The sequence below is a fragment of the Mustelus asterias genome, chromosome 25, assembly GCF_964213995.1.
Source record: "Mustelus asterias chromosome 25, sMusAst1.hap1.1, whole genome shotgun sequence".
NCBI lineage: Eukaryota > Metazoa > Chordata > Chondrichthyes > Carcharhiniformes > Triakidae > Mustelus > Mustelus asterias.
In genome coordinates this window covers 13,760,803-13,896,040 of record NC_135825.1, presented here as the reverse complement: position 1 = coordinate 13,896,040, position 135,238 = coordinate 13,760,803, and the positions used below count along the sequence as shown (strand labels likewise).

Below are 135,238 nucleotides of genomic sequence, written 5' to 3'. Positions count from 1 at the left end.
CATGTTGGTGCGGAGCTTGTGTTAGAGTGGGGGAAGTATGAGAGGTTTCCCAAGAGCACCAGTGAATCCGCTGGGTTTTTATGATCATCTGACAGCTTTGTGGCCACTTTTCTTACTGATCTCAAACAGTCATTTCAGAATTTTTCAAGCATAATTCAGATTCTCAAGCTTCCATGTTGGGAGGTGAACTTACATTCTCTGGATTATCAGTGCAGCGTCTCTGAATTACTGTTCTAATAACAAAACCACCACATTATCCTTATTAAATAGATGCAGAATTGCCTAGAGATCTACTATTATGGTGGTGGAGGATCCAAAGGTGATTACCTAAAAAATTCATATCTTCATCACTGATTTTTTGCCAACATATCTGCTAAATCCAATTCTATTTGTATTATTCTGCATTTTGTCGCATTAAATATTCAGGTGTGAGGAATGAAACTATTTTAAAGTTAAAGTTTATTTATTAGTGTCACAAGTAGACTTTCATTAACACTGCAATGAAGTTACTGTGTACATCCCCTAGTCGCCACACTCCGGCACCTGTTCGGGTACACTGAGGGAGAATTTAGCACGGCCAATGCGCCTCACCAGCACGTCTTTTGGACTGTGGGAGGAAACCGGAGCACCCGGAGGAAACCCACGCAGAGAACTCCGCACAGACAGTCACCCAAGCCGGGAATCGAACCCAGGTCCCTGGCGCTGTGAGGCAGCAGTGCTAACCGCTGTGCCACCTTTCCCCATCAGCCTCAGAGTCTCTGACCCTCCCTCTTTTCAGAATTCATTGCAATATTTTTCATGGCAAAGGTTTTGGCTTCTACTTTGATAAGTTCATTTGTGCAGAGAAAAAAATAACGTGTAATAAATTGTGTTTTTAATGAGTAACAGTCCAATTTCAGTTAGGCATTTGTCATTTCCAGGAAGCCTGCTGAATATGTACCAGAGCAGGAAGTGTGTCACCATAACGATCTATTGTATCTCGTCACAGTGCCAATGAGTCACGGGGCGCTTGCACCATAATAAAACATTATAAAATGTTATTTTTGAAACTGCCTTTTTTCCACTTTCTAACAACAAATGATTCATGACGTCCGAGGTGCTATTGTATATGCAGTCACTGTTGCTGGCAATGGAGCTTTCAAGATGGCTGCCGATCACTATGGCAAGGTAAAAGTCACCTCATGTACAATAACAGGGATATTACAGCGTGCGCCCAACTTACAATTCTCCCCAATGCATTTGCAGTACCAGAAGCAAAACCATTTGTTGGAATTCTATCGTCCCCGGCCGCCGGCCACGGAATCGGAGCGGGCAAGGGGCGGACAATGGAAATGTCCGCTGATTTCGGACGGCGTTTTCCGGTCTCAAGTTGAGCGAGGCCATAAAATCCCACCCATTGGCTTTAAGGTTAGGTTCAGAGGTCAGGCATGTCCTCAACCCGACTGAGTGTAAAATATCACGGAATGACGTTGGGCGGCCTTACCGACATCATCGCGCACACGTGCAAATCGAGGTCAGCGGGCGTGCGCGCGATTCGGACCTGCGCCCACCAATGATAAAAGGGCCAATTAAGACCATTAACAAGGCAATAGAAAGTGACTTTACTTTGATTGATTTTCTGCTTGTTGCACGGGCAAAAGTAGGGCGCACCCAACTCGCTTTAATGAATAAAAGGCCCAAGGAGCACAAGCACCTTCACTCTCATTGTCAGTTTCTTGCTGTCTCAGCACAGATTTGCCCCAGATTTTCTTTTGATTTCAGTGTTTCAAGTCTGCCTTGCTGGATTTCAGGTCCTCATCTGCCCTGGAAGGATGGCAGCGCAGTGCACACTGATTTACAAGGCACAGGTCAGCTAATGGGGATAGTGTACGCAGCTGGTGGGGCCACCCCTGGAGAGGAAGAGGGGTTCAGGAGGAGAGGAGGCCAGGGGAGAATGGGCGGCGTCCCAGGGGGAGACCTTTGAGAGGAGAGGCACAGGCTTAGTTGGCGCACAGCCAGCAGGGAGGTCAAGGTGGGACGGTCTGCCACAGATGCCATTACCAAGGTTAGAGTCTACAGGCAACACAGCAACTACCTCCAGATGTCTGAGGTCCGCTGTTGAAGGAGGCTCTGTCTCTCTAGGGACGCAGTGGCACAGCAAGAGGCCGCTTGATTGGGCTGGAAATTGCTTCCATCTGCGTGGATCACAGTGGCCCTCAGCTTCTACTCTTCCGGTTCTTTCCAGGGCACAGTGGGGGATCTGTGTGGTGTGTCTCAGTCAAAGGTACACAACCTTATCACTGACACTATCTTCAGACAGTCCCGCACATACTCATAGAATCCCTAGAATCCCTTCAGTGCAGAAGTTCCCATGCATCTGCTGCTCTTGTCCTTCTAGATGGTAACTAAAATAACTTCGAACTTATAGAGGTCTATAAAATAATGAGGGGCATGGGTCAGCTAGATAGTCAACATCTTTTCCCAAAGGTAGGGGAGCCTAAAACTAGAGGGCATGGGTTTAAGGTGGGAGGGGAGAGATACGAAAAGGGTCCGGAGGGGCAATTTTTTCTGGGAAAGTGCAGCGTTTGCATTATCTGTCTCCGTGTCAATGATAAATCTAGTCTCATTGATGGGCTGCTAAAAGCTAGAGAAGTTTGCATGTAAATAGTAACTTTCAGGACTTCGACATCCGGCCCGGAGTTCCCATTAGCGGCGGGGGCCAGAGAATCCCACCGGTAGCAAATACCGCTCCACCTTCCGCCGGCGGGAAGCACGCGGCTGGGAGGCCGGAGAATCTCCCCCCCGCCACCTCCACCAAAGCACTTGACAGCTAATGAACTACTTTTGAAGTGTAATCGCTGTTGTAATGTAGGAAACGCAGCAGTTTATTGACACACAGCAAATCGATCAATGAGGTTATGATCCACTAATCAGTTTCAGCAATGTTATTGAAGAGAATCAATTTTGGCATCAGTGATTGAGGGAATAAATGATTGTGGAAAGGGTGCCAATCAGTTTGTCCTGAAAGGTTCCAAGTTTCTTGAGCGTTATTGAAGCTGCACTCATCCAGGCAAGTGGAGAGTATTCCATCACACTCCTGACATGTGCCTTGTAGGTGGTGGACAGGCTTTGGGCAGTCAGGAGGTAAATTACTCGCTGCAGTATTCCTAGCCTCTGACCTACCTGTGTAGCCATAGTATTTATGTGGCTGATCCAGTTCATTCTGATCAATGGCAACCTCCCCCCCCCCCCGCCCCCCGCCCCCCGCCCCCCCAGGGTGTTAATAATGGGGAATTTAGCAATGATTATGCCACTGAATGTCAGGCGGAGATCCATAGAATCCCTACAGTGCAGAAGGAGGCCATTCGGCCCATCGAGTCTGCACGACCACAATCCCATCCAGACCCGACTCCTGTAACCCCACATATTTACCCTGCTAATACCCTTGACACTAGGGTCAATTTAGCATGGCCAATCCACCTAACCCGCACATCTTTGGACTGTAAGAGGAAACCGGAGCACCCGGAGGAAAGCCACGCAGACATGGGGAGAACTTGCAAACTCCACACAGACCTGAGGCCAGAATTGAACCTGGGTTCCTGCCGCTGTGAGGCAGCAGTGCTAACCACTGTGCCACCGTACTGCCCCAGATATTTTTTTTATTGAATTCAAATTCCACCATCTGCCGTAGTGGGGTTTGAACCCGGGTCCCCAGGACATTAGCTGACTTTTCTGGATTAATAGTCTAGCGATAATACCACTAGGCCATCACCTCCCTTGGTTAAATGGTTGGATGGTTGGATTCTTTCTTATTGGAGATGGTCATTGTCTGGCAGTTGCCTGACACAAATGTTATTAGTCACTTATCAGCCCAAGTTTGAATATTGCCAAGGTTTTCTGCAGAAGGACAGGGACTGCTTCAGTATCTGAGGGGTTTGGTAACTAGGATCAGAACAGCAGTTCAATTTCAAAACCCAATGCAACCTTCCGAACACAGGACTATTGTTGGTGCGCGACTGACCTGGATCCTGTTTGCACCTGACATCTGCACAGAGTGACTTCCCAAGCCATTGAGTTATGAATAAAAGTTTAAAAGGAAGCGTTTTATTGTTACAAATAATGTTACGAGAAAAAAATATTGTACTCTAAATGCAGTGCTCTATCAGAGAGGTTGAAGTGTACCACCTTGTTAATAATTCCTGGGGAGGAAACATGGGGGAGTCAGGGGGTGGAGTTGGAACTGGTGGGGGCCCGCCAGACTCTGCTGAACCAACCCTCCTCCCAGGCCTGCTGGATCCCACCAGTCCCTTGGGCCTGCCGGACCCCCTTCGTCCTCTTCAGGCCAGCTGTAAGTTACCCTCCCCCTCCCCCGCCCCACCGAAGTCTGCTGGGTTTCCCTGCCCCCAGGCCCGCCTGACCCTCCCTTCGCCCCCACCCTGCCAGAACCCCCTAGGCCTGCCAGGACACACCCCTCCACTCCCGCCCCCACATCCTGGTCTCCAGTGCAGACCTGAATGAGTGTCGCTGCCTTGAGGAATCTGGGATAAACGGCGTCCTGGGCAACCAACATCCAGGACATGGGACGGCAACACAAATTCCAGTTTAATCCTGTAAATGAGGGACATTTGGTCGCCCTGGGTGCCGGCTTGGGCAGGAGTCTTTGTACAATCTGATAGCACAAAACGGTATCCAGCAAAATTCAATAACCAGCAAGGATATACAAAAGCTGTCCAATCTAATGACACGTAAGAACGGCAGATCCAGCTCAGTTTCTGGCCAATGGTTACCCCCCGGGATGTTATTTGAGCTGGCAGCCTGATGTGATACAGAACGGGGACCATGCAGAATGACAATTGACAGAATGGGGGAATAGGGTCTGCAGATTTCAGCCAGTCCGTCTCCAGTTCACAAGTTAACTATTCCCAGTAAATCACAAGCCAAAGTCGGATTACAAAACCAGGTGCCAACTAATTTCCAATTGGATTTCCCAGTTGTTTGGTTGCTCCCAGGCTGGTTATTCTGGTTAGGGGCCGGTTGGATCCTGTCGTACTTTCCATCTGGTTTCAACCAACTTTCCTTTCTGCGTAGTCTCTGCTTAAAACTGATCTGTTTGGTCAAACTTTAACTTATTCTCCTAACATCTCCTTCTTTAACTTAGCATCAGTTTTTGTTTCTAATATGCAGCTGTGACACCTCTGGGGATGCTTTCCGATGTTGAAGACATGACTGTTCTCTGTCCCAATAAATAGTTTATACCCCAGTGCAGTGTTGTCATGTACCTGTTTGTTTGAATAAAATTGACAAGGTCACAGTTTCTAAAGTTTATTTATTAGTCACAAGTAGGCTTACATTAACACTACAATGAAGTTACTTACTGTGAAAATCCCCTCGTCGCCACACTTCAGCGCCTGTTTGGGTAAACTGAGGGAGAATTTGGCATAGTCAATGCACGTAACCAGCATATCTTTCGGATCGTGGGAGGAAACCAGGGCACCCATAGGAAACCCACACAGACTCAGGGAGAACGTGCAAACTCCACACAGACAGTGACCCAAGCCAGGAATTGAATCCGGGTTCCTGGCGCTGTGAGGCAGCAGTGCTAACCACTGTGCTGCCGTGCTGCCCAAGTTCCTGTGTTTATTCCTTCAATATTACCCTGATAAACCTCTAAATCTCCTGCAGGTGTGTGGTGAACCATAGATGGTTACCACTATGGGTACTTGTACATATGTTACTCTTGTTACTGTTGGGGTTAGGGTTTGGGTGTTCCACCTGTTATTATTGTTTATGTGGTACACTCCGTTCGGCTCCGCCTTCTTACAGGAGTATAAAGGTCACTGCTACTTCCTAGTAGCCCTTAGTCTGGGATAATATTGTTAAGTAGTGTGCTCCAATCTTGTTGTGAATAAAAGCCTTTATTCCCGGGTACGTCCTAGCCTCCCGTGTGAATCAATCGCGCATCAAGGTGTTTACCAAATTAATGAGTGCATTACTTGTTGGATGTAAGTGTAATGGGGTGTGAAGGATGAAAATCAGCCAAGACCTACTTCTATTGTGATGTTAGTGTACCTTTAAGAGGTGTTTTTTTTTATCGTGGTCACAGCCTTAGGTGATGTCATTGGTGGGAGGAGAAAAAAATAGTGTGCCAGTCAGGTGACAAGGGTTGTTTTTAGTTTCATTTTGGCTGCAGTGTTAGAGGCAGACTTAGAAGCAAGCTGGAAAAAAAAAGTCTCTTTCTCTCTCCGTTTCGCTTTGAAAGTTTTACCAGTTAGCTGAAAGAAAGGCTTGTTGCCTTGCTGCAGTAAAGAATCCATGTTTTTGGTATTTTGGGGAGGTGAAGACAACAAGCTGCTCTGAATTTTCAAGATCATTTGAAATCAGCATTCAACCCGGGGAACTGGATTCCAGTATCATGTGAGCTTTAGCCTATGCAGTGATAAATCAGTTTAAAGGGTTTTGTTTATTGGTTTTAATTGGAACACATTAGAGATATTCATTAAGAGCTATACATTATAGTGGTTGTTTTGTTTTTGTATGTAATTGTTAAAAGTTCTTGCTAATTTTCTTATTATACATGTTAACTATATTCTTAAATAAACTTTGTTTGATAAAAGCTCCCCAGTGAGTCACTTGAATCATACCTAAAGTGAAACATCTCGTGCTTATCCTAGCCAAATTCAAAATGCAAAACTTATGATTCAGGCGAGCTTCATAAATCATTTTGGAGTTTCTGCCCAATTACTGAACTTGGATAATGTATTTCCTGACACCTAGAAGATTGGCCTATTATCTCTCAGGGTTGATGGAGACCCATCATTGATGGGAATCAGAAATCTTTCTGCATATTAGAATGAGGATCTGGTTAGATTAGCGATAATCACAATATTTCAAACATAGCCAATGAACCCTACAGAGGAGAATCTAATCCTCATAATAGGTGAATACAGAAAAATCTGATTGCTTTGGGAGTTCTTTGTCATAGTATTCAATCAAATAGCCCAGGCTGGATTGAAAATGAAATAAGAAAGAAACTCAAAATTGTGTAATTCTCCAGTGATTGCATCTTCTTTGAGAGCCTGTTCCTAGACTGCCTGCCTCTCTTTGATGGCATTGTACATACTTGATTGAAATGCGCTGCCACTTGAGAGATTCTGCCACCAGTGGGTACCATAGAGTATAGAATATATTTCTAATGGACATTAAAAATGAATTCAATTGAAAAACTTGTTTCATATCTTGGTGTTGCCCAAGGACATCCACCAGATTGATTTTATATTTCTGTTTTGTGCCATTATGCAACATAACATCAACTCTACAGGGTAATCAAAGACAGGCCAACATTGGGTGGCACGGTGGCACAGTGGTTAGCATTGCTGCCTCACAGCGCCAGGGACCCGGGTCCAATTCCCGGCTCGGGTCACTGTCTGTGCGGAGTTTGCACGTTCTCCTCGTGTCTGCGTGGGTTTCCTCCAGGTGCTCCGGTTTCCTCCCATAGTCCAACGATGTGTGCATTAGGTTGATTGGCTGTGCCAAATTGACCCTAGGGGATTAGCAGGGTAAATATGTGGGGTTATGGGAAGAGGGCCTGTGTGATTGTGGTCGGTGCAGACTCAATGGGCTGAATGGCCTCCTTCTGTACTATAGGGATTCTATGATTCTATGTGCTGATTAGGTGCATTGACCGTGCTAAATTCTCCCTCAGTGTAGCTGAGCAGGCACCGGGGTGTGGCGACAATGGGATTTTCAGAGTAACTTCATTGCAGTGTTAATGTAAGCTGACTTGGGACACTAATAAAATAAACTTTAAAGCTGAATTTTTGTCCCTAGTCTCAGCCACCTTCTGAAGCGGCAAAAATAAAACAGATGTCCTCTTCTGGCAGGATGTAGATGAAACTAAGAGATACTTAGTGCGGCACGGTAGCACAGTGGTTAGCACTGCTGCTTCACAGCTCCAGGGACCTGGGTTCGATTCCCAGCTCGGGTCACTGTCTGTGTGGAGTTTGCACATTCTCCTCGTGTCCGCATGGGTTTCCTCTGGGTGCTCCGGTTTCCTCCCACAGTCCAAAGGTGTGCGGGTTAGGTTGATTGGCCATGCTAAAATTGCAACTTAGTGTGCTGGGATGCATAGATTAGAGGGATTAGTGGGTAAAATATGTAGGGATATGGGGGTAGGGCCTTGGTGGGATTGTGGTCGGTGCAGACTCGATGGGCCAAATGGCCTCTTTCTGTACTGTAGGGTTTCTATGATTTCTATGATACAGTCACACATCCTATCCCTTTAAGGTCAGTGATAAGATACACCTGAAGTGGTCTAAATATCCTCTGACATCAGTTAGAGGATGTTATTTAAAGTTTTGAAGATAATCAATTGCTTGGCTCCTCTCTTTATCGGCTCCCCCCACCGCCCCCGCCCCCCTCCCAAGTTATCTCAAGGTCAGAAAAGAACACCAGCGGATGACTAAGTTTCTTTCTAATTTGATATATCACTTTAAAATGGTGCAATTGTAATTTAGTTGTTTAAGTTTATTTATTAGTGTCACAAGTAGGCTTACATTAACACTGCAATGAAGTTACTGTGAAAATCCCCTAGTCGCCACACTATAGCGCCTGTTCGGGTGCACTGAAGGAGAATTTAGCATGGCCAATGCACCTAACCAGCAAGTCTTTCAGACTGTGGGAGGAAGCCGGAGCACCCGGAGGAAACCCACACAGACACGGGGAGAACGTGCAAATTCCACACAGACAGTGATCCAAATCGGGAATCAAATCTGGTCCCTGGCGCCGTGAGGCAGCAGTGCTAACCACTGTGCCACCGTGCCACCCACGGTGTTTAATGCAAGGTACAATGCCTGGTCAGTGGCACATCATGGAGTCATACAGTCAAAGTCATAGAGGTTCACAGCCCTTCGGCCCAACTTGTCTATGCTGCCCCTTTGTTTTTAATCACAAAGCTAGTCCCAATTGCCCACATTTGGCCCACATCTCTCTACAGCCGTCTTACCCATGTAACTGTCTAAACGCTTTTTAAAAGACAAAATTGTACCCGCCTCTACTACTACCTCTGGCAAACATGTTCCAGACACTCACCACCCTCTGTGTGAAAACATTGCCCCTCTGGACCCTTTTGTATCTTTCTCCTCTCACCTCAATTTAGTCATTTAGTACTGAGGAAATTAAGAAATAAACCTGGATCTTCATTATCACGGAGAGTCTCTCCAACATGGTGCAAATGGTGTAAGTGCCCAAAAAATCATAATCAGCATCCTCAAACATGGCACTGCCCACATGGGGACAGTTTGAGTTTCAGGCATGTGTGGTTTACAGAGTCAGCTGGCTATTTAAAACATCAGCTGCCTCTGCTAAAGTCAGAGTTCTGTAGCCCAGGAGCATGAATCCCAAAGTGGGCAGGCTACATCTGGTAAGAGCAGGTCGGAGGTTCGCAGAATCATTTGAATAGTCTTTGGAAAGGTAAGGTACTCCCTTGGATCTGGTCCTGGGACACCATTGGCAAAGATCATGTGCCCTTTGGGAAGGAAAGGCATCCTTTGGTATTGTTAAAAGTAGGGGCGGGATTTCCTACACAGCCCGCCATGTGTTTCACAGTGACAGAGGTGGTCCACCATTTGGCCAGCGGCGAGATCCTCTGGTACTCTGCCACCGTGCCACCACTTCCTCATACAGAGTATAAACCCGGTGTGCCGGTAACCCTGACACTCCACATTATATAAGCAGGCAGGACATGCAACCAGATCAGTAAGGATAGGCAACAACACTTCCTCCACGATCATCTTCAACACCAGTGCCCCACCAGGCTATGTCCTCAGCTCCCTCCTTATACACTTATGACTGTGTGGCCAAATTCCCCTCCAACTTGATTTTCAAGTTTGTTTACGACACCACCGTAGGGGGTTGGATCTCAAACAATGACGAGACAGAGTACAGGAATGAGGTAGAGAAATCTGGTGAACTGGTGCGGCAACAATAATCTCCCCCTCAATGTCAACAAAATGAAGGAGATTGTCATTGACTTCAGGAAGCGTAGTGGAGAACATGCCCCTGTCTACATCAATGGGATCGAAGTAGAAATGGTCGAGAGCTTCAGGTTTTTAGGTGTCCAGATCACCAACAACCTGTCCTGGTCCCCCCCATGCTGATACTATAGTTAAGAAAGCCCACCAATGCCTCTATTTTCTCAGAAGACTAAGGAAATTTGGCATGTCAGCTACGACTCTCACCAACTTTTACAGATGCACCATAGAAAGCATTCTTTCTGGTTGTATCACAGCTTGGTATGGCTCCTGCTCTGCCCAAGACCACAAGAAATTACAAAAGATCATGAATGTAGCCCAATCCATCACGCAAACCAGCCTCCCATCCATTGGCTCTGTCTACACTTCCCGCTGCCTCAGAAAAGCGGCCAGCATAATGAAGGACCCCACACACCCTGGACATTCTCTCTCCCGCCTGGGAGAACAGCTTCTTCCCTGCTGCCATCAGACTTTTGAATGGACTTACCTTGCATTAAGTTGATCTTTCTCTACACCCTAGCTATGACTGTAACTCTACATTCTGCACTCTCTCCTTTCCTTCTCTATGAACGGTATGCCTTGCCTGTATAGCGCGCAAGAAACAATACTTTTCACTGTATACTAATACATGTGGCAATAATAAATCAAATCAAATGAGAATAACTGAGGTGGTGAAGGATTGGATTGTGAGGCGTGATTATGTAAATTGGGCACGTTCTCACATGAAAAGAAAAGGCTGAGCTGTGATATGATTCCTGTTGTTTGGAATGCTGTACGTGCTGGATAATGTGCACCATAACTGGCTGTTCACCCTGCCTGGAACAGTACAACCAGATGGGCGGCACAGTGGTTAGCACTGCTGCCTCACAGCACCAGGGACTCGGGTTCGATTCCCGGTGTGGGTCACTGTCTGTGCGGAATCTGCATGTTCTCCCCGTGTCTGCGTGGGTTTCCTCCGGGTGCTCTGGTTTCCTCCCACACTCCGAAAGGCGTGCTGGTTAGGTGCATTGGCCGTGCTAAATTCTCCCTCGGTGTACCCGAACAGGCGCCAGGGTATGGCAACTAGGAGATTTTCACAGTAACCACATTGCAGTGTTAATGTAGGCCTACTTGTGACACTAATAAATAAACTATCAGACCTGCTGAGATTTTCCAGCATTTTCTGCTTTTTGTTTCAGATTTCCGCATCTGCCGTAATTTGCTTTTAACTTCAAAACTATTCTGTAGCAATAATATTTGATTGAACAAGTGGTTAAACCTATGATCCATAATCTGGGCACCCCAGGGATCAGTAGAAGTGGATAGTATTAAATCATTCAAATGCACAATAGATTATTTTCTGAAACTGGCTATTTGCATACAGTATATAAGCATTTGGAGACATGACTTAGAGTGAACGTAGCATGTTTGATAGCAAGAAGGTAACTTTGAAAAAATAGTTCCCAAAGCTTTCCTTCACTGTATTTCTTCTTTAATGCCAGTTTTGGGATCGCTGTGGACTAATTGATGGAGATTGATTCCTGTGGTCAATCATCAACATCATTACATTGTGTGTCTACATACTAAATATATATTGGCATTTCTTCAGGCTAACCAGTGCAGTGACCCCTACGCCCATTTCACTTCTAGGTTTTGCTTATTGTGTTCTCATGGAATAATGGTTGGCACAGGAAAGTGAATTTTACAAAGTGGAAAATATGAGAAATAGAATATCTGCTTTTTCTGTATTACTGGATGAATTGATGTATCTTTTGTTGTATAATTAAAATAGCCTGGGACCAACCAAAACTGTGGGGCGCATTCTAATCCAATGCCTCAGTGTTACCCAAACAATATTTTACAAAGAGGTTACAGTATTGTTAAATCATTACCAAGAAAGTGACATTAATATGTGTTTTGGTTGGGTGGCAGGCAACAATATGGCAACAAAGTCCAACTCAAGTTTCCTGTTCTGATTATTTACTATGCTGTAAGGGTGAGTGTTGAACCCAAGTGACCCAAGTGAGTAGAACAATCTGTAGTTAGTCAGATTTAGATGGGAACAAAAATGGTGTTCCATGCTCGTTCAGGCATGCATCCTGTCCATATTCATACCAGAATTTTCCATGACCTATGATTACCTTGTTTTGGCAAAAAGCATCATTGTTTCACACTGTGCGCTCATAAGGCCATTTTGCTTGCCCTTGTCAATAGTTCAGGTACAGAAAAATGTTATATCTTGGGTTGGAGCCAAAGCAAGAAAAATTAGTATGATGTTTGTTCTTTTTTTAAATTCATTTGTGGGACATGGGCTGGCTAGCGTTTATTGCCTATCCCTGGTTACCCAAGGGCAATTGAGAATCAACCACATTGCTGTGGGAGTGTCCAGGTCTTTTACAGTCTACATCTCAGTTTTTCTCCAAAATTTCAGAGATGAGAATGTATCTTTATTTCACAAGATTATATGGTACGTTTACAGTATTGTATGTTTGCAGGATATACCACATAACTAGTGTAAAAGACGAGTTTCCGAGACTAAATTCTTATCCAGAAAGTAGGGGTCAACCTTTTGCACGACTAATAGTTTCAAGGGGTTGAAATCCCCCCTCACCCATCGTCCTGCTGTCGCACAGCTGCCAGGTGGGAGATTGCTCCTGCAAAACATGCCCCCAAAAGTAGCGCAAGGAATAATTTTATTATTGAGCTTTTATTAATAAAATAATACCCTCCATGGGACTCAGTGTGGCACAGTGGGTAGCGTCCCTGCCCCTGAACCAGAAGCTTGGGTTTGAGTCCCAGTCAGGACTTGATGGCCAAGGAAGGTGTGTGTTCACAATGCGGCCAAACGGGTTTCAACCTGTAAATCCTTTCAACATGCTAACTGTAGGGAGTGAGAGTGGGAGAGACTCCTGGTCAGTCATGCTTGATGCAGAGTGGTGCCCCTAAAGTTATTAGCCCCTGGCAACATATTAGCAGCTTATCCTGGGAATTACTAGCTATGGAAACAGGCAAATGCTACCTTAGTGCACCATTAGGTTTGGGAAGAGAATTGGAATGGAGGCAGACATTAATTTGTGTACACTAAATTCAACACATTTATCAAATTCATTAAAAACAATAGCTAAATAGCTGTGTGCAAATTTATATAACTCAATTATATAAATTCACTCAATTTGGTTCACAGTACAGGAAAGAATACTGCTTAGCAGCAGAACATGCGGCACGGCGGCACTGCTGCCTCACAGTGCCAGGGACCCAGGTTCAATTCCAGCCTTGGGTGACAGTGCAAACTCCACACATTCTCCCCATGTCTGCATGTGTTTCCTCCAGCTGCTCCCGTTTCCTCCCACAGTCCAAGAATGTGCAGGTTAGGTGAATTGGCCATAATAAAATTGCCCCCTGATGTCCCAAGGTGTGTTGGTTAGATGGATTAGCCATGGTAAATGTGTGGGTGCACGGGGATAGGGCGAAGGAGAAGGTAAGGTACTCTGTCGGAGAGTTGGGTGCAGACTCGATGGGCCAAATGGCTTCCTTCTGCACTGTAGGGATCTCATACCTGGCGCACAATTCCAGGGCTGGCTTTGAAATCTACAATACCTAATTTCCTTGTTTGTTTCAAGGTGAGGATTTGAATAGATCCATGAGAAACTGAGAGTTCATTCTGGCGATTTTCATTGGCGCATTTTGCAAACCATTATCTGACCCAGTACAACACCAAATGGCATTTAGTTTTTTTTTTCCACCCAGAGGTTGGTGAGTATCTGAAACTCATTGACTGAAGAGGTGGTGAAGTCAGAAACCATTGTTGCATTTTTTTAAAAAGCGTGGATATGAACTTCAGGTGTTGTAATCTACAGGGCTACAGACCAAGCGTTGCAAGGTGGGAGTAGGCTAGATAGCTGTTTTGTGGCTGTCACAGACACACTGGGCCAAATGGACTCCTTCTGTGCCATTAAGTAATTACAATGCAGAAGGAAGCCATTTGACCCATTGAATCCATGCCAGTAATCTAGTCAGCCCCTTCCCTCTGTTCTATCTTTGCAGCGCTGCAAGTTTATTTCCATGTTAAAATATTCCCCTTACTCTAGCATTCACTGCACCCTTTCCATTCTAAAATATTCCCTGCATCTTTCATAGAATCTACAGTGCAGAAGGAGGCCATTTGGCCCATCAAGCCTGCACTGACAACAATCCCACCCAGGTCCCATCCCCACAACCCCACGTAGTTATCCTCCTAATCCCCCTGACACTAAGGGGCAATTTACCGTGGCCATTCAACCTAGCCTGCACATCTTTGGACTGTGGGAGGAAACCGGAGCATCCGGAGGAAACCCAGACACGGGGAGAACGTGCAGACTTCACAAGGTCACCCAAGGCCGGAATTGAATCCAGGTCCCTGGTGCTGAGAGGCAACAGTGCGAACCACTGTGCTACCCTCATGCTAAAATATTTCCCTAATCCTAATATTCCCTGCACCCTTTCCATGTTAAGATATCCCCCAACACTAATATTCCCTGCACCCTTTACATGCTAAAATATTCCCTGCACCCTAATATTTCCTCCACCTTTTCCATACGAAAATATTTCCTGCGCCCTTTCCATGCTAAAATATTCCCTGTAGCTTTCCATGTTAAACTATCTCTCGAACACTAATATTCCTTGCAGCTTTCCATGCTAAATTATCCCCTAACACGAATATTCCCTGCACCCTTTCCATGTTGAACTATTCCCCGCACCCTTTCCATGCTAAATTATCCCCCTAACACTAATATTCCCTGCAGTTTTCCATGCTAAATTATCCTCCCAACACTAATATTCCCTGCAGTTTTCCATGCTAAATTATCCTCCCAACACTAATATTCCCTGCAGTTTTCCATGCTAAATTATCCTCCCAACACTAATATTCCCTGCAGTTTTCCACGCTGTATTATCCCCCCAACACTAATATTCCCTACACCCTTTCCATGCTAAATTATCCTCCCAACACTAATATTCCCTGTACCCTTTCCACGCTGTATTATCCCCCTAACACTAATATTCCCTGCAGCTTCCCAGGCTGACTCTGAGCCAGGAAGGTAACTCGAACCAATTGCAACATTCTCTGATACATGGGGTTCCATTCCGCTGTGACATGAGGAAGGGGAGGGTTCCCATCCAGATCTGCGGCTTACGATTGGTCCGGCCGCCCGTCCATCAGCGGGGCTGGCATTCCGATTGGTCGCGGGTGATGTCATTGACGGCAGGCCCCGGCTGGGGGGGGTGTGTGCCGGCGGTGCGCGTGCGCGGAATGAGCTGGGAGCTGAGAGAGGGAGGCCGTGCTGCAGAGGCACTGACGCTCACTCACCCACCGGTTAATGAGTTACCGCCGGCAGCGACTCATATCTTCCACCAGGTAACACTTTAACCCGCAAAGAGGGAACGAGGTGTCTCTATCACTCAAATCCCCCCCCCCTCACTTTCCCCTCCTCTCTGGGGCGGGGGGTGTGGGAGCAGCAAAGAAAACCCCCCAAAGGAAGGGACAAGAAAGCCACAAGGAGTGGAGACTTTGCAAAGGAGGCTCCATTCAAGGCAGCCAGCTTCCAGCTTGCGACAGGGTAACAAGGCTCCTTCCTTTCCTCCCCTTGTCAATAAATGTCTTTGGAGATCCCCAGGCAGGCAGACAGACAGGAGGAAAGTTTAAAAAACTGCCTGGGAACTGGGGAGCACTGGATTCTCTGGATTAGATCCTGAGGTAGACTTTCTGACTGAATTGGAACTGCAAGTTGATTCCCTTTCTGCTCAGGGATTTTGCCAGATAATTTCTTTTTCCTTCTCACTAATATTTATCAGGCCCTTCATCCCAATTGTCTTAATTATAGTTGCTTGAAGTGGGGGTTTTTTTTGCCACTGTGATTCCCTGACTGAGTCACGTTGAGGCTGGTTTTGAACAAAATTCAGCTTGTCAAGTTGCTTCCCTCCACCTCCAAGATATATTACAGTATTTCAATGAAATGTTAACGTGTCTTTCTTTCTTTTCTTCTGTTCACAGAAGCGAGCTTGTAACAGTTTCCCACGTCAGACTGACTCAGAGACACCACGGAAAGAGACCTTTGCCCTCGCTGTTAATACGCTGGAAGGGTGTTTTTTTTTTGTAAAAGTTTGAAAATGTGCCACATTTCCATCATGAAAGCTGGTCTTGTGGATTGAATTCTGACGAACATGCAGTTCTGCCAATTCCAACTGGGAATGAGAAGCTGAGAAAGGATCTTTCTTCCCTAAGTCTTACAATCCGGTTGGCCAAAAATAAAAACTGCCAGAGCTGACCTTTTTATTTTTCTTTGAGGGAAAGGGGCAACAAATATTTTGAAAGCTTTCGATATTTGAAACAGATCCAGAGGAAAGAAAGCAAGGAGACGCATTATGATGTCCCAAAGATTGTGAATACGCAATGTCTAACGTCACGGAACAGAAAGAGCTTGGTCCACTTTACCACGCTAATGGGAATGTCTACCCTGTTGTTGGCAGCTCTGATGAATTTGCCATCTCTATAGTTCCAAGCTCCACGGAGCTGGTGGAGGCAGAGAGTTCAGACTATTTGGCGGAGGAGAGAGAACAGGGCGAAAGGGTGGAGGCCGTAGTGAGAGACTCCCGTGCCAATGCCAAGGGTTTGAGGGAGGAAGATGCCCTCCTGGAGAACGGCAGCCAGAGTATCGACAGCGACGATACCAGCAGCGACCCAAGTCGGGGCCATGATTCCCTTAAAGAGACCTCTTTCTCTATTGGACTGCAGGTTGTGTTCCCATTCCTGCTGGCAGGCTTTGGGACAGTGGCAGCTGGGATGGTCTTGGATATTGTACAGGTAAGTGTGCGTGCGTTGGTTTTCCTGTGGCTCTTCCACCAGTGGCACCAAACAATTTTTTAAAAGTTTATTTATTAGTCACAAGTAATAAGTAAGGTTTACATTAACACTGGCAATGAGGTTACTGTGAAATTCCCCTAGCCGCCACAATCCGGCGCCTGTTCTGATCAATGCACCTAACCAGCACGTCTTTCAGAATGTGGGAGGAAGCCGGAGCAACCGGAGGAAACCCACGCAGACACGGGGAGAATGTGCAAACTCCACACAGACAGTGACCCAAGCCGGGAATCGAACCCGGGTCCCTGGCGTTGGTTAGCACTGCTGCTTCACATTGTGCTACCGTGCCGCCCAGACGTGCCGCCCAGATTTCTCCAGACTAATAATTGCAAGTAGCAGACTCGACCACACCAGTTCTGAAGCAATCCCAGGGGGAATAGGTCTGGGAGACGTGCCGGTTAGGTGGATTGAACCATGCTAAATTCTTCCTCAGTGTACCCGGACAGACGCTGGAGTGTGGCGACTAGGGGACCTTCACAGTAACTTTATTACAGTGTTAATGTGAGCCTACTTGTGACACTAATCAATAAACTTAAAAGTAATAGGACTCCCTTCCATCCATCGCTCTTCCCTGAGGGGGGAAAGTGAATATAGTCACCCACTAAGAAGTTTCTATGCAAGTTAAGAGGGGAAAGAATTAATGGGAACCTGAGGAGAAACTTTTTTTACACAGAGGGTGGTGCGTGTGTGGAATGAGCTGCCGGAGGAAATGGTTGAGGCAGGAACATTAACAACATTTAAAAGGCATTTGGACAGGTACATGGTTAGGAAAGGTTTAGGGGGATATGGGCCAAATGCAGGCAAATGGGGTTAGCTTAGATGGGCATTTTGGTTGGCATGGACCAGTTTGGGCTGAAGGGCCTGTCTCCGTGCTATAGATTCTATGGTTCTAAGAACCTCCGCAAGCAGTGACCGTTTGGCAACGTGTAGAATCTTGGCAGCGGACACAAACCCGACCACGTTGGGCATTTGGACCACTGCGGTGCCTAGCTAATACTTTTTCCACTGGGGGAGAAAGTAATTCCTCCTTTTTAGAAGTCTGCTTTGCATGTCCCACGCAATGACTGGTTCTTATTAAAATTGGAATAAGTAAAGTGTACATGGCATGCATAAAAATCGTTCCGTATTTACTTGTGGAATGTCAAAACCCTGTTGGAGAGAAAAGGCTGCCTTGTGCGACTTGTACTTGCAGTAATCCAGCAGAAATGCTAAACGTAACCTTTATTCGCATGTTATACTAGCTGGCAACTATGAAATATCGTTCTTTTTTTGGTGAGGAAGAAAGAATTTGATGCCAAGTCTCTCTATCTTCCTGATAGAAGAAGTGATTTGTTCAAGCGCTCAGTTCAATATATTGATATTTGCTTTGTAAGATTTGGCATTTTACTTAACTGCTTAATTCTGTAGCGTTTTGCAGAGGAATTTGCACGAAGTTTGCTTTCTGTTCCTATTTTAAAAAATACAATTTTGAATAAATCATAGTTGGTACAAATATTCCATGCTGGGTTCCAGTTTATTTTTAGAACAATGATTTAGGTGTGCTTAATAATGCATTGTTCTCCCTGGGCTCCAGTACAGCTTGTTCTTTTAGATACTATAGGAACGAATTTTGCCTAAGAATTGAGTATTATCTGGGAGGCAGTGGTGTAGTGGTATTGTCATTGAACTTGTAATCCAGAGACCCAGGACAAGATCCAGGGTCCTGGCTTTAAATCCCGCCACAGCAGATGGTGAAATTTGAGTTCCGTTTTTTAAAAAAAATCCTGGATTAATTGTTGTGAACACCCACCTGGTTCACTAATGTCCTTAGGGAAGGAAATCTGCCGTCCTTACCTGGTCTGGCCCACATGCGACTCCAGAGCCACAGCAATGCGGTTGATTGTCAAACGTGCTCTGGAATGGAGGGGCAGTTAGGGATGGGCAATAAAGAAATGTCGGCCTAGCCAGCGGCACCCACATCCCATAAAAGGAATAAAGAGAGAGAAAATTAACATTCTGTCTCAAACAGATCCCCTGGTGGGGAAAATAGCAGTCTGGAAAACCGCGGTGAGTTTAATAGTGGCTCTCGCTGTGTTAAGGGTGATACCCGGGTATCTTAACTGTACAACTAGAAGGATTTCTCTCTCTCCTTGGGATTGGCACGTGTTGCTATTTAAATACAATGCGGAGAAATGCCACACCGTCTATCAAGAATTACTCTCCCCACGTCCTCCATTTTATTTAGGGTTGAATGTGAAACAGTTCACTGTGTGACAGGTACAACGTAATCATAGAATCCCTACAGTGCAGAAGGAGGCCATTTGGCCCATTGGGCCGGATGGCCTCCTTCTGCACCGACCACAGTCCCACCCAGGCCCTATCCCCATGCATTTACCCTAGCTAGCCCCCCCGACACTCGGGCAATTTAGCATGACCGATCCACCTAACCCGCACATCTTTGGACTGTGGGAGGAAACCCATGCCGACACGAGGAGAATGTGCAAACTCCAAGCCAGGAATTGAACCCAGGTCCCTGGCGCTGTGAGGCAGCAGTGCTAACCATTGTGCCACCGTGCCACCCTTATCCGTTTAAAATTAAAGGCAAATGAGATATTTGGGGAGATGGTCAAAAGGATAGGCTTGAAGATGTGCTTCAAAGGAAGAAAGTGTGTCCGAGAGGTTGAAGGACGTATGACCAAAGTTTAGGGCTTTGGCCTCGGAGGGCATGGTCACCAACGGTGGAGTAGTTAAAATCAAAGCATACTGTTCCTAGAGAATGAGAGAGTGCAGACAAAGCATACTGTTCATAGAGAAGGAGAGAGTGCAGAATGTTGTGTTGCAGTCATAGCTAGGGTGTAGAGAAAGATCAACTTAATGCAAGGCAGGTCCATTCAAAAGTCTGACAGCAGCAGGGAAGAAGCTGATCTTGAGTCGGTTGGTACGGGACTTCAGACTTTTGTATCTTTTTCCAGAAGGAAGAATGTGGAAGAGAGAATGTCTGGGGTGCGTGGGGTCCTTAATTATGCTGGCTGCTTTACTGAGGCAGCAGGAAATGTAGACAGAGTCAATGGATGGGAGGCTGGTTTGCGTGATGGATTGAGCTACATTCATGACCTTTTGTAGTTCCTTGTGGTCTTGGGCAGAGCAGGAGCCATACCAAGCTGTGATACAACCAGAAAGAATGCTTTCTATGGGTGCATCTGTAAAAGTTGGTGAGAGTCTTTTCTAACATGCCAAATTTCCTCTGTCTTCTGAGAAAGTAGAGGCATTGGCGGGTTTTCTTAACTATAGTGTCAGCATGGGGGGGACCAGGACAGGTTGTTGGTGATCTGGACACCTAAAAACTTGAAGCGCTCGACCCTTTCTACTTTGTTCCCCCTGATGTAGACAGGGGCACGTTCTCCTTTACGTTTCCTGAAGTCGATGACAATCTCCTTCGTTTTGTTGACATTGAGGGAGAGATTATTGTTGCCGCACCAGTTCACCAGACTCTCTATCTTATTCCTGTACTGTGTCTCGTCGTTGTTTGAGATCCGACCCACTATGGTGGTGTCGTCAGCAAACTTGGAAATCGAGTTGGAGGGGAAAACAAGGGGGTGAATTTTAAAATTGAGGTGGTGCTTAAATTGAGGGAGGCAAACGTAGGCCCGCAAGGACCTGTGGTGTGTGAGCTTCGACATGAGCAGTAGAGTTTTGAAAGCTGGCCAGGGGTGTGTTGGAATAGTCAATTCTCGGGGTAACAAGGGTGTCAATTGGGAGGAGATTCAACAGGGAGGAGACGGGCATTGTTATGAAGGTGGGAATAAGTGGTCTTGGTGATGGCGTGGGTATATAATCCTTGCCTTTGCTGAGTGGGGCTCTGATAAAACTGCCTTTTGCCATTTTATAAATAACTTAAAGAATGACTTCAGAGACAAAAGTTTAATTATCTGCTGAAAACAATAATGTTTTCCTTGACTTTTCCCTAATTTCATCTCCCTGAAGAAAGGGAGAGTAAGTGCAAAGTACTTTTTTTTTAATGCATTAGTCACTAGTAAGGCTTGCATTAACACATATGAAGTTACTGTGAAATTCCCCTAGTCGCCACACTCTGGCGCCTGTTCGGGTCAATGCACTTAACCTATTGATTGAGAATAATTCTGGTTTGACTTCTCCAAATATTTGTAGCCTATGGATAAAGAATGCATCCAGTTCTGTTCTGCTGCACTATGTTGATCTTAGAATCCTGACTTGGACAGCATGCATGACAATGAACAAAGGGTTGAAAAGTCACATCATAATAATGTCATTTTAATGTCATGAGCCAATATTTATTCATTAAAAAAACTATCAGTTTGCAGGGCAAATAGTGCAACGTTAATGATTAGCTTAAAACGCAAATAAATTTCACTGCCAAACTCTCAGTTGCAGCAATTTTGCTTTGCATTGGGTGGGAATGTGCTCACGGCGTCATTTAGAAAATGTTCCCATCGTGTAGTGAAGCTGCTCGTGTTCTGAGTTCGCCCTTGTTATACAATACCAGTTGTCTGTAAGTCATGTTCATAGCACACACACACAAATACACTCTCTCTCACTCTCTCACACACACACACACACACACTCTCTCCCCCTCTCTCTCTCTCACACACAAACTCTCTCTCTCTCTCACATACACTCTCTCTCTCACATGCGCTCTCTCTCTCTCTCTCTCCTCCCTCTCACGCACACTCTCTCACACACGCGCTCTCTCTCTCTCTCACACATGCGCGCTCTCTCTCTCTCTCGCACGCTCTCTCTCTCACGCACTCTCTCTCTCTCGCACACACACTTTCACGCTGTAAGGACTGCATGGGAACTCAACTGGTTCTAGATAGGTTGCTCCTCAATATCCATGCCACTACCTGAGACTGTTCACACTTGCCTTCAGGCAGTTTGGAACAGAGTTACCTGCGCAATAGAGTTGGTTAGGCCACAGTTAGAATATTGTGCCTGGTGCTAAGTCCCCTAACTTAAGGATATGAAACATGTACAGAGCAATTTACAGAGGTAGGGAGAGACTGATTTATCTTTCATTAGAACAGAGCAGGTTAGAAGAAAATCTGACGAGAGATTTGGGATTACCAAGGGAAGAGGACAGATAGATTCAGGGAAAAAGCAAAGACTTTTTAAAGTTTGCTTTTGTCTGACTCTTATCCTTATTTGGACAATGTCCTGCCATCTGAACTGTTCGGCTCACGAGGAGACACCTTTGAGGAACGATGAACAGTTCACCTGAAATCTAGTCCCCTCATGAAGATACAATTCATAGAAATCATAGAAACCCTACAGTGCAGAAGGAGGCCATTCGGCCCATCGAGTCTGCACCGACCACAATCCCACCCAGGCCCTACGCCCATATCCCTACATATTTACCCGCTAATCCCTCTAATTTACACATCTCAGGACACTAAGGGGCAATTTTAGCATGGCCAATCAACCTAACCCGCACATCTTTGGACTGTGGGAGGAAACCGGAGCACCCGGAGGAAACCCACGCAGACACGAGGAGAATGTGCAAACTCCACACAGACAGTGACCCAAGCCGGGAATCAAACCCAGGTCCCTGGAGCTGTGAAGCAGCAGTGCTAACCACTGTGCTACCGTGCCGCCCCAATTAAATTACTGTGGACGCTGGAAGCTGAAACCAAAACCAAGTGCTGGAAAATCTCAGCAGGTCTGACAGCATCTGTGGGGAGAGAATAGAGCCAACGTTTCACGTTGCTCTGACGAAGGGTTATCAAAGTTGACTGTACTCTCTCTCCGCAGATGCTGTCAGACCTGCTGAGATTTTCCAGCATTTTCCGTTTTTGTCCCCTCATTACGATGCTGTATCTCCTGTCACCCTCATTCATTCTAACAACCTCTTGTTGCTTTTAGATAGGTGGAGTTACAGTAATGCAGATCCCTAATGACATTCTAATATAAAAGCAAATTACTGCGGATGCTGGATCTGAAACAGAAAATCTCAGCAGGTCTGACCGCATCTGTGGAGAGAGAATAGAGCCAATGTTGAGAGTCTAGATGACCCTTCATCCTGACTTGATGTTGGCTCTATTCTCTCTCCACAGATCCCGAATGACATTCTGTCTGCTGTCCAGTCAATAAAGACCAATGCTCAAAACGTAGCCCTGTGTCCAGTGCCCAGTCGCTGTGAATTGCTAAATGAATTCCCCAGCAATTTCTCCTCGGTTTCCTGAGTTCTTGCTGAGCCTGCTGTTTCACTTCCTCTGATGCACCATCAACTTGCTCTGCACAGGTGAGCTATGGTACTGATTGGATACAGCATTTAACTGCGGAGAGGTGAACTTGGTTCTGTCTTCATCCAATATCCATGCTTTCTGACGATGCCCGCTCCAGGAATGGAAACACTAGGTTCACCTCTTAATCTCTCTCCTCTCCACTCCCAACCCTATCTGCCTTCCCTCGTCCAGGGAAAACCTGTGCAGAAGGAGGCCATTCAGCCCATCGAGTCTGCACCGACTCTCCGACAGAGCATCTTACACAGGTCCTATCCGTGTAACTCTGCATATTTACCCCACTAATCTCCCGAGTCTACACATCTTTGGACTCTGTGTGGAGTTTGCACATTCTCCTTGTGTCTGCATAGGTTTCCTCCGGGTGCTCCGGTTTCCTCCCACAGTTCAAAGATGTGCGGGTTAGGTTGATTGGCCATGCTAAAATTGCCCCTTAGTGTCCTGAGATGTGTAGGTTCGAGGGATTAGCGGGTAAAATATGTAAGGATATGGGGGTAAGGCCTGGATGGGATTGTGGTCGGTACAGACTCGATGGGCCGAATGGCCTCTTCCTGCACTGTAGGGTTTCTATGATTTCTATGAAACCAGAGGAGACGCGCACAGACACAGGGCGAACGTGCAAACTCCACACAGGCAGTCACTCCGGATAGGAATCAAACCTGTTGGAGCATTCGTGGTGGTGTCCTACTGAGGGTTTTCTTTTTACAAAATATATATAACACACGCGGATATTCTATCTCTTGGTGATGGCGTCACCTTAAGTATGGTTTTCTTTCAGATAAAGGGAGATTTGATCTGAGGTGCACCCTTCTGGGAAAGGAATACGTCCGTACTTCTGACCTGACGGTGCATTCTGAATTGTACTTGGACTGTTTTGGGTTTCCCTCTTTGTCCACGATGAAATGTTGGTGTTCTCATGGGCTTGGGTGGAACGGTGGCACAGTATTTAGCACTGCTGCCTCACAGCGCCAGGGACCTGGGTTCAATCCCGGCCTCGGGTCACTGTCTGTGTGGAGTCTGCATGTCCTCCCCGTATCTGCGTGGGATTCCTCCGGGTGCTCCGGTTTCCTCCCATAGTCCAAAGATGCGCGGGTTGGGTGGATTGGCCATTCTAAATTGCCCCTTAGTGTCGGGGGGACTAGCTAGGGTAAATGCATGGGGTTATGGGGATAAGGGCCTGGGTGGGATTGTTGTCGGTGCAGGCTGGATTGGCCATGTTAAATTGCCCCCGAGTGTCCCAGGATGTGTAGGTTAGGGGAATTGGGGGGGGGGGGGGGGGGAGGGGAAGAGGGGGGTGCATGGGTAAGGTGCTCTTTCAGAGAGTTGGCGCAGACTCACTGGGCCAAATGGTCGCCTTCTGCCCTGAAGGGATTCTATGATTGACAGCATCCATCCAACCAGGTCGCACGAATTGATCAGGGACTGTAGGTTTAACAGTCTGGTTAGGGATTTAAGAGTTCGACAGCCTGAGCTGGAAAGCAGAACAAGTTTGTTTTCAAATGCTGGTGCAATCTTTTTTCAGTTACAGTCTTGGTGCGTTTGAGCTGGCTGCCTTAGCCTTTTAAAGCAGCAGTGGGTCAAAATAATGAGGATTTAAAGACTTAAAAGTTGCTGCTTGTGGTTGGTCAGAGACTGCCTCAAGCAGCCAATTCCCCAGCGCGTTCTGGGCGGTCCAGCCTTTGTCTGTGCTTCTCCAGTCCTGTCGTCTGGCCGTTCACAAGTCCTATGGTGAGAGCGGAAATTTCCAAATCCGACTGAATGTGGCCAAGGCATCTGGTTCTTTTTAGAAACTGCTTGATTTGCCATAGCACAAATTAATCCTGTGCTTAATAGCCCACACTCGGGGTGTCGCTTGATCAAATCATCCTTCAATCAGCTCAAAGAAGGGGCAGCAAGTAAGCTAACTCCAAGCCATTTCTAGATAGTGTTGCCTGAGTGAATCTGCAGAGGCTGGAAATTTTTAAAATTTGATTTATTATTGTCACATGTATAGCATAGTGAAAAGTATTGTTTCCTGCGCGCTATACAGACAAAGCATACCGATCATAGAGAAGTGAACGAGAGAGTGCAGAATGTAATGTTATAGCTAGGGTGTAGAGAAAGATCAACTTAATGCAAGATAGGTCCATTCAAAAGTCTGATGGCAGCAGGGAAGAAGCTGCTCTTGAGTTGGTTGGTACGTGACCTCAGACTTTTATATCCTTTTCCTGACGGAAGAAGTTGGAAGAGAGAATGTCCGGGGTGCGTGGGGTCCTTAATTATGCTGGTTGTTTTGCCGAGGCAGTGCGAAGTGTAGACAGAGTCAATGGATGGGAGGCTGGTTTGCGTGATGGATTGGGCTACATTCACGACCTTTTGTCATTTCTTGCGGTCTTGGGCAGAGCAGGAGCCATACCAAGCTGTGATACAGGGGCGGCACGGTAGCACAGTGGTTAGCGCTGCTGCTTCACAGCACCAGGGACCTGGGTTCGATTCCCGGCTCGGGTCACTGTCTGTGTGGAGTTTGCACATTCTCCTCGTGTCTGCGTGGGTTTCCTCCGGGTGCTCCGGTTTCCTCCCACAGTCCAAAGATGTGCGGGAGTTAGGTTGATTGGCCATGCTAAAAATTGCCCCTTAGTGGCCTGAGATGCGTAGGTTAGAGGGATTAACTGGTAAAATATGTAGGGATATGGGGGTAGGGCCTAGGTGGGATTGTGGTCGGCGCAGACTCGATGGGCCGAACGGCCTCTTTCTGCACTGTAGGGTTCTCTGATTCTAACTGAAAAGGTTGGTGAGAGTCGTAGCAGACATGGCGAATTTCCTTAGTCTTCTGAGAAAGTAGAGGCGTTGGTGGGCTTTCTTAACAATAGTGTCGTCTTGGGGGGACCAGGACAGGTTGTTGGTGATCTGGACACCTAAAGATGTGAAGCTCTCAACCCCTTCTACTTCGTCCCCATTGACCCACATGAAAATCCACATTATTAGGGTTGAGGGTAAACAATCGCCAAAATCATATTTTTTTTATTAATTCATGAGACATCGGCATCGCTGGCTGGCCAACATTTATTACCCATCCCTATTTGCCCATGGCTAGATAATTTCAGAGGACAGTTGAGAGTTAACCACATTGCTGTGGCTCTGGAGTCACATGTAGGCCAGGTCAGGTGAGGACAGCAGATTTCCTTCCCTAATGGACATTAGTGAACCAGATGGGTTTTTCCAACAATGGTTTCATGGTCATCAGTAGATTCGTAATCCCAGATTTTTTTTATTGAATTCAAATTCCACCATCTGCTGTGGCGGGATTCAAACCCGGGTCCCCAGAACATTAGCTGAGTTTCTGGATTAACAGTCTAGTGATAATACCCATCGCCTCCCAGGATGTAAATATGAATGTTAAAATATTTTTGAATAGTAATTCCCCCCCCTTTATCCCACTTTAACCATCCAATAAGTATTCCCAATCTTTCTTGGGAAATGAGGCATATTCCTAATTTAACTTAACATTACATAAAGCTGTTAACGGGATGACACAGTGGTTAGCGCTGCTGCCTCACAGCGCCAGGGACGAGGGTTCGATTCCCGGCTTGGGTCACTGTCTGTGCGGAATTTGCACGTTCTTCCCGTGTCTGCGTGGGTTTCCTCCTACGGTCCAAAAGACGTGCGGGTTCGATGGGTTTGCCCCTTTACCGTACCCGAACAGGTGCCGGAGTGTGGCGACTAGGGGATTTTCATAGTAACTTCATTGCAGTGTGAATGTAAGCCTAGCTGTGACACTAATAAATAAACTTCTTTAATGTTTTCAAGCCCATAACAAATTGGATTCTCAAATGCTGCTCTCGCCATTCTCTGGTTAAAAGCATTTGCTCAGTTTGGAAATCTAAAAGAAAATGTTGTATACCAGCAGCTCTGTAGTGACTCCTTGCTGTGTATACCTCCCAGTCAGTCGTATATAGGCTTTGGTCTGTCCCTCATTGTGTATGTAACAAGATTGTTCTGTACTTTATCTTTTAAATCTACTTTCTCTTAGTCTGCCTGCAGTGACGAACAATTCATTCAGAGAATAGGAAATTACAAAGTGGAGAACCATTTGTATTGGCATTGCACTTTCCATGACCTCGGAATGCCCTAAAGCAATGTCCAGCCAGTGAAGCACCTCTAAAGTATATTCACTGTTTGTAATGTAAGAAATGCAGCAGTCACAACAAGACCCCACGAACTGCAATGATACAACCATAGAATCATAGAAACCCTACAGTGCAGAAGAGGCCATTCAGCCCACCATGTCTGTGCTGACTCTCTGCAGAGTATTTTACCCAGGCCCTCTTCCCCCCCGCTCTATCCCTGTAATCACACACATTATCATAGAATCATAGAAACCCTACAGTGCAGAAGGAGGCCGTTCGGCCCATCGAGTCTGCACCGACCACAATCCCACCCAGGCCCTACCCCCACATATTTACCTGCTAATCCCTCTAACCTACGCATCTCAGGGGCAATTTTTTAACCTGGCCAATCAACCTAACCCGCACATCTTTGGACTGTGGGAGGAAACCGGAGCACCCGGAGGAAACCCACGCAGACACGAGGAGAATGTGCAAACTCCACACAGACAGTGACCCGAGCCGGGAATCGAACCCGGGACCCTGGAGCTGTGAAGCAGCAGTGCTAACCACTGTGCTACCGTACCGTGCCACATTATGTGGAGATGCCGGCGTTGGACTGGGGTGAACACGGTAAGAAGTCTCACAACACCAGGTTAAAGTCCAACAGGTTTATTTGGTAGCAAATACCATAAGCTTTCGGAGCACTGCTCCTTCTGCTCCGAAAGCTTATGGTATTTGCTACCAAGTAAACCTGTTGGACTTTAACCTGGTGTTGTGAGACTTCTTACCGTGTCCCACACATTCACCGTGGCTAATCCCATCTCACTTTAACAGCTTGGGACACTAAGGGGCAATTTAGCACGCCCAACCCCCCAAACCTGCACATCTTCGGAGTGTGGGAGGAAACTGCAACACCCGGAGGAAACCCACGCAGACACGGGGAGGATGTGCAAACTCCACACAGACAGTCACCCAAGGCAGGAATTGGCGCTGTGAGACAGCAGTGCTAACCGCTGTGCCGCCCGAATAATGACAGGTAATCTGCTATAGTGAGGTTGCTTGGAGGAGAATTTGTTTTGTAAATGCACCTTATTCATAAAATATCTGGAGGGACATTGCAAACATATGAAAAATGACCAATGCAGAAAGTGCAGCAATGGTCAAGTTTTCCACATAGACCGTGTTGCACTCTTCAAGGTGCTGAAGGATAAATATTAGCCAAGACATGAGGGAAGGGGAGAAAACTTCCTGCTTTTCCATCTGAGCAAAGAGTTACGCCTCCAACACCACCTCTGAAGGACATCAGCTCCAACAGTGCAGCACTCCCTCAGCGCAACGCAGGCATGTCAGCTTAGTGGTGGCACGGTGGTTAGCACTGCTGCCTCGCAGCTCCAGGGACCTGGGTTCGATTCCCAGCTTGGGTCACTCTCTGTGTGGAGTTTGCACATTCCCCCCGGTGTCTGCCTGGGTTTCCTCTGGGTGCTCCGGTTTCCTCCCACAGTCCAAAGATGTGCAGGTTAGGTGCATTGGCCATGCTAAATTGCCCCTTAGTGTCTCGGGATGTGGAGGTTAGAGGGATTATCAGGGTAAATATGTGGGATTACGGGGATAGGGCCTGGGTGGGATTGTTGTTGGTGCAGACTTGATGGACCGAATGGCCTCCTCCTGCACTGTACGGATTCTATTATATTTTCGGACGTCTGGAGTGAAACTCGAAGTTACAACCTTCTAACGAGGAGGATGTTGGCAACTGAGCCGCGGCTGACACTGGATAAAAAGCCAAGTTCTTGCTGTAGTTTAAGGATCTGTAATTGTGCTTGTAAAATCTGAGATGGCCACAGCAGTTCTGGCTGGATGTTTACGCTAATCCGTCTCGACCCCCAGCACAATTTCAACTTGCTTAAAAAGCAAGTAAATGTTTGTCGTCAAGACTCCTTTTTGAAAATGTATTTGTTTACTCTTTGAGGTGTCACAATAGCCACTACTCGGCAGCATACGTGTTCGCAGTTTCTATGCTTTCCTGCACTCCTGCAGCATGGCTTTGAACTAATCCGAGATGTGTGTGAAATGCATGCAGTCACTTCCTAACTCAGCAGCACGGGCGCAGACTGTTTAGTCCAACCAGTCAGTGTATGAGCATGTAGTCCTAATTACATTAACCTGCCTATTGGTTACCTTATCCCCTTTCCCTCAACCACATGGCCAAGCTAATCACAGAATACTGCAGTGCAGAAGAGGCCCTTTGGCCCATCGAGTCGGCACCAATGCACGAAAGGTCCTGACCTGCCCGCCTAATCCCACTTGCCAGCGCTTGGCCCATCGCCTTGAATGTTACGGCGTGCCAAGTACTCATCCAGGTACATTTTAAAGGATGTGCGGCATCCCACCTCCAACACCCTCCCAGGCAGCGCATTCCAGACCGTCACCACCCTCTGGGTAAAAACGTTTTTCCTCAAATCCCCCCCCTAAACCTCCCACTCCTCACTTTTTTAACTTGTGTCCCCTCGTAACTGACCCTTCAACTAAGGGGAACAGCTGCTCCCTATCCACTCTGTCCATGCCCCTCACAATCTTGAACACCTCAATCAGGTCGCCCCACAGTCTTCTCTGCTCCAGAGAAAACAACCCAAGCCTACCCGACCTCTCTTTATAACTTAAATGTTCCATCCCGGGCAACATCCTGGTGAATCTCCTCTGCGTCCCTTCCAGTGAACTATACAATACTGGAGTGTAGTTTTACAGGCTGCCCTGAAGATCACATCCTTCCTGTAATCCTCAGTGTTGTTGCAGCTCTTGTCTGAAACCACTAGGTCTGTCTACACTCTGGCAATATCTGTGTCCTTGCACTACATAGCGTGAAGATATAATTTTCAAATTGAATTCTGTCTCTGGAGTGATTCCTAGACAGTTGTCACAACAAGGAAGCATATTGTGAGATCACTAAAACTGCTTCATTTGCATAATTATGATATTTTTGTTCTGATTTATCCTCTTTTTTTTCCCTTTCCTCAGTTCTAGCACGCGTTTGGGAAGGATTATTTAGGAAAAAATAAATAGTGGGAAGTTATACCTTTGGGCTGTAGAAATGTGCCCATTCTAATGTAAATACTCTGCTCAAATAACAGATGAGATTTTATTTGCAATTCCTACTCCAATATTGTCATTAGCTTTATTTACCTTATGTTTCTAATCTAGTGTGTCTGTGGCCAGGAATGCGAATGTCAGCGTGCTCCCCTCACTATTATCTTCAGGGCAGCCTGTAAAACTGCACTCCAGTATTGTATGGTTCACATTGCTCCCTTCCATAGAAGGGCAAAACCGACACTTGCTGTCAGAGAATCATAGCATCCCTACAGTGCAGAAGGAGGCCATTCAGCCCATTGAGTCTGCACCGATCACCATCCCACCCAGGCCCTACCCCCATAACCCCATGCATTTACCCTAGCTAGTCCTCCTGACACTAGCCTGGCCAATCCACCGGCGGCACGGTAGCACAGTGGTTAGCACTGCAGCTTCACAGCTCCAGGGTCCCGGGTTCGATTCCCGGCTCGGGTCACTGTCTGTGTGGAGTTTGCATATTCTCCTCGTGTCTGCATGGGTTTCCTCCGGGTGCTCCGGTTTCCTCCCACAGTCCAAAGATGTGCGGGTTAGGTTGATTGCCCAGGTTAAAAATTGCCCCTTAGAGCCCTGAGATGCGTAGGTTAGAGGGATTAGCGGGTAAAATATGTGGGGGTAGGGCCTGGGTGGGATTGTGGTCGGTGCAGACTCGATGGGCCGAGTGGCCTCCTTCTGCACTGTAGGGATTCTATGATCTATGATTCTATGACCTAACCCACACATCTTTGGACTGTGGGAGGAAACCGGAGCACCCGGAGGAAACCCACGCAGACACGGGGAGAACGTGCAAACTCCACACAGTTGCCAGAGACTGGAATTGAGCCCGGGTCCCTGGCATTGTGAGGCAGCAGTGCTAAGCGTTGTCACCGTTCTTTGTTGAATTTCATTAGCTGAACTGTGTATGTGTAGATAGAATAGATGTGCACAGTAGAATCAGGAGGGTAATGCGCACAGCTTTTGAGACCCATTTGATTTCTCTCACACGATTGTTTTGCACCGTTGTTCCTCCATTATGTTTGTGGAGAGCCAATTCGATTCACTCCTGATTGGGCTAGTCTGAAAAGGGTTTGTTACAAAATGATTACTTCAGGGTGAGCTGATGCATTGTCCATTAGGTAACACTGCATGCCATTGCATCATGTCAGTTCTAAAAGTGGTCAATAGTTTTTTTTTTGAGGTCCTGACATTGTTTTGGAATACAGTAAGGAGTCTAACAACACCAGGTTAAAGTCCAACAGGTTTATTTGGGAGCAAACGCCACTAGCTTTCGGAGCGCTGCTCCTTTGTCAGACGGAGCTCCTTCGTCAGATTTCCACTCCACCTGACGAAGGAGCAGCGCTCCGAAAGCTAGTGGCGTTTGCTCCCAAATAAACCTGTTGGACTTTAACCTGGTGTTGTTAGACTCCTTACTGTGTTTACCCCAGTCCAACGTCAGCATTTCCACATCATTGTTTTGGAATGCCATGATTGAACCCAAGAGCATGTGCCTGAGCTCTGTTTCCATAGAATGTGTGTTGTTTACTGAGGGGGGGGGGGGGGGGGGGGGGGAGGGAGGGGAGGGGAGGGAGGGGAGGGGAGGGAGGGGAGGGGAGGGGAGGGGGGGGGGGGGAGGGGAGGGGAGGGGGGGAGGGAGGGGGGGGGGGGGAGGGGGACAGAGCCAAGGTTCAAAGTGCAAGACCTCGCCAGTGCAAGGAGGAAAGAGAAGGGTGGGTGGAGAAGTTGGGTCAGATTTGAGCGTTGCGGTTGTAGGTGGAAAGGAAGTAATTTGTTTATAAATGCTATTTGAGTGGTGTTGCTATGTCTTAATTGTCAGCAAATGGGGTCAAACCTTGTTTCCTTTGCTCAGTGACTCTTGTGTGCTGACAGTAATGCACATTGTGTTCTGAGATCATTAAGACATAGGAGCAGAGTTAGGCCATTTAGCCCATCGAGTGCGCTCCGGCATTTGGAGTATTGTGAACAGTTTTGGGCCCCATTTCTAAGGAAGGATGTGCTGGCCTTGGAAAGGGTCCAGAGGAGGTTCCCTGGAAGGAAGAGCTTGTCGTATGAGGAACGGTTGAGGACTCTGGGTCTGGAGTTTAGAAGGATGAGGGGGGGATCTTATTGAAACTTACAGGATACTGCGAGGCCTGGACGTGGAGAGGATGTTTCCACTAATAGGAAAAACTAGAACCAGAGGGCACAACCTCAGGCTAAAGGAACAGCTTTAAAACAGAGATGAGGAGGAATTTCTGAGGCATTAATTCATAGAATCAGAATCCTTACAGTGCAGAAGGAGGCCATTCGATCCATCGAGCCTGCACCGACAACAATTCCACCCAGGCCCTATCCCCATAACCCCATGAATTTACTGTGCCATTCCTCTGACACTAAGGGGCAATTTACTATGGCCAGTCAACCTAACCCACACATCTTTGGAGTGTCGGAGGAAACCAGAGCACCCGGAGGAAACCCACACAGACATGGGGGAACATGCAAACTCCACACAGACAGTCACCCTAGGCTGGAATTGAACCCGGGTCCCGGCGCTGTGAGGTAGCAGTGCTAACCACTGTGCCACCTGTGCTCCTGAAGTAAAAATATTACTGGGATCACTGGTGGGATGAGCGAACCTGTGATTACTCCCCTTTTGGAGCAGAGAAGATTCAGGGAATGTTTAAATAGGGATGTTAAAAGATTTTGGATAGGGCCTAGATCGGGAGAAAATGGTTCCACGGGCAGGAAGGTCAATAATCGGAGGGTAAAAGAACCGGAGGGGAGAGAAGGGGCGGGATTTTCCAGCTGCGCTCACACCAAATTTGGAAAATCCCACCCAAGGTCAATAGACCTTTGCACGGTGCCCCCCTCTTCCCAAAACCAGGAGGGGAAAACTCCCCCCAATGTCTTTGCACTGCAAGTTGTGTGACCTGCAATGCACTGATGGGAACAGAAATAATAGCTTCCAAAAGGCAATTGGTTAAATAGGAGGAAAGGAAAACATTGCTGAGAGAGAGAGAGCAGGGAGTAGCTGGATAACGAACTGGCACAGGCAGAATGGGCTGATCGGACTCATTCTTGCTGGATAATTCTATAAACGTTATTTATGTCACGACAAATCATTGGTGAATGAGAACAATGTAGAGAATCTGGAAGTTGATTTACTACACTTCTACCTGCAATGCTTCAATAACATTCCCATCCTGAATAGGCTAATGTGGCGTTAACTGTGTCGGCTTGACAGCTGCGGGGGATTTGCATTGTGTGAATGTTGGCAGATCTCAGTGCTTCAGTCTTCCGGGAGAGACACGACGTGGGCCTGCACAGAAGCTCGTGCAAAATAGGCAGCGTAATTTTGTTTCTGTGGTTTGTGTATTGATGCCGTTTATCGCCCCCTCCCCTTGCGGAAAAAGAAACAGCGGCTAAATTGTTGTGTAGTCGCTGCTTGGAGGGGCCGAATCGCCTGCTCCTGCTCCTAAATTTGTACATTCACACTTGCATCTCTGCCTTTTGGCTAAGACCAAGCGCTGGATCAAGCCCAAGATGGGTGCAGTCAACCTGGATCTTGTTTGTCTCTCTCCTACTCATGGGGACCATGAATAGAATTCAGAGACAGAAAAATGCTGGAAAGTCTCAGCAGCTCTGACAGCATCTATGGAGAGAGAATAGAGCCAACGTTTCCAGGGCGGCACGGTGGCACAGTAGTTAGCACTGCTGCCTCTCAATGCCAGGGACCCGGGTTCAATTCCGGCCTCGGGGTCATTGTCCGTGTGGAGTATGCACGTTCTCCCTGTGTCTGCACCTGTGGGTTTCATCTGGGTGCTCCAGTTTCCTCCCACAGTACAAAGATGTGCCGGTTGGGTGGATTGGCTAAATTGACCCTAGTGTCAAGGGGATTAGCAGGGTAAATATGTGGAGTTACGGAAATAGGGCTTGTGTGGGATTGTGGTCGGTGCAGACTCGATGGGCCAAGTGGCCTCCTTCTGCACTGTAGGCATTCTATGAATCGAGTCTCGATGACCCTTCTGCGGAGCTGAGACGATGACGAAGGGTCATCTAGACTCAAACATTGGCTCTATTCTCTCTCCACAGGTGCTGTCAGACCTGCTGAGATTTTCCAGCATTTTTCTATTTTTGTTTCGCATTCCAACATCTGCAGTATTTTGCGTTTATCTTATGAATAGGATTCAATTTGAATTTGATTTTTGGAACAAGCAAGGGATGGATTTGGGTCTGCCTGGTCCACTCTGAGCAATGGCTTTGTAACCTTAAGAATGGAGGAAAAAAAAGTTCACACTTTTACCTTGGGGCAAGTTTTACTGGTTCTGAAACCACACCACAAGGTGAGTTTGTGGTTTAATTAATCTGAACTGAACAAGAACATTGTGTGCCTTGCTAATGCAGGCATTGCATTCATTGATCAATTTTCCATTACTGTTCATTGTTTCATATTCACCTGCTTACTTATTCGTGGCTGTTGCTTTTTTCTTGCATGGAAACACTTCTGTGGAAGCGTCTCTGTATTTTCTTATGCATTGAAGCCCCAATCTCTCCGCCTGTTGTAGGATGGAACTCCAAAACCTAATGGCAATCCACAACAGAATTACTGGTTTCTGTGGGCCAGAGCTCTTCAGATCAAGAAAGCCCCACCTTTGTCCTGTTTTTTGTTAGATTATTTTTCATTGCAGTGATTGTAGGACCTCTACAATGGGTCTCTGTGCCATGTGGTTGAGATGGACCAATTAGCCAGGCTACCCGCTCCCCTTGCTCGATGTGGTTGAGAGATGGAGGACAGAGTTTTAGCTCTGCCATGTTGCCCTCTGAATAGCCTGCACACACTGTGGTGGATGCTTAAGGTCAGTATTTCTGTCCCAAATTTTATTAAAAGCTAGCCACCAGCCATATGCAGCACGCTGGCTCAGTGGTTAGCACTGCTGCCTCACAGTGCCAAGGACCCAGGTTTGATTCCACCCTTGGGTCACTCTGTCTGTGTGGAGTTTGCACGTTCTCCCTGTGTCTGCGAGGGTTTTCTCCGGGTGCTCCGGCTTCCTCCCACACTCCAAAGATGTGCAGGTTAGGTGGATTTGGCCGTGCTAAATTGCCCCTTGGTGCACCACGATGTGTAGGTTAGGGGAATTAGCAGGGTAAATATGTGGAGTTGCAGGGATAGACCCGGGGGGGGGCGGGGTGGGGTTGGGGGGGGGGGGGGGGGGGCGGGGTGGGGTTGGGGGGGGGGGGAGATGTGCCTGGGTAAGGTGCTCTGTCAGAAAGTTGGTGCAGACTCAAGGGGCCGAATTAAGGAGATTAGTGGGGTAAATGTGTGAGGTTACAGGGATAGAGCGCGGGGTATGCCTGGGTAAGATGCTGTTTTGGAGATGGGTCGAATGGCCTCCTTATGCACTGTCGGGATCCTATGAATCTATAGTATGGGCACGCTGCACCTCCAGAGGTTGTATCAGTGATGTATGGTCAATGTCCCTGACAAATTCATAAATTTATCATTTACACATTTAAGGCAGTTTATTAACCCAAAAAATTGCAGGACCTGAAAGGTTGTATAATGCACTCCCACAGAAAACTACTGGTATAGAATCAGTTGAGGTATTTATGAGAGTGATCGATACTCACTTGGGGAAGAAATGGTTACTTTGAAGAGTGGGGCAAAAGGGGGCATTGAAGATTTAAAACAAATGCCAACGAAAAAACAACCGACATTTACTGACTTTTGGGGAAAAAAATTACTCTATATTTATAAAGTTACAAAGCCAGTGCTCAGAGTGGACCGGGCAAACCCAAATCCATCCCTTGCTTGCTCCAAAAAACCAAATTCAAAATCCAATTGAATCCAATTCAAGGTCCCCACACGAGAGGCAAACCAGGTCCAAGCTGACAAGATAAGGCATTGTGCCCCCATCTTGGGCTTGATCCGACACTTGATCTTAGCTAAAAAGCCATGGGGGGGGAAAAAAAACAACCGACATCTCTTTCCTCCTGTTCTTCCTGCACCAACATCACTACTACCACCATAACCGCAACCATTCCTTTCCCCCCACCCCCTTTCCTCTCGAGCAGTGTGACTGTGGTCGGACATGTCTTGTTGCCAGAGTTCAAACTAACACGTGCAGTCAGTTAAATTTATCCCAGATGTATTAATACATTCTGAGTCACTTGCAATTTATATTCAAGCTAATTCCGGTAACAGATCAACAATGTTTTATAGCATACAACTGTTAAAGTTCTTTTTAAATAGATCTGCCTTTTCCTTTGATTGTCTCATAGAATCCCTACAATGCAAAAGGAGGCAATTCGGCCCATCAAGCCTATACCAACAACAATCCCACTCAGGCCCTACAGAAAGAAACTAGAAGCAGGAGTAGGCCATTCGGCCCTTCGAGCCTGCTCCGCCATTCATTTTGATCATGGCTGATCTTTGGATTCAATATCCTGATTTCCCCCTCCCCCCTCCTCCCATATCCCTTGATCCCTTTAGCCCCGAGAGCTATATCTAATTTCTTCTTGAAATCACACAACGTTTTGGCCTCAACTACATTCGGTGGGAGTGAATTCCACACATCCACCACCCTCTGGGTGAACAGATTTCTCCTCAACTCAGTTCTATCCCCGTAACCCCCGCCTATTTACCCTACTAATTACCCTGAGGGGCAATTTAGCATGGCCAATCCCACCGAACCTGCACATCTTTGGACTGTGGGAGGAAACTGGATCACCCGGAGGAAGCCCCCACGCAGACACTGGGAGACGGTGCAGACTCCACACAGACAGTCACCCCAAAGGCTGGAATCGAACCCAGGCCCTTCGCGCTGTGCTAACCAGTGTGGCACCATTCTGCCTCCTAGTAGGTGCAAAGATTGAACCATGTTTCTGTAACTGTTGCAGCCGTTCTTAGATAAAAGCCTGGATTGCGGATTGATCCTGATGAGGTTTCTCCGTATCATTAAAACTGGGCAATGCAAAAATGCATTAAACCTGCTCTCCACCTCAGTTCAATTTTAATGAACTCCCTCATGGATCACCAGGGTATGAGGTAGTTCCTCAGAGTGCTTCAACCCACTTGGTTAATTCTCTCACTGCACAGTATATATTAATTAAACTGTCATGACCTTGCTGCTTGTTTTCACATATAATTCACAACCAAGGAAAAACATTATACCCAATAGTGTCCTTCAATAAAAGCAGTGTAATTCCTGTGTAATTACTTCAGAGTTGCTTATTATCACATCTTCACTTCCTTATTATCTTCACCTTCTGTGGTTATCTCGCTGGTACTTACCTTTCTGCTGCTCACTCCCCTTCACATACCTTTTTTATTTACATTTTCTTGTGGCGTTTGGTACAGCCCCTCTTTTCTTGCCATCCTCTCCCCTTCCTTTTGAAGGAACAGTTTGCATCGAATGAGCATCTTTTACAGTAGCCCGTTATAATTCAATTATAAATTAATTATTGGCTTCAATTCCAGTCTCGGATCACTGTGTGGAGTTTACACATTCTCCCCATGTCTGCATGGGTTTCCTCCGGGTGCTCCGGTTTCCTCCCACAGTCCAAAGATGTGCAGTTTAGGTGGATTGGCCATGATAAATTGCCCCTTAGCGTCAGGGGGATTAACAGGGTAAATATGTGGGGTTACGGGGATAGGGCCTGGGTGGGATTATTGTTGGCTCGATGGGCCAAACGGCCTCCTTCCGCAATGTAAGGTTTCTATGATTCTAATCCCACGTGTTTGCCCTACAAATCCCCCTGACACAAAGGGGCGATTTAGCATGGCCAATCCCATCTAACCTGCACATCTTTGGACTGTGGGAGGAAACTGGATTACCTGAAGGAAACCCACGCAGACACAGGGAGAATGTGCAAACTCCACACAGACAGTGACCCAAGGCCAGAATTGAACCTGGGTCGCTGGTGCTGTGAGGTAGCTGTGCTAACCACTGTGTCACTGTTATGCATCAAGATTCCCTCATCATTAAGTCAAAAGAATGACTTGTTAACTTTTTTCGTTGGTGGTCATTAAGAGAAGGGTGTTGACCAAGTGCAGACAGAGAACTCTATACTCCAGTTTACTTAGTGCCACACAAACCTCTACAGCCACTTTACATGTACACAAGGCCTCAATTTAGCACCTTGCTTGGAAAAGTGGCTCCTCCAACAAAGAGCTTGCGTTTGTACAATGCCTTTAGTAGATCTACGGGTATCTCAAAAGAGTTCACAACTAGTTAAGTACTTTCGAAATGTAAGCACTGTTGTGCTATAGTTTATTAGTGTCACAGGTAGGTTTACATTCACAGTAACATCATTGCAGTGTTAAAGTCCCCTTGTCGTCACGCGCTGGCGCCTGTTCAGGAACATTTGGAAGGCGATTTGCACAGAGCATTGAAATAAATTGAATAATTTGTTTATATAATGTTGCTTGAGGTAGGATTTCCCTGTAGTAGCAATGTAATTTTCTGCCTAGATTATGTGCTGAAGTCCTTGAAGCTATGCGCTGACTCGGTCAAGAGTGCTACAAATTGAATCAAGCTGGCCCTTTTGTTTCCCTTGTAACTGAAAGTTCCATTTCATTGATGTTCATCCTTTCTGCTATTAATTTTCCATTTGTTACTGACTCTCTCTTTCTTTCTCTCTCTCTCTCTCTCCCCCCACTTTAACTTCTGCACCACTGTTGCATCGTGATTAGTACTGCTGCCTCACTGCGCCAGGGACCTGGGTTCCTCCCACAGTCCAAAGCTGTGCGGGTTAGGTTCATTGGCTGTGCTAAATTCTCCCTCTGTGTTCCTGAACAGGAGTGTGATGACTGGGGGATTTTCACATTAACTTCATTGCAGCGTAAGCCTACTTGTGACACTAATAAATAAGCTTTAAACTTTGCTGGGGCTCATATTCTCCAGTCTCCCTAATCTTAAACCTCACACAACAGAGAGAGTTCAAGTATAGAAGGTGCCAAAATGTATCTCCCAGTGCTTAACTACTCTATGCTATCACTTCAAATATCTCCCTGGCAACTGTTTGATGTATAATCTATTTGATCAAATTCCACTTTTTTTCATCCGTTAGCCAATTCCCCCAGGGCCAAGAGCAGTCTTCAAGTGAATAGGTCCTGGAGGTGAAAGATGATTGGACCAGGATGTGCAGACATTTTCACTTTTTTTATGTAATAGTTTGTATATGGTTAGTTGCAAAACGTAGAGGAGTGTACAAAGCTGCAAAGGATAGTTACTTGGAAAACAGGAATTTTTGTACAATTTTCCATGAAGTTGGGAATTGGAACTAAAGCCTGCAGCACCATTACTGGGGGGAGGATGTCGTCGCAAAGTAACAAGATTATATAACTCGGATATCTATTGTAAAGGTGGACTTGCTGATTTATATTGGATACTGTTAAAAGATGTCCGACAGCAGGAAATATGATTTTGCAGACAGGCTGATGTATTTTAAATTATGAAAATGGCTCCTTTACACGGGGCTACGATCTAATAAGATGTTGAATTCTATGTTGAATTCGACTTGAAAACAATTTTTTCTTTCAATGATTTAAAGTTTAAGTTTGTTTTATTAGTCACAAGTAAGGCTTACATTAACACTGCAATGAAGTTTACTGTGAAAATCCCCGAGTTGCCACACCCCCGGCGCCTGTCCAGGTTACACTGGGGGAGAATTTAGCACGGCCAATTCACCGAACCAGCACCTCTTTCGGACTGTGGGAGGAAACCGGAGCACCCGGAGGAAACCCACGCCGACACAGGGAGAACATGCACACTCCACACAGACAGTGATCCAAGCCAGGAATCGAACCCGGGTCCCTGGTGCTGTGAGGCAGCAGTGCTAGCCACAGTGCCACCCACCATGCCAATCCTTTTGGTACTCAAATTTCAGGGCACTCATTAGGCCACATTGTCATGTAAACAAGAGTATCGAAACTTTCATGTGGTGGTTATAAAATCGTAGAATTGTTATGCCACAGAAGTGTTGTACATCAGCCGATTCTTCCTCAGTCTGTCTCTCTCTCAGCTCGAGTCTTTGTTAAATATGCAAAAATTGGTAGATTAATTGTATTTTCAGAGTATGTTTTGTGTTTGTTCGTTACTCCTGACAGAAGGCTTGTTCTCTGACAATAAAGGTAAAGTCGCTATAGTCCCAGATGATCATGGGCCCTCTCCGATTTTGAGGGGGAGAGCTGACTGGTGGTGATTTAGCCTGAGAGTCACCACACCTCAGGCAATGGGTAAGATTGAGAAGAGGGGGGGCCTTCATGAATAACCTCAGCCGGTACAGGAAGTGAACCTGCGCTGTTGGCTTCGCTCTGACAATATACCATGTGTTACATGAATAAGCACTTTACGGTTCCTTAGCCAAGCATATTGGGTCCCCAATATTCTTAAGTGCTGTTTGCACCATCTATCTTGTCAGCTTGATTAGAAGGTCCCTCAATTGCTGAAACCTTAGTGATGTCTTTATAGTCGTAATAGCCTTTTGAGGTGATATAGTTAGCACAGATAAGGAAATTGAAACATTAAATTCAGTTGAACAGGATTGCAGAATGGTTTCTTGTTTTGGGGTGGGGAGGGGAAGCTTGTTAGCAATTTTGTATGAATTTATAATTCTTTATAACTTGTGCTTATTCATTCGTGGGACGTGGGCATCGCTGGTTGGGCCAGCATTTGTTGCCCATTTCCTAGATGCCCTTGTTCAGAGGGCACTAGTATAGCGCGCAAGAAACAATACTTTTCACTGTATACTAATACATGTGACAATAATAAATCAAATCACTTGAGAGTCAGCCACATTGCTGTGGCTCTGAGTCGCAATTAGGCCAGACCAGATAAGGATGGCAGATTTCCTTCCGAAATGATATTAGTGAACCAGATGGGTTTTTATAACAATCAACAATAGTTTCATGGTAGATTCTTAATTCAATTATTTTAATTGAATTCCAGATATTTTTTATTTTTATTTTGTACGTATTAGAATATTAACATTTTTTTTTAAGTCACAATAAAACTTGATTTAGTAATCAGTTGAATATTACACCAATCATAAAGTCAAAGTAATTGTATTATGTTTGCCCCCCCTCTTTTGGCAGAAGGTTTGTGAATGCATCTTTCTAAGCGGGTGCGGGTAGATTCTTTCGGTGCACTTATCTGTTTAAAAAGCGATCTGGCATTTGATGGAACTGTCACCAGATTCAAGTGCTTGGGATCGATTTAAATGCTTAGAACTTCTAAAAGGCCGAGGGAACATGAAGTCCAGACAGATTTACAAATCTGCAACATCCTTTCCCAGGTTCCACAGGCTGATGTTTATATTAAGAACAGGCAAGCTTAAAGTGAAATTTCAGATGCTGTTCTGATCTCTCTCTCTCCTCTCCCCACACTGCCCCCCCAACCCCCCCACGTTACCACTTCTGTTTTCTCCATTCCAGTTCTTCATGAAGTGATTCCCCCTGGGATCTGGCCCTCACAAAATGACAGCGCTATATGACTTGTCCCAAACGGCTATTCCATAAATGTGAATTTGCATAGAGGCCTTCATGACCTCGGAACCTCCCAAAGCACTTTGCAACCAGTGGGCGGCCCAGTGGTTAGCACTGCTGCCTCACAGCGCCAGGGACCCGGGTTCAATTCCCGGGTTGGCTCACTGTCCGTGCGGAGTCTGATTGATTGATTATTCTCTCCCCGTGTCTGCGTGGGTTTCCTCTGGTGATGCACCTCAATGAGCACCCGGAAACAAGGCTTTAGAACTGAAGGCTTTAATACATTAACAATGAAACTACTAACACAAATTCACCCGTTCAGACTGAAGGGGTCCTGCCGGAGCAGGGGGTCTTATACCCTGCCACCGGAGGCGGGACCCCACTGGAGTGTGCCATGATAACACTTAGGACAGGTAAACACCCTAACCCAACAACATAGTACAACCCCCATAACAACAACACCCTAGCCCAACAGTAACACAATAACAACCCCAGTGGTGAACCAACGATGGTTCACCACATCTGGGTCCTCCGGTTTCCTCCCAGAGTCCGAAAGACGTGCTGGTTAGGTGCAACGGCCATGCTAAATTCTCCCTCAGTGTACCCAAACAGGCGCCGGAGTGTGGCGACTAAGGGATTTCCACAGTAACTTCATTGCAGTGTTAATGTGAGCCTACTTGTGACAATAATAAAAACAAGTACTTTTAAAGGGTAGTCACTATTGGCAGGAAACAACAGCAGCCAATTTGCATACAGTTAAGTCCCCATGAGCAGCAATGAGGAAAGACCAGATAATCTGCTTGGTTGTTGTTTGAGGGACCTATGTTGGCCTAGATGCTGAGGAGAACTCCCCAACTCTTCTTTAGATTGTGTCATGGGATCTTTTTTGTGCTGCCTTCTCAGACAGGGACCCCATTAAATGTTTCTTCCGTGAGCAGTGTAATCAGTAATGCACTGAAGTGCCAGCGTAGATTATATGCTCCAATCTAGAGCATGGCTTTAGCAGAATATTTAATCGGTGTTATTACAACTGAGGCTGAACCTGTCCTTAGCCAGGTGCTGACAAGACCCCCAGTAAGCTGCTTGCTTTTCCCTCATCCAAGGTGGGAACGCTGTCCAGTTGCAATCTTGCACTGATTGCAAGTGCAGAATAATGCTGCCTGCCATCCCACATACCAGAAGGTGCATTCTGTCCACTGAGTCAAAACGGGTTAAGGCCTGGTTGAGGTTAATTTCCCTGCTCTGGAACTAGAAATATGAAACGCGTATGACTCTTAATTTAGTACTAGTTTGAATTTGGACATGGAACAATGTTCCCAAGTTTCAGCACACTTTGTGAGCTTGAAGTTCAGCCCATAATCTACAAAATAAGTTTGGGAGAGTACATTGCGTATACTGGGCCAAAATTAATATCATGGGAATATCCTTTGGGGTGGCACAGTGGGTAACACTGCTGCCTCACAGCGCCAGGGACCTAGGTTCGATTCCCGGCTTGGGAACACTGTGTCTGTGTGGAGTTTGCACATTCTCCCCGTGTCTGTGTGGGTTTCCTCCGGGTGCTCCGGTTTCCTTCCACAGTCCAAAGGTGTGCGGGTTAGGTTGATTGGCCATGCCAAATTGACACTAGTATCAGGGGATTAGCAGGATAAATATGTGGGGTTATGGGAATAGAGCCTGGGTGGGATTGTTGCTGGTGCAGACTCGATGGGCCGAATGGCCTCCTTCTGCACTGTAGGGATTCTATAAGAACATAAGAAATAGGAGCAGGAGTAGGCCACCTCGCCCCTCGAGCCTGCCCCGCCATTCAATAAGATCATGGCTGATCTGATAGTGGTTTAGTTCCACTTACCTGCCCGCTCCCCATAACCCTTAATTCCTTTATTGATCAGAAATCTATCTACCTGTGACTTGAACATATTTAACGAGGTAGCCTCCATTGCTTCAATGGGCAGAGAATTCCAGAGATTCACTACCCTCTGAGAGAAGGAGTTCCTCCTCAACTCTGTTCTAAACTGACTCCCCCTTATTTTGAGGCTGTGTCCTCTCGTTCTTGTTTCCTTTCTAAGTGGAAAGAATCTCTCTGCTTCTACCCTCTCTAGCCCCTTCATTATCTTATATGTCTCTGTAAGATCTCTCCTCAGCCTTCTAAACTCCAACGAGTACAGGCCCAGTCTACTCAATCTCTCCTCATAAGCCAACCACCTCATCTCCGGTACCAACCTGGTGAACCTTCTCTGTACTCCCTCCAAGGCCAATATATCCTTCCGCAAATAAGGGGACCAAAATTGCACACACTACTCTAGTTGCGGCCTCACCAGTACCTTGTACAATTGCAGCAAGACCTCCCTGCTTTTATACTCCATCCCCTTCGCGATAAAGGCCAGCATTCCATTTGCCTTCTTGATCACCTGCAAACTGAGTTTGATCCTCTGTTACCACCCACCACTTCCAGTCCTCTTCTCCCCCCGCCCCCCAACTCATTAATATCATGAGAATATTCTCTGTTACCACCCACTGCGTCCAGTCCTCCTCCCTCTTTTCACACTCGCTTGCACGCCCTCTCACTCGCTCTCTCGCTCCCAGGCCTTCCTTTCACCTCTCGCCTTTAGTCAGAAGCTGCAGCAATGTACAGTACGCTGGGAAACTGTTTACCGTCCTAAAAATAAATTAAATTGGTTTTTGTATCCAGTGGATAACTATTTTGTTACTTGAGCCGTACGTCTAGGGAAGGTGATTGACTCTGTGAGCCTCGGGGAAGTGACTGCGCGCACACATGGCTTTACCAAGCATTTGTTAATCTTCACACTGAAGTTTTCTTAATGTATGAGAAATGTGCACCGATGGAAGGGCTTGCATTTATGTAGCGCCTCACAGGACTGCCCAAAGTGATTCAGAGCCAAGTAGTCACAGTTCGCATATCAGTTACTGTTAAGGGTGGCACAGTGGTTAGCATTGCTGCCTCACAGCCCCAGGGACCCAGGTTCAATTCTGCCCTCGGGTGACTGTGTCTGTGTGGAGTTTGCACATTCTCCCCGTGTCTACGTGGGTTTCCTCCGGGTGCTCCGGCTTCCTCCCACGTTCCAAAGATGTGCGGGTTAGGTGGATCGGCCGTGCTAAAATTGCCCCTTCGTGTCTAGCGGATTCGCAGGGGTTATGGGGATAGGGCCTGGGTGGGCTTGGTATCTGTGCAGGTTCGATGGGCTGAATGGCCTCCCTCTGCAGGGTAGAGATTCTATGATATGGTCGACGGGTGATAAATACAGAGGCTCAAGCGAGGAAGACTGAGGAGGATTCTGTTGACATATCCTGTGCTGTGTCAATTTTTATGATTTTTTTTATGTAACCACTGCATGAAAGTTTTGATACTCGTGTTTACATTAGGTCGGCGATGTTAATACAACAATGTGGCCCAGTCAATGCTCTGAAATTCCAGCGTCACAAAGAGGATCACAGAAAGAGGAGGAGGAAGGGTGGATGGCAAATGCAAAGCAATTGAGTGTTACCTGGATAACTACAAAAGTCATGATGCCGGCGTTGGACTGGGGTAAACACAGTAAGAAGTTTAACAACACCAGGTTAAAGCCCAACAGGTTTATTTGGTAGCAAATGCCAAGTGGCATTTGCTACCAAATAAACCTGTTGGACTTAAACCTGGTGTTGTTAAACTTCTTACTGTGTCCAACTGAGAGGCCAGATGGGGCTTGGATTTGTCACCTTGGCATGCTTGAAATGAATTTCTACTTGCCCACTTTGATTTTATCTATGGAATTTCCTGCCCAGTGAAGCAGTTGAGGCTACTACCTCCTTGAATGTGTTTTTAAGGCAAGGACAGAGAAATTTTTGAACAGTAAAGGAATCAAGGGTGAGCGGGCGGGTAAGTGGAGCTGAGTCCACGAAAAGATCAGCCATGATCTTATTGAATGGCAGAGCAGGCTCGAGGGGCCAGAGGGCCTACTCCTGCTCCTAGTTCTTATGTATTTCCTCGGATTCTGACAGCTCCAGTTCTAATATTAATTGAGCTATAGTCCAAAGGAATAACTGCATCAATGTTGACTCTAGTTTTTTGGAAACCTTTGAGATACAGAAATCGCTGTGGGCATGGGATAATTTACGAACTCTGAGCTTTTCAAACCCTCGGGATTTTAGTGGCGCCAATCCGTATTCTGCTTATCAGGGGCCTTGTGTGTGTTTTTTTTAAAAATCCAACTGTTCAAATAAAAAAAATAATCTTTTTATGATTTTTTTCCTTTCCTGGCCTTTTGATGTTCTTGATGTTATTGCATTGTTGGAATTGTGATCAAATGGGACAGCCACACATCAGTGAATCTTTCTTCCTGTAGACCACTGCTCTCCCACAGGGCACCACACCAGAGTACAAGGGCGTAATGGAACTGAACACTTAACAGTTCATTAATTCTGTTTTTCACATGGAGGGAACTGAAGTTAGTTGGATTAAATCACAATGTTACTTGACATGGTCACTTGTTGTCTGTGCAAGTAAGGACTTCAATGATTCGTATCTGGTATTGTCTTTTTTTTCCTAATTTATTTATGGGATCAGGGAGTTTCTGGCTGGGCCAGCATTTACTCTCCATCCCTAATTGCCCTTGAGAAGGTGGTGGTGAGCTGCCGCCTTTAACTGCTGAAATCCCTGAGGCCTAGATGCACCCACAGTGCTGTTGGGATAGAGTTCCAGGATTTTGACCCAGTGAGTGTGAAGGAATAGCCAATATATTTCCAAGTCAGGATGGTGAGAGGCTCGGAGGGGAACTTGCAGATGTCCTGTTCCTATATAGTGCTGCCCTTGTTCTTCTGGATGGTAGCGGTCGTGGGTTAGAAGGCGCTGCTTAAGGAGCCTTGAAGAGTTCCTGCAGTGTATCTTGTGGATGGTACACATGGCTGTCACTGTGCATCAGTGGTGGAGGGAATAAATGTTTGTGGAAGTGGTCCCAGCTAAGTGGCTCCTTTGTGCTAAATGGTGTCGAGCTTCTTGAGTGTTGTTGGAGCTGCGCTCTTCCAGGCAAGCGGGAAGTATTGCATTACACTCTGACCTGTGCCTATAGATGGTGGACAGGTTTAGGGAAGTCATGGGGTGGGTTATTCACCTCCGATTCCTATCTTTAGATCTGCTTTTAGTCACGGTATTTATATGGCTAGTCTAGTTCAGTTTCTGATCAATGGTAGCCCCCCCAGGATGTTGATAGTAGGCGACTCAATGATGATAATGTCGTTGAATGTCAAGGGGTGATGGCTAGATCCTCTTTTGATGTGATAGTCATTGCCTGGCACTTGTGTGGCGTGAATGTTACTTTCCACTTGTCAGCCCCAAGCCTGGGTATTGTCCAGGTGTTGCTGCATTTGGGTATGGACTGCTTCAATATCTGAGGAGTCACAAATGCTACTGAAGATTGTGCAACATCTGTGAACATCTTCTGACCTTATGATGAAGGAAGATCTTTAGTGAATCAGCTGAAGATGGTTGGGGCTAGGACGCAACCTTGCGGAACTCCTGGAGCTGAGGTAATTGATCTCCCACCACCCCAACCATCTTCCTTTGTGCCAGGTATAGTTCCAACCAGCGGAGAGTTTTCCCCGATTCCCATTGCCTCCAGTTTTGCTAGGGCATCTTGATGCCATATTTGGTCAAATGCTCCCTTGAAGTTGAAGGCAGTCACCTCGCCTCACGTCTGGAATTTGGCCCTTTTATCCATGTTTGAACCAAAGCTGTAATGAGGTCAGGAGCTGAGATACCCTGATGGAACCCAAGCTGAGCGTCAGTGAGCAGGTTATTGCTGAACAAGTACAGCTTGATAGCATTGTCGATGACCCCTTCCAATACTGATGATCAAGAGTCGACTGATGGGGTGCCTCAAAGAAAGGCTACCAAAAGATTGGAAAAGAATGCATAGCAGCACAATCTACAGCTGTAATTATCCTTCCTTTCCAAGAACAATTCAAAGGTGACCCAATAAACATATCAAAAATCCAAACAATGCTTACAGATGCTGGAACAAGTTGAATAGAAAGCATAACAACTTACATTAGTAGAATAATAATATACTTAAAACCTCCCGAGGTGCTTCACAAAGTAACATTGTTTAGCAAAATATGGCACTGGGTCATTTAAGGAGGTATTAGAGGAGATGTCCAGAAGCTTTTCAAAGAGGTTTTCCTTTAAGGCACATCTTGAGAAGCAAAGCAAGACAGAGAGGTGGAGCGGTGTAGGGAGGGAATTCCAGAGCTTCGGGTCTAGGCAACCGAAGGTGGTGGAATGATTAAAATCTGCAATGGTCAAGGCTCTAGTGTTGGATGAGTGTAGATACCTTGATAGTGGGGTTGAGGGAGATTAGAGACCCGGAGGGGCGCGGAAGAATAACAAGGAGCTGATGTTGGCCATCGCTTTACACTGGATTATTAAAAATTAAATTGTGCACAATTTGCACAAATCAGCCATGACTTTGAGTAAGCTGAAGAGGCAAAACTCGATTCCTTTGTTCCAATTCATCAACTTGGGAGACCTTGAGAATTGCTGACTGCATGGCTCTTGTAACTACATTTGAGTCTTAATAAGGGTGACACTACATATGAGCAGCCTTGGCCGCCTCCATCTCGTGCTCTGCACAAAGACCACAATTATGAAGATGTCAATTACAGTTGCTCTTAAGAGGAGTTGGAATAGCTGGCTATGTGTGTGTCTATGTGTCCCGCCCTTTAACCAAAGGCTCGGTGACACTAAACTTTCTTGGCTGCATTTGATTTATAGCCAGTGAAATGTAATGAGAGACACGTGGATGGCCCGTATGGATATTTCCAAACAGCTGTTAGATCACTTGCGTTCAAATTTATCCCTTAAATAGGATGTCCCGCTCTGTATGGCATGTTTTGTGTTGTGCAGACGCAGGGTGACATTCCAAACCTTCCAGTTTTACCTTGCGTACCTAGAAAATTACATCCAAAGATACATGGAAGCAGAATGTGCATTCCCGGTACTGCTGGAAGCTTTTTATACTCTTAGCCCAGTGGTTCCCAAAGGGTGCGATGTGCCACACTGGTGCGTCGAGAGAGGATGGTAAGTGTGGCGGGAAGATTCAAGGACAATCAAAGAAACATTTAAACATGGTTCAAGCAAGCATTGTTTTGTACTTCTGAATGTCCCATGATCATATTATAAAGTAGGTGTGTTCTATGTTATGAATCAAGCACTGCTAGGAGTTGTTTCTTTTTGTTTTTGAATGTATTTCTTATCAGTAAAAAAAATTCAGTGCGGCGCAAGCAAATTTTTATTCCGAAAGTGCGGCCCAGTGAAAAAAGTTTGGGAACCACTGTCTTAGCCAATGTCCCGCTCTGCGCGCTCTGTTCTGCGCGACGCAGAACAAGCGTGACATTCCAAACCATCCAGTTTAACTTGCTTACCTTGTGCTCTTCGATACATAATTGTTTGGCTCTCTAATATTTCAGTGCATAGGAAGTAGGAACATCTGTGCTGGATTTTCGATCTTGCCGGTTCTCGGATTGGGCGGTTAGGTCCATATGTAGGTGTGGGCATGTAGGGTGTTGGAGGTACTTCTTTTTTTTCAGGATTGCAATTTTGGAAAAGAGACAGTGCTGCAAGGTAGGGCAAGAAATTCTCCGTCGCTGATTCAGATAGGTCGCTGTTGCTTTGCTGGAAACGTGGCCAAAGCTCTGTTTGAGTATGTGAATGGAACTCCTGCTGTACTTCTACTAAGGGTTGGGGGTGGAATGAGAGCAGCTCCAAGGCATTCTCCAGCCTTGCAGTCAGACCACAGATGTCCGTGAAGAGGGAAAGTCGAGCTTTTTGTTCAAGGAATTATCCAGTTTTCTGACATCACCGGTTTTCAGATAGCTGAAATAGAGAACACTGTACCTGTACCACTATTTGGCATGTCTAGGTTGCCAAGACATGCAAGTTCAAGACAAGCCCATTCACTTCCCGAACAAGAGTTGAGCTCCGAAAGTGAATGGGTCGGAGGGAGTATTGGGGTGTAGGGGCAAGAATGTCAAGATTTACATTTACTATCACTGGAACATCACAAATCTTTACAGCTAATAAATTACTCTTGAAGTGTAGTCACTGTTGTGATACTGAATAGGAATTGCAACCAACTGCTGCAAACAACATGATCACGGACAGATATCTGTTTCCATTTTGCAATGTTGATTAAGGGATAGCTACTGGCCAGGACACCAGGGGTAACTCCTCGCTTTTTTTTGAAATAGTGCCATGGGATCTTTTAAAGTTAGTTTGTTAGTGCCACAAGTAGGCTTGCATTGCAATGTAGTTACTGTGAAAATCCCCTAGTCACCACACTCCGGCACCTGTTCGGGTACACTGAGGGAGAGTTTAGCATGGCCAATGCACCTAACCAGCACGTCTTTCGGACTGTGGGAGGAAACCGGAGCACCCGGAGGAAACCCACGCAGACACGGGGGGGATTACATGCAGACTCCACACAGACAGTGACCCAAGTCAGGTCATTGAAGTGGGTCCCTGGCGCTGTGAGGCAGCAGTGCCAACCACTGTGCCACCATGCCTGAGCAGGTAGACGGGGCCTCCCTTTAACGTCCCGTCCGAAACACCGCACCTCTGACGGTGCCAGTTTTGACTTTTGTGTTCAATTCCTGGAGTGGGAATTGAACCTTGAACCTTGCGAATCCGAGGCGGGTAGTGCTTCCACCTGAGCCACCAATGATCCAACTTGGATGAGGGAGTACAATGAGAATGATCGTAGTCAATGAGGGAAGCCATTTGGGCCACCTCTGCTCTACTCATTCATCCAGAATGACCCTGAAATTGTACTTATTGTAACATCCGTTTTGTACTTTTTTAACATAACTCCTGTGCATAGCAAATATCTTGCTATCGGCTGGTGTTACTGAGGAGTCTGAGCAGCATTTTGTATGACCTGCTATTTTTTCCTTATTGACGAGGGCATGTCATGATGATGGGTATCTGACAAAGTGTGGGGAGGAATGTAATATCATATCTTGCTTACAGTAATTTACACTTGTGGGGGGAAGAGCAAGACTAGAGGTCATCAGTGTTACATAATCACCAAGAAACCAAAAGTTAAAAGTTTATTTATTAGTCACAAGTAAGGCTTGCATTAACACTGCAATGAAGTTACTGTGAAATTCCCCTGGTCGCCACACTCCGGCACCTGTTCGGGTCAATGCACCCCTAACCAGCACGTCTTTCAGACCATGGGAGGAAACCGGAGCAGCCGGAGGAAACCCACGCAGACACGGGGAGAATGTGCAGACTTCACACAGACAGTGACCAAAGTTTTGCCGGGAATCGAACCCCGGTCCCTGGCGCTGTGAGACAGCAGTGCTAACCACTATGCCACCCAACCAGGGAATTCCAAAGAAAGTTCTTTACCGAGAGTAGTGAGAATGTGGAACTCGCTACCACGGAGTGGTTGAGATGAATAGCCGACATGCACCAAAGGGGATGCCAGTTCAGTTGAAGAAGCAGGAAGTAGAGGGTTATGTTGATTATTGGGGCGGGCTGGGAGGAGGTTTGGTTGGTCAGTAGAAGCTGGGAATAGACTCGTTGGGCCAAATGACCCATTTCAGAATTGTATTTTCTGTGTAATATGGCGGAGTGGCCTAAGCTGGTCTTTGGGAGAGGTTACCATAATATCGCCATTGATGTTTGCTAACTCTTTTTTTTACGACATCCTGTCACACGCGTGTGTTTATTCCTTTTTCTCCTTGCAGCACTGGAATGTGTTTAAAGAGGTGACGGAGGTTTTCATTCTTGTCCCTGCTTTGCTTGGTCTGAAGGGCAACTTGGAAATGACCCTTGCCTCCAGGCTCTCTACTGCGGTGAGTACATTGACATTAAGAGCAACGTGTTTCTTGTTTGTCTTCAGCGAGTTGCACAGCTTCGACCTTATACTGGGGGAAGGAAGGTCATTCAGTGGTTTTTTGATCTACGTTGTAGAAATCAATACATTTCCTTTAGTAGCTCTACCTGTTCACATCTGTGATCACTTGTTAACTATTTTGCCAGGTTCTTCTGACTGAGCTGGTGAGGGTGGGGAGTTTAGGGGTACAATTCTGGGTTAAGGTGCCAAGTTGTTTATACATGGTGTGGAATTCAACCATGTCCTTAATAATTTGAAGTTATTTTCATTCCTCCCTCTTATCCTGACTAAAACGAAGATCAAGTTTGTCATTCACGCTTACTGAAGAGTACATCACAACTGAGCGCAGACCAATTCCGTATTTGTGGTTAAATCTGGATTCACCACTCAAAGTGTACTTCTGCCTTTTCTGAAATAACTAACAAGGAAACACTGGGTTGGTTGCCTCAGTGTCATCAATCCAAATCCAAAACAAACTGATCGCTTTTCAAAGAGTCACAACTGGTTGGGAGAGATGGTGGCGCAGTGGTAATATCACTGCACTAGCAATCCAGAGGGCCAGGCTGGGGACACGGGTTCCAATCCCACCAAGGCAGCTGGTGAAATTTAAATAGAATTAATAAAAATCTGAAACTGAAAGCTCATCTCAGTAATTTTGACCCATTAAGTTGCCATCAATTGTCGTAAAAACACTCTGTCTACACTTCCCGCTGCCTCGGAAAAGCAGCCAGCATAATTAAGAACCCGACATACCTCAGACGCACTCTCTTCCACCTTCTTCCATCGAGGGAAAAGGAACAAAGTCTGAGGTCACCTACCAGCCGACTCAAGAACAGCTTCTTCCCTGCTGCTGTCAGACTTTTGAATGGACCTACCTTGCATTAAGTTGATCTTTCTATACACCCTAGCTATGACTGTAACACTACATTCTGCACTCTCTCCTTTCCTTATCTATGTACGGAATGCTTTGTCTGTATAGCGCGCAAGAAACAATACTTTTCACTGTGTACTAATACATGTGACAATAATAAACCAATCTGATTCACTAATGACCTTTAGGGAAGGAAATCTGCCTTTCTTACCCAGTCTGGCCAACATGTGACTCCAGTCCAACAGTAATGTGGTTGACTCTTCACTGCTGTCTGAAATGACAGAACAAAGTGGGGGTGTTGAGTAAGTTTATGAAGACTCACCAAGTCACTCACTACATTCTATATCAAAAAAATGTTCATCAGTTCCCCATCAGGGAAAATTACTAAATTTAGAACAAAACATCAAAATCTGTTCACTCCAGTTGCAAAGACAAATAACGTGCCAGGGTATGAATGGGTGGCACAGTGGTTAGCACTGCTGCCTCACAGCAGGGACCCGGGTTCGATTCCCAGCTTGGGTCTCTGTCTGTGCGGAGTTTGCATGTTCTCCCCGTGTCTGCGTGGGTTTGCTCCAGGTGCTCCGGTTTCCTCCCACAGTCCAAAGATGTGCAGGTTAGGTGGATTGGCCATGCTAAATTGCCCCTTTGTGTCAGAGGGATTAGCTCGGGTAAATATGTAGGGTTACGGGAATAATGCAAGTTGGGTGGATTGGCCATGCTAAATTGCCCCTTTGTCAGGGGGAGTAGCAGGGTAAATATGTGGGGTTACGGGAATAGGGCCTGGGTGGGATTGTGGTTGGTGCAGACTCGATGGGCCGAACGGCCTCCTTCTGCACAGCAGGGATTCTATGCAAAACCACACTGTTCAGAGTCAATTAGGGATGGGCAACAAATGCTGGTCTTGCCAGCGACGCTCTCATCCCAGGAAAGAATGAGTACATTTGATACGAATGTTTGAAAAGGAGCTGTATAAACGTCAATAATATACACATCAGTGTCTACTACGCACTCAGGTCCCTGCGGGGGTGGGGGGTCCACTAATGACCTAAAGTCAAAGCATGCCAGCAACTATTGTGCTTCCTCTCCCGGGCCACCTGGGTAGGTTTTTTCAATTCCTCCCTAATTAGAGCCATAGAGGTTTACAGCATGGAAACGGGCCCTTCGGCCCAAATTGTACAGGCTGCTCCTCTTCTGCCACTAAGCTAGTCCCAATTGCCCGCGTTTGGGCCGTATCCCTCTATACCCATCTTACCCATGTAACTGTCTAATTGCTTGTTAAAATTCAGAATTGCACCCGCCCCTACTCCTATCTCTGGCAGCTTGTTCCAGACACTCACCACCCAATTAAAGCATGTAATCACTCAAAATGCTCGAACTGTGAAATAGGAGCTTTTTAAATGCATTTTGTGATAATTAGTTCCTTCTGAATATGTCTTAATCCTCCAGAGGAATTTGGATTATCCACATCAACCAGTTAAATAACATTTCTTTAGTTTTACGGGCACTGGTAACTTTCAAACCTTGTTCATTGTGATGGGGTAAACATGTGCTTTGTAATGGGATTTAAGTCTGTATATTTTGTCTATTCCCGTTTAAGAGTCAGTTTCTGACAGTATTTTTAAAAATCGTTCTTTTCATTTTTTTTAATTTTCCATTATTGTCACAAGTGGGCTTATATCAACACTGCAATGAAGTTGCTGTGAAAATCCCCTATACCTTGCCCTGATGATGCTGGTTTGTGTTGTGGGACGTTCCATTGATTTAAAGCAGTGCTTTAATAACCCAAATACCCTCTTTCCTTAGATGGGACATGTGATTAACATAGGCATCACATCAGATACGTACACCTACCCGCACACACACACTAATTCCAGTGTGGATTCATGGATAGCAGCAAGGCCTATTAATGCTGGTTGCCTCTTTCCCCACCCCCCCCCCCCCCCCCCCAAAATCTCAATCTAGTGATACTGTACCAAAGTACAAATATCCCAAATGCCACCCTGTGAGTTAGGTTGATTGGCCATGCTGAATTGACCCTAGTATCAGGGGATTAACAGGGTAAATATGTGGGGTTCCGGGAATAGGGCCTGGGTGGGATTGTGGTCAGTGGTAACTGAATGGGCCGAATGGTTTCCTTCTGCAGTGTAGGGATTCTATGAACTGAGGGTGGCACAGTGGCACAGTGATTGGAATTGCTGCCACACAGCGCCAGGGACCTGTGTTCAGTTCCGGTCTCGGGTCACTGTCTGTGTGGAGTTTGCACATTCTCCCCGTGTCTGCGTGGGTTTCCTTCGGGTGCTCCGGTTTCCTCCCACAGTCCAAAGATGTGCGGGTTAGGTGGATTGGCCGTGCTAAATTGCCCCTTAGTGTCAGGAGGACTCGCTAGGGTAAATATGTGGGGTTACAGGAATAGGGCCTGGGTGGGATTGTGGTCGGTGCAGACTCGATGGGCCGAATGGCTTCCTCCTTCACTGTAGGGTTTCTATGATTCTATGAACTAAACTCGACTAACTCAGGGCACATGTCACAGTCACCAATACCTTTACCTGCTAGGTATTCACTCTATTTTTCTTGTACTGTAATTATAGCACATAATTATATTTTTGAACTATTAAATTATTTTTAAGATGCATAAAAGTAGCATCAGCTGCCGATGCATTTATTGTGCAGCTTGGAGAGACTATGACCAAGCGGAAGGTTGTTTTGGCATTTAACGTACTGAATACCTGGGCACCTTCCAGTGGGCACGGTAAAATTTGTGATTCACTTTTTCTTCGCCTTGCACCTCGCTAGCACCAGCAAAAGAAATTCTTGGGAGTGCATAAATAGTGCGTTCAATATTGCCACGAAAAAAAGCAAGCGTTCAGTCACCTCGTGAGAAGATTGGTGGCACAACGTGATAAAACTTGGAGCTGTGCCGAACACTATCAGTATTGATGGCCTTGGTTCAGTGTCTGACTTTGTTCCATGTCAAAACAACCTGAAAAGTCACATCAGGACTATAGTTTGCTCATGATAAATATAAATGTGCAATCATATTGATTTGGCGAAGTTGTCACAGACTTTTTTAAGGAAGGTAAGAAGACTTGTATTTATATAGACTATGCATAGATGTCATAGAATCCCTACAGTTCAAAAGGAGGCCAGTCGGACTATTGTGTCTGCACCGACTCTCCGACAGGGTATCTTACCCCGGCCCTGTCCCCGTAACTCCACGTATTTACCCCACTAATCCCCCTTACCTACACATCTTGGGACACGATGGGGCAATTTAGTATGGCCAATTCATTTAACCTGCACATCTTTGGACTGTGGGAGGAAACCGGAGCAACCAGAAGAAACCCATGCAGACACTGGGAGAACATGCAAACTCTACACAGACAGTCACCCAAGGCTGGAATCGAACCCGGGTCCCTGGCACTGAGAGACAGCAGTGCTAATCACCGTGCCACCATAGACTTTACGAGTGACTGGTAGTTCCACATACGATTGCATCCATAACATGGCACTTAATTAACAAGGGATGGCTCAATTGATAGAACCTTCCAAACCCACGACCACTACCATCTAGAAGGAGAAGGGCAGCAGATATATGGGAACGCCACCAGCTGCAAGTTCCCCTCCAAGCCACCCACTACCCTGACTTGGAAACCTATTGCTATTCTCTCATTGTCGCTCGGTCAAAATCCTGGAGCTCCCTCCCTAAGTAGCACTGTGGGTGTACCTGGTGTACCTGGACCACAGGGACTGCAGAAGCAACTCCTTACCACCTTCTCACGTGCAATTACAGCGAAGCCTGCATCCCTCGAATGAATAAAAAATAATGTTTAACAAGGACAGCCCTATGAGATTGCACATACGAGAGAAAAAGTTGCACCTGGCTGTTAGATTTTGGATCTTAATTTCCTGCCGAGAGGAGTAGATTTAATTTTCAGCTGAAAGACGATGCTCAATGTAGTTTTTCCCTGTGTGGTAGTGTTAGGAACTATAATCTCCCAAAACCAGGGTTTGATCCTACATCCTGATTCAGCCACATGAGCACCATTATATTTTCACACGGCTTAATTAACTTCTGTTCACTGGTGAGGTATTTTTGTAACATTCCTTGTACGTTTTTTGGAAAATCGCTTGTTTTAATAAGAATCTTTGGTGCTGATTGTGACTCCGGGATGGTTTTGGAGATTAAAATTGACGTTTTTAATTCATGCACTTCTGGAAACAGTTGGATTTGTAATCAGTGGAACAGAAAGAGGAGCCATTTCTATAACTGGCTCCCAACCCCACATGGAAAGTTGAAAATTACTTAGTGTCACTAAGTAATTATTTCGTGTCAACTCAGTTTAGTGGTAACCTTCTCCCCTTTGTCAGAAGGTTACGAGTTCAAACCGCACTTAACCATTTTTTTTTAGTTTATTTATTAGTGTTACAGTAGGCTTACATTAACATTGCAATGAAGTTACTGTGAAAATCCCCTAGTCGCCACGCTCCGGCGCCTGTTCGGGTACACTGAGGGAGAATTTAGCATGGCCAATGCTCCTAACCCGCACATCTTTCGGACTGGGAGGAAACCGGAGCACCTGGAGGAAACCCACGCAGATACGGGGAGAACGTACAGACTCCACACAGAGACTGACCCAAGCCGGGAATCGAACCCAGGTCCCTAGCGCTGTGAGGCAGCAGTGCTAACCACTGTGCCACCGTGCTGCCTCTCCATAGAAACCCCACAGTGCAAAAAGAGGCCATTCAGCCCACCGAGTCTGCATTGACTGTCTGAAAGAGTATCCCACCGATGTTCTGCCCTATCCCCACAACCCCATGCGTTTACCATGGCTAATCCACCTGACCACATCTGTGGGAGGAAACTGGAGCACCCGGAGGAAACCCACGCAGACACGGGGAGAACGTGCAAACTCCCCACACACACAGTGAACCGAGGCCGGATTTGAACCCGGGTCCCTGGCGCTGTGAGGCAGCAGTGCTAACCACTGTGCCACCGTGCCACCCATGACAGGAGTTCATAATCCAGACTGATACAGATGAGCAAAACTACGACCCTCTGAATTGGGATTTGCTAAATATTGTTTGATTTTGCGAAATTATACCAAGTGAATAACTTGAACATGTGAAATAAATAACTGTAGTAAGGAAAAGTCAACAGACTTCTCCATTTGCAGCTAGTTAGTCTTAACTGGAAAAACCCGGGTGAGCTGAGAAGCAAGAGGAAACATTAGCATTTAGCAAACATAGAGTATTGATCTCAGCTGCAATTAGCAGGCTAAGTTGTGTTTTCTTTTCATTGTATTTTGTGGCCGATCATTTTGATTACATTTGATTTTACACATTTGAATTGTGTTTAAAGCCACGCTTTATTCATTCCCTCTGGCGAGGGTTAAATTAATACTCGACTTTAAAGATAGTGCATCCCCGGTTAGTAAATGTCACTTCTGATTTTGTCAATAGACTTTAATTTCAAGAGAACTTTTCCTTGTAGCTCAATATCAGCATTTTAAATGCAATGGACATGTTTGCTTTGCTCTATTATATAAAGAGGCAGCTGGAGGAGGTCTTGTGGGGCGGTGGGCAGAGCCTCTGCCTCCGAGCCAGAACCTGATGGACCAAAAGAAGGTGCGTTCTTAACGCAACTGAACAGGTTGAGTAACAACCTGCAAATCCATCTCACGCACGCCAGGCGGTAAGAGCAGGTGAGACCCCTGGATAGCCATGTGTTGGAAAGAAAGTTGCAGCCTCTACCATCACTATCCCTAGCTCCAGACTACAACGCGTGTGTAAAAAGTGCAAGCCCCCAAAATCCTGATGGACTTCATCCTAGAGCGACGTGTTGGTTAGGGTGCATTGGCCATGCTAAATTCTCCCTCGGTGTACCCAAACAGGCGCCGGAGTGTGGCGACTAGAGGATTCTCACAGTAACTTCATTGCAGTGTTAATGTAAGCCTACTTGTGATAAATAAAATATAAACTAAAAGAAGTGGCTGCTGAGTTGGTGCTTTCATGTGTTTTAATTTCCCAAAATTCCCTGGATTCTGGAAAGGTCCAGGTTGTAAAATAATGACTGTGACTCCTCTGTTCAAGATAGGAGGGAGGCAGAAAACTCCAGGCCAGTTAGCTGATATGAAGAACAGTCACATCACTCAGAGGCTGTGATGAATCTTTGCTTCTTGGACATTTGGCTAAGATCAAGCCCTAAGTGCCAGCTTGGATCTTGTTTGTCTCTCTTGTGGGGGCCATGAATTGGATTCCATTGGCATTTTAATTTGGCTTTTGGAGCAAGGGTCTAACCAGGTCCATTCTCAGGATTGGCTCTGTAACTTTAAGGATGGAGTAAAAACAATTTTTAAAAAGCTGGTGAATCTTTGGAACTTGCTACCCCAGAGAGCTGTGGAAACCGTCGTTAAGTACATTCAAGATAGAAATCAATAAACGTCTGGATGTTAATGATTCCCGGGAGAGCGCGGGCAAGTGGCGTTGAGGTCGATGATCAGTAATGGTCTTGATGAATGGCGGAGCAGGCTTGATGGGCTGAATGGCCTATTCCAGCTCCTATGATCCTCAAACAAAACTCTCTGGCTGCGTTTTTTTTGAAAACTTGCTGATTTGGCATGAAGCATTTAGGAAGCTCCTTTTGAAGTTCCTAGATGGAAAGTTCTGCGAGCAGGGCCTCATTAACATTTTGAAACTCCCTTCATGTTGGTTTTCGGCTGCTGACTCCGGTAATAACTGTTGTCAAGTAGTCAGCGGTTGTGCCAAAATAAACTCGACTGTATTTTGTTAAGCGCAGCGGTCAGCAAGACCTCCTTCCTACTTATCAAATGTCACAGCCACGTGTACACATGTAGAGGCCCCACGGTGCCAGCCGTTTACAGAAAAGTCGATGGCGCATAACAAATGGAAAAGGGTGCACACAATCAGCCCTACCAAGGCACAGTGCAGTGTAAAAGCAGCTGGTTTCACACTGCAGCCCTTTTGGCTTTTAGTCTTTCCTACCTTTCAACCTTGCCCTCTGACCCTTGAACATACAGCTTTGTTTCTCGATGTGCAAAGGTCTTGGGGCAGAGAGCAGCAAACGCATTTTACTTTGGAGTGTGGTTAGCACTACTGTCTCACAGCGCCAGGGACCCGGGTTCAATTCTCAGGTGACTGTGTGGAGTCTGCATTTTCTCCCCGTGTCTGCGTGGGTTTCCTCCCCCAGTCCGAAAGACGTGCGGGTTAGGTTGATTGGCCATGCTAAATTGCCTCTTAGTGTCAGGGAGATTAGCTAGGGTAAATGTGTGGGATTACAAGGATGGGGCCCGGGTGGGATTGTGGTCAGTGCAGGCTCTGTTGGCTCCTTGATCTAGGCTGTGGTTCTGTTTACTCCTCCTGATCCACATCATTCCTTTGACAGTTTGCAGAGAGCATTGTCGGTTCTTGTGTGCTGAATGCTGCTGAAATTCATCCAAGCATCCCACTGTTGGATAATCTTTTTGAATTAATAATGAACCTTGGGTGGAAACATCTGCTAGGAAATTCGAACAACATGTTAATTATGTCTTCACTTATAATTCTCATAAATGTCTAGATACTTGGAAGTGGAAACTATTGGGGCGGCACAGTGGTTAGCACTGCTGCCTCACAGTGCCCAGGGACCTGGGTTCGATTCCCGGCTTGGGTCACCGTCTGAGTGGACTCTGCACCTTCTCCCCCTGTCTGAGTGGGCTTTGTCCGGTTTCCTCCCACAGTCCGAAAGACATGCTGGTTAGGTGCATTGGCCATGCTAAATTCTTCCTCCGTGTACCCGAACTGGCGCTGGACTGTGGCGTCTGGGGGATTTTCACATTAACTTTTTTTTTTAGTTAAATCCAATCAAAGTCCCTACCAGCGAGACATTACAGATCCAAGCTGACAAGACAGGTTGCCCTTGGAAGTCTTGGACTTGATCTACATGATCCAAGCTGATTGGAGCAGGCACCGCACCCCCTCCAGTGCTTGATCTCATTTGCATCTTAGCCAAAAGGCCTAGATGCCGTTTTTAAAAATTTGCTTCAAATGAAGCCTCAGTGTAACCTCATTGAATTCTATCAAGTGCAGGATCAAAACACTTGATCTCAGCCAAAAGGCTGGGAAGACTTTTGGAATAACTTCATTGCAGTGTTAATGTAAGCCAATTTGTGACAGTCATAATTAAACTTTAAACCACCCCCTCCCCTTTTAAGATGCTCCTTAAAAATTTCCAATTCGACCAAACTTTTGGTCACCTATTCCGATAGTTCCCCATGAGATTCTGTGTCAAGTTTTGTTTGATAATGCTCCTGTGACCAGCATTAGGACGTTTCAATGCATGAAAGGTGCTATATAAATGCATTGTCTTTGTGGGGGAAGGGGGTGGATAAAACAATTTGTTAAACATTATTTCTGTATTCACCTCAACGGCACCAAAAAGAAATTCCTATCTTGGGGAAATTTCTGAAGGTTGGTTACTCGATTCTCATCCTGAAGTGAATTCTGACATTCTATCATTTCTGTTTTAACTCCTTTTGAAAATTACATGAGAATAGCTGAAGAATTAATGTATCTTTATTTTTTAAAAGAAGAAAATTGAATGCAAAGTTGCATTTGTCTCTTCCTGTTTGTCTTAGTGGGTGGCCCCAGTGGCACAGTGGTTAGCACTGCTGCCTCGCAACGCCTGGGACCCAGGTTCGATTCCCAGGCTTGGGTCACAGTCTGTGTGGAATCTGCACTTCCTCCGCGTGCTCCAGTTTCCTCCCACAGCCCAAAAGATGTGCGGGTTAGGTGGATTGGCCATTGCTAAGTTGCCCCTCGGTGTCAGGGGGACTAGCTAAGGTAAATGCATGGGGTTACGGGGATAGGGCCTGGGTGGGATTGTGGTCGGTGCAGACGCGATGGGCAGAATGGCCTCCTTCTGCACTGTAGGATTCTACGATTTGTCCTGGGGAATGAAGAAAGACAGTTGTCGTAGGAAATGCTGAGAGCTCTTTCACGATGCTGCTTGGCATTTGCCTCACAGGGCAAGATAAAAATTTAGCTGACCAGCAAATCAGTTTATTTATTGTGTTCGGAAGCAATTCTGAAAAATACTGAAATGAGGTCTTGTTGTGCTACCCGTTGACCTGTTTCTACATGTTTTATTTTCTGTTGTTTGTCCTTTTGCAGGCTAACATTGGCCAGATGGATTCAGCTGCAGAGCAATGGACGATGATCACAGGGAATCTGGCACTGATTCAGGTGTGTTGACGTGTGGGGCTTTATAACCTTTAGTGCACGGATGGATTAATGTTGTTGGTAAAGATTGGGAAGGTGATGTGACCCTTTTTTTTTAAATCTTGAGTTTGCTTCTGGACTGTTGGCAGAGTGGTGGTTGCGGTGGAGGGGGTGGTGAACTCTCCCACTCAGATGTACAAGGTGTGTAATCATTTCTTAAAGAAATACTGTGCTCCTTCTCTGCTGCCCTAACGATGTCCCTCAACGGGAACCTCACAAAAGTGCTTTCACATTGCTCCTCCTGTCAGATTCAATGAAAGTTCTGAATCTGATCAGAGGATGATTATTTTTTTTTTAGAAGGAGGCCATTCGGCCCATCAAGTCTGCGCCGACTCTCTGAAAGATCATCTTACCCAGGCCTATCTCGTCCCTGCCCTATGTCTGTAACCCCCGCACACTTACCATGCTTACTCCACCTAACCTACACTTCTTTGGACACCAAGGGGCAATTTAGCATGGTTAGTCCACCTAACCTCATAGAATCCCTATAGTGCAGAAGGAGGCCATTTGGCCCATCGAGTCTGCACCAACCACAATGCCACCCAGGCCCTATCCCCATAACCCCAAATATTTACTCTGCTAATCCCCCTGACAGTTTAGCATGGCCAATCAACCTAACCCACACATCACCTTCGGTCTGTGGGAGGAAGCCGGAGCACCCGGAGGAAACCCACGCAGACATGGGGAGAATGTCTCTGTTTAGTTAGTGCAGTCGCCCAAGGCCTGAATTCAACCCGAGTCCCTGGCGCTGTAAAGCAGCAGTGCTAACCACGATGCCGTTCATTACACCTGGGCATGTTTGCTGCAGTTATAGAATTACAGCACTTTATAAACATTGAATTTAGGCGGTATTTGTAATGACGACCTTGCAGGCGGACCAAGTGTTTGGGGTTAATTTGAGTTTGTTTGTTCCATTTTTATTTTACATTCCTCACTGATGCTCATGTATGTTCCCAGGGCAGTGGTTGTGCTATAGCGCCTGTGGCAAAGTGTGAGCCTCGATAGAGCGGGTGGTAACTGCTTCCCAATTCTACTGCTTCCACCTCATCCACCCAGACCCCTTCTCTCTGACTGAAGCTGGAGATATTAAACCCAGGGTGGTGGTCCAATAGCAACCCAGCTTTGATTAAATACACACATCAAGGATTGAACCTGTTTATTATATCACACCAGGTGGTGCATTTATGCACCATGCCAACATCAAGCGCTTTGCTTCCAGTGTATTTTCAACCATGATTATTGATTCGACAATGTGGAATGGAACCATTAATAGGAATTTAGCGAGAAATGTTTTGCAGTTGATTTACTGGGAATTCTCATATAAATTGTTTTATGTAATAGTTGTAATATATTTTTTGCATTATTAAATATAAGGCTTAGGTTTTCAAAAGTAGACACTGAGTAGGGATTGTCCTTGGAATGGGCATGTTGTGCAGGTGAGGGAGGTAGTTTTAAGTAAGGTTTATCTATCTAAATGCACAGAATGGAATGAATTAAGGGAATCTGGGGCTCAGAGACTTGATTCACATGTAGGCTCAACTTTCAATAAGATGATAAAAGGTATGGATAAAGTAGACGTGGAGCGGATGCTTCCTCTTATGGGGCATTCTAGGACGGGAGGTCGTCGCCTTAGGGTAAGGAGTAGCAAATTTAAAACAGAGTTGAGGAGAAACTACTTCTCCCCAAGGGTTGTGAATCTGTGGAATTCGCTACCCCAAAGTGCGGTGGGTGCTGGGACAGTGAGTAAATTTAAGGAGGAGTTAGACTGATTTTTAATTGGTAATGGGGTTGAAAGGTTATGGGGAGAAGGCAGGAAAATGGGGACGAGGAGCATATCAGCCATGATCGAATGGCGGAGTGGACTCGATGGGCTGAATGGCCTAATTCTGCTCCTATATCTTATGAACTTATGACCGGGAGCCCATTATTACTCGTTCAAGAAGAAACCAGAAGAACGCCAGTTATTGAAACGTGTAATTTTGAAACATGCAATTTCTAGAGAAAGCAATTTTGTTGGTCAGTTAATTCCAGAGAAAATTGGCAGTTTCTCCGTTTTGTTTAAAAACTGAATTTCAGAACCGTTGCATTTCGCTCCAGGTGTCACCTGTCGGGTAGTGCCGAAGTGGGGGGGAGAGGATTTTAAAAAAGTGACCTGTCTTGGGTCAGAGGCCGAAACAATTCGAGGTTGTAAATTTTGTGCAGCTCGTTCCGAGTTCTAAAACAAAAGCTACCTTGTGAAAACGTGGAGTTGTAAAATCCGGCCTTTTTGTTTTTCTCCCCTTAGGTCCAGGCCACTGTGGTTGGCTTCCTGGCATCCGTGGCTGCTGTGGTGTTTGGTTGGATTCCTGAAGGTCACTTCCGTCTGGATCACGCTGTCCTCCTGTGTGCCAGCAGTATGGCGACGGCATTTATAGCTTCCCTCATATTGGGTAAGACTCTGCCGTAACCCGTAAACAAGTTTGTCTGTCTCTCTTGTTTGGGGTGTCGTTTCATTTTGATTTGGTTTATTATTGTCACATGTATTAGTATACAGTGAAAAGTATTGTTTCTTGCGCGCTATACAGACAAAACATACCATTCATAGAGAAGGAAACGAAAGAGTGCAGAATGTAGTGTTACAGTCATAGCTAGGGTGTAGAGAAAGATCAGCTTAATGCAAGGTAAGTCCATTCAAAAGCCTGACAGCAGCAGGGAAGAAGCTATTCTTGAGTCGGTTGGTACGTGACCTCAGACTTTTGTATCTTTTTCCTGATGGAAAAAGGTGGAAGAGAGAATGTCCAGGGTGCGCGGGGTCCTTAATTATGCTGGCTGCTTTGCCCAGGCAGCGGGAAGTGTAGACAGAGTCAATGGATGGGAGGCTGGTTTGACCACTGGGCGGCTTATTTTGCTCCACGCGGGCAACAAATATAATTGGGTCACAGCAGAGTGCTGATTGAGTGGGCTCGTTTTAGTTTTTGGTGCACATAAGGGCAGCACAGTGGTTAGCACTGCTGCCTCACAGCGCCAGGGACCATGGTTCAATTCCGGCCTCTGGTAGAGTTTGCACATTCTCCCCGTGTCTTTGTGGGTTTCCTCCCGGATGCTCCGGTTTCCTCCCACAGTCCAAAAATGTGCAGGTTAGGTTGATTGGCCATGCTAGATTGCCCCTTGGTGTCAGAGGGATTAGCTAGGGTATATAAATGGGGTTGCAGGGATGGGGCCTGGGAGGGATTGTTGTCGGTGCAGGCTCAATGGGCCGAATGGCCTCTTCCTGCACTGTAGGGATTCTGATAATTCTGTGACAATTTTGTTTACTTGCATATTGAATAAGTGAACATATTAAACATAAGATTGTGTCAATATTATCCAAAACAAGTGGCTATGAACAGAGAGTAGTCATTAATAAATCCAACGAATCGCTCAGGAGAAACTTGTTACTCGGAAGGTGATGCAAAATGTGCAACTCACGACAGCACAAGTTAGTTGCCTGAATGCAGTAAAAAGCAAGCTAGATAAATACGTGAGGGAGGAAATAATAAATGGTTATGTTGCGAGGAAGAGATGAAGTAAATAGAATGGGAGAAGGTCAAATTGTGCATAAACAAAGAGCAGTGGACCTCCTGGCCTGTTTCTGTGCTGTAAATTGTATGTAACGCAATATAAATTATGAACCAGCTGGAATTATGGAGACAAGAGGGCCTTGTACAAGAACAATAAAGAGGATATGGACCAATAACACGGAATTTTCGATCACTTCCCCACAACCCTTCGCTATGCCTTCCATTTGATATATGCAGTTTTGGGATAGAGTGTGGGAAAAGAGCATTATACGGCCCTTAAACTTACAACGTGTACCCATTCACCTTATCATGAGCAGCTGCCGATTTTGGGCAAATGACGCTAACCGTTTTCCATCACCATAGGAGTTATTTACACAGTCAGCGCTTAGGACATGTTACATGAGACATGAGCTGTCTCTTTCAGCCAATAAGTGCTTCGTGTCTTCTTATCGTATTTAGGCTCAATTCACTTTGTGAAGCATTCTGTCTCTGTTCTGACCTCACCGTCTCATTGGTAACAGTCAAAAGTTATGAACAAGAAACCCCACCCCTGACTCAGTGTCTGGCAACTGCTGCAGAGGTTTAAGAAACAGGGTAATCATGCCAACGCCAAGTTTGCCCAGTAACTGTGTGCCTGTTCAAGAGGCTGTGCAAAAATGACTAAAGCAGGGCAGTGCCTATGCGAATGTATGTTTAGCTAAACGCTATGAATTCCTGACTTTCTCCGTGTAATATTGTTCATCAGCTGTGGGCGGCACGGTAGCACAGTGGTTAGCACTGCTGCTTCACAGCTCCAGGGACCTGGGTTTGATTCCCGGCTTGGGTCACTGTCTGTGTGGAGTTTGCACATTCTCCTCGTGCCTGCGTGGGTTTCCTCCCACAGTCCAAAGATGTGCGGGTTAGGTTGATTGGCCATGCTAAAATTGCCCCGTAGTGTCCTGAGATGCGTAGGTTAGAGGGATTAGCGGGTAAATATGTAGGGATGAGGGGGTAGGGCCTGGGTGGGATTGTGGTCGGTGCAGACTCGATGGGCCAAATGGCCTCTTTCTGCACTGTAGGATTTCTATGATTCTATGATCTTGCAGAACAACAATTTTGTGATTTTCTTTTTCCATCCAGGGGTAATCATGGTCGGTGTAATTATTGGCTCAAGGAAGATAGGTATAAACCCTGATAACGTGGCCACACCCATTGCTGCTAGCCTTGGGGACCTCATCACCTTGGCACTGTTGTCTGGAATTAGCTGGGGACTCTACATACAGCTACGTAAGTAATATTAACAGATGCAATGATCACTATTTCCTTTTTTATTTCTGTTCCCATTTGCCACGTTGCGAACTTTGGGATCCATTCACCCGATACAGACTTGGAGATGGTCTGCCAGAAATAATTAAGATGTGGAGATGCCGGCGTGGGACTGGGGTGGGCACAGTAAGAAGTCTCACAACACCAGGTTAAAGTCCAACAGGTTTATTTGGAATCACAAGCTTTCAGAGTGCTGCTCCTTCATCAGGTGAGGCAACTCACTTGATGAAGGAGCAGTGCTCCAAAAGCTCGTGATTCCAAGTAAACCTGTTGGACTTTAACCTGGTGTTGTGAGACTTCTTATGAGAAATAATTATGAATGTGACTGATGAGAGCAATGTACAAACTAGTAGGGTGAGCTAGCCTTCGGGGAGTGGGTATATCAGTGCGCTGTCTTTTACCCTTCCCAGTCCAAGGAAGCTGGATTTATAACATCAGCGTGTAACCTCAACTTTGTGTGTAATGACATCGATTCCAGCATTTGTAAAAGCTGTAAAGTGACCCAGTATTGTCATACCCTGGTACAAGTCTTCAATGTCGTGGGAGAAGGTCCAGTTGACATTTTGTGGTGGGGGTGGGGAAAGAAACCCTGACTCTGAGCCAGATTATCTCCACAGCCCCTGTCAATATTATCTCTTTGTCCCACCTCCCCTGAAGGCATTGGCTCCCGCTGGGGGGTGATTTTACCGCTGCCAGAATGTCACCGCCACCTTCTCCAAACGGCCAGGCCCCCTCATGTGAAGGGAGATGGGGCAGGTTGCTCAACTGTGCGGACATCCCAGTTGACTCCGATCTCACCCCCTCTCCCGATGTCAGCATTGACACCGTTGATTGGGAGGTCTAGATCGTCAATCCGTTCGCTGGCCTTCTGAGATGCTGAGTGGAGGAGTGAGGCGCCCCCCTTACGGGTTGATGTGATGATTGTTCCGCGGTCTGGAACTTGTGGTCACAATCGCACTTTGGGTGCCCATTTTCACAGGATGTGGACTTTGCGGGCAAGGCCATTTACCCTCGAGAGGGGTCAAGAGTCAACCACATTGTTGTGGGCTAGACCGGATAGGGACAGCAGATTTTCTTCCCTGACGGACATTAGTGAGACAGAAGGGTTTTTCATAGCAATTGATAGTTTATCATCGAATCTCTATAGCGCAGAAGGAGGCCATTCGACCCATCAAGCCTGACTGAATCTCTGAAAGAGTATCTTCCAGGCCACCTTCCCCGCTCTATCCCCATAACCCCACACATTTACCATACCTAATCCATCTAACCCACACATCTTGGGACACTAAGGGGCAATTTTTACTATGGTCAATCCACTTCAGCTGCATATCTTTAGACTGAGGGAGGAAACTGGAGCACCCGGAGGAAACCCACACAGACATGGGAAGAATGTGCAAACTCCACACAGACAGTCACCCGAGGCCGGAATCGAACCCAGGTCCCTGGCCGCTATCAGACAGCAGTGCTAACCAGGGTGCTGCCCGTTTCATTGCTTTTCGAGTCCAGATTTGTTTTTAATGAACTGAATTTTTTGTTTATTTATTAAATTGACTAGCTGCCCACGGTGGGATTTGAACCACTGATCCCAGAACATTAGTCTGGGCCTCTGGCTTACTAATCCAGCGATATTGCCACTACGCCACCCATAAGCTTGTTCTTGAACTGGGGCTGAATTGTTGGAAATGTTTTTTTTATTGAAATGCTGTATGTATTTTCTTCTAATTACAGAGGCACATCCTTACATCAACCCGCTAGTGTGTGCTTTCTTTGTGGCTTTGACTCCTCTGTGGATCATCATATCAAAAAAGAACCCAACCACACGAGAGGTCTTGTATTCTGGTTGGGAGCCTGTTATTATTGCCATGACCATTAGCAGGTACTGACCACTAAAGCTTTGCCATATGTTGCGAAACCGCTGGGGGAAAACTGTAAACTCAAATAACCAATTTAACTACATTCTGCACTCTCTCCTTTCCTTCTCTATGAACGGTATGCTTTGTCTGTCTAGCGCGCAAGAAACAATACTTTTCACTGTATGCTAATAGATGGACAATAATAAATCAAATCAAAGCTAGAATAGTGTAATGGCCATTAACTCAGGAACAATACTGTATGTTAACACAAACCAGAACCAATTAAAATTACACATTAATTAACAGAGAAATGACACTTCAAGTAAAGGTAAATTTCACTTTAAATAGTCAACACAACTAAGAGGTGTGTAGCACAACACCCACGTCACTTCCTGAAAACATGTGACACGACATAGGTACACTGATCCACATTATTCCATTCTTTTACTTATGGAAGGTAGGTCAGGTGTCCTAACCAACAATTATCATCAAGCAAGTACACTTCTGTGAGCCTCCAGACTCCCTCGGAGCGTCGACCAGATCTGATAGTGTAGCTTTCCCCTTCCCCAAGTACCTTTTCAGTTGACCAAACAATTGTACCTTAGTTCACAGTTTGGCCACTTCTGGTAAAACACCAAAAATGCTTAATTTCTACGAGCCACTCCCACAGCCTTCCAAGTTTTAAACCCCTTTAGCCAGCTCCCACAGTGCCCTCGGGCTGCTGTCTCTTATGCTGCCAAACAGAAAAACTGACTACCTTCCTGAGAGAGATTTGCCTTTTCTCTCAATTCTGTGTTCCTCTTTCTGTCTCTGTCTGTTTTCTCTTTGTGTCTGCATCTGCGTGCTGATCACCTTCTGTCACCAGCTCTCCTATCTTGTGTATAACAGAAGTTTCTTTGTTGTCTTCTCTGTATCTGGCTGAATGGCTTTTTGTATCTCGACTTCCTTCCTGTTGGTACTGCTTCCAGGTCAAGCGGTCACCAGGTCACATCGATTAATATTCCCTCTTATCCAAGAAAATTACAATTGATCCTTTTACAATTGATGCAAACTCTTAAAAGTCCTTTCCAAGCATTCTTTAAAAAATAAGATTCAACCGACGTTTTAAAGAAATACTAAATTTTCCTTGCCATACAGTATTGTTCCTAAGTTAATGGCCATTACACTATTCTAGCTTTGATTTGATTTATTATTGTCCATGTATTAGCATACAGTGAAAAGTATTGTTTCTTGCGCGCTATACAGACAAAGCATACCGTTCATAGAGAAGGAAAAGAGAGAGTACAGAATGTAGTATTACAGTCATAGCTAGGGTGTAGAGAAAGATCAACTTAATGCAAGGTAGGTCCATTCAAAAGTCTGATGGCAGCAGGGAAGAAGCTGTTCTTGAGTCGGTTGGTACGTGACCTCAGGCTTTTGTATCTTTTTCCCAACGGAAGAAGGTGGAAAAGAGAATGTCCGGAGTGCGTGGGGTCCTTTAATTATGCTGGCTGCTTTGCCGAGGCAGCAGGAAGTGTAGACAGAGTCAATGGATGGGAGGCTGGTTTGCGTGATGGATTGGGCTACATTCATGAACTTTTGTAATTCCTTGCGGTCTTGGGCAGAGCAGGGGCCATACCAAGCTGTGATACAACCAGAAAGGATGCTTTCTATGGTGCATCTGTAAAAGTACAATCTGTACAATTACTCCACTTACTAGTTCCAGTGTGCACCTAGGATTTTACTTGGAGGGTCCATCTTTCTCATCAACAATGACTATTACTGTTGGGTCTTTCATAAGTAACTTCATGGCTGTAGAGGCATCAGCTGCTCTCAAGTGACAGGAAGATCTTGCCGTGATGAAGCTGCTGCCCTATATATGCTTGTCTGACTGGGAGAGGGTGCACCAGCACTCCCTGTTATGACCTGGGTGTTTGTGTCTTTTCACCCATGAATTTTTTTTTCTGGAAATGGCTGACTTTTAAAAAGAAAATCAGAAAGACAAATTCTAAAATTAACCTTCCAGTAAAATCCCTTTTGAACCCAAGGAGTGGGTGAGAACAATCCAATAAGCTTATCACCTTTAGCAATTGGAGCTTTGTCTAAGGATTTTGATAAAAGTTCAAAGTTTTAAAGATTGTTTATTAGTGTCACAAGTATCTTAACACCGCAATGAAGTTATTGTGAAAATCCCTTAGTCGCCACAGTCCAGCACCTGTTCGGGAGAGGGAGAATTTAGCACGGCCGATGCACCTAACCAGCACGTCTTTTGGACTGTGGGAGGAAACCGGAGCACCCGGAAGAAATCCACGCAGGCACTGGGGAGAACGTGCAAACTCCGCACAGACAGTGCGGGCAAGCCGGGAATCGAGCCCGGGTCCCTGACGCCATGAGGCAGCAGTGCTAACCACTGTGCCACCCATGCTCTTCAGCTCCAAATTCCCTTAATTCATTGCATTCTGTGCCGCCTTACTTAATACAACCTCCCTCATCTGCACAACATGCCCGTGGCGTGGCAGCGGTGCTGGCCGTTGTGCCACCGTGCCGTCCACGTAAAAAAACCATGTATATTTCTGTTGAGTAGATTTCTATTGGGTCTGTATTCTCTGGAGTTTAAAAAAATGAGAGGTGATCTCATTGGAACGTAGAAAGTTCATATAAGAGAACTTGATTGGGTAGAAGCTGAGAGGCTGTTTCCTCGGGTGGGTGAATCTGGAACGAGGGGTCACCTCAGGATAAATGCTTGACCGTTTTGGACTGAGGTCAGGGGAAACCTCTTCACCCAGGGTTGTGAATCTTTGGAATTCTGTACTCCAGAGAGCAATGGATCCGCCATCATCGAGTAGATTCGGGACAGGACTCGTGAGATTTTTTTGGATACTCAGGGAAGCAAATGCTGTGGGGATGGGGGGGGGGTCAAGCGAAGGTCATGTGGAATATAAGCCATGATCGCTTTGAATGGTGGAGCAGGCTCGAGGGAGCACTCGGGGTAATCCTGCTTCTGTTTATCATGCTCTCATATTCTTATTGAACCAATTTACTGCCTGCTTCATAGTCAACTTCCTGTGACTACACTTGAGAATTTTCTTGTCAATTTCCATGGGATTAACAGGGATTGCTACTATTGTCTTCAACTTTTTTTTGTAACAATATAGCTGCAGTTAACTTTTGACGCGTTACAGAACTTTTATCTGCGCTGTGTTGTAACTGTGTAATATTGCATTTCAGTGTTGGTGGACTGATTTTAGATAAAACCGTATCAGATCCAAACTTTGCAGGAATCGCTGTCTTTACTCCAGTTATCAACGGCAAGTACATTTATTCGTCTGCTGTGAATTGTTGTCATTTGTGTTGCTCAGAAAATATATGTATGAATGTAGGGAAGTCAGTTTTATGGAGGAGTCGAATCTGCACAGTGCAGGAGGAGGCCATTCGGCCCATTGAGTCTACACCGACAACAATCCCACTCAGGCTTTATCCCCATAACCCCACATATTGACCCCCTGCTAATCCCCTGACATTAAGTGGCAATTTAGCATGGCCAGTCCATCCAACCTGCACATCTTTGGGCTGTGGGAGGAAACCGGAGGACACCCTCGTGGATACGAGGAGAATGTGCAAGCTCCACACAGACAGTGACCCAAGCCGGGAATCGAACCCAGGTCCCTGGTGCTGTGAGGCAGCGGTGCTAACCACTGTGCCACCTGGTGGTGGGGGAACAAGATTGCCAGTATAAGTGCAGAATTGTGTTTACGAGTTGCGTTGTATACAGTGGGTTGTGCCATCTCCAATTTAATAGGACCAAAAGGGCAAAGAAAAACATGCTTTTCGGTCAGCATGTTGGAAACATGTGGATTCCAGACAGACAACTGTAATGTTTAATAAATGAGTGGGTAGCACCGGAGGTTATAAATCTTCCACTGTGTACTCTGGCAACAGAATACACTGTAAACATTGTGGTCCCTCCATTATTCACATGTCTGTTTCTCTGCATTCCCAGTCATCCACCAGTGTTGGGAGAACCTGGATGGAGGTAGGGCTTCAGCTCTTTAGGCACTTTAAGATGAGCTCTATTTGTGTCCTGTTGAGGATTGAGACAAATAGGCTGTTTGCCTAATAGAGTGATCGGGGGAGGGGGGGGGGGGGGCATAACCTGGATCTGAGAAAGTTGCAAGCTCCTTTAACACATTTGAAGCAGGGATAGAGAGATTTATGGCATCCCAGGGAATATGGGGAACGGGCAGGGAAATGGAGTTGAAGCCGTCAAGAGCAGTCATGATCATCTTGGGTGGCAGAGCAGACTCAATGGACGGCACAGCGGTTAAAACTGCTGCTTCACAGCTCCAGGGACCCGGGTTCGATTCCCGGCTTGGGTCACCGTCTGTGTGGAGTTCGCACATTCTCCCCGTGACTGCGTGGGTTTCCTCCGGGTGCTCTGGTTTCCTCCCACAGTCCAGAGATGTGTGGGTTAGGTTGATTTGACCGTCCTAAATTGCCCCTTGGTGTCTCGGGACGTGTAGGTTAGAGGGATTAGCGGGTAAATGTATGGGATTACGGGGATCAGGATTGTTGTTGGTGCAGACTCGATGGGCTAAATGGCCTCCTCCTGCCCTGTCGGGTTTCTATGATTCTATGATCTACTTCTGATCCATTGAGTGCCTGGAAACTTTGAAGGCGATAATTTCACACTCGCACCAATGGTGGTGTAATACCTCCGTTTCATGTCTCTCAGTTTGTCGGCTTCATGGGGCTACAGAGAAACCCACCATGCTCCAAAGAACCCTGCACTTCCCAACTTCTCAAATCACCATACATTTTGCCATTAATAAATAGTAAATGTGAAGGGCATAAAAATAAGCACTTTTTTAAAAATGGGACTAAATTACAATGGAACATATAGTCCAATTAACCTCTAACCACTCCTCTCCCCACCACGTTACCTGAAGACTTCACTTGCCCCTAATCCTGTGTGAGCAAAGCTGTAGCAAGGTGACTGGTCATACATTGGATACTTGGTGTACTGCCTGTAAGCTCCTCACTTAACAATTGAATTATATTAATGTCATACAATGCACAAAGACACTCCATAGGAGGGTTATCAAACAAACTACAAAACAGCAAGTGAGACATTCCAGATCCAAGCTGACAAGACAGGCATCCCACCTCCTGGTCTTGGGCTTGATCTACATGATCCAAGCTGATTGGAGCAGGCATTGCACCTTCTCCAAGGCTTGATCTCATTTGCATCTTAGCCAAAAGACTGAGATGCTGCTTTTTAAAAAAATTGCTTCAAATGAAGCCTCAGTGTAACCTCATGACTTCAACCAAGTGCAGGACATCGATACTACACTTGATCTTAGTCAAAAGGCTGAGAACACCTAAGGAGTGTTAAAGTTAAAGTTTATTTATTAGTCACAAGCAAGGCTTACATTAACGCGGCAATGAAGTTACTGCGAAATTCCCCTACACTTCGGCGCCCGGTCAAGTCAATGCCTCTAACCAGGACAGATGACCAAAAACTTGGCCTAAGTGCTTGATTTTAAGGTTACAGAGAGAGTTCCTTCCTGTAATACTTGGCGCATTTTATCGATGCTTCCATTGTTAGAAAACAATGTATCCTCCCACTTACTGCTGGCAGTGTCACGGTCCCATCTATGAGCACCAAGGATGAAAGTTGGATCGAAGCTGAGTAAAAGTTTGAAAAGACGGTGTTTTTTTTTAATAATGTGGGTTTTTTTCAAAAATTCTAATCGGACTTGGATTTCTCTGAAAAACAAGATGAGTTGTAAACGTTTGTTTGATCTGTTGTGTTCTACCCTCCTTCCTCAGGTGTTGGTGGCAATCTAGTAGCAGTGCAGGCCAGTAGGATTTCTACCTTCCTCCACCTCTCCAGTATGCCTGGTGCAGCTCCAGAAAACCTGCACAAGACCTGCCCGAGCCCTTGTCGCACTTTCTGCAGTTCAGGTGAGAGCCCCTCGCGAATAAGCCAGTAAAGTACCAGCTTCTGACCTCGAGCCATCCATCCAGGGTTCATCATGCGGCTGATGAGCAATGCCGCACGTATGTGTGTTTTCTTTGAGAAGCCCGAGTAATGGGCCAAGGCCGCCCTCCTCGACGGGCATCGCCAAAATTGGAAAGGAAGTCCAGCAACGCAAATGAATAAGATGATGCCAGGTTTGGTTTTGGTATTCTTGCATCTGTCCTGATGAGTGCAGGATGAAAACTTTGACAGGATGTCTCTTTTTGTTTTAGCAAGTTCTGTACTACCAGGCAACTATTTTTATTTGACTGTTGATGAAGGAGAGGGGATAGATTGCTAAAGTTTTGAAACTGAAATGTAAAATTTTTGGTTGCAATACAATGGTGATGAAAGAAACCCTTGGTACTAGGAAGCAAGAGAGCATTAAATAGTCAAGCTGATGTTTTCACTAAGCAGCAAGTACCATGAAACAAATTAAATTATTCAATTTCACAGTCAGATTTTGTCTTATCAATTTTTCCACCACATTGAGAAGGGAGGAACGTATAGTAAGGAGCAGCTTAGGCAACTCCAGTCACTGGTGAATAAACTCATAGAATCATAGAATAGAATCTCCAAAGTGCAGGAGGAGGCCATCCTGCCCAATCGAGCCTGCACTGACAACAATCCCACCCAGATCCTATCCCATAACCCCACGTATTTACCCTGATAATCCACGTATTTACCTTGATAATCCCCTTGACACTGAGGGGCAATTTAGCATGGCCGATCCACCTAACCTGCACCTCTTTGGAGTGTGGGAGGAAACCGGAGCACCCGGAGGAAACCCACACAGACACGGGGAGAACGTGCAAACTCCACACAGACAGTGACCCGAGGCCGGAATTGAACCCGAGTCCCTGGTGCTGTGCGGCAGCAGTGCTAACCACTGTGCCACCGTGCCGCTCCTGGCCTCCCCTCAGACATAGTGAATCGCCTTCCAGAGAGCTGTGAATATAAATCATATATCCCGTTAAAGTTTATTTATTAGTGTCACAAGTAGGCTTCCATTAACACTGCAATGAAGTTACTGTGAAAATCCCCTAGTCGCCACACTCTCTGGCACCTGTTCGGGTACACTGAAGGAGAATTTAGCATGGTCAATGCACCTAACCAGCACGTTTTTTGGACTGTGGGAGGAAACCGGAGCACCCGGAGGAAACGCACACAGACACAGGGAGAACGTGCAGACTCCTCAGAGACAGTGATGGGAATTGAACTCGGGTCCCTGGCGCTGTGAGGCAGCAGTGCTAACACACTGTGCCACCAAACTTTACAGTTCTGCCATTTCACTTCTGGTTGGTAAGGAAATCGCCTCCTATACAATGTTTAGTACTCAGGAAGTATCAACTTCTCGGCAGTGACTAATTTGAGTGCTTGATTTGTTTTTACGAAGCGGTAGCCTCGTAGATAATCTGTCCATTTTAAACAATTGAGATACCTTTCCTTGTGCCGATTCTGTAACTGAGCATTATTTAATTTGAACCAGAGGGGGGCGCCAATCTTTCAGCTGTCAGCGTGGTTTCCTGGATATTACGATGTGGAGATGCCGGCGTTGGACTGGGGTAAACACAGTAAGAAGTTTAACAACACCAGGTTAAAGTCCAATAGGTTTATTTGGTAGCAAACGCCACTAGCTTTCGGAGCGCTTGCTGCTCCTTCGTCAGGTGAGTGGGGGATCTGACCATGTACATGATCTCCCACTCACCTGACGAAGGAGCAGCGCTCTGAAAGCTAGTGGCGTTTGCTACCAAATAAACCTGTTGGACTTTAACCAGGTGTTGTGAGACTTCTTCCTGGATATTGACAGACTAATGTTCACCTTTGAAGTTCCGCTGTGAATTTATGCGGAGAATTTTGGCAACGAAAAGAGGCAAACTATTTTGATGATACTAATTTTGATACCGTTTGGCCATTCACACCTTCTATTCTCTCTGTCGACAGCCATTAGCAGCCTTTCCCCTTGGTTTCTGTGGCTATGACTCATCTTTCATTCCCTCACCCTGCAGTATAAATATCTCCCACTTTCTATAACTTTTATCTTTGACAAAGGGTCATCAGGACACGAAACACCAGCTCTTTTCTCTCCTTACAGTTGGTGCCGGACCTGCTGAGATTTTCCAGCATTTTCTCTCTTGGTGTATTTTGACACTTTGCTCCATCAAAGTACAATTTAACAACACACACAAAGCTGTGAACGACACTGACTGATAAAGACATTGGATAGAACTCGAGCTCTGCAGTAGTGTGCTTTGTCACCTGTGCTGATATTGTAGAAGAGCTAGTTAAGGGTGGGAAGTATAGCCTTGAAAGCCTAACCCGGAATCAGATTTGTCTGATTATTACGATTCTCGTGGAGATGGAGCAACCAAGTGTCTTCTAACAAGAAAACCAATGGACAAGATTTTACTTTTTTTTTAAAATAATGCTGACTTTAACAATCGAAGCAAAAAATCAACAGACATTTAAAATGAATTAGCGGCAGAACACGCGCCTTAGACTATATCTCAAAGATTGATCGTGTAGTCCATTCAGCTGATATGGCAGCAGTCTCGGGCACAAAACTCTGCCTTCATTAAATCCCCACAGTGCAGAAGGAGGCCATTCGGTCCATCGAGTCTGCACTGGCTCTCCACGAGAGCATCTTAGCCAGGCCTTATTCCCCACGTATTTACCCTGCTAATCACCCTGACACTAAGGGGTAATTTAACATGGCCAATCCACCTAACCTGCACATCTTTGGACTTTGGGAGGAAACCCACGCTGACACGGGGAGAACGTGCAAACTCCGCACAGACAAACAGTCACCCGAGGCTGGAATTGAACCCGGGGCCCTGGCGGGCCTGGGTGGGATTGTGGTCGGTGCAGGCTCGATGGGCCAAATGGCCTCCTTCTGCACTGTAGGATTCTATGATTCATTGAGGCAGCAGTGCTAACCACTGTGCCGCCCTTCCTCCGATCCCATTCCCAGTTCCTTTTTTCATGTAGTCTCCTGGCCCTGATGGAATGCATCCCAGGGAAATAGCAAATGCACTCCTGGTAATTTACCAAAATTTGCTGGACTCTGGGCGGTTCTGGCAGATTGGAAAACGGCAAACGTGACACCACTGTTTTTTTTAAAAACGAGGTAGACAAAAGGCAGGTAACTATAGGCCAGTTAGCTTAATTTCTGTAGGAGGGAAAATACTTGAATCCGTCATTAGGGAAGAAACAGCGAGACATCTGGATAGAAATTATCCCATTGGGAAGACGCAGCATGGGTTCATGAAGGGCAGGTCATGTTTAACTAATTTACTGAAATTCTTTGAGGACATTACGAGCGCAGTGGACAATGGGGAACCTGTGGATGTGGTGTATCTGGATTTACAGAAGGCATTCGACAAGGTGCCGCACAAAAGGCTGCTGCATAAGATAAAGGGCCACAGTGTTACGGTTAACGTATTAGCATGGATGGAGGATTGGTTAACTAACAGAAAGCAAAGAGTGGGAATAAATGGGTGTTGTTTTGGCTGGCGATCAGTGACTAGTGGTGCGCCTCAGTGATCAGTGTCGGGACTGCAATTGTTTACAGTTTGCATAGATGATTTGGAGTTGGGGACCAAGTGTAATGTGTCAAAATTCACAGATGACACTAAGGTGAGTGGCAGAGCAAAGTGTGCAGAGGACACAAAGTCTGAAAAGGGATATAGATAGCTTGAGTGGGCGAGGGTCTGGCAGATGGTGTATAATGTTGGTAAATGTGAGGTCATCCATTTTGGTAGGAATAACAGCAAAATGGGCTATTATTTAAATGGTTAAAAAATCACAGCATGCTGCTGCGCAGAGGGACCTGGGTGTCCTTGTGCAGGAATCACAAAAAATTGGTTTGCGGGTGCAGCAGGTAATTAAGAAGGCAAATGGAATTTTGTCCTTCATCGCAAGAGGTATGGTGTTTAAAAACATGACGGTTATGTTGCCGCTGTATAACATTCTGGTGAGACCACACCTGGAGTACTGTGTACAGTTTTGGTACACTTGAGAAAGGATATACTGGCACTGGAGGGGGTGTAGAGGAGATTCACTAGGTTGATTCCAGGGTTGAGAGGGTTGGCTTATGAAGAGAGACTGAATAGACTGGGACTATACTCATTGGAATTTAGAAGAATGAGGGGAGATCTTATAGAAACATATAAAATTATGAAGGGAATAGATAAGATAGAAGCATGGAGGTTGTTTCCAATGGCGGGTGAAACTAGAACTAGGGGGCATAACCTCAAAATAAAGCCATGATGTGGAGATGCCGTTGGACTGGGTTGGGCATAGTAAGAAGTCTCTCAACACCAGGTTAAAGTCCAACTGGCTTATTTGGAATCACGAGCTTTTGGTGAGTGACCTGATGAAGGAGCAGTGCTCCGAAAGCTCGTGATTCCAAATAAACCTATTGGACTTTAACCTGGTGTTGTGAGACTTCTTGCTGTGCTCAAAATAAGGGGGGAGCAGATTTAGGACTGAGTTGGGGAGGAACTTCTTCACTCAAAGGGTTGTGACTCTGTGGAATTTCCTGCCCAGTGAAGCAGTTGAGGCCACCTCGTGGAATGTTTTTAAGGCAAAGGTAGATAAATTTTTGAACAGTGAAGGAATTCAGGGTTCTGGTGAGCGGGCGGGTAAGTGGAGCTGAGTCCACGAAAAGATCAGCCAATGATCTTATTGAATGGCGGAGCAGGCTCGAGGGGCCAGAAGGCCTACTCCTGCTCCTAGTACTTATGTTCTTATTTAGCCACAGGTTCACCTCCAACATGAGCTTGCAACCAACCAGAGTCCCACATGCAGGGTCTTCACAAACTGGTGCACTTTTTTGTGGAATCCCCTCATATTCTGCTCACCATGGCTGTGTAGATGTGGATCCATCAGGGTTTCCCGTGCGCCATGTGGGTGACTCTCATTAATCAGCCCCTTTTAAAATAATTGAAGCACCGACTGTAACTTTACATTTCCTATCCCCACTTTGGATCTGACCTCACTTCTTAAGAATTACTGCCTGGATGGAATAGTGCAAACACATAACTATTACAAAGGGGCGGTACAGCGGTTAGCGCTGCTGCCTCACAGCACCAGGGACCCGGGTTGGATTCCCGGCTTGGGTCACTGTCTGTGTGGAGTCTACACATTCTCCCCGTGTCTGCGTGGGTTTTCTCCCACAGTCTGAAAGATGTGCTGGTTAGGTGCATTGGCTAAATTCTCCCTCAGCGTACCCGAACAGGCGCCGGAGTGTGGTGACTAGGGGATTTTCACAGTAACTTGCATTGCCATGTTAATGTAAGCCTACTTGCAACACTATTAAATAAACTTTAAACTAAACGTTAATTAGAAATGAGAGTTTTTGTGAAAGGTGGAACGTAATTACTTACGCAAAACAGAAAATGCTGGAAAATGTCGGCAGGTCTGACAGCATCTGTGGAGAGAGAACAGAGCCAACGTTCCGAGCCTGGATGACCCTTTGTCAGCTGCTTCATCGTCTAGATTCAAAACGTTGGCTCTGTCAGAACTGCTGAGCAGCATTTTCTGTTCTTGTTTCAGATTCCAGCATCCGCAGTAATTTGCTTTTAATGTTTAGATACATCTAGAGGTAGATTGTGTTAGTAATATCTAAACACTTTGAGCAAGATTATCATTCCCCCCCCCCCCCCCCATTTTTGTGTTAAAGCAAAGGAGGCAACACTATAGCACAGTGGTCAGCGTTGCTGCCTCACAGCGCCAGGGACCCGGGTTCAATTCCGGCCAGTGGGCGACTGTGCAAATTCTACACACACGTTCTCCCCGTGTCTGCATGGGTTTCCTCTGGGTGCTCCGGTTTCCTCCCACGCTCCAAAGATGTGCGTTTAGGTGGATTGGCCATGATGCATTTTCCCTTGGTGTCAGGGGAATTAGCAGTGTAAACGTGGACTTACAGGTATAGGGCCCGGGTGGAATTGTTGGTGCGGGCTCGATGGGCCAGATGGCCTCCTTCTGCACTGTAGGGACTCTATGTAGGGACTTCTATTAATAGAATATTTCTCCACTCATTTAAGCCCAGTTTAAATCAAGGGCTCCCAAGTTGAAAGTAGCAGCGGTCAGAGGTCGCGTAAAGCTCCCTGCAAACTGCATTTCCTGCTGCACCAGTGACCTTTCTCATCAGCCACCCTCGTGTATTGGCAATTGTACTGAACAGTGAGCAGCTCTGTGCTGTGTGGACCCGTGCTTAATTGTGATTATCCAAGCTCGGTGCATTTCCGGCCACAAGAAACTCATCAGCCAAAGGTTGTAGGTGGTGATGTCCGTCTGTGTCCCCGTAATCCTCCTGAACTAAAATTGGTGCCAAATGTTAAAAGCAAGTTACTGCGGATGCTGGAATCTGAAACAAAAAAAGAAAATGCTGGAAAATCCTCAGCAGATCTGACAGCATCTGTGGAGAGAGAATGGAGCTCTGACGAAGGGTCACCCGGACTCCAAACGTTGGCTCTGTTCTCTCTCCACAGATGCCGTCAGACCTGCTGAGGATTTTCCAGCGTTTTCTGTTTTTGGCGCCAAATGTTGTTACTTTTTGTGGGTTGTTTCCCACCTTTTAAATGTGCTATAGAAAGGTTGTTGAAAAGGCTTGAAGAATTCTCACAGAAATCATAGAAACCCTACAGTACAGAAAGAGGCCATTCGGCCCATCGAGTCTGCGCCGACCACAATCCCACCCAGGCCCTACCCCCATATCCCCACACATTTACTCGCTAATCCCTCTAACCTACACATCTCGAGGCACTAAGGGGCAATTTTAGCATGGCCAATCAACCTAACCCGCACATCTTTGGACTGTGGGAGGAAACCGGAGCACCCGGAGGAAACCCACGCAGACACGAGGAGAATGTACAAACTCCACACAGACAGTGACCCAAGCCGGGAATCGAACCCAGGTCCCTGGAGCTGTGAAGCAGCAGTGCTAACCACTGTGCTACCGTGCCGTGCCGTGTGGACTGAATGCAGTTATCTAGTTGGGGCAGATTCTAACTAAGCTTTTATTATGGACGCCAGACGTCCAGTAGTGGACAGTGGTGAATACTATTTCTCTCACGCCTCTTCGGTCAACCTCAATTACCATCTCGGAAGCAGGTTAGCGCGGTGTAGTACGTCATGTGTTTGCTACTTCAGTGGTCTCAAGATTTGATGTATCTGTACGAGTGAGCAAAGGTCACTAATATAAAGTTATGCACAACAGGCTGACAATAGAACAGCTTTGATTTTTTTTTCAACCTTCTTTTAAAAGGGAAAGCACATCTCAAGAGGGTCAAGCTCCCTCCAAACTTCCAAGTGAAGTTTGAAAGGTTAATACCGAACACAGTTTCAAATGACAGTCAGAACTGGAGGACAAAAAGACATATAGATACTTAAGGGAAAGTTAGGACTGATGCTCGGTAGAATGTCTTAACACGAATAGCGGCAGCCATCTCCCAGATCAAGAAATTCAATGAAATTTTGGTCGAAGAGCAAAGAAAAGTACAGCACAGGAACAGGCCCTTTGGCCCTCCAAGCCTGCGCCGATCATGATGCCTGCCTAAACTAAAACCGTACGCACTTAGAGTTCCCATCCTTCCATTCCCATCCTATTCATGTATTCGTCTAGTTGCCCCTTAAATGCTGCAATCGTACCCGCTCCCACCCCCTCCCCAGGCAGCGCATTCCAGACATTCACCACCATCTGTGTAAAAAAAAAAAACTTGCCTCGCACATCTCCTCTAAACCTCTCCCCACACACCTCAAATTAATTTGAGATACAGACAGTGTGATGGAGACGCAGGTTTCTTTGTAAGGATTTAGAATTAAAGTTTATTTATCAGTATTGCATTAACGTTGCAATTAAGCTACTGTGAAAACCCCCTAGTCGCCACACTCCAGCACCTGTTCGGGTAACACTGAGGGAGAATTTAGCATGGCCGTTGCACCTGACCAGCACGTCTTTTGGACTGTGGGAGGAAACACAGACACGGGGAGAACGTGCAGACTCCGCGCAGACAGTGACCCAAGACGGGAATCAAACCTGGGTTCCTGGCGCTGTGAGGTGGCAGTGCTAACCACCGTGCCACCTCAGAGAGTGTAATCTCATTTTGTGGTTCAAATGATGTGTGGACAGTTTTGTTCTTGTGGTTTATGTCTGGACAAGTTATTCATTAAAAACCCATGAATTTACATGCTAAATCCTTCCAATTGTTCAGAGGTTATTGCAGTAAAGAGTAACTGTTGACAGTAGAACATTTCATCATTCATTTAAACCTAGGTTAAATCGAAGAATCTCAAGTTGAAAATAGCAACGGTCAGAGGTAGAGTAAAACTCCCTCTAAACTGCGTTTCCTGCTGTATGACCTCCCTTATCTGTGCTTATTTTTTGATCTTTATGACTCCTGGAGCTATATTCACTTTCAGTCCTAACTTGTGTATTGAAGCATATACGGTACCTGTGAAAACAATGACAATTTGTGTGTTTATATTTTGCAGATTTGAATTCGAGATCAGCTCGGGTCTTGTTCCTTCTAGTTGTCCCAGGACACCTAGTCTTTCTGTACACCATTAACTCCATGCAAGGAGGACACACAACTCTTACACCAATATTTATAGCATTCTACATGATGGCTGCTTTATTACAAGTACGTTGAATTTTTTAAAGTTGAAAGTATTTTGGGGGGTTTTATTGGTTATGGCCTTTTCAGAAGTATTGTTTTCATAGAATCCCAACAGCGCAGAAGAAGGTCATTCAGCCCTTAAGTCTGTACTGACCACAATCCCGCCCAACCCCTACCCCCATAGTCCCACATATTTACCCTGCTAGCCCCCCACTAAGTGGCAATTTAGCATGGTCAATCAACTTAACCCGCATATCTTTGGACTGTGGGAGGAAACCCACGCAGACACTAGGAGAATGTGCAAACTCCACACAGACAGCGACCCGAGCCAGGAATTGAACCTGGGTCCCTGGCGCTGTGAGACAGCGGTGCTAACCACTGTGCCGCCCAAAACATTTTGGAATGTTATTCTAAACTATCCCAGCAGCTATTAAAAACTAAACCTGGTGGCGAGCCAGTTATGAGTTACTAAGCATTAGAATGTGGGTTCTGCCATTTTGTAGCACATTTAAGAATTCTCAGTTTGAACCCAAGTGTTCATTAAAGGCACAAGTCCACTTGAGGCGTATTCTGGGATCTTTTAGCATCTCTATTTTCTCCTTTTAGTGCCTAGTGTTGCAAGGTGGGGGAGAAAATTGGGGGAAACTCAAGACTGTACACCACACATGAGAGAAAAGGGAGGAAATCGCCAAAGCAAGGAAGTTATTGGACTTCAATAAGAAAACTAAGGACTTGCTAATATTGAAAATGACAATAAAGAATGTGCATTGAAAGTAGATGGGCTCATAAGGTTGTAGGGAGACTGTTTCAATGCACAGTTTAGCGTTTTGATAATCTAATTTGTGCAGAGAGTGGACTGCAGTGCATTGCGTCAATCTGGTGATGGAAATGTCAAAGAAACCTTTTGCAGTAGAATTGTTCTGGACATTCCAAGAATTTTGGCTAAATAATTGTCCCTGCCCCAAACTTGGTGGATATGTAGCTGAGGGATGAATAGCTGAGGTAAGCCCAGTGGGTCCAGATAGCTCAGTCGGTAGAGCATCAGACTTTTAATCTGAGGGTCCAGGGTTCATGTTTGGCCATTCATTTTTAGGGCGGCACAGTGGTTAGCACTGCTGCCTCACAGCACCAGGGACCCGGGTTCAATTCCGGTCTCTGGTCTCTGTCTGTGTGGAATTTGCATGTTTTCCCGTGTCTGTGTGGGTTTCCTCCGGGTGCTCCGGTTTCCTCCCACAGTCCAAAGATGTGCAGGTTAGGCAGCTTAGAACATGAACATAGAAAAAATACAGCACAAACAGGCCCTTCGGCCCACAAGTTGCGCCGGTCATGTCCCTACCTACCTAGGCTTAGATATAGGCTTACCTATAACCCTCACTCCTATTAAGTTCCATGTACTCATCCAGAAGTCTCTTAAAAGACCCTATCGAGTTTACCTCCACCACCACTGACGGCAGCCGATTCCTCTCACCCACCACCCTCTGAGTGAAAAACTTACCCCTGACATCTCCTCTGCACCTACTCCCCAGCACCTTAAACCTGCGTCCTCTCGTAGCAGCCATTTCAGCCCGGCTTGGCCATGCTTAATTGACCCTAGTGCCAGGGAGATTAGCAGGGTAAATATGTGGGTTTATGGGAATAGGGCTTGGGTGGGATTGTGGTCGGTGCAGACTTGATGGGCCGAATGGCCTCCTTCGGCACTGTAGGGATTCTATGATGAGTACTAATCCAGCACAGGAACCTTCACTCAAAATGAAACAATCTCCAACTTTGTGACTGGTTTCTCTAAATATATGTAACTTCCGGCAAAATGTGATGTAAACGTGTCCAATCTGGAATGGGTATATGGTAGCCTAATGGTTATGTTATTGGACTAGTAATCTCGAGGCCTGGATTAATGACCCGAGGACATGGCAAATGAAGAATTTAAATTGGATTAGTTGAGTAAAATCTGGAATGAAAAGTTGGTATCAGTAATGGACAACCATGAAACTATTGGATTGTCATAAAAACCCATCATTTAAAGCCCTGAAGGGAAAGAAATTTGCTATCCCTGCCTGTTCTGCTTTTTTGCAATGACTGCAGGCTCAATGTCATTGGACTCTCAACTGCCCTCTGAAATGCAACCTGCTGAGTGGTACTCAAGGAGATGGCTCATCAGTTCCTTCATAGAATCCCTACAGTGCAGAAGGAGGCCATTGGGCCCATTGAGTCTGTGTCAACACTCTGGCAGAACACCCAGGCTCACCCCCCCCACCCTCCCCCATCTAACCCTCTGCATTTACCCCACTAATCCCCAAGGAGCAATTTACCATGGGCAATACACATCTTTGGAGTGTGGGAGGAAACCCACGCAGGCACCAGGAGATCGTGCAAACTCCACACACGCTGGAATCGAACCCGTGTCCCTGACGCTGTGAGGCTGCAGTGCCGCCATGCTGTCCTAGTTCCTTCTAAAGGGCAATTAGAAATGGGCGACAAATGGTGACCTTGTCAGTGACGGCCACCACCCATGAGATGCTAAAATGTTTTAGAAGGAATAATGGTCTATAATAATAACGAACACTAATGGTCTGAGGAAACGTGACATGTGATTCATGTTGTTATACAGGTGCTAATTCTGCTCTATGTGGCCGATTGGATGATTCATTGGATGTGGGGTCGTGGCATGGATCCGGATAATTTCTCGATCCCTTACCTGACGGCACTGGGCGACCTGCTGGGGACCGGGTTCCTGGCGCTCAGCTTCCACATCCTCTGGCTGATTGGCGACCGAGACACGGACGTCGGTGACTAAAATGAAGGCCTCCTCGTAAAATGGGGGGAGGGGGAGTTAATCGTCAAGTGCAATTCAAATGGAGGTGACTTTTAATGAAACTTTACACCACGGGAGACTGTGTTTCGTATGCAACCCGTGCGGAGCAACTAATGGAGATTTCTGCACAGACCCCACACACACGCATACACACACACACACACGCACACACACACTGCTCGATCAGGCGAGGTCTCGATGGGATCCCCACCTGTGCGTTAAAACTGGATTCTGCAGCAGGACAACACATGGTAACTGGACACCTGACTTCAGAACTCAAAGCTGCTAATTCGAATGAAAAGGTGGTTCAATTTGTTTTTGTACTCGGAGGTGCAACCTGTTATTTGGACTTTGAGAACTCAATATTTGGTTTTCTTTTAAATGCAAAGAACAATCTTCCTGAGGCATCCTATTGTCTCAGTTGGGGAGGGAGGGGGATTAATTCTGGAATAACAGGGTGGGATGTGTATTTTACACTTTTTTTTTAGAAAAAAGGGACAATTATGAATCCGCTGAGCATGATCAGTGTCGCAGGCGCAAGTGTGTTTCATCTACATTGCTGGATGTGGAAGAAGGGTCTATAATGTATCTAGCTTATTTATTTATATATAATATATATAATATAATATAAAATATATAACATGTGTTATATACAATATAGTATATTATATGTAGACTATATATAATATGTTGTGTGTGTGTATATATAAATGCAAATGACTACGGATGCTGGAATCTGAAAACAGAAGGGAAAATGCTGGAAAATCTCAGCAGGTCTGGCAGCATCTGTATGGAGAGAAAAGAGCTGACGTTTCGAGTCCAGATGACCCACTGTCAAAGCTCTGACAAAGGGTCATCTGGACTCGAAACGTCAGCTCTTTTCCCTCCTTACAGATGCTGCCAGACCTGCTGAGATTTTCCAGCGTTTTCTCTTTTGTCACACATTTCTATTGCCCACAGTTTGTCAGAAGCTGCCAGCTCTGAAGTCCACAACACTCACAATCATGTCTTTGTTCCTAATGAATTATTTATCTCTCATCCACGTCTGACCAGCTGTCCAACATGGACCTGGCGTTGGGGTAGTTTTGAGAAGCTTCTTCCCCCCACACTGCCCTCCCCCTCTCCCCCTGAATGCTTACAACTGCTTCTGTTCCACCTTTTCACAATCAAGCCTTTCTCGAAAAGGCAATCCCCCCCCCCCCACCACCACCACCGACGCTGCTGCAGAAAGTAACCAGCTGCATTCAGCTGGCCAACCCAAGCCAGGGCCCAACACGTATTAAGTGATTTGAGCTCGGTTAGGTATTGTACAGTTTGCAACAAAAAAAATGGTTTGATTTTTCCCCCCCCCCCCCCCCGTTTGTCATTGAGATAATTTAATACCCTCCTTGGACTGGACTCTAGGCTCTTGGTCTGGAGGTAGAATTTTAGGATAGTATGTTTCATTTTGAGTTGTGAAATTGCTTTGAACATTTTATAGCATTCAACCAATAAGTGCCAGCGAAATGTCAACATGCCTATTTGTCTGGAGCCAGAGTTATCACTGCTGGCTGTCACTGGAAGAAAACTGTGCTGTTCTCGCCGTGGTTGCTTTTAATGAGTGGCAGCTTATGTCAGACAGCCTGATCCAAATTATTCAATTTCTCACGTGCGCAGTTGACCCCAAAGCCCCTCTATTTTCAAAACGAGACAAAAATCAATGATATCCCAGCCATATTACTGACTCAACTGGCGTCTAATTGTCCTGGACCTATCCAGGTCCCATCGACTCACAGCCTCTGTGAGCTGTTTCTGAATCGGACTTGCTTAAGATCTGACAAAGCATTGCAATCGTTCAGTGGACCAAGTCCTTTTGCAATAGGCAGGTCGGTCACACGAGCAGAATTGTACCACACAAAATGACTGTCGCTGTCGATAGGAGCTGTAATTCTCAATGAGGTCGAGCCTGACTCCATTGACTGCACACAGTAGTGCAGCTGTTTCAAATCCTGAAATTGACCCAAACTATGTTTTGACAAAGCCAAATAAAATTCGAATGAACTGTCTCTGCTGTACCATCATTGTTTCAGGGATCTGCGGTGGAGAACCTGTAATCTATCCCTTTTTAAAAACAAAATTGCACTTTTTCCTTATTAGTTTGTAAAGATTATTATAAAGGAGATTTATCATGCAGTGGGAAGATGACACTAGCCTACGGGATTTCGAGCACTTTTTCAGCTTTTCCTGACTTTCTTGTCCTGGATGATTTAAGGTGTTGTTGTAGACCTTTGCTTCAATGCTTGGGACAGGATAGTAGAATGTTTTAGCATTGATAGCTCCAGTGGCATTAATCAGTTTCTTTGTCCTCTATTTATGTGGACTCGAATCATGTGTAGAGTGGTTTCTTACTACCCCCTTCCCCTGCCTTTAGTCAGTTTCACTGCTCGCATCTCCTCTCCTAATGATTCTGAAACCAGAAGACTACTTCTGAAATATTGCGTTGACTTTAAGCTCTTAAAGCTGCTTAAAAAACATGAAAAGCTTTACCCAAAATCGCAGATTTCCGTGTAATCATTTCTACAGTATCTTTATATTTTTAATAACTGACATCGGTCCCCACTAAAGGTGACCCAAGTTTTGTAAATCATTGAACGACTTTATATGATGCCTGGGAAGGCAGTGGAAGCCAGAAACCTTACAAATTTCAAAAAACATTTGGATGAGCACTTGAAATATCCTAACACTCAAGGGTATGGGACAAGTGCAGGAAAACAGGATCAGTGTGCCCTTAGTGGTAGTTATTGTCGGTGCTGACTCGATGGGCCGAAGGGCCTTTTCTGCGCTGTATGATTCTATGACTCTAATAGAATCATAGAATCTCTACAGTGCAGAAGGAGGCCATTCGGCCCATTGAGTCAGCACTGACAACAATCCCACCCAGACCCTATCCCCGTAACCCCACGTAATCCCCCGAACACTAATGGGCAATTTACCATAGCCAGTCAACCTAACCAGCACATCTTTCAGACTGTGGGAGGAAACCGGAGCACCCGGAGGAAACCCAACCCAGCCACGGGGAGAATGTGCAAACTCCACACACACACAATCACCCAAGGCCAGAATTGAACCCGGGGCCCTGGCGCTGTGAGGCAGCAGTGCTAACCACTGTGCCACCGTGCTGCCCCAATGTCAATAAAATCTTCACTGTGGATAGTCCTCGTTGGTGTGGAGCCGCCGCCAGTGCTCTTATATTGGTATAAACGGGGTCATGGAACAGTGTGCACCTCGGATCCAATTGACTTGAGGTTACCCCAAGCCTTCCTGGTAACCTCGATGTATCCATTTGTTGAGGGCACCTTTGGGTGTCAACTCTGCTTCAGCTCATGCTTGTAGGAATATGCCAGATGACTCTGAATTTCTACTGCACACTAAGTTATGGACCATAAGGATATACAAAGTCCATACCAAGATTGGTTCCTATTATTCCCAGTTCCTGATTGACCTAGATGCCTTGTTACGGAAAGAAAAATGGATCAGATATATCAAATCATGATAGTTTTCTTCCCATTTTCTAGGGGGAGAAATTATAAGGAAAAAGTCAAATGTTTCACTTTGGTATTTTAAAAAACGTTAGAAGCATGTCCCTGGACAGCACTTTCCCCCCCAACAAGTAATTGTACTGAGAAGCACTCTGTAACAGGATATAAATATTTTAACAACTGCTATTAAATATTTCTAAAAGAATTAAATCTATATGATGAGCGATTGCACACTCTATATGAAATTATCGAATGGAAGGTTTAATTATATTTTCCAGGACCAGAGTATATTTTAAAATTGTTTTGGGCTTTCCTTGGCTTGCTATGTTAAAAGAGAGAAAATTGCCAACTTTTTAATTCTGTGATTCTTCTGTCTGTTGGTGACTGCTGACTAATCCGGGATGAAGAAAATGGGGACAACTGCACTGAACCTGCTAGTTCACAACTGCTGAGATGCTCAGATAGAAAGCGTATTCAGTGAGATCGTTGAGTAGGGTTTTTTTTTTAAAAAGACCAACTCCCCTCAGAAAGTCACACTTCATTACCGCTGATTTAAGTGGAGAGTTTTGTCACGTTGCTTTTTTTTTTGTCTGTGTACTTTTTTTTTCCAAAGGAATGTGATCTATGAAATGTGTGGCCGAATCGCGATGTTTGAACCGAGAGCAAGCCGTGTTTGTTTTTGTCCTAACTTCATTCTTGTACTGTGAAGGAAATTTCTTCCAGATCCAGCCCTGTTGTGCTCAGTGTTCTGATCCAGTTTCCTGCATAGTATGTCCAAATTTAATATTTATATTCTAATTTGCCAAGATGTTGTGAACGTTTTGGGAGCCTGTATTTGATAAAATAAAATGTCATACAATGATGAACTGCTTTTATTTTAATCTTTGACTTATTTCTTTTTCCCCTCTGCTGCTTTTTAAGATTGGTACCTAGACATTGAGCAATGATTAAAACTTCCGGAGTGTCCAACACTGAAAATCCCGATTGTGTAAACTATGCAAATGTATTTTGTATCACGCGAACACGAGACAAGTCCATTGAGCCTGCTCCACCATTCAACATGATCATGGCTTATCTTGAGCTTCAACTCCCCTTCCCTGTCCATTCCCAATACCTCGTGATTCCCCGAGAGAGCAATAATCTGTCTATCCTAGCCTTAAATATGTTCAATTATAGAGCATCTGCAAACCTCTGGGGCAAGATTCTCAATCCTTTTGAGTGAAATGACGGTGGCACAGTGGTTAGCACTGCTGCCTCATGGCGCCAGGGACCCAGGTTCGATTCCCGGCTTGGGCCATTGTCTGTGCGGAGTCTGCACGTTCTCCCTGTGCCTGCGTGGGTTTCCTCCGGGTGCTCCAGTTTCCTCCCACATTTCAAAAGACGTGCTGGTTAGGTGCATTGGCCATGCTAAATTTTCCCTCAGTGTACCCGAACAGGCGCTGGAGTGTGGCAACTGGGGGATTTTCACAGTAACTTCAGTGCAGTGTTTATGTAAGCCTGCGTGTGACACTAATAAATAAACTTTAAAAACTAGCACTTCACACAAGCAAAAGGAACATGTGCCTCTGAACCAAAGCAGGAATGATTATCATAGTGTCCTACAGTGCAGAAGGAGGCCATTCGGCCCATCGAGTCTGCACCAACCACAATCTCACCCAGGCCCTATTCCCGTAACCCCATGTGTTTACCCTGCTAGTCCCCCTGACACTGAGTGGCAATTTAGCATAGCCAATCCACCTAACCAGCACATCTTTGGATGTGAGAGAAAACCAGAGCACCCGGAGGAAACCCACGCAGATACAGGGAGAACATGCAAACTCCACACACACAGTGACCCAAGCCGGGAATCGAACCCGGGTCGCTGGTGCTGTCGGGTAGCATTGCTAACCACTGTGCCACCGTACCGCCCAATTAGGAGGGCTGACAAAAAGCTTGGCCAGGAATGAGCCTTGAAAGGGGACAGAAAGGTGGAAGATTATAGAGCGGGAATTGCAGATTGTGGGGCCTAGGCATGAATGATTATTCCTCTAGGCAGATGAACTGAGGTGGATGATCACAAGGAGGAGGTGGTAGCAGGCAAGAATTGCGTTGGAGAAGTTATGAGCTTGAACAGGATGCTGAGGTTTGGTTTGATCTGAGATAGTGTCCGAGGAGGGAATGAAGTAGATGATGAGAATAGGGAACTTACACTAAGGGCTGTAGTGGATAGCTATGGCACACCTAAACCTGGACGAGCAGTGTGGGTGGAACTTATACATCACCGTACATGTGAAAGTCTAAGAGGAGAAGAGGTGCTGTGGCTAGGATAGGGGACAATAATATTAGAATAAAGCGAGGGCAGTCTCACTGAGCTAGAAATAGAGGAAAGGTGTTGAAGGATGTGCCACTTATTATGTTGGAGATTGCATTGAGGGATGTTTGAGGGGGGCTTGGACCATTCCAATGCTACAAGAAGGGTGAAAACCAGTTTTGTTTTGGTGGAATTAAAATAGAATTTCTGGAAACAATATGCATAAATATGGGAAGTAACAATACTGTCATGAAGATGTGCTTTATGCCAAATAATGTAAAGTAAAGTTCATTTATTAGTCACAAGCAGGATTACATTAACACTGCAATGAAGTTACTGTGAAAATCCCCTAGTCACCACACTCCGGCACCTGTTCGGTTACAGTGAGGGAGAATTTAGCATGGCCAATGCACCTAACCCGCATGTCTTTTGGACTGTGGGAAGAAACCGGAGCACCCCGAGGAAACCCACGCAGAGAATGTGCAAACTCCACACAGGGGATCGAACCCAGGTCCCTGGCACTGTAAGGCAGCAGTGCTAACCACGTGCCTCCCTATGTGGAAATAATGGTTTTTAATCCACCAGCTGGAAACATGAATTACACTTTCACAAAAAACTAGTTTTTTAAATCACAAACTCAACCAAGACAGCTACCTAATTTACATTACTGTACATTCCACATTTCTACCCATTGAGATGGAGACGGCAAATATGCATCAAAGAAGAATGTGAATTTACCATTTTTTCTATTTCACAACCACATTGCCCAGCTATTCAACTGAGTCTATGGTTCTATGAATGAAGGCAAACCATTGTGGCCAAACGGGCCACCTGAGATGGCAATTTACAAAGCATGCTGGGATAGTTAGCCAAGTACAGACAGCCTGCAGCTTAAATGATAGAGGTAAACAGGCTGCAGCTCAGATGACCGAATACACAGGACATGGGCCATCTCAAAGACAATGGACACTTCCTGGTCAAACAGAGTTGTTTACCAGACACCCGGGTGCCTTAACCCCGGGAGGGAGGTATGTGACCCACATGCCTCCAGCACCTACAGGCATAGCCATTGGATACACACCCAGAGATCGGTGTCGTAGCACCTGATTGGATTTTATCAATCAGGGTGATCAAGCCCTGATCGATTGATTGGCAATAACTAAAAAGGGCACGAAACCAACGAGGTATAAAAGGTGCTGCACAACAGAAGGATCTCTCTGTGTCTCACAAACGACAACAACGGTGACTACCACCAGCGACGACCAGCACGAGGAGAGCCACCACACCAACGACGGAAGGAAGACCAGAGCCAGAGTATCAGACCAGACCGAGGACTACAGAGACCAGCATGCGGATAAAGGCCAATATCTGTCTGGGTACTTGCCAGTCACACAAAAGTTAAGTCAAGGACTAGTGTTGTTCTTGAATTTTAGTATTCTGTAAATAACTTAGTATTGATTGTGTGGGTGAATAAATATTACTGCACAAACAAGAAGTCAACTCGCAGTTCTTTGTCCATTATATAAGGGTTAAAAACAGACTGTGCGGCAGGCATTACACCATCAAACCTAATTGCTTGAACAATGGGAGCCCGGATAAGAGGGGAAATTCCCAGACCTGACTGAATCAAGTCACACTTGGAATATTAATCATATTTGAATGACTGGCCAGATGGAGAGGGTGGTCACATGACAAGCCAACCTTTTGTCCGTTTTGAGGAAATGTTTTCTGAGCAGAACTGGGGACAAGCAACTGGGAGAGATCCTTACTGCCTTTCTCTGTCCCCGACTGAGTTTTGCAAACTGGCACATTCCAAAGCCCAGAACTACGTGCCGAGGGATGCACTAACGTTTGGGGCAGCTGCTGCAGAAGTGCAATGGGGAAGGTCGCTGTCGAAGACATTTCAATCACAGTGAACCAAGTGGGCAAGAACCTCCTCAGGCCAAATGGCTCACTGAATGCACAGTAAGAAGTCTGACAACACCAGGTTAAAGTCCAACAGGTTTATTTGGTAGCACAAGCTTTCGGAACGCTGCCCCTTCATCAGGTAAGATGAAGGGGCAGCGCTCCGAAAACTAGTGGCTTGTGCTACCAAATAAACCTGTTGGACTTTAACCTGATGTTGTGAGACTTCTTACTGTGTTTACCCCAGTCCAACGCCGGCATCTCCACGTCATCACTGAATGCATACAGTGAATACTACATGTATCTCAGTTGTACTGAAATGCCTCACAGAGTGCAACTTGTTCTATGGAGACAGCCTTTGAAATAAAACCAAAAGAGAAAACGCTGGAAAATCTCAGCAGGTCTGGTAGCATCTGTAAGGAGAGAAAAGAGCTGACGTTTCGAGTCCAGATGACCCTTTGTCAAAGCTTAAAGGCATAGAAAGTGGGAGATCTTTATACTGCAGGGGGGAGGGAATGAAAGGTAAGTCAGCCACAGAAACCAGGGGAAAAGGCTGCTAATGGCTGTCCGTAGAGAGAATAAAGGGTGTGAATGGCCAAACGGCAGAGAAGCTGTGACAGATGAAGATGTTCGGGGGGGGGGGCAGATGGGACAGAGGTAAAATTTAGAAAAGGGGGAACCTTTAAAACCTTTAAAATAACCTTGCAACATTTGTATGACCAATGTAAAATGTCTGAAACATTTCCTTTACTACATTAAAGCATCTCAGAATGTTACTTGATCTTTATAAAGAACCTGAATATTATTGCTTTTTGTCTGATGTCCGTTTCGGAATATTTGTCCTTATCTGAGGAAGGATGTCCTTGCTCCAGAGGGATTACAGCAAAGGTTTACCAGGCTGGTCTGTCCTATGAAGAGAGGCTAAATCGGTTAGGATTATGTTCACTGGAGTTTAGAAGAGTGAGAGAGGATCTCATAGAAACTTATAAAACTCTAACAGGGTTAGACGGGGTAGATTCGGAAAGAATGTTCCCAGTGGTGAGGGGTGGGGTCCCAAAACTAGGGGTCATAGTTCGAGGATAAGGGGTAAACCTTTTAGAACTGAGATGAGGAGAAATTTCTTCACCCAGAGAGTGGAGAATGTATGGAATTCACTACCACAGGAAGTGAGGCCAAAATGTTGTCTGATTTCCAAAATAAATTAGATTTAGCTCTTGGAACTAAAGGGATCAAGGGATATGGGGGAAAGGTGGGATCAGGATACTGAATTTGGTGATCAGCCATGATCATAATGAATGGCAGAGTAGGTTTGAAGGGCTGAATGGCCTACTCCTACTCCTAGTTTCCATGTTTCTATACCGTCTAATCCAGGCAGCACCCTGGTAGACTACTTCTGCACCCTCTCTAAAACCTTCACATCCTGCCCTCTCTCTCCTCACAACTTGCAATCTTTTGGACCCTGTCAGCTATTGTTTGACTCTCTCTCTCCAGACAGGGAGACTTTATATATAGTTATTTAAAGAAAGAACTCAACTCCACAGCTGTGTCTCCAGAAGAACAGATCGATCGTCCGTCTGCAGTTTTAAACTGCCTCGATACTGAAGGCAGAGGACTACTGAGTCAAAGCAGCAAGACCCCTGCATTCAGCCTGAAGGAAGCAGAGACACCGAACCACAGGCTGTAAACTCCTTTTAACTTTAATGGATTCTAATGTGACCAACCTATCCTTCCCCACTCAGTAATCTGTATTTGATTTGATTTGATTTATTATTGTCACATGTATTAGTGAAAAGTATTGTTTCTTGCGCACTATACAGACAAAGCATACCGTTCATAGAGAAGGAAAGGAGAGAGTGCAGAATGTAATGCTACAGTCATAGCTAGGGCGTAGAGAAAGATCAACTTAGTGCGAGGTAGGTCCATTCAAAAGTCTGATGACAGCAGGGAATGAAGCTGTTCTTGAGTCGGTTGGTACGTGATCTTAGATTTTGTATATTTTTCCCGACGGAAGAAGGTGGAAGAGAGAATGTCCGGGGTGTGTGGGGTCCTTAATTATGCTGACTGCTTTTCTGTGGCAGCGGGAAGTGTAGACAGAGTCAATGGATGGGAGGCTGGTTTGCGTGATGGATTGGGCTCCAACATTTTGTAGTTTCCTGCAGTCTTGGGCAGAGCCGGAGCCATACCAAGCTGCGATACAACCAGAAAGAATGCTTTATTTGTGTGTGTGCACAAATTTTTCATTTTACGTCAATTGGTTTAAGTATAATAAAACTCACTTCTTTCTTGTTCAACTCCAGAAAGCCTGCTGTGTTGATTCTTTTGCGATCACAGTGTGTAAACAGTTAAATTCTCAACTGAATTGGGCTCAACAGGCTCAGTCTGTTGTATTCAAGCGAGGTGAGGACTAAGAGGGGACCCATTCGACCCCCCCCTCACCTGGTTTTAACAATACATTCAGGGACCTTGGAGAGGAAAGGAGCAGTGGACATGGAGAGGTGGAGAGCGTGGAAGGAAAGGTGAAAGGGGTGTTTTTGAGGTATAAGGAACTGAACTTGCCGTTAAGGATTAGCCTTGCAGAATATTACCAGGCTCACCATTTTGTGAGTATTTGAGTATTACAATTATTTCACAAAGATTTTTTTCACTGGTTCTATTCTGGTGGTCATGATGTGGAGATGCCGGCGTTGGACTGGGGTAAACACAGTAAGAAGTTTAGCAACACCAGGTTAAAGTCCAACAGGTTTATTTGGTAGCAAAACTTTTGCTACCAAGTAAACCTGTTGGACTTTAACCTGGTGTTGTTAAACTTCTTACTCTATTCTGGTGACCATACCCTGGATTATTTGAGTTGAAATGTGTTATTTGTTCTAACCCTCTTCCCTCTGTGTCTGTCTCTTTAATGTGTTGTATTCTCTGCCTTACAGCTGTAAGTGCAATACCACTTTCACTTGGAATAAAGGGTCGGAGTGAAAAATATTAGTAAGATCTGTAAAATGAAGAGGATCCATTGGAGGGTTCAGGTATGCCAAAGAAGATGCCTCCAATCTTTCAGTGAGTCCTGCCAGCAGTGTTTGGGGTGGCGCAGTGGTTAACACTGCCGCCCCACAGCGCCAGGCACTCTGGTTCGAATCCGGCCTTGGGTGACTTTCTGTGTCTGCATGTTCTCCCCGTGTCTGCATGCGTTTCCTCCAGGGGCTCCAGTTTCCTCCCACACTCCAAAGATGTGCGGGTTAGGTGGATTGGCCATGCTAAATTTCCCCTTAATGTCCAAAGATGTGTAGGTTAGATGGATAAGGCATGATAAATGCGCGAGGTTACGGGGATAGGGTGGAGGGGAGGGCCTGGGTGGGATGCTCTTTCGGAGAGTTGGTGCAGCCTTGATGGGCCGAATGGCCTCATTCTGCACTGTCGGCATTCTATGGTTCTATCTACAAGATGCACGACAGCAACTCATCAAGAGTCCTTTGACAGCCCTTTCCAAACCTCTGACTACTACCACCTAGAAGAACGCATGGAAACACCAACACCTGCAAGTTCCTCTCTAGTCATCCTAATTTTTAAGTTTACCACCATGCATTCATTGTCTCGGGATTGAAAACCTGGAACTCCCTCCCTAACACACAGCAGGAGTACCACATGGATTGCAGTGGTTCAAGAAGGCAGGTCACTGCCATCTTCTCAAGGGTAATTAGGGATGGGCAATAAATTGTTCGACAGGAGCAAGCAGAGAGGGAGTGATTCGTGTGAGGAGCGCGGAGGGTAAGAGAGTTTGATTTTTTACCTTACCTTTTCTTGGAGTTTTTTTTTCCAGTGCAGCAGGAAACAGGAAACCGGAAGTAGGCCGCGGAGAGGCCTGGGAAGGTTTTTGCCCAATAAATTTGAACGGGGAGGAAACCCGAGACACTAAACGGGTAGTGTCTCCCACCCTCCCCCCTCCTCTTACCTAAAAAAGAAAGACTCGGTGTGAGAGCAGGTAAACTTTTTTCTTTTTCTTTTCTCTAACCGAAAGGGGGTGAGTGAATATCAGGTAAGCTCTTTCTTTCTTTTTCTTGTTTTATCCGCAAGTTATCTAGAGGGGATGACAGGGAAGACAGTGCAATGTTCCTCCTGCAGAATGTTTGAGGTGAGGGACGCCGTCAGTGTCCCTGCTGAATTCACCTGTGGGAAGTGCACCCATCTCCAGCTCCTCAAAAACCGCGTTAAGGAATTGGAGCTGGAGCTGGATGAACTTCGGATCATTCGGGAGGCAGAGGCGGTCATAGGTAGAAGCTTCAGGGATGTAGTTACTCCGAAGAGTGAAGATAGATGGGTGACGGTGAGAGGGGCTGGGAGGAAGCAGTCAGTTCAGGGATCCCCTGTGGTCGTTCCCCTCGGCAACAAGTATACCGCTTTGGATACTGTTGAGAGGGACGACCTACCAGTGGTAAGCCACGGTGACCGGATCTCCAGCATTGAGTCCGTCCCTGTGGCTCAGAAGGGAAGGGGGAAGAGCAGGAGAGCAATAATTATTGGGGACGGGATAGTTAGAGGGACAGATAGGAGGTTCTGTGGCAGCGAAAGAGACTCACGGATGGTATGTTGCCTCCCGGGTGCCAGGGTCCGTGACGTCTCGGACCGTGTTTTCAGGATCCTTAAGGGGGAAGGGGAACAGTCACAAGTCGTGGTACACATCGGTACCAACGACATAGGTAAGAGAAGGGACGGGGATTTAAAACAGGAATTTAGGGAGCTAGGGTGGGAGCTGAGAGCCAGGACAAACCATGTTGTCATCTCTGGTTTGTTGCCGGTGCCACGTGCTAGCGAGTTGAGGAACAGGGAGAGAGCGCAGAAAGACACGTGGCTGCAGGGATGGTGTAGGAGGGAGGGTTTCAGCTACGTGGATAATTGGAGCACATTCTGTGGAAGGTGGGACCTGTACAAACAGGACGGTTTGCATCTGAACCAGAGGGGCACCAATATCCTGGGGGGGAAATTTGCTACGACTCTTCGAGAGGGTTTAAACTAATTTGTCAGGGGGATGGGAAAACGAGCTGTAGTCCAGAAGCCAGTGTTGAGTGTAGTGAGGTACTGAGGAGGGTATCAAGGTCGCAGGAGTGTACCGGCAGACAGGAAGGTGGGTTGAAGTGTGTCTACTTCAATGCAAGGAGCATCCGGAATAAGGTAGGTGAACTTGGAGCGTGGATTGGTACTTGGGACTACGATGTTGTGGCCATTATAGAGACATGGTTAGAACAAGGACAGGAATGGTTGTTGGAAGTTCCGGGGTATAGATGTTTCAGTAAGAGTAGGGAAGGTGGTAAAAGAGGTGGAGGAGTAGAAGGAAAGTTTAACGGCTGCAGAAAGGCAGTTCGAGGGGGATCTGCCTACTGAGGTAATATTTGCTGAAGTTAGAAATAGGAAAGGAGCAGTCACGTTGTTAGGAGTTTTCTATAAGCCCCCAAATAGTAATAGAGATGTGGAGGAAGAAATTGCTAAGCAGATTATGGATAGGTGTGGAGGTCACAGGGTAGTTGTCATGGGTGACTTTAACTTTCCAAATATTGATTGGAACCTTTATAGGTCGAATAGTTCGGATGGGGCAGTTTTTGTACAGTGTGTGCAGGAGGGTTTCCTGACACAATATGTGGATAGGCCGACAAGCGGTGGGGCCACATTGGACTTGGTACTGGGTAATGAACTGGGCCAAGTGTTAGATTTGTTTGTGGGAGAGCACTTTGGAGATAGTGACCACAATTCGGTGTCTTTCACTATTGCAATGGAGAGGGATAGGGCCATAAGGCAGGGCAAGGTTTATAATTGAGGAAGGGGTAATTATGACGTGATTAGGCAGGAATTAGGGAGCATAAGATGGGAACAGAAACTGTCAGGGAAAGGCACAAATGAAAAGTGGAGCTTGTTCAAGGAACAAATACTGCGTGTCCTTGATAGGTATGTCCCTGTCAGGCAGGGAGGAAATGGCCGAGTGAGGGAAGCATGGTTCGCAAAAGAGGTTGAATGTCTTGTCAAGAGGGAAAAGGAAGCGTATGTAAGGATGAGAAAACAAGGTTCAATTGAGTCGCTTGAGGGGCACAAGGTAGCAAAGAATGAGCTAAAAAAAGGGCTTAGGAGAGCTAGGAGGGGGCATGAGAAGTCCTTGGTGGGTCGGATCAAGGAAAACCCCAAGGTTTTTTACTCTTATGTGAGAAATAAAAGAATGACCAGGGTGAGGTTAGGGCCGGTCAAGGACAGTAGTGGGAACTTGTGCATGGAATCAGAAGAGATAGGAGGGGCGATGAATGAATACTTTTCTTCAGTGTTCACCAAGGAGAGGGGCCATGTTTTTGAGGATGAGTGTGAGATACAGGCTGATAGGCTGGAGGAGGTAGATGTTCTGAGGGAAGATGTATTAGCAATTTTGAAAAACCTGAGGGTCGATAAGTCCCCTGGGCCAGATGGGATATATCCTCGGATTCTTTGGGAGGCAAGGGATGAGATTGCAGAGCCTTTGGCTTTGATCTTTGGGTCCTCACTGTCCACGGGGATCATGCCAGAGGACTGGAGAGTGGCGAATGTTGTTCCTCTGTTCAAGAAAGGAAATAGGAATGACCCTGGCAATTATAGGCCGGTTAGTCTTACGTCGGTGGTCGGTAAGTTAAAGGTCCTGAGGGATAGGATTTATGACCATTTGGAAAGGTGCAGCTTAATCCGGGATAGTCAACACGGATTCATGAAGAAGAAGTCTTGCCTCACAAATTTGATTGAATTCTTTGAGGAGGTAACTAAGTGTGTAGATGAAGATAGAGCAGTTGATGTCATATACATGGATTTTAGTAAGGCGTTTAATAAGGTTCCCCATGGTCGGCTCATGAAGAAAGTAAGGAGGTGTGGGATAGAGGGAAATTTGGCCGATTGGATAAGTAACTGGCTATCTCATAGAAGACAGAGGGTGGTGGTGGATGGAAAATTTTCAGACTGGAGACCAGTTACCAGCGGTGTACCACAGGGATCAGTGCTGGGTCCTCTGCTATTTGTGATTTTTATCAATGAATTGGAGGAGGGGGCTGAAGGGTGGGTCAGTAAATTTGCTGATGACACCAAGATTGGTGGAGTAGTGGATGAGGTGGAGGGCTGTTGTAGGCTGCAAAGAGACATTGATAGGATGCAGAGCTGGGCCAAAAAATGGCAGATGGAGTTTAACTCTGATAGGGCGGCACGGTGGCGCAGTGGTTAGCACTGCTGCTTCACAGCTCCAGGGTCCCGGGTTCGATTCCCGGCTCGGGTCACTGTCTGTGTGGAGTTTGCACATTCTCCCCATGTCTACATGGGTTTCCTCCGGGTGCTCCGGTTTCCTCCCACAGTCCAAACATGTGCGGGTTAGGTTGATTGGCCAGGTTAAAAATTGCCCCTTAGAGTCCTGGGATGCGTAGGTTAGAGGGATTAGCGGGTAAATATGTGGGGGTAGGGCCTGGGTGGGATTGTGGTCGGTGCAGACTCGATGGGCCGAATGGCCTCCTTCTGCACTGTAGGGATTCTATGATTCTATGAAGTGCGAGGTGATTCATTTTGGTAGGACAAATTTGAATGTGGATTACAGGGTCCACGGCAGGGTTCTGAGGAATGTAGAGGAGCAGAGAGATCTTGGGGTTCATATCCACAGATCTCTGAAGGTTGCCACACAAGTGGATAGAGCCATGAAGAATGCCTATAGTGTGCTAGCGTTTATTAACAGGGGGTTTGAGTTTAAGAGCTGTGGGAATTATGCTGCAACTGTACAGGACCTTGGTGAGACCACATTTGGAATATTGTGTGCAGTTCTGGTCACCTCACTATAAGAAGGACGTGGAAGCATTGGAAAGAGTGCAAAGGAGATTTACCAGGTTGCTGCCTGGTTTGGAGGGTAGGTCTTATGAGGAAAGGTTGAGGGAGCTAGGGCTTTTCTCTTTAGAGCAGAGGAAGATGAGAGGCAACTTAGTAGAGGTTTATAAGATGATGAAGGGAATAGATAGAGTGGACGTTCAGAGAATATTACCTCGGGTGGATGTAGCTGTTACTAGGGGGCATAACTATAAGGTTCATGGTGGGAGATATAGGAGGGATGTCCGAGGTAGGTTCTTTACTAAGAGAGTGGTTGGGGTGTGGAATGGACTGCCTGCTGTGATAGTGGAGTCGGACACTTTAGGAACTTTCAAGCAGTTATTGGATAGGCACATGGAGCACACTAGAATGGTAGGGAGTGGGATAGCTTGATCTTGGTTTTGGACAAAGCTCAGCACAACATCGAGGGCCGAAGGGCCTGTACCGTGCTGTACTGTTCTATGTTCTACAAATGCTAACTTAACCAGCGACATTCTGATCCCAGGAACAATTTTTTAAAATGAACCGTTTAGATCCGTAAGAGGTAGTTTAGATGTTCATAGAATCCCTACAATGCAGAAGGAGGCCATTCAGCCCATTGAGCCTGCATTGACAACAATCACATCCAGACCCTATCCCTGCAACCCCACGTCTTTACCCTGTTAATCCCCTAACGCCAAGTGGCACGGTAGCACAGTGGTTAGCACTGCTGCTTCACAGCTCCAGGGACCTGGGTTCGATTCCCGGCTTGGGTCACTGCCTGTGTGGAGTTTGCACATTCTCCCTGTGTCGGCGTGGGATTCCTCCGGGTGCTCCGGTTTCCTCCGACAGTCCAAAGATGTGCGAGTTAGGTTGATTGGCCATGCTAAAAATTGCCCTTAGTGTCCTGAGATGTGTAGGTTAGAGGGATTAGTGGGTAAATGTGTAGGGATATGGGGGTAGGGCCTGGGTGGAATTGTAGTTGGTGCAGACTCGATGGGCCGAATGGCCTCTTTCTGTACTGTCGGGATTCTAAGTGGCAATTTAGCATAACCAATCCCACCTAACCTGCACAACTTTGGTTGTGGAAGGAAACCGGAGTACCCAGAGGAAACCCATGTACACACGGGTAGAATGTGCAAACTCCACACAGTCACCCAAGGCTGGAATCGAACCTGGATCCCTGGTGCTGTGAGGCAGCAGTGCTAACCACGATGCCACTGTGATGTTCAATCTCTGGTATTTAATTATTGAGGTTGCAGCATTAGTGCTAATATTATATATTATGAGACTTTAGGTAAGTTAAAAAAAGATTGACAAACAAGGTATCAGAAGTGAAAGGATATATCTGTCAGGAAAAGCTGAATCAGAACAAAGAACAAAGAAAATTGCAGCACAGGAACAGGCCCTTCAGCCCTCCAAGCCTGCACCGACCATGCTGCCCGACTGAACTAAAACCTCCTACCCTTCCGGGAACCATATCCCTCTATTCCCATCCTATTCATGTACTTGTCAAGACGCCCCTTAAAAGTCACTACCGTATCCGCTTCCACTACCTCCCCCGGCAACGAGTTCCAGGCACCCACTACTCTCTGTGTAAAAAACCTGCCTCGTACATCTCCTTTAACCCTTGCCCCTCGCACCTTAAACCTGTGCCCCCTAGTAATTGACTCTTCCACCCTGCAAAAAAGCTTCTGACTATCCACTCTGTCCATGCCTCTCATAATCTTGTAGACTTCTATCAGGTCTCCCCTCAACCTCTGTCGCTCCAGTGAGAACAAACCAAGTTTCTCTAACCTCTCCTCATAACTAATGCCCTCCATACCAGGCAACATCCTGGTAAATCTTTTCTGTACCCTCTCCAAAGCCTCCACATCCTTCTGGTTGTGTGGCGACCAGAATTGAACATTATATTCCAAGTGCGGCCTAACTAAGGTTCTATAAAGCTGCAACATGACTTGCCAATTTTTAAACTCAATGCCCTGGCCAATGAAGGCAAGCATGCCGTATGCCTTCTTGACTACCTTCTCCATCTGCATTGCCAGGTGGGGGGTTATTTTCTCTTATTGAACGGAGCTGAGGGGGTGACCTGATGAATATCATTATAATTATGAAAGGGCTTGATGGGGTAGATGACAACAACTTGCATTGATACTGCACCTTTAACATTGTAAAATGTTCCAAAGTGCTTTAAAGAACAAAGAACAAAGAAAATTACAGCGCAGGAACAGGCCCTTCGGCCCTCTAAGCCTGCACCAACCATGCTGCCCGACTGAACTAAAACCCTCTACCCTTCCGGGGACCATATCCCTCTATTCCCATCCTATTCATGTATTTGTCCAGACGCCCCTTAAAACTCACTGTCGTATCTGCTTCCACTACCTCCCCCGGCAGCGAGTTCCAGGCACCCACCATCCTCTGTGTAAAAAACTTGCCTCGTACGTCCCCTTTAAACCTTGCCCCTCGCACCTTAAACATATGCCCCCTGGTAATTAACTCTTCCACTCTGGGAAAAAGCTTCTAACTATCCACTCTGTCCATGCCCTTCATAATCTTGCAGACTTCTATCAACAAGATTGTTATTAACAAAATGTGACACATTGGGTGTTATCAAGGCTGTTAACCAAAGAAGAGGTTGTTTTTAAGGAGTGTCATAAAGGAGAATGAAGAGGTGGAGAGGTGTAGGGAGGTAATGCCACTGGGCCTTGTAGATGAGGGTGGAGTGTTTAAAAGTAAGGGTGTCTTAAAGGCCAGAATTAAAGAAGGGTAGAGCTCTCGGAGGATTGTAGAATTGGAGCAGGTTAGAGAGATAAAGAGGGACAAGGCCATGGCAGAACGAGAGAGCAAGGTCGGAAACTAGTTGCTCTGTTCCTGAATGGCAAATTCAGAAGGGATAAAAGGAATCAGGAGCATTGCCACAAGCTTACTGACGCCCAAGGCTGTATGATTTGCTGCTGAGGTGACCAACAATGGCATCCAGGGTGTGGTTTCTGGAATGTTAATTATGAAGACTGGAACCAAAGCTATTATGTGCTTCTTGAAATCAAATTCACAATTATTAAATAGTTCCTCAATGGCAAATGTACCAATTAAATATCACAGAATCACAGAATTGTTATGTGCAGAAGGAGGCCATTTGGTCCATTGTGTTTACACCGGCTCTCCAAATGAGCATCATGACTTATTCCCCTTTTTCCCCATAACCCCTGCACATTGTTTCTATTCAAATGATCATCTAATGTCCTCTTGAATGTCTTTATTAAACCTGCCTCCACTGTACTTCCAGGCAGTGCATCCAGGCCCAAACCATTCAGGTGAAAAAGTATTTTCTCACATCACAGTCTGAAAGACATGCTGGTTAGGTGCATTGACCCGAAACAATATTTTTCACTGTATGCTAATACATGTGACAATAATAAATCAAATCAAATCAATACCAACCTTGGGGAACACCACTGCAAATTTTCCTCCTCTCCCCAAAAATATCCATTGACCATTACTCTCTGCTTCCGATTATTCAGCCAATTTTGCATCCACATTGCTACTGTCTCTTTCATTCCATGAGCTATAACTTAAAAATAATGTGCTGACAAAAACGTCATCAAGGGGTCATTTTTTATTGCCAGTTAGTAGCTTAACCACCCGTACAATGGGTTAATTGCAAAGATGAAACTACAGGGGCTTTTCTTAGGGTGTATCATTCTTCCTTCCTGGTAGTCCAGTGGTTAGGAAAATAACTGGGATTCCTCGGAGTTTAGTTCTTGTGTTCTGATGATCTGGGCGGCACGGTAGCACAGTGGTTAGTACTGCTGCCTCACAGCACCAGGGACCCGGGTTCGATTCCTGGCTTGGGCCACTGTCTGTGCGGAGTCTGCACATTCTCCCCGTGTCTGCGTGGATTTCCTTCAGGTGCTCTGGTTTCCTCCCACAGTCCAAAGATGTGCGGGTTAGGTTGATTGGCCATACTTAACTGCCCCTTAGTGTCAGGGGGTCTAGGTGAGGTAAATGCATGGGGTTATGGGGATAGGCCTGGGTGGGATTGTGGTTGGTACAGACTTGATGGGCCGATTGGCCTCGTTCTGCACTGTAGGGTTCTATGACACTGGCATCTATCTCCATGTAATCTCCTCCCCTTTCCTTCTCCCTACAAAGGGTTGTGAACGTGGCCCAGTCCATCACGCAAACCAGCCCCCCCACCCATTGACTCCATCTGCACATCCCGCTGCCTCACAAAAGCAGCCAGCAAAATCAAGGACCCCATGCACCCTGGACAGACTCTCCTCCACCTTCTTCCATTGGGAAAAAGATACAAAAGTCTGAGATCACGTACCAGCTGATTCAAGAACAGCTTCCTCTCTGCTGCCATCAGACTTTTGAATGGACCTACCATATATTAAGCTGATCTTTCTCTACACTCTAGCTATGACTGTAACATTATATTCTGCACCCTATCTTTTCCTTCTCCTCTATGTACTCTATGAACGGTATGTTTTGTCTGTGTAGTGACATGAAACTATACTTTTCACTGTATCCCAAACATGTGACGATCAAATTTATTTCTTAGTGTCACAAGTCGGCTTACATTAACACGGCAAATGAAGTTACTGTGAAAATCCCCCAGTTGCCACACTCTGGCGTCTGTTCGAGTACACTGAGGGAGAATTTAGCATGGCCCAATGCACCTAGTAAGAAGTTTAACAACACCAGGTTAAAGTCCAACAGGTTTATTTGGTAGCAAAAGCCACAAGCTTTCAGAGCCTTAAGCTCCTTCTTCAAGTGAGTGGGAATTCTGTTCACAAACAGGACATATAAAGACACAAACTCAATTTACAGAACAATTACCTCAAGTAGAGGATGAATAATAAGCAATTTGGGGGGATGGGGGGGGAAACCCTATAGAGCCCAGTGGACATCCAAGAAGCATTGTGTTCCATTCATTCATTCGGTCAGAGGAGCAACGATCTGCTGCAATACCCGGGACGGCCAGCGGCGGGGCTGTAAGCGCCCTCCCACCCCGGAGCGCGGTGCATGCTGGGTATTGTAGTTCTCACTCGCGTTGCCCTCCCTTGGGCCCGAAGAGCGGCGGACTACAAGTCCCAGAATGCACGGCGCGGTCGGCGTCGAGGCAACCGGAGCGGCGCGCGGGGGGGCGGGGGAGGAGGCGGAAAATCTCCCCCGAACCAAAAAAAACCCTTACCCCAGCTGTCCGATGGGGAAAATGGGTGGTTTGAATTAAAGATTTGTTTATATTGTTATTTTTGGGTGGGAGGGGGAGGGGGGGGGGGTGTGGACCGTTGTTGAGGTGAAGGTTGGGTTGTGGGGGAGGGGCCGGGGTGAGTGATGTTGTCTCCAAGGGCCTGAGGGGGAGATGTTTATGAGGAGCTTGGATGCTGCAGTCTCTTCTCCACTCACTCTGCACCCATGGCCAACGACTACCTGTTCAAGGTGCTGGTGATTGGGGACTGCACGGTGGGCAAAACCTCCCTGGTTCAGCGCTACGCCCACGACAGCTTCAGCAAGAACTACAAATCCACTGTGGGAGGTGAGAGAAGGACATTGTTCTGTATTTTGGTTTTTTAATCTGATGTGACTTTCTCTTTGCTTTGCTGGGGGTGGTTTAATTCCCGATGTGACCATTTACGAGCAAAATGTTGAAGGGAACAGCACACCAGGGAGCAAATGTCTTTTTTTTTGAGAGCCAGGACTTTATTAAAACAAAACCAGTGAACATTTGTTTTTGAGGGAAAGGTTTTTTTTAACTCAGACAAGACCTGTTAGTTTTTTTTTGAAAGCAAGGCCAAAGAGCAAATGTTTTGAGGGATGGGGTTTTATTTTAAAAATTGACCAGTGAACAAATATCTTGAGGGGAAGGGTTTTATTAATAAACTAGACCAGAGAATTTTTTTTTCGAGAATAAGGGTTTTATTAAAACAAAACCAGTAGTTTTTTTTTGAGAGCAAGGGTTTTATTAAAACAAGGCCAGGGAGCAAATATTTTGAGTGGAAGGGTTTCTTTTTAAAACTAGACCAGTGAACAAATGTTTTGAATGAGGGGGTTTTATTAAAACTCGATCCAGGGAGCAAATGTTTTTGAGGGGAAGGATTTTGTAGTAAAACTGTAAGATGTTTTGTGGAGTGAAAAGTTGCTTGCTTTCATACCTTTTACCAATTGCTAATTAGTGTAAATGTGAACTCATCCCCTGGTTTGATGTCTTTGTTAAACCCTTATCGCTGCCTACGCATGATATTTATCCCCCATGTTGAAGCTTTGTAACTTTTATATCTGAGACTTGGAATATTTTACTTGTAAACTTTTAAAATGCAACACAGGAGGCCATTCAGCCCATTTTTGGGGTTTGCTCTTTGTATTGTCTAATTAGTCCCACACCCCCTGCTGTTTCCCCATTGCCCTGCAAGTGTTTCCTTTTCACATGTTCCCTTTAAATGTTGCTATTAAATCTATTTCACGACCCGCTTGGGGTATTACAAATCGTTACAACTTACTCCACTTTAAAAGAAAAATATCCTAATCTCTCTTGGCTCTTTTGCCAATAATTTTAAATCTGTCCTCAGGTTATTGACTCTCTCCTGCCAGTCAAAATAGATTTTCCTTAATTACACCATCAAAACTGCTCGTGACTTTTTTAAACTTGGGTTAAAGCCATGTGATTAAATTTTGTTATGAACTATTGTCACTTTTAAACTGTTGTTCCCTTTTTAATTGTACTTTAAGTTTTAACAAGTCCTCCACGTTACCAGAAAAAGATTGAATTATCAGCAGTGTTAACATTGAAATATAGAATTCAAGGTAATATCCCAATTATCCTGTCCTTTGTCTTGTGACTTAGTAAATTGTGCCAATCTTTCTATAATTTCCCTCTTTATTGCTGTTTCTCATGCTGACCGTGACATGCTGAGTCAAGAGAACTGGTACAAAATCTTGAGTTAATTTTATGAAATTGCATTCAAGAATTAATGATAACCCATTTACGTTTAGTTGCACTCGGATGTTTTGGGGAAATTCCTGAAGTGAATGTCTACAAACATAATAAAAGCAACAATATCTTGCATGGCCTTGTTTAAAAAATATTGCATGCAAGTCTCCACTGGTGGGTTTTTTTTTCCCTCCTGCTTTGTGTTTTTTAACTCTAGAGAAATTCCTAATGTTACAATGCTTAGTCTGTCCTGTTTGTTAACCTGTCACTCGTGATTTTCATCAAATATGTGTAAGTTCGTGATCAGGGTATCTAATGTAGATTTCCGCTGTGAAAACTGGCTGTCTTTACAATATTGCCAAAGTAAAATATTCTAACTTCCCAATAACAACCTGAATCAGTGTATTAACCTTGTTTAATCAGCATTCTGGATTAAGGTCGAATCGCACAACAAAGCTTGGAATTATCAATTAGTTTTCTTGAGTAAATGAAAACCTTTGCATTGCAGTGCAATCTGCAATTTACATATCGATGTTGAGATGAGAATGTCTATAACGAATTGTCAAATTGAAGACTTTTTTGTAGCTCCAAAGGTACTTGAGCTATGTATCAGCTGGGTGTGTTTGTGAGCTAAATTAAGTTGCTAATGACTGGTATTACACTTTGACACAATGTGTAGGCAGAGCTGTGCATGCGGAAATGCTTTTTTGAAAATTCAGTTAGGCTTTGCCAATTTTCCCCCAAGCTGGGAGAAGGGTAGGCATGTAGGAAGTATTGCAAAATATTAATAAGCCCAAGAGATTTCTAATTGTTTTGAGGGACATCATTTTGGCATAATGCAAATAAGTAGCATTTGTTCACACACTACTTTGCTTTTTGGGGAGTAGTGGGGGAAGCGATGGAAGGATTCCCGAGCTGATTCTCAGCCCGTTGAACCGCATTATGGACAGTCCTTCCATGGTCCAGAAGTCCGAGTGTTGGACTTGAACCCAGAGTTCCTGGTCTGGAGGTAGGGATGCAATCATGAGACTTCTGAGGGGGGAGTTGGTGAAGAGTGAAACTATACTGAAGTTTTGAATTGCTCCTTGAGGATGTGCTTGACAATCAGTTTCACAAAATATCTCACAAGGGTCTGATAATAAGGGTGAGATTTGCAATTTGGAGAATGAGTCAAATGGTTTGAAAACCAGAGGATTAATTTGAAAGCACAGGATAAGTTGCTGGTAATTTCATAACAGTGGCGTAAGCTTGTTTTGTAATAAGCTTTATTTTGCCTCAAACAAACACCGCTGTATGGATGTAAAGCACAAATTTAAAGTTTTTGCTCTGTAGGCACGCCTATGATCTATACTGTAGATCTCAATTTATTATCCAAGGAATGGCACAGTGGTTAGCGCTGCTGCCTCACAGCACCAGGGACCTGGGTTCAATTCCAGCCTCTGGTGACTGTGTGGGTTTCCTCCTGTAATCCAAAGATGTGTGGGCTAGGTTGAGTGGCCATGCTAAATTGCCCCTTAGTGTCAGAGGGATTAGCAGGGTGAATATATGGGGTTAGGGGGGTAGGGTCTGGTTGGAATTGTGGTCAGTGCAGGCTTGATGGGTCAAATGGCCTCCTCCTGTACTGTAGGAATTCTGTGAACACTACATTTTCAGGCACTCTTGTAAGTTTGTGCCTTTCTTACATCCAGGAACCAAAATGGTTCTGTTTTTGTAGCAGAAATAGAATAGCAACTTAGTCAGTTTTAAGACTGAATGCTCAAATTTAGGCTAGCCTTTAACTTAATATGTGGAAGCATAATGATAGTGAGAATGCCACAATAAGTAATGTAACTGTTGCTGTTTAATTTGTAGGAAATCTTGTGCACATGCACAGTGTTTTAAAACCATTCCAGTGTATGTAATGAATACTGCTGTCTCGTTTATATTCCTGCAATGGACACAGTCTTCAGTGCTCATGTGTAAAACATGGGCATTGCACAGAACCAAAATGACATAGGAAGGATTGTGATAATGGGAAGAGAACTAGGCAGTCTTCCTAATGTGCATGTGCCCTGCCCCATATCATTTCTCTGTGCAAAGCACAGGTCATTTCCTTTTTTTATGTCCAGCAGATTAAATATCTTTCCCAATATAAGCAGAATTGGAGATGTTGTTAGTCAAAAGTACAATTGGAATTTCCACCAGCTTCAACTCATCTTGGTATGAGATAATCAGCTTAGCAAACTGATACCTCTCTTTGGCTCAGAACCAAGATTTCTCTGTGAATTGAGCAAGTAATCTTCGCTGACACTGCTTCAGTGCAACACTGGGAAAGGTTGGTGCAGGAGGTGCCATCTTTCAAAACCCAGGACCTGCCAAATATGTTGAGGATCCCCTGCTACCTTTCCAGAGTAAAGGGCATTTTCTTGGCCAATGTTTGTCCTGCAACAGATTAGTCAGTCCTTAATTTTGTTACTGTTTATGGGGCCTTGGTGTGTGAAAACTGATCGTCTTCCTTGCCAATACAAGCAGTGACTTCACTTGATAATTAATTAACTGTAGAATGGTTTGGAATGTCCTGAGGTTTGAAAACTGCTACAGGAACACAGGCTCTTCCTCTTTCCTGCAGATTCCGCAGCAGTTGGTAGTAACAAACTTGTGGGCATTGCTTTAAAAAGATATGTGCCGCAGAAAAGCCTTCATAACTTCCTTGGTTTGTTCAGAATATTAACATAAGGCAGTACCTTGGTGAAAATGTAGTCATTGGGCTTTGATCAGATTATTGCTACTTAAGTTTAGGAGTCATTATCTAGCTAAAATGTAGAGTTTTAACACTGGAAGTGAACCCATGGAACAGGATTTCAGTGAACATATCGCCAAAGATAGCAAGTTTGAAACCTGACCCTTTTCTGATTTAAATAAAATCAAATGTAAAGGATGTAGAGGCCAACATCAACGTAAAGTAGGTTCTTCCTCTTTTCAAAAAGAAAAGTTCTGTTGATGGGTATAATTTTCTAAACTTGGAATGTTTCTATAGTGTGACGAAATTAGCAGTGGTGCAATGAAATGAGTCAAGGAAATCATACACTGGGACTTTCCTCGCTGTTCTGTTTGTTTCAGTACTACATAATTCCTCCTTTTTAACTGATGTGTGTGTGTATATATACACACACACACACACACGCACGCACGCACGCACGCACGCACGCACGCACTACAGCTGGCATCAGTTACTTACTATGGACATTACAATGGAATGCAATTTCATGCGAGACTACAGGGGCTTTTTCAAGATAGTGCCGTCCTGTTCTGCAAAGAGGAAAACCGAAGCCCACTTTTGTGGAACTGCATAGGCAGAAAGGGTTATTTTCATCAGAGTTGGAAATTGTAAAGATGCTTTACTGTCCATGTTTTATCCTGGTAGACTGTTTATTCGTGGACTTGAAGCAGAGTTCAAGGTCATTATTTTTGGGAAACGGTGGGGTAAATTTTGAGGCCAGCAGCAAAGCAATGGTGCCTGCAATGACCTTGTGATCTCTTGATGCGGATTTCCCCTTTTTCTGGTTGCAGCTTAAATCTGGTATCCAGCAGCAATATGATATCTGAAAGCTGGCCAGTTGCCAAACACACTAAAGTATTCTCACACAGATGAAAATACCATTGTGTCCCATCACTTTTAACTTCACTTTTTTGCAGATAGTGAAATAGATGATGGAGATGTATGTGTAGGGTTAAAGTGGGAGATAACATTTAAAGCGTCCTCAAAAATGTGATTTTCTTCAATGAAGAAAGTTAACATGTCACAAATATGCAATTAGCTTTTAAGGCCAGTGTGGGTGTTTAACAGTAAGCATGGGCTTGGTAGTGATGGTGGTGTTGTATTGCGGTTCACTGGAAGTCAGAGTTGCTGTAGCAACATTTTACATGCATGATGTGGATAGTAATGGTAGAGACTCTAGTGTTATTTCCATCACATGGCTGAACAGGAGTCTCCCCTACTCTTCCTACTTGCCTTTGGCGCGTGTTGGTACTCCACCTGTTTGGCTGTATGATAAATGAACCTTCCTTGGCCATCAAACCTTCGGGTGGGTCTCAAACCCCTTCGGAACCAGCATGCTATCCACTGCACCACAAGACCACCTTATGGACTTGGTACACTACCAAAGATGTAACTTTTTCAAGGGTGTCCCTTCTTATTCCCCCTACAACAAGAATAATAGCATAACAGTGGAAGTTTTCTTCATTGTTCTTGAGGATTATATTCCGGGGATCTCGATTTATGTAGAGCCACCAACAGCTATTTCTGTGCATGAGCAGGTATCTGAAGCTGCTGTCTGTTTCGATGGATTATGATGATGAACACTTGATAATTTTGCATCAATACCATGGCAAATTCCAGGCCAGAGACAATTGCTGCCTTCTGACTTTTAATTGAATCTCTGCTAAATTATTGAATGTAAGTACTTCCTTATTCAGAATTTTACAACTATATCTGTCTCATTACTTTCAGTCGACTTTGCATTAAAGATTATTCAATGGTCTGATACTGAAACTATTCGACTCCAGCTTTGGGACATAGCAGGTAAGTGTCTGTTTTAGTTTGATGCGCTTAATCAATAAAGTTTTTTAAATGGGGGATATGTTTAAAAATTATATATATCTTCTGAGTGATCTAAAGGTACTGATAGTTCAAAAAATTATGCCAGCCTGCCTCTGAATTTTCCTCAGTGCAGAAGTACTCTACTGTTTTTAAGTCGCAGCAACTGCCCTGAAGATGAGCCACTGAAGAGGTCATCACAGTCGGGAAAGAAACCCAGCTGTGGTTGAAAAATGTTGTTCGAAAGCAAGGTTGAGGTTTGCAAGGCAATAACCCTCTGACAGTCGCGTGGCAAGTTTTCTCTCTTGAAAATTGTGTTGGAGAGATGTTCTTAACAAGACAAAAATCACTCTCTCTTGCACAGCTGGTAATGCACTCCAGAATGATGCAGGAAAAATTCTGGGGAAAAAGAGTAGTCTTTCCTTCACCTTCTGATTGACTATCATGCTAAGAATAGTGTATGGTTGGGTACCAGATCAAATAGAAAGCAATTTTAACAAGTGGGAATCTCTAATCTCATCTATGCCTGCCCAGCTGCCAGCGAGAATGGAGAATTTGGCGCTCAGCCAAAACTCCATTCACTGCAGCAGAACCGGAGAATCCCAGCTGTGGACGAGGTCGGAGGTTTCCGACAATGTATTTTTTTCAACATTAGTTCACAAGTAACCGAAATAGAATGGGGTTGCCTTTTACATATTAAAGTAGAGTGAACCTTTTTGTGCAGTTTTGATTTGAAAAGGGTATAATGCAGCATCCTACATTGACCTTATTTTGTGTGAAAGTTTAGTTGTATTAAATAAAATGTCTTGTCAGATTAAATTACAATGTTGTAACGGTAGGGCACCATTTCGCAATTCTCAACAAGTGGATTGCGAGCTCCAGTGTTTATATTTGAAGTACGGGCTGGTTCACATCCCAGCCTTGCACTTGGCCTCCTTCAGTAGTTTTCTGGTGCTTCTGCCTTGGGGCGAATAGTGGTTTTGATGGAGAAAAAAGGAATGGTTTTAATCACAGAAATACTCTTGTTGACTGGTCGTCAGTTGTGGTAGAAAATATAATGTAAACCATTAAGAGCCTTGCAGCTAAGAGGTTATGAAAATAAAGATGGGATTATAAATATAATCATAACTGATCTCCATTTATAAGATTTAACTCTAGAAATAAGTGAGGGTGGGGTAATACTTGATAGATAACATACAATCCATTACTGGGAGATGACGGGAGAACATCAGTGTTTTCTCCATGTTGATCCCATTTTTGTAGCACTGTGGGTCAGGAGGATTTAAGATTTTTCTTTTCCAAAACATTCTGATTCAAAATGAGGTCTCAATTTTTAAAATTTTTTCGTGAGATATGGGTTTCGCTGGCAACGCCATCTTTTATTGCCCGTGAGATGGTAGTGGTGAGCTATCTTCTTGAGTTGCTGCAGTTAATGTGGTGCAGTTGATCCTTGGCAGAAAAGTTATCAAATCCTGCCTCTCCTTCACTGTTTTTAAAACATGAATTAAGTAACAGTTGAGTAATTTTAACATTGCTCTAGTTGTGTATTTTGTTCTAGTTTAAACTTCTACCCTGAATGAAGGAACTTCACTTTTTGCGTACATGGGTAATAAATTTGCCTTTGGCAACATAATGTTTCACTGTGTACCTAATGCATTCAAGTGATTGATTGCAACATGGTTTGTTGCTCAGCTTCCCTGATATTGTGCTTTTAAAAACATGTCTAAGCAAGTAACTTTATCTAAAAGTTCTATCTCTTGTAACAGGAGTGAGATACCAAATCTGTCTGGAATTTTTGTTATGTGGGCTTTGCTGCATAATGAATTGTTTTTCTCCCTTCTTCCCAACATCTCCCTACAATATTTTGTCACTTGAATCTGCCAGAAAGACTTCTATTGTCTCTTGGGGGGTGAATGGGGTGGCGCAGTGGTTAGCACTGCTGTCTCACCATGCCAGGGACCCGGGTTCGATTCCGGCCTCAGGTCACTGTCTGTGTGGAGTTTGCATGTTCTCCCGGTGTCTGCGTGGGTTTCCTCCAGGTGCTCCGGTTTCCTCCCACAGTCTGAAAGACGTGCTGGTTAGGTGCATTGGCCATGCTAAATTCTCCCTCACTGTACCCGAGCAGGTGCTGGAGTGTGGTGACTAGGGGATTTTCACAGTTACTTCATTGCAGTGTTAATGTAAGCCTACTTGTGACACAAATAAATAAACTTTGAAACCAAAAAAGAGAATACTGGAAAATCTCGGCAGGTCTGGCAGTATCTGTAAGTAGAGAAGAGTTGACGTTTCGAGTCCAGATGACCCTTTGTTTCAGATTCCAGCATCTGCAGTTGTTTGCTTTTATTAAACTTTTAAAAGGGCTTTGTGGTAAGCCAGCACCCTGCTCCATGAATAAATGATTAACTTGTATTTTTAGGCCAAGAACGCTTCACCTCCATGACCAGACTATACTACCGAGGTGCCGGAGCATGCATTGTAATGTTTGATGTGGCAAATACAGCAACCTTCCGGAATTGCCTTAAGTGGAAGCATGATTTAGATAGCAAAGTTGCTTTGGTGGATGGAAGTCCTGTGCCATGTATCCTCTTGGCAAACAAGGTAAATTGAAGTAGATTTGATGCAGCACTTATATTAGACCATGAGACGTAGGAGCAGAATTAGACCATTGGGCACATCGAGTCTGCACCACCATTCAGTGAGATCATGGCTGATCTGATTATAGTCAACTCCAGTCACCTGCCTTATTCCCTAACCCTTGATTCTCTTACAAATTAAAAATCTGTCTATCTCAACCGTGAACATTCTTAACGCCCCAGCCTCCTCAGCTCTCTGCGGTAAAACATTCCACAATTCACTACCCTCTTTTAAAGAAATTCCTCCTCATCTCTGTTTTAAATGGACAACTCTTCATTCTGATTATGCCTTCTGGTCCTAGACTCTGCCACAAGAGGCCATAAGGTCATCTTATGCCAAGTGTTTGCCCACTCACCTAACCTGCATATATCCCGCTGTAAACTTTGACATCCTTATCATTTGCCTTCCCACCAATTTTTTATATCATCTTATGGCAGAGTCTTCTTAGCATCTACCCTGTCAAGCCCCCTGAGAATCCTATATGTCTCAAAAAGGTCACCCCTCATTCTTCTAAACTCAAATGAGTACAGGCCCAACCTACTTAACCTCTCCTCATAAGAACATCCCTGCATACACAGCATCAACCTCATGAACCTTCGCTGGGCTGCCTGTAACGTCTGTATATCTTTTCTTAGATAAGAGGGCCAAAACTGTTCACAGTATTTCAAGTGTGGTCTAACTATTGTCTTGTTTGGTTTGAGCAAGACTTCCCTTTTTTTTTTACTCCATTTCCTTTGAAATAAAGGCCAACACTGCATTGGCCTTCCCAATTACCTGCTGAATTTGCATGCTAACTTTTTCTGATTTATACATGACCCTCAAATCTTGCTGTGCTGCAGCTTTCTCCATTTAAATACTCGCTCCTTTATTCTTCCTACCAAAGTGCATAACTTCACACTTTCCTACATTACATTCCATCTGCCAAGTGTTTGCCCACTCACCTAACCTGCATATATCCCGCTGTAAACTTTGACATCCTCATCATTTGCCTTCCCACCTATTTTTTTTATATCATCCACAAACCTGACGATAGTACATTCATTTCCCTTGTCCAAGGCTTTAATATATATTGTAAATAATTGTGGCTCCAGCACGGATCCCTGTGGCACTCCACTAGTTACAAGTTGCCACCTTGAAAATGCGCCTCTTATTCCAACTCCTGTCTTCTATCAGTTAGCTAATCCTCTATCCATGGTAATATACTACTCCGAATACCATGGCTCTTATCTTATTAAGCAGCCTTTTGTGCAGTACCTTATTGAATACTTTTTGAAAATTCATGTAAATTACTTTTACTAGTTCCCCTTTATCTATCCTGCCCGTTACCACCTCAAAGAATTCTAATTAATTTGTGAGGCAGTTTCCCCTTCATGATGCCATGCTGTCTCTGAGAGATTATATTATACATTTTCTAAATAAATGCTCTGCTATTGTATCCTTTAACGGACGCTAACATTTTCCCAATGACAGAAGTTAAGCTAACTGGCCTATGTTACTTTTTTCTCTTTTTAATAAAGGTGTTACATTGGTAGCTTTCCAATCCTTTGGGACTTTTCCAGAATTTAATGATTCTTGCAAGATTACTACCAGTGCATCCACTATCTCTGTAGCTACTTCCTTTATCCTGGGATATAATCCATTGGGTCCATGGGATTTAGCGGGTTTAGGCCCCATTTATTTCCCTTGTATACTTTTTCTCTTGGTGATTGTTATTGTATTTATTTCTTCTCCCTTCCCCCTTCTGCCTCTTGATTTAGTATTTTTGGAATGTTATTAATGTCTTCCACCATGAAGACTGATGCAAAGTATTTGTTTAACTCTTCTGCCATTTCCTGATTCCCCATTATTAATTTATTCCCCTGTCTCATTCTCTGAGATGTGTGGCTTTTGCTACCAAATAAACCTGTTGGACTTTAACCTGGTGTTGTTAAACTTCTTACTGTCATTCTCTGAGGCCTATGTTCACTTTGGCCTCTCTTGTCCTGTTTATATATTCAAAGAAGCTCTTGGTGTCTATTTTTATATTACTTGCTAGTTTACCCTCATCTTCTCCCTCTTTTTTTTTGGTCCGTCATCTTTCATTGGTTTTTAAAGATGTCCGAATCCTCTGGCTTACCAGTAATCTGCCACCGTGATGTTTTTTCTTTCAGTTTGATACGATCCTGAACTATGGTTGATTTATGTTCCTAGATTTGTATTATTTTTCCATTTGTTTCTCAACCTTAAATTAGCCAGGGCACATTTGAACTAATTTAGAGTAAAAGTAATTTGTCAAGGAAAGTGGTAATGAGATCTGTGATGCAAATTTTTTAAAATTTAAAACTTTTGCCGATGAGCTGGCTTGCAAGCAAATCAGACTGAAGTGCAATCAGAAGTTGCATTTCTTGCATTTGAGTATTGAGTCTGCACTGACTCAGATCATTTTGCCTATCCCCGTAACCTCACACATTTACCCCACTAATCCCCCCCCCTAACCTACACATCTTGGGGCACTAAGGGGCAATCTACCATGGCCAATCCACCTAACCTGCACATCTTTCAGACTGTGTGAGGAAACCAGAGCACCTGGAGGAAACCCATCCAGACATGGGGAGAATGTGTAAACTCCACACAGTCACCCAAGGCTGGAATTGACCCAGGTCCCTGACACTGAGGCAGCTGTGTTAACCACTGTGCTGCTGATGTTTTGAAATTCTGTCTAGTTCCCCCATGACTGCTAATTTTCTCAATCAACCATTTTTTTAAATGACTCACAGCTTTGCATTCTGCAATTGGGTTGTACGGGGAATCCGTTTTCCATTGTTTGACACTTGGCTCTCAACCAGTTATTTTTATATATCAGTTTTAAGATTTAACATTAACACTTTTGATGAGAATTGTGTCCCACACATCTGTCTTTGGAGCAAGAACATCCTCCTTCGTCCTTGATGCTTCCTGCTTTATCAACTTATCCTCCAGTAGTTGAGGATAAGTATGAATGAACTGCTTGGGTGTACATTTTAAGCTTAAACAACTTAAATCAATCTCTATCCTTTCCTTAAATGAGAAGTAAGCTGTCAACCTTAACTTGATTGTTCATGTGACCTTTCTTTGAACTCTGTAATGCATCAATATCTCTTTTGAAAGTAAGAATGAAGGAAGTTGTCTCAATATCCCTTTACCTTTTGAAGAAGAGCTAGATGTACTCAAAACATAACTGTTTCTCCCTCTACAGATTCAGACCTGCTGAGTTTTTTGAATATATTCCTTTTATTTCCCTTTTTGTTTTAAAGGTTTTAAAATTATTAAATAAATATGGTTTTGACTACTCTATTTTCAACTCCTCCATTTTTAAGATTCATCCTGGACCCTATGAGTTCTTTTGCAACAATCTTTCATTGGCTATCCACAAAACAGTCAAGTCTTTCATTTTCAATGTACGCAGGCAAATTTTATTTCTGGTGTACATCACTTTCATTGTTCCACATTAAAACCCATCTGCCATTCCTTAACCCAGCTGTTTAATTTTTTTCAGATGCATTTGAATGCAAATAATCCACTTTTGGGTAATATAAAACACCTGACGACCCAGAACAGATTGCTATTAATCTAGTCTTTAGCTAACAGGCAAACTTGACCCCATCCATTGTTGCTTTTGTTTACCCGCACCAATTTCCAGTGCAGTTAGGTAACGTGATGTTGCCTCTTTTCTTGAAAATAATTCTGCTTGGTTTCTGGGTTGCTTTGTGGCAGCATGGTGGCACAGTGGTTAACACTGCTGCCTCACAGTGCCAGGGACCTGGGTTCAGTTCTCACCTGGGTCACTTTTTCTGTGTGGAGTTTGCACGTTCTTCCCGTGAGTGCTCCGGTTTCCTCCCACAGTCCAAAAGACATGCTGGTTAGGTGCATTGACCATGCTAAATTCTCCCTCAGTGTACTCGAACAGGCACTGGAGTGTGGCGACTAGGGGGTTTCCACAGTAACTTCATTGCAGTGTTAACGTAAGCCTACTTGTGACACTAATAAATTAAATTAAAATTTAATTAACAGCACATCATCTTGAAGCTCCTTGTGTTCTCAATACTGATTAAATTTGAGTTTGCCGATCTCAAGCAAAGCTGGCAAATAGAAAGTTGATGGCCCCCCCTCAACAAATGGCTAGCAGATCAGAAGCACAGGATGCTGTGCATATCTTCCAGCTGTTAACAGAGCAGTATTAGCAGGAGGTTGGAGGCGAGTTTCTAACCTCTTTGCCAAGCAGATTTGTGATGCATGGCAGTTCAAAGTTTTGGAGAAAGAAATATGGGCTGATGAATCGATTCATTTAAAATAAAGTTAATACTAAAAGATTAACCACTAGATGGTGCTAAAACTGGGATAAATCGTAGTGGAGCAGTATTTTAAATATCACATGTGGACTGTAAGAAAAGCTTGCAGCATGATTTAAATATTCTATGGCTATCTTTCACCAATATCAGTAAAGCTATGACCACAAACATACACTAAAAGAGAAAATGCTGGAAAATCTCAGCAGGTCTGGCAGCATCTGTAAAGAGAGAAAAGAGCTGACGTTTCGAATCCAGATGACCCTTTGAAAAAGTTTTGTCAAGGGTCATCTGGACTTGCAACGTCAGCTCTTGTTTCTCCTTACAGATGCTGCCAGACCTGCTGAGATTCTCCAGCGTTTTCTCTTTTGGTTTCAGATTCCAGCATCCACAGTATTTTGCCTTTAACCATAAACATACAATTTGGATGGTATGGAAGTGATAACTGATATTCTGATCATTAAATGAGGTCTTGGTTTTATAACTTGCATTTTTTAGAACTATCTTTACCAACTGCAAAGAATAAATGATCTAGCCGCTAATAGGAACTGAAACTAAATCTTCACCTTTTCAAGGTCCCGGAAAGCTTTTTTATTTTAACTCCATTTACTGCTGCAGTTGTTTAGTGCGTAAGCAATAGTCATTTTTAAAACCAGAAGACATAGGGGCAGAATTAGGCCACTCGGCCCATCGAGTCTGCTCCGCCATTCATTCATGGCTGATGATTTTTCTCATCCCCATTCTCCTGCCTTTTCCCAATGACCCCTGACCCCTTTATTAATCAAGAACTTATCTATCTCTGTCTTAAAGACACTCCATGACCCGGCCTCCACAGCCTTCTGCGGCAAAGTTCCACAGATTCACCACTCTCTGGCTGAAGAAATTCCTCCTCGTCTCTGTTTTAAAGGATTATCCCTTTAGCCTGAGGTTGTGCCCTTTGGTTGTTGTTTTTCCTACTAGTGGGAATATCCTCTCCACTTCGACTGTATCCAGGCCTCGCAGTATCCTTTTAAGTTTCAATAAGATCCCCCCCTCATCCTTCTAAACTCCAACGATTACAGATCCAGAGTCCTCAACCGTTCCTCATGACAAGCTCTTCATTCCAGGGATCATTTTAAAAGTGTTTAGCGACAGTTAACTCCCTAAACTGGAATTTTATTTGGATTATGCATTGTATTTTAATTTTAAAATATTGTTTTTTCACATTCACCTTTGCCTTCCCACCCTTTGCAAATAGTGTGACTTGTCAGAATGGGCAATCAGCAGAAGTGAAATTGACCTGTTCAGTAAAGAAAACCATTTTGTTGGTTGGATTGAAACGTCTGTGAAAGAAGACAAGAATGTTGCTCAAGCCATGAGGTACATTGTGGAACTATTCCAAAGAATTCACTTTTTTTTGAATTTGTCACTGTAGTATTAGAATAACTTGCTGGAAACTTCAGTGACTTTTTTTGCTGCTTTGGAAAGCCTTCAGTGTTTGTGTCTGTGCAGAGAAGCAAAAACTGTGTAAATTTATTTAAAATTCAAAGATTTTTTACAATTCTGGATATCTTGTTTTGTAGGTATCACTTAACTTAAAATCCCATTTACTTTTGTTTTCAGAGTGTTAGTAGAGTGCTTGATGTCGAAGCCGAGTTTGGGATCTCCAGCCCAAAACCAAGGGGATTACATTCAGCTAAGTGATGTGCCAAAAAGTGAAAGTTATTGGAATTCCCCATGCTGTTGAAAAATCATAATGACACTCCATGTGTTGAAGGACTTTGTGACTCCATGACATCTATTGCATTAAAATGACTAGTTTTCAGCAGACTAGTTCTGGGAGAGTTCTGAACATTGAAATATTGTATGCTTCACAGCCATGTAAGTTAATGCCAATTTTTTTTGATTAGTAAATTGATGCCATCTTTGATCAAAGTTTTAAAATGGTTAGTGGGTTAATTCTACCAGAAATTCAGCGCTCGACTGCTGATTTGAAGTGGAACTCTGTAACTCCACGACCAGTGGCAATTACTCGGACAGACTTAGCCTCAACCAAATAAGGCCTTCAGTATTATAAATGTGTGAGCTGCTCCTGTAGGTGTTTGTTTTTTAATTGTTGAACTCCTGTCCTAACTTTGGAATCTGATCTAGGGTCAGAGAGGAAAAAAAATAAACTCCTCCACAGAATTTTTGCTTGTGGTGGTGAACTGTTCACATTATACACATGTATTTACTTTTGCCAATGGTTCTGTAATACTGTATAAACCAATTGATGAACATTCTGTACTATGCCTATGCTATTGTACATGTTGTATTCTGTGATAAGAGACTTTTACATTATAAAGTAATAACTAAGGTAACGTATTGTAGGCATGCCTCCACAGGAATGGAAATTTGACAAATCATAAGGAACAGATAAGCCATTTGATTAAAGCGTGTTATTACTAGCTTTTATTACCGCAATTTAATGAGGCAGTAAATCATTTTATTGAGCTCATTTTTGGAAAGAAATTAGCAATTGTCTTTTTAGTGGGTGAATACGACAACTTAAGGTACATAATACAATGGGAGTTTCTCAATCTGTTTTTTAAATTTACTATATGTATTTGTTTGCTGCAGAATTGCTGCGAATCTTTTTTTTACAAGACCAATATTGCTTCAACCAAGAAGCTCCCTTGTTCAGTAGCGATATTCTTTTTTAAATTAATCCTGCTAACGCCCAAGTGCCGCTTTTGCGAGCGAATGATTAACTAATGGTACATGTGCATTGAAACTTGTGACATCAGGTTTTATATCTATCATCTATACAAGACATACTGAAATTATTTTGCACATTATAATTCTCCTAATGGGTAGATAACACTTAAGTAATTTCAGAAAACCTGGATGAGTTTGACTGTTCATTAACAAAATATATTTTCATTTGAAAGAATTTGTATTTAATGAATCAGGAGATCACTTTACTGCTGAGTTTTGTTACTGTTGCCTTTATTTCACCAACTTGGTGCCTTTGAACAATTTTCACTATTTTCCTCACTGTATTTTTGGAATCACTTCCATTGTGAAACTGCACTTGCAGTACAGAGAGAATTAATGTGCATTGTAATTGGTTTCTGATGTTAAAATTCCCTCCGTTCCATACACAGTATCTCCAGCCAAGATGGAAATAGGGTTGCCTTCCAGGCTTTGTGGGGCTAAATTATTAACTGAGATAAGTTGGAATTCTATATTGTATTCTCTACCCTATCCAAGAATCTCTACACATTTAACTTGACTCTATATAATGGTGACTTTTGGGGAAATTTTTGGTTAATCACGTGAACATTTTGATCACTTGTAGGATTGTCACTCATGGGCAATGCTGCAAAAAGAGCCTTCTGAAATAGCTTTGAATAATTAACATTTTATGGCAGCTTTTAGAAGTGATTTGGGTGATGAGATGGATTTCCAGGTTATAAATTACGGGTTGGCTTTGGGCACTAGTTCATTTGAAATGGTCAATTCCTGTACTGAAGTGTTTTTTTTTTAAAAAGAGAATGTAAATGAATCTTCAATCGGTAAAGTACAAGGGAAGAACTGATCTTGTCACTGTAATAAGTCTGGGTATTTAAAAATGCATTTACAATAGTATTACGCATAGTGTCCAGCGTAGTACTTCCCTCGCAGCATGCAGTCTGAAATAATTGTTGGCACATCAAAAGGCAACATAATGCATGCCTTTTTTATGATTGTGACGTCAGCTGTGTTCTTTTTTTTGTAAAATCCCAGAATTGCTGCTTATCACCTCCCTGAATAGAAAGAAGGTCCCTTCCTCCAGACCTAGCAAACCCTGGGTAAAATTTAAATTGAGCTTCCTGCTCTGTCATGAATTCTATCCTTGTGTGTACATTATGTAAAGAAAGATGCAGGCTGAGGTTCTAAAATAATGGCTCATCCCAGGACTATAACTGTCTGGGGTGACCTTGATGAAATGCTTCAACCGTGCAGTTTCTGCTGCCATCTCGACCTCAAACAGCATGCTTGTATTTGTGACTTAAGTATGCAAAACTATTGTCTTCCTCCTATATTTTGATACCATTATGAACTTCTTGTCAAGCAAGTTTCAAGTGGTCAGGCACTTGTGTAGTAGTTTTTGCATCCTTTTTTTATGTGAAATATATGTAATATATATCAAATAAAGAATTTATTGTTTTTTTTAAAAAAAGATGTTCTAAAATGTGAACTTTGTGGGGAAATTAGTTTGGATTTTGCTGTGGTCTAAAACCAACTCCAAAACTTAAAAGGAAAAGCAAACAATGTGTGCAAAGCAGATTGGGACAACACTTCCACATGATACTACTTGTGTTGCTGCATGGTGAATAAATAGCTACATTTCGTATGCCTTATCTGTAGTAATTTCCTGGAAAATGTCATTCTTTGGTTGTTAAATCTAGGAAATAAGTGTGGCTCAGTTGGTAACATTTTTGCTGATTTAAGCCCAATATTTCAATTATTTAACATTTTACTGTTTCACTGTTATTTCACAGTGGGGTGGGGGGTGGGGGGGGGGGGGGGGGCCACGGTAGCACAGTGGTTAGCAATGCTGCCTCACAGCTCCAGGGACCTGGGTTCGATTTCTGGCTTGAGTCGATGTCTGTGTGGAGTTTGCACATTCTCCATGTCTGCGTGGGTTTCCTCCAGGTACTCCAGTTTCCTCCCACGGGAGGCAATGGCCGAGTGGTATTATCGCTAGACTCTTAATCCAGAAACTCGGCTAATGTTCTGGGGACCCGGGTTCAAATCCCGCCATGGCAGGTGGTGGAATTTGAATTCAATAAAAAATATCTGGAATTAAGAATCTACCGATGACCATGAAACCATTGTCGGGGGAAAAAACATCTGGTTTACTAATGTTCTTTAGGGAAGGAAATCTGCCATCCTTACTGGGTCTGATCTACATGTGACTCCAGATCCACAGCAATGTGGTTGACTCTCAACTGCTCTCCAAGGGCAACCAGGGATGGGAATAAATGCTGGCCAGCCAGCAAGGCCCATGTCCCATGAATGAATTAAAAAAAAATAGGCAAGAAATATTAGGGATGCAAATGGACTAGCTGCTGGAAGGAAAGGTAAAGTTTCAAGTATGACTCATCATCAGTTCTTTGGGGCGGCACGGTAGCACAGTGGTTAGCACTGCTGCTTCACAGCTCCAGGGACCTGGGTTCGATTCCCGGCTTGGGTCACTGTCTGTGTGGAGTTTGCACATTCTCCTTGTGTCTGCATGGGTTTCCTCCGGGTGCTCCGGTTTCCTCTCTCAGTCCAAAGATGTGCGGGTTAGATTGATTGGCCATGCTAAAAAAATTGCCCCTTAGTGTCCTGGGATGCGTAGATTCTAGGGATTAGTGGGAAAAATATGTAGGGATATGGGGGTAGGGCCTGGGTGGGATTGTGGCCGGTGCAGACTCGATGGGCCGAATGGCCTCTTTCTGTACTGTAGGGTTTCTATGTTTCCAAAAATGTGCGGGTTAGATGCATTGGCCACGCTAAATTGCCCCTTAGTATCCCGGGATGTGTAGGTTAGAGGGGTAAATGTGTGGGGTTGTGGGGGTAGGGCCTGGGGTAGGATTATTGTCAGTGCAGACTCGATGGGCCGAATGGCCTCCTTCTGTACTGTAGGGTTTCTATGATTTAATCTTGCACTTCAGTGCAGCACTAAGGGAGTACTTCATTATTTAATTATTTTTAAATTCATTCATAGGACATGGGTCTTTCTGGCAAGAGTAGTATTTATTGTCCTAAAGGGAGCTGCATTCCCTGAACCACTATCCTGTTCTGTGGGCATCTTACTTTTCTAGGTATCAGTCTTTTCAGGTGAGTAGTTAAATTGAGGTCCATCTGCATACCTGGGTGGATGTAAAAGATCCTGTGGCACTATTTTGAATGTGAGCAGAGAAGTTATTCCTGGTGTCCTGGCCTTTCCCTCAATCAACATCACCACAAAAAAAAATAATCTGGCCATTGTCACTTTTGGTGTGACATTGCTGTATGAAAACTGGATGCTGTGTTTCCTACATCTCAATGGATGTAAAGTGCTATGAGGTGTCCTGTACTCCTGATAGATGCAAAATAAATGCAAGTCTTTTATTTTGAGATGCACGCAGTTTTGTTGGTTGGGGAATTCAAGGATTTTGACCCAGTGATGATGAAGCAAGTACTATATTTCAGATTTCCATCATTGACAATATTTTACTTTTTATTATTTCCATGCTAGGGTGGTGAGAGACTTGGGGATTCCTGCAGGTGGGGGGTATTTCCTTTTTTCCTGCTGTCCTTGTTCTAAGGAGTGGAAGTTGTGGGTTTGAGAGTTGAGATTGAAGGAGCCTTGCCAAGTTGTTCAGGTGCAGCTTGTAGATGCTATAGACTGCTTGTACAGTGTGCTTGTAATGGAGAGAGTTATTGCATAGGATGGTAGTGGATGGGTGCCAAGCAAACAGGTTGCATTACCCAGAATGGTGCGGAGTTTAAGTACTGTTGGAGCAGCACTCATCCAGGCATGATGGAATACTCTCCACGTGTCAGGAGATAAGTTAATCCCGTAGAATAGCCAACATCTGACCTCCCTTTGCAGCTGATAGCCAAGAGACTGATAACCAAGTTCCGCACACATGCGGACGGCCTCAACCGGGATCTTGGGTTCATGTCACACTATCTGTAACCCCCATAACGACTTGCCTGGGCTTGCAAAATCTCACTAACTACCCTGTCTAGAGACAATACACATCTCTTTAACCTGTGCTTAACGCTCTCTCCACTCACATTGTCTGTATCTTTTAGCCTTGATTACCTGTAAAGACTCTCATTCCAATCATTATTTTGTAAATTGAGTTTGTGTCTTTATATGCCCTGTTTGTGAACAGAACTCCCACTCACCTGACGAAGGGGCAGCGCTCCGAAAGCTAGTGGCTTTTGCTACCAAATAAACCTGTTGGACTTTAACCTGGTGTTGTGAAACTTCTTACTCCCTTTGCAGCCACAGTATTTTGTGGCTGGGCCAGGCTACTTTTAAGCGGGGGAAATTCAGTGATGGTAATGCTATTGAATGTCAAGGGGAGTTGGACTTTCTCTTGTTGAAGATAAGTAATTATATGCCACTTGTGCAGTGTGAATGTTAATTGCCACACGCCAACCTAAACATGAATGTTGTCCAAGTTTTATTGCGCGTGGATATGGACTCCTTCATTATCTTGAGGAATTGTGAATGGAACTGAATACTACAATCAGCAGTGAAATTCTCATTTACAGATGTCCCCTTTCTTTGGTTGGCTAATCCAATAAGGGTACAATTCCTATGCTGGAGAGTGATGTAGACCATTACCATTTGTACCATTACTGTTACCATTTGAAGAGAAACTGGTATTTTTAAGTATAATTTGTCCTTTAGCCAATACCACCACTGCCATTTTTTTAATGGATTGTGGGTATATGGATGCATATTTGCTTAAAATTTAAAAGCAACTTGGTGGCTGTGAAGTGCTTGAAAAAGCCTTCAGGACAAAATTAATTCACTGATTCCATGATGGTGGAAGGAAACCCAACTTTCTATTGGATGAAAAAATCCGAAGAGAAACTTTTACCTCTACTATTTTCTTGACAGTTTATAGCTCGCATGATTAGACCGTGTTAGCTAAAACAAACCAGAGAAACGATTCCCATAGGAATGGTGGCAAACAATTGTCATCTGGGGAGAATCAGTTGCAAACTATTAATGGTGCACCTTTTTTATGACTGAATATGTGCATTGTTATAAAGATATGCGGGTCAGGTGCATTGGCCATGCTAAATTGTCCCTAAGTCTCCCGGGATACATGAATTCAAGGGATTAGCGGGGTAAATACAGGGGGGGGGGGTTACAGGGATAGGGCCTGGGTGGGATTGTTGTCGGTGCAGACTCGATGGGCCGAATAGCCTCCTGCATTGTAGGGATAAAATAAATATAGCTAATTGTGTGGTACTTGCAGTAAAAGGTTGTAGTACAAACAGTAAAATTATAAATGTTTGACACTGACTTAAGTAGCTGTCTTTTTCTTGTCCTTGTGTATCTAACACAAACAGTGAACTTTTTCACTTCTGGAGGCTCCTAAGATTTGTGGACAAGTGCCAGAATTTGTACTTGGTTCGAAATATTTTACTTGCATGCCTTGCTAAGCTGGTTGGGAAGTCACAATTCTACTTCGCCGTTAACTGTTATCAACCCCTTTGCTATCTTTTGATTTGTAAAATTAAATTTTGCATTTGAGAAAATTGGTTGTACCTTGATGATGATTTTTGCCATGAATGACCCACATTGTGCATTACTGAGCCATTACAAGCCAGAGAATAGGAGCTTCCAATGTTCAGTTCGCTGCCATTGGGTCAGTTCTAAGTTAACTAATTTCACCACTTCTATCTTTTGGGGTTTGGGAGCTGTGCAATGACAACTGTTGCTCTCATTGCCAAGATTGCTATGTTGGCAGGTTAGCTGAACATGAGGTGTTCAATTAGTGTAAGATAATGTTTTGAGGTTTTAAACCAAGCTTGAAAGTGGCATCACAGGTAAACAGGGTGGTGAAGGTGTTTGGCACACTTGCTTTCAGGAGTTGGGACATTTTTATAAATGTACAAAAAATTCGGTACGGTCATATTTGGAGTACTGCATACGATTCTGGTCGTCCTTCTATAGGAAGGATGATATCGAATTGGAAAGGGTGGAAAAAAGATTTACAAGGATGTTACTGGGACTGGAAGGTTTGTATTATAAGGATAGACTGGGAATGTTTTCTCCCAGTGCATAGGAGGATGAGGAGTGACCTTGTAGAGGTTTATAAAATCATGGGCATAGCTAAGGTGACTAGCCAAGGTCTTTTCCCCAGGGTAGGGGAGCCCAAAACTAGAGGGCATAGGTTTAAGGCGAGGGGGGGGGGGGGAAGATTTAAAAGGGACCTGAAGGGCAACTTTTTCACACGGTGCGTTTGTGGAGTGAGCTGCCAGTGGAAGTGGTAGAGGCAGGTACAATTAGAACATTTAAAAGACATTTGGACAGGTACATGGATAAGAAAGGTTTAGAGGGATATGGGACTAGTTCAGTTTAGGAAACTTGGTCAGCATAGACAAGTTGGGCCGAAAGGCCTGTTTCTGAGCTGTATATCTCTATGACTATGCTACTGAGACATGCATGAATGTAGATTTTTCTCCTCAATTTGGGATGTAAGAATCCACACTCTTAACAAAATGCGCCATTAACTCAAAGTTATAAGAATCCTGCTGGAGTATAACCAGCTCGAGCTGTACAGCTAATCAGCAGAGCACTCGATAAGCTCTTCACTGCTTATCTGGCATGGATTGCCTTGCATCTTAAAGCATTGACCTGAAACTGAGTGGGAAGAGTACTAACCTCAATGGCAGTATACCCCTCTATCACAATAGTGACTCAAGCTGGTTCAATCAATAGTGCTTTGGAGCACTGCAGATCTCCTGGAGTGGCGATTTGAAAGTTTACTGCAGAAGGTTGACTTGGTTCCATATTCTCACGCCATACATCACATCTCAAAACCAGCTCAGCCTCTAAAGCGATTCTGCTCAAATAATTACCGACTGTGGTCTAACCAGCATAAAGTTCGATTGCTCTTGGTATTAGGCACTAGAAGATTTGATTTGATTTCTTCTTTAAATAGCACGAGTTTGGATAGGGAAAATATCGGTATTGGGAGCCTTCTATTGTGTCAACTAATACCTAGTTAAAGGGTGGCACAGTGGTTAGCCCGGCTGCCTCACAGCGCCAGGGACCTGGGTCCGATTCCCGGCTTGGGTCACTGTGTGTGTGTGGAGTTTGTACATTCTTCCTGTGTCTGCATGGGTTTCCTCTGGGTGCTCCAGTTTCCTCCCACAGTCCAAAGATGTGCGGGTTAGGTAGATTAGCCATGCTAAATTGCCCCTTGGTATCAGAGGAATTAGCTAGGGTAAATGCATAGGGATATTGAGATAGGGTGGGATTGTGGTCGGTGCAGACTTGATGGGCCGAATGGCCTCCTTTGATTTGATTTATAATTGCATCAAAAGTATTGTTTCTTGCACGCTACGCAGACAAAACATACCATTGATAGAGAAGGAAACAAGAGGGTGCAGAATGTAGTGTTACAGTCATAGCTAGGGTGTAGAGAAAGATCAACTTACTGCAAGGTAAGTCCATTCAAAAGTCTGACAGCAGCAGGGAAGAAGTTGTTCTTGAATCGGTTGGTATCTGACCTCAGACTTTTGTATCTTTTCCCCGAAGGAAGAAGGTGGAAGAGAGAATGTCCGGGGTGCGTGGGGTCCTTAATTATGCTGGCTGCTTTGCCGAGGCAGCGGGAAGTGTAGACAGGGTCAATAGATGGGAGATTGGTTTGCGTGATGGATTGGGCTACATTCACGACCTTTTGTAATTCCTTGCGGTCTTAGGCAGAGCAAGAGCCATACCAAGCTGTGATACAACCAGAAAGAACTGTAGGATTCAATAATTCTATGTTACTGTGATGCGCTAGATTAAACAACCACACTGGGTGAAATTGTTTTAAAGTGAGCAGGCAATTTTGTTCACCATGCCCGTTCTGCATAGCCATTGATCCAGATTTCAAATGCTATTTGAAATTTGCAATGAAGTGCTTTTTATTTTCAATTCCTCTCCATTCTCCACTTTTCTCCAGGGTAAATTACCCAACGTAGGATAAAATACATTTCTGTTCTATATCATTTAGTGGGCATTTGGGATTAATATTTTGAGTAGCACCTAATTATCATTCACTTAATGCTCTTTTTTATTTTTATTTGTCGACACTGCTACAGATCCTGCATCTCAAAACTGAGTTGTGTAGTTGAAATACCCAGTGCGCTCATAAGTACTCTATTTGCAGATATAGAGCAGATTTCAATAATTGATTTGTGTCTCATGCAGATCATTTGTATGTATATATCCATATAAAACTACTGGGAGGTTTTGCAATGTTTTTATACTAGAGACCATATCCAATCCATTTGGTATCAACTACAAACGTGAAATTGGACTTAGTTTTAGCTGTGTTTACAACATCAGTGTCAATTGATAAAACCTTAGAATTCCTACACTGCAGAAAGAGGCCATCCAGCCCATCGAGTTTGCACCAACTCTCCGTAAGAGCATTCCATCCAGGCGCTCCCCTCTGTCCTATACCTGTAATCCCATGCATTTACTCTGGTTAATCCACCTAACCTACACATTTTTATAATTGTTATAGAAAGGAGCTATGACATTAATCTTGAACATGCTATTCAGTTTGTGATTGAAGTCCTCATAGAATCCCTGCAGTACAGAAGGAGGCCATTTGGCCCATCGAGTCTGTACCGACCACAATCCCACCCAGACCCTGTTCCTGTAACCCCCATTTACCCTGCTAATCCTTCTGACATTAGGGTCAATTTAGTATGGCCAATCAGCCTAATCCACTGTGGGAAGAAACCGGAACACCTGGAGGAAACCCACGCGGACACGGGGAGAAAGTGCAAACTCTACACAGACAGTGACCTGAGGCTAGAATTGAACCTAGGTCCCTGGCGCTGTGAGGCAGCACTGCGCCACCGTGCTGCCCTAAAACCATGCCGTCCTGTTCATAGAATTATAGAATCCCTACATTGCAGAAGGAGGTCATTGGCTCATTGAGTCTGCAGTGACTCTCTGATAAGAGTACCTTACCCAGGCCCTACTCACGTAACCCCACATATTTACCAAACTAACCGCCCTAACCTACATATCTGTGGACACAAAGGGGCAATTTAGCATAGCCAATCCACCTGACCTGCACATCTTTGGACTGTGGGAGGAAACCGCAGCACCCAGAGGATACCCACACAGGCACGGGGAGAACACGCAAACTCCACACAGTCACCCAAGGCTGAAATTGAACCCTGGTCCCTGGCGCTGTGAGGCAGCAGTGCTAAACACTGTGCCTCTTTCCTGTAGCATCTTTTTCTAAACTTGTTTAGGAAATGGTGCCTTTATAATCAATGTAGGGGGCAGTTTGTGCCAAATGTAAGCAGAAAGTTGAAAAAACATGTATTTGGGTGGCTTGAGTTTGGAAAGATTCGTAGAAAACAATTAAGATTAGGAAATATTTAATAAAGGGATAGATAATTCCCTTGACACTTCACCGAGATCAAAACACTACCCAACTCCCTCTCAAAACTCCATATATCTGGCGCTACCATAAAATCGGGAAACAAGGAAAAGTATGAGAAGAAATGGACTTCCCCTACCTTGCAACACAATTCAAAGGACAAGAACAAAGAAAATTACAGCACAGGAACAGGCCCTACGGCCCTTCAAGCCTGCACCGACCATGCTGCCCGACTTAACTAAACCCCCTACCCTTCTGGGGACCATAATCCCTCTATTCCCATTCTGTTCATGTAGTTGTCAAGATGCCCCTTAAAAGTCACTATCGTATCTGCTAATTCCTCATGTGTGACGACATTAACTTTTTAAGATTTTATTTTTTTCACAAAGAGAAGGACTCTGTCTCGGATACAGAAATGTGGTGACTCTTCTGACAACATGATTAATGCTTCTGCAGAATCCAAACTGCCTAATGTGCTTGAAGTTCTGTACAGCAGCAATGGAAATTGGGTGAGTGTACTATCCTGATCTTCAATAGAAGGCAATAATTGGTAAGAATGTTAAAAACAGATTTTTAAAATGTAAGAATTATCAAAGATAAGTGATATTCTGAAAAATGTTAAGCAATGGAAATTCAAGTGTCCAGTTAAGGATATGTGCAATTACTTTGTGGAATCATTTAGTTTTAGAAACATTGATATTTCTAAACAGGTCAAAATATTTTCTGATATTGGGTTTAATGGTGAAGCCCAGGATTTATATCAACAGCAATGTTACATGTAGCCTGTCATCTGCACCTCCATAATGTTGCATTTCTCCACATTTGCCTGAGCCCTTATTTTTGAAACCTTGATCCATGCTTTTGTCACTGAGGTTTAACTATTGCAGTACCGTCTTGGCCAATATCTCATCTGGCACCCTTCAAGAACTTAAGTTTTCTCCAAAGCTTGCCCAAATCCTGACTTGCACCGTCCCATTCACCGATTACATTGAAGTCTCAGAACTATATTGACTCTCACTCAATTCCTGAATGCCTCCGTTTTAAAGTTAACCTCTTCTTGTTCAGATCCCTCCCATGGCCTCGTCCCTCCCTATCTCTATAACCTTCCTTAGTCCGACATCCATCTCAGAAATCGTAGAAACCCTACAGTACAGAAAGAGGCCGTTCGGCCCATCAAGTCTGCACCGACCACAATCCCACCCAGGCCCTACCCCCATATCCCTACATATTTACCCACTAATCCCTCTAACCTATGCATCTCAGGACACTAAGGGCAATTTTTAGCATGGCCAATCAACCTAACCCGCACACCTTTGGACTGTGGGAGGAAACTGGAGCACCCGGAGGAAACCCATGCAGACACGAGGAGAATGTGCAAACTCCACACAGACAGTGACCCGAGCCGGGAATTGAACCCGGGTCCCTGGAGCTGTGAAGCAGCAGTGCTAACCACTGTGCTACCGTGCCACAAACTTTGGCATCCGTTCAACTCTATCACCATGCAGCCCAACCCCACATTATTCTTCACACAACCATTGGGTGCTGTACCTTTAGTGTCTAGGCTTGAAGCTTGGGAATTCTCTCCCTAACCCCCAATCTCTCTGTCCTTCTTAAAACTTACCTCTTTTACAAAGTTTTTGGTCACCAACCCTACTTTGGCTTAGTGTCAGTTTTTATCAGATTACATTCAGTGAAGCATGTGCGTACACACGTGAGATTCACACACCACAAATACAGATTACAGAGTGGGGAAGGATATGTTGCCCAAATTATAGTCCATTTTATAAAAATTCTGTGATCTTTTTGACATGGTTGGCTTCAGGCTGAATTCTACTATCTGAATTTGCTTCTGATTTACAGATGTAGATAATTGTGTTGGCTGTTCTTCTGGTGGTAGTGTTGAGTTGGATTCTTTTAAGAAATCCTTTTCTGCAGCAGGGCATCCCTGGATGATCATAATCATCAAACGGAGTTGACCAGGTGGGTTGGAGAAGAAAGGAGGCCAGAGAGACCCCACTTGGGTTTTTTCCCAAAGCTGCATGTCCATAGAACCATAGAATCCCTACAGTGCAGAAGGAGGCCATTTGGCCCATCGTGTCTGCACCAATTCTCCAAAAGAGCATCTTTCTCAGGCCTATCCGCATAACCCCGCGCATTTACCATAACTAATGCACTTAACCTACACATCTTTGGACACTAAGGGGCAATTTACCATGGCCAATCTGTGGCACAGTGGTTAGTACTACTGCCTCACGGTGCCAGGGGACCGGAGTTCAATTCCAGCCTCTGGTGACTGTGTGGAGTTTTCACTTTCTCCCCGTGTCTGCCTGGGTGCTCCGGTTTCCTCCCACAGTCCAAAGATGTGCAGGTTAGGTGGATTGGTCATACTAAATTGCCCCTTAGAGTCAGGGGGATTACCAAGGTAAATACATTGGGGTTACGGGGATAGGTCCTGGGTAGGATTGTTGCCGGTGCAGGTGTTGACCTCCTTTTGCACTGTAGGGATTTTATGAAGCTACATAAACCACGCACCTTTGGATTGCGGGAGGAAACCGGAGCACCCAGAGGAAACACATGCAGACACAGAGAGAATGTGCAAACACTATACAGTCCCCCAAGGCGGGAATCGAACCTAGGTCCTTGGTGCTGTGAGGCAGCAGTGCTAACCACTGTGCCACCCATCCTCTGTTCTGCTGAGAAAACATGTTTAAAACATACACAAGATTTGACCTGTCATGCGACCTTCCTTCTCCAACTACCAGAGGGATTTAAACATAGACATTACTCTTATATTCCAAAGGTGACTTGATTAGTTCTCGGCTGTAAGCTGTTTTAGCCAGAATCCCATCATTCTTAATGATCCATCTCCAACAGTTGAACACCTTGGTTGATTGCCCCAGATGCCTTGCTAATAAAGCAGGTGATGTGAGTACTTCACACTCTCCTGACGTTATTAACTGTGAATGGGTTTTACAGACAGACTGAGTTCACACCAGTGAATTGGAATGTGGAACATTAGGAATCAGCCGCCTTGGGGGCTGAGTTTGAATCACTTTTAATCTCTTTTTAAAAACTGGTATTTTATGAATGATTTCAATTTTTTAAAAAAGTTTATTTATTAGTGTCACAAGTAGGCTTACATTAACACTGCAATGAAGTTACTGTGAAAATCCCCTTTTGGGTTTT

At 44.9% G+C, this 135,238-nt stretch overlaps 2 protein-coding genes across 3 annotated transcripts; both read left to right on the top strand.

The window, feature by feature from the left end:
* The first annotated feature begins 15,275 nt into the window (after positions 1 to 15,275).
* LOC144511811 (solute carrier family 41 member 1-like) lies at positions 15,276 to 90,342 on the top strand. Of its 2 annotated transcripts, none has more exons than XM_078242157.1 (11): positions 15,276 to 15,378; positions 16,015 to 16,824; positions 51,537 to 51,644; positions 61,725 to 61,796; positions 64,117 to 64,261; positions 66,491 to 66,637; positions 68,405 to 68,552; positions 71,737 to 71,816; positions 74,338 to 74,472; positions 83,024 to 83,172; positions 85,757 to 90,342. In XM_078242157.1, the coding sequence occupies exons 2-11, from the start codon at positions 16,414 to 16,416 to the stop codon at positions 85,940 to 85,942; spliced, it is 1,581 nt and encodes a 526-aa protein (XP_078098283.1). In that variant the 5' UTR covers positions 15,276 to 15,378; positions 16,015 to 16,413; the 3' UTR covers positions 85,943 to 90,342. The 2 variants fall into 2 exon arrangements, with proteins under 2 accessions (XP_078098283.1, XP_078098284.1); XM_078242158.1 differs by lacking the exon at positions 15,276 to 15,378 and adding an exon at positions 15,491 to 15,580.
* A 16,248-nt stretch (positions 90,343 to 106,590) lies between these two features.
* LOC144511808 (ras-related protein Rab-7L1-like) lies at positions 106,591 to 124,304 on the top strand. The gene is made up of 5 exons (XM_078242153.1): positions 106,591 to 107,027; positions 112,909 to 112,980; positions 115,412 to 115,593; positions 121,171 to 121,292; positions 121,536 to 124,304. The coding sequence occupies exons 1-5, from the start codon at positions 106,907 to 106,909 to the stop codon at positions 121,657 to 121,659; spliced, it is 621 nt and encodes a 206-aa protein (XP_078098279.1). The 5' UTR covers positions 106,591 to 106,906; the 3' UTR covers positions 121,660 to 124,304.
* Positions 124,305 to 135,238: the final 10,934 nt, after the last annotated feature.

Excerpts from the sequence above, each read along its gene's own strand:
- LOC144511808 (XM_078242153.1), top strand. The coding sequence starts at position 106,907 with ATGGCCAACGACTACCTGTTCAAGGTGCTGGTGATTGGGGACTGCACG. Across the intron at positions 112,981-115,411 it reads CCAGCTTTGGGACATAGCAG|GCCAAGAACGCTTCACCTCC; the intron begins GTAAGTGTCTGT and ends TTGTATTTTTAG. Across the intron at positions 115,594-121,170 it reads GTATCCTCTTGGCAAACAAG|TGTGACTTGTCAGAATGGGC; the intron begins GTAAATTGAAGT and ends CTTTGCAAATAG.
- LOC144511811 (XM_078242157.1), top strand. The coding sequence starts at position 16,414 with ATGTCTAACGTCACGGAACAGAAAGAGCTTGGTCCACTTTACCACGCT. Across the intron at positions 71,817-74,337 it reads CTTTACTCCAGTTATCAACG|GTGTTGGTGGCAATCTAGTA; the intron begins GCAAGTACATTT and ends CTCCTTCCTCAG. Across the intron at positions 74,473-83,023 it reads TCGCACTTTCTGCAGTTCAG|ATTTGAATTCGAGATCAGCT; the intron begins GTGAGAGCCCCT and ends TATATTTTGCAG.